This window comes from Bubalus bubalis, chromosome 9 (assembly GCF_019923935.1).
Source record: "Bubalus bubalis isolate 160015118507 breed Murrah chromosome 9, NDDB_SH_1, whole genome shotgun sequence".
Lineage (NCBI taxonomy): Eukaryota > Metazoa > Chordata > Mammalia > Artiodactyla > Bovidae > Bubalus > Bubalus bubalis.
In genome coordinates this window covers 106,565,611-106,686,426 of record NC_059165.1, presented here as the reverse complement: position 1 = coordinate 106,686,426, position 120,816 = coordinate 106,565,611, and the positions used below count along the sequence as shown (strand labels likewise).

The 120,816-nt window shown below is 50.7% G+C and overlaps 4 protein-coding genes, 3 long non-coding RNA genes and 3 other non-coding genes across 18 annotated transcripts; 5 read left to right on the top strand and 5 right to left on the bottom strand.

Moving 5' to 3' along the window:
- Positions 1 to 1,970: 1,970 nt before the first annotated feature.
- On the bottom strand, positions 1,971 to 19,493 carry LOC112587021. Its single transcript, XR_003111616.3, has 3 exons — positions 19,274 to 19,493; positions 5,137 to 5,177; positions 1,971 to 2,145 (listed from the first exon to the last, which is right to left on the bottom strand). It is a non-coding gene; the product is annotated as an uncharacterized LOC112587021 (long non-coding RNA).
- TRNAG-UCC lies at positions 4,462 to 4,541 on the top strand. Its single transcript has one exon. It is a non-coding gene; the product is annotated as a tRNA-Gly (tRNA).
- Positions 19,494 to 19,637: 144 nt separating the features above from the next.
- ATP13A1 (ATPase 13A1) lies at positions 19,638 to 35,515 on the top strand. Its single transcript, XM_006080353.4, has 26 exons — positions 19,638 to 20,052; positions 22,447 to 22,536; positions 22,616 to 22,806; positions 24,207 to 24,279; positions 24,451 to 24,606; positions 24,711 to 24,780; positions 24,861 to 24,967; positions 25,479 to 25,608; positions 25,726 to 25,781; positions 26,198 to 26,324; positions 26,407 to 26,544; positions 26,621 to 26,741; positions 27,141 to 27,298; positions 27,602 to 27,777; positions 27,850 to 27,960; positions 28,995 to 29,120; positions 29,898 to 30,006; positions 31,466 to 31,665; positions 31,748 to 31,844; positions 32,989 to 33,149; positions 33,222 to 33,336; positions 33,423 to 33,619; positions 34,480 to 34,622; positions 34,766 to 34,877; positions 34,961 to 35,104; positions 35,187 to 35,515. The coding sequence occupies exons 1-26, from the start codon at positions 19,672 to 19,674 to the stop codon at positions 35,295 to 35,297; spliced, it is 3,600 nt and encodes a 1,199-aa protein (XP_006080415.1). The 5' UTR covers positions 19,638 to 19,671; the 3' UTR covers positions 35,298 to 35,515.
- Positions 35,516 to 41,169: 5,654 nt separating this feature from the next.
- Positions 41,170 to 50,992, top strand: LOC102410403 (GEM interacting protein). Of its 4 annotated transcripts, none has more exons than XM_006080354.4 (21): positions 41,170 to 41,322; positions 42,359 to 42,443; positions 42,940 to 43,015; positions 43,126 to 43,183; positions 43,456 to 43,581; positions 43,674 to 43,738; positions 43,848 to 43,955; positions 44,393 to 44,473; positions 44,558 to 44,728; positions 44,819 to 44,956; positions 45,320 to 45,507; positions 45,754 to 45,860; positions 45,933 to 46,022; positions 46,354 to 46,431; positions 46,504 to 46,658; positions 46,837 to 47,025; positions 47,122 to 47,259; positions 47,362 to 47,558; positions 47,887 to 48,274; positions 50,020 to 50,086; positions 50,219 to 50,992. In XM_006080354.4, the coding sequence occupies exons 1-21, from the start codon at positions 41,304 to 41,306 to the stop codon at positions 50,590 to 50,592; spliced, it is 2,898 nt and encodes a 965-aa protein (XP_006080416.2). In that variant the 5' UTR covers positions 41,170 to 41,303; the 3' UTR covers positions 50,593 to 50,992. The 4 variants fall into 4 exon arrangements, with proteins under 4 accessions (XP_006080416.2, XP_025149716.2, XP_006080417.2 ...); XM_006080355.4 differs by having other exon boundaries at positions 41,195 to 41,322; positions 42,308 to 42,443; XM_025293932.3 differs by having other exon boundaries at positions 41,198 to 41,322; positions 42,302 to 42,443.
- Positions 50,858 to 53,639, bottom strand: LOC123335189. The gene is made up of 2 exons (XR_006553577.1): positions 53,503 to 53,639; positions 50,858 to 51,206 (listed from the first exon to the last, which is right to left on the bottom strand). It is a non-coding gene; the product is annotated as an uncharacterized LOC123335189 (long non-coding RNA).
- On the top strand, positions 51,500 to 55,369 carry LPAR2 (lysophosphatidic acid receptor 2). 2 transcript variants are annotated; one of them, XM_006080358.4, is made up of 5 exons: positions 51,500 to 51,950; positions 52,136 to 52,296; positions 52,615 to 52,678; positions 52,936 to 53,677; positions 54,469 to 55,369. In XM_006080358.4, the coding sequence occupies exons 4-5, from the start codon at positions 52,936 to 52,938 to the stop codon at positions 54,780 to 54,782; spliced, it is 1,056 nt and encodes a 351-aa protein (XP_006080420.1). In that variant the 5' UTR covers positions 51,500 to 51,950; positions 52,136 to 52,296; positions 52,615 to 52,678; the 3' UTR covers positions 54,783 to 55,369. The 2 variants fall into 2 exon arrangements, with proteins under 2 accessions (XP_006080420.1, XP_044804321.1); XM_044948386.2 differs by lacking the exon at positions 52,615 to 52,678 and having other exon boundaries at positions 51,502 to 51,950.
- Positions 55,370 to 58,320: 2,951 nt separating this feature from the next.
- Positions 58,321 to 113,316, top strand: PBX4 (PBX homeobox 4). 5 transcript variants are annotated; one of them, XM_044948384.2, is made up of 9 exons: positions 75,693 to 76,477; positions 80,531 to 80,604; positions 105,432 to 105,676; positions 105,929 to 106,119; positions 106,369 to 106,504; positions 109,985 to 110,141; positions 110,243 to 110,302; positions 110,491 to 110,597; positions 112,641 to 113,316. In XM_044948384.2, the coding sequence occupies exons 1-9, from the start codon at positions 76,311 to 76,313 to the stop codon at positions 112,725 to 112,727; spliced, it is 1,224 nt and encodes a 407-aa protein (XP_044804319.2). In that variant the 5' UTR covers positions 75,693 to 76,310; the 3' UTR covers positions 112,728 to 113,316. The 5 variants fall into 5 exon arrangements, 3 of the variants coding, with proteins under 3 accessions (XP_006080428.3, XP_044804319.2, XP_044804320.2); XR_003111611.3 differs by lacking the exon at positions 75,693 to 76,477 and adding an exon at positions 58,321 to 58,576 and having other exon boundaries at positions 110,243 to 110,597; XM_006080366.4 differs by lacking the exons at positions 75,693 to 76,477; positions 110,243 to 110,302 and adding an exon at positions 58,333 to 58,576.
- Positions 71,619 to 71,725, bottom strand: LOC112587219. The gene has a single exon (XR_003111735.3). It is a non-coding gene; the product is annotated as a U6 spliceosomal RNA (small nuclear RNA).
- On the bottom strand, positions 75,377 to 106,069 carry LOC123335188. The gene is made up of 2 exons (XR_006553575.2): positions 105,962 to 106,069; positions 75,377 to 75,699 (listed from the first exon to the last, which is right to left on the bottom strand). It is a non-coding gene; the product is annotated as an uncharacterized LOC123335188 (long non-coding RNA).
- Positions 113,317 to 114,554: 1,238 nt separating the features above from the next.
- Positions 114,555 to 114,627, bottom strand: TRNAG-UCC. Its single transcript has one exon. It is a non-coding gene; the product is annotated as a tRNA-Gly (tRNA).
- Between the last annotated feature and the right edge of the window lie 6,189 nt (positions 114,628 to 120,816).

The window sequence follows — 120,816 nt, the reverse complement described above, 5'->3', positions numbered from 1 at the left end:
CAAGGCCTTGTATACTTTTTTAGTTGGTTACTAATGATAGAAAGGTCTTCCCAGACCCACTCCCACAACATACATCTTAAGATAACAGGATTAGTCAGAAGGTTCTTAAGAAGGAGAAACAACATACATCGTGTCCTCGAGCAACATACATTGTTGTTATATAATCATTAGTACAGAGTTTAAGGAAAAACATACCTTTGAGCAAGATGAGTTGTTTTGTTATGATCTTTAGCTCTGGGCTTAAAGAAAGTTAGTCTTAGAAGAAGTAGATTGTTGCCATAACAACTCAGCTTAAGAAAAAAGACTTTTTTCTTTTGTGACTAAGATGAAAAGTTAAAATGAAATAACTCTTTAAGACCCCATGAACTATACAGTCCATGGAATTCTCCAGGCCAGAATACTAGAGTGGGTAGCCGTTGCCTTCTCCAGGGGATCTTCCCAACCCAGAGATCGAACCCAGGTCTCCCACTCTGCAGGCAGATTCTTTACCAGCTGAGGCACCAGGGAAGCCCAAGAATACTGGAGTGGGTAGCCTATCCCTTCTCCAGGGGATCTTCTTGACCCAGGAATCGAACTGGGGTCTCCTGCATTGCAGGCAGATTCTTTACTGTCTGAGCCACCAGGGAAGCCCGACTAAGATGAAGAAATGTAGGAAAGAAAAAAAAAATTGTCCCTTTTCTCCACCTCAAGGGCCCCAGGCCCCTTTCTCCTTCTCAATGGCCCTAGACTCCTTATCAACCTACCTCGGAATTAACTCTCTCACTCTCTCCCCACCTGTAAGTAAATCTGTAGCAAATGCTTTCCCCTGCCACACTGAGCGTAACAGAACAACCCTGCCATTATTGCCAGCCTCTTGAAACTCTGCCTCAGGTCATAATGGCCAGATGCAGTTCTATTCCACAGACAATCAGAGTTCCAGAAGAGCCACACAAAGGCAGGAGCCGGTCAACTCCCAATAACCAGCTAGAGCAGGAATGGGCCTAATCCAGATCCTTGGGTAAAGGCAAGAGCTCTGCCTCCTACTTGACTTTGCCCCAGTTCCCCTTGCAGTCGTGACCTGGGAAGATTGAAGTGGCTGGCTTGGAATTGTACCCCTTCTTTAGGGAGAAAGGCAGTGGCACCCCACTCCAGTACTCTTGCCTGGAAAATCCCATGGATGGAGGAGCCTGGAAGGCTGCAGTCCATGGGGTCGCTGAGGGTCGGACACGACTGAGTGACTTCACTTTCACTTTTCACTTTCATGCATTGGAGAAGAAAATGGCAACCCACTCCAGTGTTCTTGCCTGGAGAATCCCAGGGACGGGGGAGCCTGGTGGGCTGCCATCTACTGGGTCGCACAGAGTCTGACACGACTGAAGCGACTTAGCAGCAGCAGCAGCAGACATAGCAACCATGCCCCAGGTGGGCCCATGGCAGTGTTGGGCGTACTCTCTTTGCTCCACAAAGGAGAACTTAGAAAAAACATTTCAGAAGTACATCCAGTAACTGCGTCCCATGAGGAGCCACAGCAGGACCAAGCATTTGGAAAATTCACATTTCTTGATTTCTAAACTTAGTAGAAACTACAGTAATCAAAATGACATGGCACTGGCACTGAAAAAACACACAAGGACTTCCTTGGTGTCAGTGGATAAGACTCCCGCTCCCAGTGCAGGGGGCCCAGTTTCAATCCCTGGTCAGGGAACTGGATCCCACATGCTGCAGATAAGAGTTCACATGCCACAGCTGAGACCCACTGCAGCCAAATAAATAATTTTTTAAAAAGACAGCTAGACTAATGGAATAGAATAGAGAGCTCAGAGATAAACTCTCACATATATGATCAAGTGGTTTTTAACAAGGGCGCCAAGATCATTCAAGAGTGGAAAGGACAGTCTTTTCAACAAATGGTGCTAGAAAATCTGGATCTCCCCATGCAAAGGATGAAGTTGAACCCTTACCTAATGCCAGATACAAAAATTAACTCCAAATGGAACTAAACAGGAGACCTAAATTATTAAACTCTTAGAAGAAAACATAGCTGAAAATGTTCTTGACATTACATTTAGCAATGATTCCTTGGATATGACCCTTGAGACATCCAGCAGCAACCCACAGGGTCCTTTCTCAGTCTCACAGAACATGTTTCGTCTTCAGATCATGAACCTGTGGGAGACATCTTGGTCTCAGTGGAGCCACAGCCTCATCTGAGGAAGTTTTTTTTTGTTTTTGTTTTATTTTTTTTTATTGAAGGATAATTGCTTTACAGAATTGTGTTGTTTTCTGTCAAACCTCAACATGAATCAGCCACAGGTACACATATATCCCCTCCCTTTTGAACCTCCCTCCCATCGCCCGCCCCATCCCACCCCTCTAGAGTGATACAGAGCCTGAGGAAGTGTTTTTAATGCCCTGCTGAGCATACCACCAATCTAATGATCTAACTTTGGGGTATATAACCAAAAAACTGAAAACTTATGTCCACACAGAAACCTGTACAGAAAGCTTCAACAACAAACTTGACCATGCAGAAGAAATAATCAGTGAACAATGTACACATAATTGTGTACAACTGTGTCCCAGAAGAAGAGAGGAAGAAGAGGTTAGAAAGCTTATTTTTAAAAATAATGGCTAAGACAGTAAGTCTTAAGTCTTTCACAGTACATATAAATATCAAACCATTATTTTGTATACCTGAAACTAATATAATGTTATTTGTCAACTATATCTCAATAAAAATAAATAAATAAAAATGTTAAAGAAAAAAGAAAGAATGGCTGAAAAATTCCCAAACCTGTGGAGTGATTTAGACATCCAAGTTCATGAAGCTAATCAGTTCAGTTCAGTTCAGTCGCTCAGTCGTGTCTGACTCTTTGTGACCCCACGAATCGTAGCACGCCAGGCCTCCCTGTCCATCACCAACTCCCGGAGTTCACTCAAACTCATGTCCATCAAGTCGGTGATGCCATCCAGCCATCTCATCCTCTGTCGTCCCATTTTCCTCCTGCCCCTAATCCCTCCCAGCATCAGAGTCTTTTCCAATGAGTCAACTCTTCACATGAGGTGGCCGAAGTATTGGAGTTTCAGCTTTAGCATCAGTCCTTCCAATGAACACCCAGGACTGATCTCCTTTAGGATGGACTGGTTGGATCTCCTTGCAGTCCAAGGGACTCTCTAGAGTCTTCTCCAACGCCACAGTTCAAAAGTATCAATTCTTCAGCACTCAGCTTTCTTCACAGTCCAACTCTCACATCCATACATGACCACAAGAAAAACCATAGCCTTGACTAGACGGACCTTTGTTGGCAAAATAATGTCTCTGCTTTTCAATATGCTATCTAGGTTGGTCATAACTTTCCTTCCAAGGAGTAAGCGTCTTTTAATTTCATGGCTGCAGTCACCATCTGCAGTGATTTTGGAGCCCAAAAAAATAGTCTGACACTGTTTCCACTGTTTCCCCATCTATTTCCCATGAAGTGATGGGACCAGATGCCATGATCTTAGTTTTCTGAATGTTGAGCTTTAGGCCAAATAGATCACCTCAAAATTTCACCCAAAATGATATTCTTCAAGATACATTATAACAGAACTATCAAAAATCAAAACTAAAGAGAGAATGTTAAAAGCAGAAAAGTGAAATTTTCTCACACAAAGTAACTTATCCACTGCTAAGGCTACATGCAGATTTCCTAGCAGAAACCTTGTGGCCAGTGCAGAATGAAAGCCCTGAAAGAGAAAGACTGCCACCGAGAATACTTTGCCCAGAAAAGTCGTCCTTCAGAAATGAAAGCTAAATAAAGGCTTCTCCAAACAAGGAAAAGCTGAAAGAGTTCAGAACTCTGTAACTTTCTTACAAAAAAATTCTGAAACGAGTTCTTTATGCTGAAACAAAAAGATGCTAATCAGTAATAGAAAAACATGAAAATATACAATACACCAGTAAAGGTAAGTGTATAGTCATACTCAGAAAACTCTAAAACTGTAACGTGATGGTGTATCAAGCACTTAACTCCAGTACAAAGTTTATAGGATAAAAGTATTTAAAAAGTAGCTAGCTACTGCTACAATAAGTTTTTAATGGATACACAATATTAAAAGATGTAAATTATGACATTAAACATAAAATGGAGGCGAGTAAAGGGCAGAGTTTGTCAGTGATCAAAGTTAAGTTATTATCAGCTTAAAATAAGCTGTCACATAAGATATTTCAAGGAAGCTTTGGGTAAAACCTATAGTAGTTATACACAAGATAAAAAGAAGGGAATAAAAGCATACTACTACAGAAAAGCATCAATTCAGAAAGGAAAACAGGAACAGAAGGGGGAAAAACTACAAATATTCAGAAAACAAGTATTAAGACAGCATTAGTTTATAGTCTCCCACAGCCTGAATTTCTGGAATTGCAGTTCCAATGGCTATTTCCAAATACACTTGCTTTTGCTGGTTTTGTTTTTTTTTTTTTTTTTAATGGCATTAGGGACTTCCCTGGTGGTCCAATGGTTAGGACTCTGCACTTCCACTGCAGGGAGCAGGGAGCACAGGTTCAAACCCTGGTCAGGGAACTAAGATCTTGTGTGCTGTGGCCAAAAAAATAGGGAAATGCCCTAGAGCGGGGAACATATGTATACCGATGGCTGATCCATGTTGATGCATGGCAAAAACCAATACAATACTGTAATTATCCTTCAGAAAAAAAAATGCTGAGTGCCCAAAGTAAATAATTTTTAAAGACCAAAAATAAATAAAAATGCCGTATTGATGGCATTACCTATCAATAAGTACTTTAAATACAAATGGATTAAATTCTCAATCAAAACACATGGAGCAGTTGTATGAATTAAAAAAAAAAGAGTCAAACTACATGCTTCCTTCAAGACTCGATTTAGCTTTAAGAACACACATAGCCCAGACTTCCTGGGTGGTCCCGTGGTTAAGAATCCGTCTGCCAGTGCAGGGAACATGGGGCAATCCCTGGTTTGGCAGGATTCCGCGTGCCTCAGGGCAAGTAAGCCCGTTGGCCACAAGTGCCGAGCCCCTGCACTGCAGCTACTGAACCCTGAACGCCTGGGAAACTGTGGAAGTCCTGTGCTCCACACGGAGCCTGGCTCCACAACAAGAGAAGCTCACACGCCACAACTCGAGACTAGCCCCACTTACCCAAACTAGAGAACGTCCACACACAGCGAGAAAGATCCAGCCTGCAATAAATAAATAAGCAAATAAATAATTTTTTAAATAAAAGAACACACACAGGCATACAATTATGTAAAGTTTAAAAAATAAAATAAAATTAAATAAATAAATAAATAAAAGAACACACATAGGCATAAAGCGAAGGGATAAAAAAAGATATTCCATGCAAATGGAGGCCAAAAATGAGTAGGGACAGCTACCCTTTTATCAGACAAATAACGTTTAAGTCAAATAATGTGAAGTGAAAGTCACTCAGTCGTGTCTGACTCTTTGCAACCCCATGGACTATACATTCAGGCCATGGACTTCTCCAGGCCAGAGTACTGGAGTGGGTAGCAGACAAAGAGTAGCCACGGGGGGCTGTTTTTATTGGGATTCAAAGAATCTAAGTTTGGGGTGTCCAGAGTTTTGTAGATTCACCCTTTATTGGTTAATTTAAAGCTTAAGAGCAGGGATTAGGGCGCAGAAAGGGAGAAGCAGGGTTACTCAAGTGGTCAGGTATCTAGGTTACCCGGGGCTTTCTGAAAGAGCGAACTTCGTGAGCAGAGGTGGTCTAATTCCTTACCTGGGCGATCACTTGTGTCATACAGTTGCCAAGATGTTTATTCAAGATGGATGTCTTTTGAAATGAATGCCGTGACAATCAAAAGCTTAAAGTCAGGCACTTACATAACAATAAATGCCGACATTTTTTAAAAATCTCAAATAACCTATCATTTTACCTCAAGGAACTAGAAAAAGTAGAACAAAGGGCAAAGTTAGCAGAAGGAAGGAAATAACAAGATCATAGGAGAAATAAATGAAATAGAGATTAGTAAAACAATAGAAAAGAAAATGAAACTGAGTTGGTTTTTTGAAAAGACAAAATTGACAAACCATTAGCCAGACTTACCAAGAAAAAGGATAGGACTAAATAAATAAAATTATAAATGAAAGAAGAGATATCTTACTAATATCACAGATAAACAGTTGACCCTTGAACAACAGGTTCGAACTGTGTGGGTCCACTTATACATGGATTTTTTTTCCACTAAATATGTACTACAATACTACACTAGCCACAGTTGGTTAAATTCAAGAATTCAGAACATAACAGATATAGAGGATTGACTTAAAGTTATACACAGATTTTTTTTACTGCAGAGAGGGTCAGCGCCCCAACACCCAAAGTTGTTCAAGGGTCCACAATGCAAAGGATAATTCAGTTCAGTTCAGTTCAGTCGCTCAGTCGTGTCCGACTCTTTGTGCACGCCAGGCCTCCCTGTCCATCACGAACGCCCGGAGTTCACTCAAACTCACGTCCATCGAGTCGGTGATGCCATCCAGCCATCTCATCCTCTGTCATCCCCTTTTCCTCCTGCCCCCAATCCCTCCCAGCATCAGAGTCTTTTCCAATGAGTCAACTCTTCACATGAGGTGGCCAAAGTACTGGAGTTTCAGCTTTAGCATCAGTCCTTCCAAAGAACACCCAGGGCTGATCTCCTTTAGAATGGACTAGTTGGATCTCCTTGCAGTCCAAGGGACTCTCAAGAGTCTTCTCCAACACCACAGTTCAAAAGCATCAATTCTTCGGCGCTCAGCTTTCTTCACAGTCCAACTCTCACATTCATACATGATCACTGGAAAAACCATAGCCTTGACTAGACGGACGTTTGTTAGCAAAGTAATGTCTCTGCTTTTGAATATGCTATCTAGGTTGGTCATAACTTTCCTTCCAAGGAGTAAGTGTCTTTTAATTTCATGGCTGCAGTCACCATCTGCAGTGATTTTCAAGCCCCCAAAAAATAAAGTCTGACACTGTTTCCACTGTTTCCCCATCTATTTGCCATGAAGTGATGGGACCAGATGCCATGATCTTCGTTTTCTGAATGTTGCGCTTTAAGCCAACTTTTTCACTCTCCACTTTCACTTTCATCAAGAGGCTTTTTAGTTCCTCTTCACTTTCTGCCATAAGGGTGGTGTCATCTGCATATCTGAGGTTATTGATATTTCTCCCGGCAATCTTGATTCCAGCTTGTGCTTCTTCCAGTCCAGCATTTCTCATGATGTACTCTGCATATAAGTTAAAAACCAGGGTGACAACATACAGCCTTGACGTACCCCTTTTCCTATTTGGAATCAGTCTGTTGTTCCATGTCCAGTTCTAACTGTTGCTTCCTGACCTGCATACAGACTTCTCAAGAGGCAGGTCAGGTGGTCTGGTATTCCCATCTCTTTCAGAATTTCCCACAGTTTATTGTGATCCACACAGTCAAAGGCTTTGGCATAGTCAATAAAGCAGAAATAGATGTTTTTCTGGAACTCTCTTGCTTTTTCAATGATCCAGTGCATGTTGGCAATTTGATCTCTGGTTCCTCTGCCTTTTCTAAAACCAGCTTGAACATCAGGAAGTTCACGGTTCACATATTGCTGAAGCCTGGCTTGGAGAATGTTGAGCATTACTTTACTAGCATGTGAGATGAGTGCAATTGTGCAGTAGTTTGAGCATTCTTTGGCATTGGAATGAAAACTGACCTTTTCCAGTCCTGTGGCCACTGCTGAGTTTTCCAAATTTGCTGGCATATTGAGTGCAGCACTTTCACAGCATCATCTTTCAGGATTTGAAATAGCTCAACTGGAATTCCATCACCTCCACTAGCTTTGTTCGTAGTGATGCTTTCTAAGGCCCACTTGACTTCACATTCCAGGATGTCTGGCTCTAGGTCAGTGATCACACCATCGTGATTATCTGGGTCGTGAAGATCTTTTTTGTACAGTTCTTCTGTGTATTCTTGCCACCTCTTCTTAATATCTTCTGCTTCTGTTAGGTCCATACCATTTCTGTCCTTTATCAAGCCCGTCTTTGCATGAAATGTTCCCTTGGCATCTCTAATTTTCTTGAAGAGATCTTTAGTCTTTCCCATTCTGTTGTTTTCCTCTATTTCTTTGCATTGATCGCTGAGGAAGGCTTTCTTATCTCTTCTTGCTATTCTTTGGAACTCTGCATTCAGATGCTTATATCTTTCCTTTTCTCCTTTGCTTTTTGCTTCTCTTCTTTTCACAGCTATTTGTAAGGCCTCCCCAGACAGCCATTTAGATTACTATAAACAATAACAGTCAAAAAATAGTCAACAAATTGGACAAGCTAGTAGAAATGGATAAATTCCTAGAAACATACCACCTACCAAGTCTGAATAAGGAAAAATAGAAACTGTGAACAGATCAATAACAAGTAAGGAGGCTGAATCAGGAATTAAAGACTCCCAGGAAAGAAAACTCCAGTTTTCTACCAATTCTAGCAATCAAGGGTAAATTAGCACCAATCATTCTCAAACTCTTCCAAAAAATAGAATAGTAAAGAACATCTCCAAATTTACTTTACAAACCCAACACTATCTTGATACCAAAGCCAGATAAGGACCCTAAAAGAAAATAAAATTATAAGCCAATATCCCTGATGAACATGGATGCAAATTTTCTCAATAAAATATTAGCACACCAAGTTCAACAGCACATTGAAAGAATCACACATCATGAAGAAGCAAAATTTATCCCTAGGATGCAAGGATAGTTCAAGACGCACAAATCAGTAAATATAGTACACCACACTAATTGAATGAAAGACAAAAATCATGTAATCATTTCAGTAGATGCCAAAAAAGCATTTGACAAAATTCAACATACTTTCATGATAAAGACTCTCAAAAGAAGTGAGTATGGAAGGAACATACCTCAACATAACAAAGGCCATAAGTAAAAACCCAAAGCTAACATCATACTTTATCGAAAAAGACTGAACATTTTCCCACTAAGATCAGAAATAAGACAAGCATGCTCACTCTCACCACTCCTATTCAACACAGTACTGGAAGCCCTAGTCAGAGTGATCAGACAAGGAAAAAAATAAAACAAAAAATAATCCAAATTGAAAAACAAAAGTAAAATTTTCTCTATCAGCTGATATGATTTTTTTAATAAATCCTAGACACCTCAAAAAAATTGTTAAAACAAACAAATTTAGTAAAATTTCAGGATACAAAATCAACATACAAAGAGACTTCCCTGGCAGTCCAGAGGTTAAGACTCTGTGTTTCCACTGCAGGGTGTGGGTTTGATCCCTGGTAGGGGACCCTAGGATCCTGCATTCTGAACAGTGCTAAAAAAAAAAAAAAAAATTCAACATAAAAAAATTGGTTCCATATCTATACACCAACAATAAACTATCTGAAAAAGAAACAATCCTACTCAGAGCAGCATCATAAACAATAAAATGCCTAGGGGTAAATTCAACCAAGAGAAAGATAAATACAAATATATATATAGAGAGAGAGAGATAGATATAGACACACTGAAAACTATATGACATTGATGAAAAAATGGAAGAAGAGACAAATAAATGGGAAAATATCCCATGTTCACAGATCAGGAGAGCTAATATCATTGAAATTTCCATACCACCCAAAGCCATCTACAGAGTCAATGCAAACACTGTCAAAATTCCAACGGCATTTTTCACAGAAATAAAATAAACAATCCTAAAATTTGCATGGAATCCAAAATACCCTGAGTAGACAAATACTGAGAAAGAACAAAGCTGGAGGCATCATACTTCTGATTTCCTTATTGCAAAAGTATAGTAATCAAAACAGTACAGTATTTACATAAAAACAGACACATAGACCAATGAGACAGAATCATTTGCCAGAAACAAACCCATGCATATATGGTCAACTAATGTGTGACATTACTTTGCCAACAAAGGTCTGTCTAGTCAAGGCTATGGTTTTTCCTGTGGTCATGTATGGATGTGAGAGTTGGACTGTGAAGAAAGCTGAGCGCCGAAGAATTGATGCTTTTGAACTGTGGTGTTGGAGAAGACTCTTGAGAGTCCCTTGGACTGCAAGGAGATCCAACCAGTCCATTCTAAAGGAGATCAGCCCTGGGTGTTCTTTGGAGGGACTGATGCTAAAGCTGAAACTCCAGTACTTTGGCCACCTCATGTGAAGAGTTGACTCATTGGAAAAGACTCTGATGCTGGGAGGGATTGGGGGCAGGAGGAGAAGGGGACGACAGAGGATGAGATGGCTGGGTGGCATCACCGACTTGATGGACATGAGTTTGAGTGAACTCTGGGAGTTGGTGATGGACAGGGAGGCCTGGCATGCTGCAATTCATGGGGTCGCAAAGAGTCGGACATGACTGAGTGACTGAACTGAACTGAATGTTTGACAAGAAAGCCAAGAATACTCAATGGGAAAAGCTAGTTTCTTGAATAAATGATAATGAGAAACTTGGATATCCATATGCAAAAGAATGAAATTGGAACCCTATCTTACACCACTCACAATGAAATAGATTAAAGATTTAAACATAAGTCTAAAACTGTAAAAATCCTAGAAGAAAACAAAGGAAATAAGTTCCTTGACACTGGTCTTGATAGCCATTTCATGAATATGACAGCAAAAGCATAAGCAACAGAAACAAAAATTAGTAAGTGAGAAACTACATCAAACTAAAAGAAGTGATCAACAAGAATAACAAAAAACGCAACCTATATAACAGGAGAAAATATTTTAACCCCAGATATATGATAATAGATTAATATCCAAAATATAAAAGGAACACCTATGATTCAATAGCAAAAAAAAAAATCCAATTTAAAAATGAGCAGAGGGTACGAATAGACATTTTTCCAAAATTATATAAATGGCCAACAGGTACATCAAAAGGTATTCAACATGACTATCAGGGAAACACAAATAAAAATCATAGTAAGATATCATCTCATCCCTAAAATGGCTTTTTCAAAAAGACAAGAAATATCAAAATCTGGCAAGGATTTGGAGAAAACTGTGCACAATTGGTGGGAATGTTAAATTGGCATGGCCACTTCAGAAAACAGCATGGAGTTTCCTCAAAGAATTAAAATTAGAGCTGCCGTGTGGTCCAGCAATCATACTCTGGGTATATATCCAAAGCAAAAGAAATCACTATCTCTAAGGAAGTTAGATCAGTATCTCAAAGAGCTATCTGCACTCCCGTGTGCATTGCAGCATTAATCACAATAGGCAAGACACAGAAAAAATCTAAGTGTTTGTTGACAATGTATGGATAATGAAAATGTGAGGTATATACATATTACAAATGTATGTGTATATGTATTTGTAAAACATACATATTACAAATATGTATATCAATAAAATGTGGTATATGTACATATATATATATGTACATACACACATTCAGCCAATTAAAAAAAAAGGAAATCCTGCCATTTGAGACAACCTGGATGGACCTTAAGGATATTATGGTAAGTGAAAGAAGTCAGACAGAGAAGAGAAAGACAAATACTTTATGATCACATGATTTATATTTGAGATCTAAAAACCTGGAACTTAGAGAGTGGAGGGGTGGTTCCCAGGGCTGAGGAGTGGGGGAAATGGAGTGATGTTGGCCAAAGGGTATAAACTTCTAGATACAAGATGAATATGTTCTGGGGATGTAATGTACAGCATGATGACTATAGTTAATACTGTACTGTATAATTGAAAATTGATAAAAGAAAGAAAGTGAAGTCACTCAGTCATATCCTATTCTTCTGCGACACCATGGACTGTAGCCTACTAGGCTCCTCTATCCCTGGAGTTTTCTAGGCAAAAATTCTGGAGTGGGTTGCCATTTCCCTCTCCAGGGGATCTTCCCAACCCAGGGATCGAACCCAAGTCTCCCACGTTGCAGGCAGATTCTTTACCAGCTGAACTACAAGGGAAGCCCAATTGCTGAAAGAGTAGATCTTAAATGTTCTCAGTACACACACATACACGCACATACACACACATAACTATGTGAGGTGATGGAGGTGTTAACTTATTGTGGTAATCATTTTGGAATACATAAGCATAGGAAATTATCATGTTGTACACCTTAAACTTATAAAATGTTATATGTGAATTGTGTCTCAATAAAGCTAGAACTTGTGAAAGGAAGAAAAAAGATATGTATGTCACCATGATACCATTTTGTGACACACAGCATACACATATAACAAAACTTCATTCATAATTGCCAAAACTTGGAAGCAACCAAGATGTCCTTCAGTAGGGGAAACGGATAAATAAACTGTGGTACATCCAGATAATGGAATATTATTCAGTGCTAAAAAGAAATGAGCTATCAAGCCATGAAAAGACATTGAGGAACCTTAAATGTAGTACTGTGTGAAAAAGTCAGTCTGAAAAGGCTGCATACTGCATGATTCCAACTATATAATATTTTGGAAAAGGCAACACAGAGGAGACAGAAAAAAAAAGTCAGTGGTTGCCTGGAGTTCGGGGGAAGAGGGGTGAATATGCAGAACAAAGGAGATTTTTTGGACAGTAAAGCTACTGTGTATGATACTATAATGGTGGATGCATTTTATTATATATTTGCCCAAAACCATAGAATGAACAGGCTTCCCTGGTGGCTCAGACAGTAAAGCGTCTGCCTGTAACGTGGGAGACCTGGCTTCTATCCCTGGGTTGGGAAGATCCCCTGGAGAAGGAAATTGTAACTCACTTCAGTACTCAAGCTTGGAAAATCCCATGGATGGAGGAACCTGGTAGGCTACAGTCCATGGGGCTGCAAAGAGTCGGACACCACTGAGCAACTTCACTTCAAATGTACAGGCTTCCCTGGTGGCTCAGCTAGTAAAGAATCCACTTGCAGTGTGGAAGACCTGGGTTTGATCCGTGGTTTGGGAAGGTCCACTGGAGAAGAGAACAGCTACCCACTCCAGTATTCTGGCCTGGAGAATTCCATGGACTGCATCGTCCATGGGGTGTGACTTCCCTGTCAGGTCTGCTGGGTCACTGAAGGCTTGGTCACCTGACATCTTTATTTGAGGGGGCTTCCCTGATAGCTCAGTTGGTAAAGAATCTGCCTGCAATGCAGGAGACCCTGGTTTGATTCCTGGGTGGGGAAGATCTGCCAGAAAATGGAAAGGCTACCCCCTCCAATATTCTTGGGCTTCTCTTGTGGCTCAGCTGGTAAAGAGTCTGCCTGCAATGCGGGAGACCTGAGTTCGATCCCTGGGTTGGGAAGATCCCCTGGAGAAGGGAAAGGCTACCCACTCCAGTATTCTGGTCTGGAGAATCCCATGAACTGTATAGTCCATGGGGTCACAAAGAGTCGGACACGACTGAGTGACTTTCACTTTACTTCTTCAAGAATGTGCAATGCCAAAAGTGAACCCTACAACAAACTATAGACTTAGAATGATTATGATGTGTCAATATATGTTCATCAACTTTACAATGTACCACTTGGGTGGAGGATGTTGATAATCTGTTGTTGTTTGGTCGCTAAGTCGTACCTGACTCTTTGTGACCCGATGAACTGCAGCATGCCAGGCTTCCCGTCCTTCACCGTCTCCCAGAGTTTGCTCAAACTCATGTCCATTTAGTTAGGTGATAATCTGGAAGGCTATAAACGTGGGAGGGCAGGTGATAATGTGGGAAATTACTGTACCTTTCTCTCAGCTTTGCTTGAGCTTCAAGTTTTATTTGCTCTAATAAAATAAGTTTAAGTTGACCTGCCATAAACCCTATTTTCAAAGTGTTAGAAAAGAAAAATGACTTTCTCTAATTTGCAAATGCATGGAGAATTAGAACGAAAACACAATGATAGCAAAGCAGAAATTTATAAGCTCTTCCTCCAAAACACTTGTTTAAAGAAGCCATAAGGAGCCCAGATAAGGACTGATTACCCCTAAGTTGCTGCACATCTTAGTCGTGTGTAGGTTGTGACAAAAACTCCTATGGGACTTCCCTGGTGGTACAGCAGGTAAGAATCCCCTCCCAGTGCGGAGGACACGGGTTCAATGCCTGCTTCAGGAACATTCCTTACACTGAGGAGCAACTAAGCCGTGTGCCACAACTACTTAGCCCACATGCCACAACTGCTGAAGCCCGTGTGCCTAGAGCCTGTGCTTCACACAAGAGAAGCCCATGTACTGCAGTAAAGGGCAGCCCCTGCTCACTGCAACCAAAGAAAGCCCACGTGCAGCAACAAAAATCCAGTGCAACCAAAAATAAATATATAAGCACAGAAATGAAATTTTTTAGGCTCATACGACAATGACTCATTTTTTTGAAGTATGACTGCTTGGGAACTCAAAATGTCAACAGGAAGGTGCAGTCAATTAAAATGGGATAGACTGTTTCTTTCCTAAAAATGTAACTATTTGGAATCCAACTCTGATTTCACAAGTTACCTCTACGCTTTAAAACCATTCTCCCTGAGCAAGGGAGGTTTAACTTACAGTTAACCTGGAATAAGTTAACACTGGAATTGTGCTTCAGAGTGTTCAAAACCGATGAACACCTTGGGCACCGGTAGTGGCATGCGATGACTTTACTACAGAGTCATCATCGACTGCAAAGACCTGACGGACAAACAGCTGGTCTACAAAACAAAGCTGGTCTGGAGAGCTATTAATAGAAACAAATTCTTGCAAGTCAAAAAGCTTGTTGCTGCTATTAATAATTAGTAAAATCCATGCTCAAAGACTTCAGGTGGGAGGATATTTGCTTGATGTCTTCACAGTGGGATGACACCAAGAATCAGTGTAATTGTGGGTTTGCTAACAGCAGGGAAGCAAATTAAAGTGATGTCACCATTTTTAATTTTAATTTTTATTTATTTGGCTGTACTGTGTCTTAGTTGTGGCATGCTGGATCTTTAGTTGCGGCTTGTGTGATCTAGTTTCCCAACCAAAGATGGAACCCTGGCCCCGTGAATCTTAGCCACTGAACCACCAGGGAAGTCCCAAAGTGATGGGGCTAGCTTTTGTGTGTAATGTTTATTTATTTATTTGGCTGTGTCAGATCTTAGCTGCAGCACCCAGGATCTTCCCTGTGTCATAGGGATCTTTCGAAACAGCACACAGACTCTCTAGTTTTGGCGCTCAGGCTCAGCATCATGTGGGATCTTAGTTCCCCAACCAGGGAGCAAACCCATGTCACCTGCATTGCAAGGCAGGTTCTTAACCACTGGATCAACAATGAAACCCCTGACTGGGCCAGTTTTATCACCACATAAAATTTTTAAAAAATTCTTTTTTTTTTTTTTTTTTTTTGGCCAAGCTTGAAGTATCTTAGTTCCCCAAACAGAGACTGAACCCTTGCCCTTATGCAGTGAAAGCACAGAGTCCTAACCACTGGACCTCCAGGGAGTTCCTGTGAAAAGGATGCTCTAAAGACTGCAGTCCAGTCAAAGAAGCATTACTGGGAAACAAAACTGAAAGAGTAAAGGTATCCTACTGTGGAAAATGGGAAACATAGAAATGTCATATTTTTAATTAAACATACAATATTATCCAAGTCCTATTGCACTTCTGTTCTCCTTTTGCAGTCTTACATGTATATACCTTAATAGGCAACAATATAAACCTACAAATTTAATATCCAATGAAAGTTTTAAAAATAGTTCAAATAAACTACTGTATTAGAGGACAGAAAAAAAATTATAAACATATCAAAACAAATTTATCTCAAATATGTTGTTATGTGTTTTCTATTAGTAGTACTACTAGTATTGAAATGAACATCTGGGAGTTCTCAGTTCACATACTGTTGAAGCCTACCTTGAAGAATTTTGAGCATTACTTTGCTAGCCTGTGAGATGAATGCAATTGTGCAGTAGTTTGAACATTCTTTGGCATTGCCTTTCTTTGGAATCAGAATGAAAACGGACCTTTTCCAGTCCTGTGGCCACTGCTGAGTTTTCCAAATTTGCTGGCATATTGAGTGCAGCACTTTCACAGCATCCTCTTTTAGGATTTGAAATAGCTCAACTGGAATTCCATCCCCTCCACTAGCTTTGTTCATTCTGATGCTTCCTAAAGCCCACTTGACTTTACATTCCAGGATGTCTGGCTCTAGGCGAGTGATCATACCATCGTGGTTATCTGGGTCATGAAGATCTTTTTTGTATAGTTCCTCTGTGTATTCTTGGCATCTCCTCTTAATATCTTCTGCTTCTGTTAGGTCCATACCATTTCTGCCCTTTATTGTGCCCATCTCTGCAGTCCATGGGGTCACAAAGAGTTGGACACAACTGAGTGACTGAACTGAACTTGCATGAAATGTTCCCTTGGTATCTCTAATTTTCTTGAAGAGATCTCTAGTCTTTCCCATTCTATTGTTTTCCTCTATTTCTTTGCATTGATCACTGAGAAAGGCTTTCTTATCTCTCCTTGCTGTTCTTTGGAACTCTGCATTCACATGGATATATCTTTCCTTTTCTCCTTTGCCTTTAGCTTCTCTTCTTTTCTCACCTATTTGTAAGGCCTCCTCAGACATCCATTTTGCATTTCTGCATTTCTTTTTCTTGGGAATGATCTTGATCACACCCCCTTATACAATGTCATGAACCTCCATCCATCATTCTTCAGGCACTCTGTCTATCAGATCTAATCCCTTGAATCTATTTGTCACTTCTACTGTATAATCATAAGGGATTCGATTTAGGTCATATCTGAATGGTCTAGTGGTTTTCCCTACTTTCTTCAATTTAGGTCTGAATTTTGCAATAAGGAGTTCATGAGCTGAGCCACAGTCATCTCCCAGTCTTGTTTATACTGACTGTATAGAGCTTCTCCATCTTTGGCTGCAAAGAATGTAATCATTCTAGAGATGTCCATGTGTAGAGTCATCTCTCATGTTCTTGGAAGAGGGTGTTTGCTATGACAAGTGCATTCTCTTAGCAAAATTCTGTTAGTCTTTGCCCTGTTTCACTTTGTACTCTGAGGCCAAACTTGCCTGTTACTCCAGGTATCTCCTGACTTCCTTCTTTTCCATTCCAATCCCCTATGATGAAAAGGATATCTCTTTTTTTGGTGTTAGTTCTAGGCCTTGTAGATCTTCATAGAACCATTCAACTTCAGCTTATTCAGCATTAGTTGTTTGCGTTCTGACTGGGATTACTGTGATATTGACTGTGATATTGCCAACATCCGTTGGATCATAGAAAAAGCAAGAGAATTCCGCAAAAAAATCTACGTCTGCTTCACTGACTATGCTAAAGCCTTTGACTATGTGAATCACAACAATCTGTGGAAAATTCTTAAAGAGATGGGAATACCAGACCACCTTACCTGCCTCCTGAGAAACCTGTATGCAGATCAAGAAGAAACAGTTAGAACCAAACAAGGAACAATGGACTGGTTCAAAACTGGGAAAGGAGTACATCAAGGCTGTATGTTGTCACCCTGTTTATTTAACTTACATGCAGAGTACAGCATGCAAAATGCCCGGCTGGATGAAGCACAAGCTGAAATCAAGATTGTTGGCAGAATTGTCAATATTATCACATATGCAGATAACACCACCCTTATGGCAGAAAGCAAAGAGGAGCTAGACCATCTCTTGAAGGTGAAAAAGGAAAGTGAAAAAGTTGGCTTAAAACTCAGCATTCAAAATACTAAGATCACAGCATCTGGTCCTAGCACTTCATGGCAAATAGATGGAGAAACAATGGAAACAGTGCCAGGCTTTATTTTCTTGGGCTCCAAAATCACTGTGGATGGTGATTGCAGCCATGACATTAAAAGATGCTTGCTCCTTGGAAGAAAAGCTTTGACAAACCTAGACAATGTATTAAAAAGCAGAGACATTACTTTGCCAACAAAGGTCCATATAGTCAAAGGTATGGTTTTTCCAGTAGTTGTGTATGGATGTGACAGCTGGACCATAAAGAAGGCTAAGCACTAAGGAATTGATACTTTTGAACTGTGGTGTTGAAGAAGACTCTTAAGAGTCCCTTGAACTACAAAGAGATCACAGTCAGTCCTAAAAGAAATCAGTCCTGAATAGTCATTGGAAGGACTGATACTGAAGCTGAAGCTCCAATACTTTGGCCACCAGACGCAAAGAGCTGTCTCACTAGAAAAGACCCCGATGCTGGGAAAGATTGAGGGCAAGAAGAGAAGGGGACAACAGATGGCTGGATGAAGGGGACATCCAGATGGCTGGATGGCATCACCGATTCAATGGAAACGAGTTTGAGCAAGCTCTGGGAGATGGTGAAGGACAGGGAAGCCTGGCCTGCTGCAGCCCATAGGGTCAGAAGAGTCAGATGTGACTGAATAACAAGTATTGAAATACTAATTGCCATCGTTATTAGTCCCATGCTGATTTTGTTCAAACAGCATTCATGTAACAGTAAATAAACACCAATTTTTCATATTCGTATGTAAAAGAAGTAATCTTGTGGGCATGTGCTCAGTGATTCAGTCCTGGCCCACTCTTTGCAGCCCCACAGACTGGGGCCCACCTGGGTCCTCTAATCCATGGATCTTTTCAACCCAGAAATAGAACCAGTTTCTCCTGCATAAGCAGGCAGATTGTTTGCCACTATGGTCACGTGGGAAGCCCCTTGTGAGTGTCTAATTATTACCTATTACATGATGCCTCTTTTCAGGTGTGACTGCAGCCATGAAATTAAAAGACGCTTACACCTTAGAAGAAAAGTTATGAACAACCTAGACAGCGTATTATAAAGCAGAGACATTACTTTGCCAACAAAGGTCCATCTAGTCAAAGCTATGGTTTTTCCAATAGTCATGTATGGATGCGAGATTTGGACTATAAAGAAAGCTGAGCGCTGAAGAATTGATGATTTTGAACCGTGGTGTTGGAGACGAGTCCCTTGGACTCCAAGGAGATCCAACCAGTCCATCCTAAAGGAAATCAGTCCTGAATATTCATTGGAAGGACTGAGGTTGAAGCTGAAAATACAATACTTTGGCCACCTGATGCAAAGAGCTGACTCTTTGAAAAGACCCTGATGCTGGGAAAGATTGAAGGCAGGAGAAGGGGACAACAGAGGATGAGATGGTTGGATGGCATCACCAACTCAACGGACATGAGTTTGAGTAAACTCCGGGAGTTGGTGATGGACAGGGAAGCCTGGCGTGCTGCAGTCCATGGGGTCGCAAAGAGTCGGAAACGACTGAGCGGAACTGTATCCTTTCTTGAAGCTCACCAGCCTCAAGCTAAACCCAAGCCCCGAGGGAGGGAAGCCTCACCCCCTCCCGATCCACACAAGCTCCACCCTATGATAAACCCCGCCCACACAGCACCGGCGCTTCTTTGGTTCCGCCTCCGCAGCGTCCAGGCTCCACCCTTCCCGACCCAGACAGTGCAGACTCCGAGGAGAATTCGCTTCTTCCGGTTTAGGTTGTCATGGTGGCGCCCAGCCCACCTTGCCTCGTCCTTTCCGGTCTCTATCCGTCGTGGCAAAGTAGGTAGGCGGTGTTAGTCATTTCAAGCCCTCTCTATCATGGCGGTGCCCTGCGTCTCCTTCCGGGCACAGCCTGTCATGGCGATGCCCTGAGTAGCCAAATTCAGACACAAACACCTACGTTTCCCGGGCTCTTCTTCCTCCCATGTGTCATGGCGGCCCCCAGGGTTTACCGGAAGTAAAGCATCGGAAGTGAGCCGGTGCCTCTGCCCGGAAGCGAGCGCGGCGCTGGGAAAGATGGCGGCGGAGGCGGCGGTGGGCAATGCGGTTCCTTGCGGGGCCCGGCCCGCCGGGCAGCCCAAGCCCAAGCCGCAACAGCGCACGCTCCTTGCCGCTGGGCCGGCACTCATACAGAGCGGCGACGAGCTGGTCGCCGCTGTGTGGCCGTACCGGCGGCTGGCGCTGCTGCGGCGCCTCACGCTGCTGCCATTCGTGGGGCTACTCTACCCGGCCTGGCTGGGTTCCGCAGCTACCGGCTTCTGGGGCTGGGGCAGCAGCTGGGCGCAGATCCCCGAGGCCGCGCTGCTTGTGCTTGCCACCATCTGCCTGGCGCACGCGCTCACCGTCCTCTCGGGGCATTGGTCCGTGCACGCGCACTGCGCGCTCACCTGCACCCCGGTAAGTGTGCGCACCCGAGACCGGCCAAAACCGTGGTCAGGCCTCACCACGGATCTCAGCCTCTGCGTTCGTGTCGGTCCCCAACCCAGCCGGGGCTGCTTCAGCCGGTCCCAGGTGTCGCCGGGCGCCCTCCATCCTTTTGCGCTGCTCGCTCAATTCCGACCGGCAATGGCACCCCACTCCAGTACTCTTGCCTGGAAAATCCCATGGGCGGAGGAGCCTGGTAGGCTGCAGTCCATGGGGTCGCTAAGAGTCGGACACGACTGGGCGACTTCACTTTGACTTTTCACTTTCATGCATTGGAGGAGGAAATGGCAACTCACTCCAGTGTTCTTTCCTAGAGAATCCCAGGGACGGGGGAGCCTGGTAGGCTGCCGTCTCTGGGGTCTCACAGAGTCGGACACGACTGAAGCGACTTAGCAGCAACTGACTTAGCTGTAGGACCCTGGCGCAGGTTACTTCCCTTTTCTGAAATTCTTCCCTGGTGTGGTCAATTAGATTCGATAAGGTACCCTGTAAAAAGCTTAGCGCAGAGCCTAGCAATTTGCTAGCTCCCATACTAGCGAGTATGAGTCTCCTAGAATCTGTCCTGCCTTCTTTGTTGTCTGTCTCCTACCTTGTTTTTCAAAGTGTGAGGCTAGACCTGTAGGATGGATATCCCTGTCTATGCATCTTGAGAACCGAGCATCAGTCCTGCTGGCCAGTGCTGTGAGCCTCCACCCCACAACGACTAAAATGAGCTTGAAATGCAGTTAATTGCAGTGTTTAAGAGGAGCAGTGGGTATTTGTGAGCAAGTGACTTAACTGCTCAGAGACCCTTATGTCCATCTGCAAGGGTATGATGTTAAGGAGGGCCGCCCTCAGAATACAACAGCGCGCTAGTACACATGACCTTTAGCATTGAGGTCTGGATGAGCGCTGCCCACTCAGCAGCTGACTGTCCACTGCCCTCTGGGCCTGCCTCATGATACCAGCAGGTGTGGAGCCATGGGGACTGAGGTCAGCCTTCAGCCAGCCTCCGCTCATCCCAGACCTGTTTGCTAAAAGAAGAGAGAAAGGGAACAGCACCAAGGGCTCCAGAAAGAGAAAGGGAAGCAACAACCCCACCCTACTACCTGTCTGACTCCAAATATGGACTGAATTTTCTCTTTTGAGAAACTGAAATCTCTTATCCCAGAAGGGAGACTCAAACTTCTGGGATTGGTAGCTTCCAGTCAGTGCAATGAAAGACCCCAGTGAGGGACAGAAGAATGGAGGGAAGTTGGGGGAGGTGACACCCCCAAACTTCCAGCTGCCTGTTAGCCTGCAGCTAAAAAGTGAGACTTACTAACTTCCTCTCCAGAAATGGAGAGATCAACAGCTGGAGGTTAGGACCGGCAGATCTGAGTTTACATCAGAGATCTCAGACAAGGGTGCTTTTCCTCTCTGGGTTTCAGTTTCCCCTAGTGTAAAGTGAGACCCGTAACACTTAGCTCAGGGTACCAGTGTAAGAAGACCTTGCGATGCCATCTGCAGAGCAGGCGGCATGCGGCTGGCCCCATGTACTACTTTGCACCTTTCTACCTGGCGGTCCCAGGGTTGGAAGTTCTGTCTTTTGTCCTTAGTTTCTGCCTGCTTTGGGGACCATGAACTCCTGGAGGGGCAGGGCCTTGCTTCTCAGGATCACTGCTGTTTCCTCCACGCGCACCCCCCGCCCAAAAAAAAAAAAAAAAAATACAGGGCAACACAGGTTCTGGTGGAGCAGCCGTGGAGTGGATGCAGTTCACAGCAGAGAACGCTAACACAGCTCTATTCGGTGCCTCTGTGTCTTAAGTGCTGGAGAAATAACAACAAACAAAACAGACAGAATGCATTGCTTTCATGGTGTTAGTGGGGGAGATGGAACTCCACAGTCAGTGCAAAAGGGAAAACCAGGACACGGGTTCTGTGAGGGAACTTGAGGTGGTGAGGAGGAGACATTTGAGCAAAGGCCTAAAGCCAGCAGTGCGACCATGCGCTCCAGGCAGAAAAAAAACAGCATGTGCCCTTTGCTGAAGCGAGGATGAGCCTTGTTGTTCTTGTCACTCGAGAACACAGTGAGAATAGTAATGGGCGACGGGGGGTCAGCGGGAGCAGCAGGCCAGGTGGGCTGGGATGGGGCCTGACTCAACGGATTGAGAGCGTACCTCGTGCCAGGCAGCGTTTTTCCTGTTGGCATTTGTCTTCGTCAGCAGAGCCCTGGGCGTTTGGCACTGTTCATGACCCTGGCTTTATGATATGGGTGGGACCAAAGGCCCAGTGAAATGCTGTCCCTTGTCCCAGTGGTAACCTGGGTGTGGCCAGCCCAGTGGCATGTTCCAGAATGTGGAGCTAGGACTTGAGGAGGGCTCAGCAACGGTGCTTTGCCTTTCACAGGAGTACGACGCCCGCAAAGCGACCTTCGTGAAGGTGGTGCCGACTCCCAACAACGGCTCCACCGAGCTCGTGGCCCTGCATCGCGATGAGGTAGGGACCACCAGCTCCGGCATGGGCTCAGATGGGGTCCCCAGGCCAGGGGCCCTTGCCACAGACTCACCTCCTACAGGGCGAAGACGGGCAGGAGGTGCTGTCCTTCGAATTCCAGAAGATCAAGTATTCCTATGATGCCCTGGAGAAGAAGCGTTTTCTCCCTGTGGCCTTTCCAGTGGGAAACGCTTTCTCATTCTACCAGAGCAACAGAGGGTTCCAGGAGGACTCGGAGATTCGTGCCGCCGAGAAGAAGTTTGGGAGCAACAAGTGAGTCCCAGCATGCTTGTATATTGCCCCTGCTGAGACAGGGCTAGGGCTCTGCCCTATAGTCACAGGCCGAGTCCCTGCTCCAGTTAGTGGCGCCTGCCCCGTTTGTGTATGCTCAATGGTCTGGGGAAGTCTGCCTTTCAACAAAATGTCCCAGGTGAATGTGGCGGGCGCCCTTTGAGAAAGATGCTCTAGTCTAGCCTCTCCCAACTTGCCTGCTGATAGGACCCCCTGAAGGGCCCGCAGCTGGGAGCCTGGCCCGGGGCTGTTCATCCTTGCCTTGTGTTTCTAATTCTCTTCTTTGTTTGAAATTTTGTCTATAGATGTGAATTCTTGTCACTCTTCTCTTACGTATCCCAGCAGCGTATGAGTGATAATAAGAAAAAAGATGGTGGTGATCAGAACAGCTCGTCTGTACCAGGTGGAATGCAGACGCTTTGTCAGCACTCTCTCCTTTCATCTTCACCAGAACCACCTGTGTCAACACCAGGCTGGGTGGGCCCAGAGCTGGGCTTCAGAGCCCCCATCCTGGTGGTGATTGTCCTTGACTCAAAAACCCTCTGAACCTCTAGGAAATTATTTCTTGACCTAGCTGCTTTTCAAACATTACAAACGTTACCGCACCCAGCAATCTAATCGGAAGCCTTGCCGGAAGCATTCATTGATTCTCCTCCCACCCGACCCTGGCCAGTGTGCCGGCCGCCTGGGGTGTCCCGTTTCACACCCCCTTCACTCGGGTGAAGGCACCCTGGACAGTCCGGGTCGGAGCTCAGTTTGTATCACAACGTAGCCACTGTGCAGTTTCTTTTTCTCAAGTCCCACGTCCTGGACATCACTGCAGTTCTGCAGGGCCAAACAAAGACAGCCCAGGTTGACCTGGTCCCCTGGGCAGAGCCAGCCACCACCCAGAGTACTGCAGAGCGCACCTTTCAGCCCTCCTCAAATTCCAGGGCTTTCATCCAAGGAGTCTTTGGGAAATCGCAGCTCAGACCGCCCCTCTCGATAGTAGAGTGGGGTTCAGGCATGTTGTTTCAGGCCCCAGGGTGCCCCACAGCCCCCAGCTGCCCAGCCTCCTCTGCAGCCTCAGGGCTCCCGGCCCACAGTCAGCCTTTCCTCCCCCCAGCCTTGTCCCCCAACCACCTGACAGGCTCTTGTCTCCACCAGCCCGGCCGAGCGTGTGGCCACTCCCTGAAGTGCCTGTAGTGCAGATTGAGAGGTGTCGTCAGGGCTCTGCAGAGCAGAGGGCTAGGGCAGTCAGCATGCCCGCCTCGGCGCTGCACGGTCAAGAAGACGGGCTTGAACGGAGCGTCCCATTGCCCAGGGAGGCCCTCGGTGCCCCCAAGTGGAGGAGTCAAGGTGGGGCTTCCTGCCTGTAACAGGGTGAGCCGTCTGTCTTTCAGGGCCGAGATGGTGGTGCCTGACTTCTCGGAGCTGTTCAAGGAGCGGGCCACGGCACCCTTCTTTGTGTTCCAGGTAAAGCAGCAGCGCCTGTCCTTCTCCCCACCTGTTCTTGGGGCTCTCCCAGCCCACCTCCAAACGTGAGAACTTCCCCTGCCCTCTTGGGCAGAGCGGCCCTCGGCCTGCCGGCCAGCCCGCCTCAGGCGGTCTCCCACCTTCCTGGGAACAGACACCCGTGCCCCGCAGGTGTTCTGCGTGGGGCTCTGGTGTCTGGACGAGTACTGGTACTACAGTGTCTTCACGCTCTCCATGCTGGTGGCCTTCGAGGCCTCCCTGGTGCAGCAGCAGATGCGGAACATGTCAGAGATCCGGAAGATGGGCAACAAGCCCCACATGATCCAGGTGCAGCCAGTGGGGCGGTGGGCGGGGAGGAGGGTCCCTGTGGTCTTGAGGGGGGCACAGCACAGGAGCATCCCCAGAACTGACGGCACCCCGTCCCCACCCAGGTATACCGAAGCCGGAAGTGGAGGCCCGTTGCCAGCGATGAGATTGTTCCCGGGGACATCGTCTCGATCGGTGAGACCCAGTCCTGCTCCGCCCCGCGGGAGCCTTTGCCTCAGGCTTCAGTCCAACCCCCCCCCCGCCCTGCCCCACAGGCCGCTCCCCCCAGGAGAACCTGGTGCCCTGCGACGTGCTGCTGCTGCGGGGCCGCTGCATCGTGGACGAGGCCATGCTCACCGGGGAGTCAGTGCCCCAGATGAAGGTGCCAGCTCGGGCGGCGGGGGGGGCATGCGCCTCCGTCTACCCAGGCCTGTCAGCATCACACTCACCAGGGAGGAAACGCGCCAGGGTCCTGCCCGGGCTTAACCCAGGAGGGACGGGGCCCGGGAGACAAAGGGGGCACAGACGGGGCTCCTGGCTTTCCTGGCGGGTTAGCACCCTGGACTAAGGGAAGCCTGGTGGTGAGGAGAAGGAGGAGACGAGAGGCAGCAGCATCAGTAGGGAGTTAGGCACTCTGGGGTCTCAGGCTGAGGTGGGCTGACGGAGAAGTAGAAGGTGTGACTCCAGGGTGGGTCTGGGTACAGGGTCCCGGGGAGTCAGTACTGTGCACGAAGGTAGAAAGAAGACAGACCGGGGCCGTGACCCTGGTAACACGCACCAGGTTGGATGCGGAGCCCTGAAAGGGTCGGGCAGGCTCCCTGCAGACTCCAGACCAGGGACGGAGGCCAGGGTGGGATGAGCCGTTGACTCTGCCATCCTCCCCTCTTCCCCAGGAGCCCATCGAGGACCTCAGCCCCAGCCGGGTGTTGGACCTTCAGGCCGACGCCCGGCTCCACGTCGTCTTCGGGGGCACCAAAGTCGTGCAGCACATCCCCCCGCAGAAAGCCGCCGCAGGCCTGAAGCGTAGGTGCCTCGGGCGTGGGGGGTCCCCGCCCTGCCACCCCACACCTGGGTCTGCTCGGCCCCGAGAGAGGCCCAGGGGGTGTAGGCACGAGTGACGCCTGCTGTCTATCTCCCCAGCCGTGGACAACGGGTGCGTGGCCTACGTCCTGAGGACCGGATTCAACACGTCCCAGGTGTGGCACCTGCCCCGTCCTGAGGAGGGTGGTACCTGGGCCGACCGGTGGGCAGCTGAGGTGGCAGCCTTTCCAGACCCCAGAACATACGGCCCATAAGCGCTCTGGTAGCAGATGCTGGGCTGGGGGCAAGTGCAGAGACAAGCCCCAGAGCAGGTCCACTTTCCCTGGCTGGGGCTCTAGTGGAGACCCCGGACTGTGACCCCACACAGCTGGGGATCACAAACAGTCTGGGCCAAGTAAACACTGAAGTGGCTTAAGGATTCCTTAGGAAAGATGATGGTCAGCTCTCTTTCTGGAGAATTCAACCCCGGCCCCAGTCACAGCCACTTCCTTCCCTGACCCCCGTCTTCAGTCGCGGGGCAGGAGAGGCTGCCGCCCTCCCAGGAAAGCCCTCTGCCCCTCCGTCCCTCTAGGGCAAGCTGCTGCGCACCATTCTCTTTGGGGTCAAGAGGGTGACGGCGAACAACCTGGAGACCTTCATCTTCATCCTCTTCCTCCTGGTCTTTGCCATTGCGGCAGCTGCCTACGTGTGGATCGAAGGTAAGAGCTCTGACCCCCTGCCCCCACCATCTGCTTGGCCCCAGGCCCGAGGCCCCCAGACTGGCAGGCCCTGTCTGTGCAGGTACCAAGGACCCCAGCCGGAACCGCTACAAGCTGTTTCTGGAATGCACGCTGATCCTCACCTCCGTCGTGCCCCCTGAGTTGCCCATTGAGCTGTCTCTGGCCGTCAACACCTCTCTCATCGCTCTGGCCAAGCTCTGTGAGTTTGGGCAGGGACGGGGTGCCAAGTGGGCTGGGGCCCAGCAGGACCCCTGACCCTGGTTCCCACCACCCAGACATGTACTGCACGGAGCCCTTCCGGATCCCCTTCGCCGGCAAGGTGGAGGTGTGCTGCTTCGACAAGACAGGGACCTTGACCAGTGACAGCCTGGTGGTGCGCGGTGTGGCTGGGCTCCGGTAAGCATGGGGCGTCGGGGTCACCAGGTGCCCACCCGGGGTGTTTCTGGGCACTCGGGACAGAGAGCTGCCCAGCCCAAGCTTTCAAAGTGAGGGCCTGGCACAGGCCCTCCCACCAAGGCCTACTCCAGGGGTCCCCCCAGCAGCTCTCAGCATGAGTCACAGTGACACGTGGCGTGGCTCAGGCCTCAGGCAGCCACATGATGTCTGGGGGCATCGTGAAGCAGGCGCAGACGTTACAAGGACCAAGGCAACACCCTAACACCCTGTCGTCGTTGCCCCCTGCCCCGTGACTGGAGTGGAGTGTGGGGGCCCATCCCTCGTCCTGACTGGCAATCCCCAGGGCCTCCTCTGCCCACTCCCCTCCACTCTGTAAGCAGCGGCTCCTCCTCCTTGCAGGGATGGGAAGGAGGTGACTCCTGTGTCCAGCATCCCCATAGAGACACACCGGGCTCTGGCCTCGTGCCACTCCCTCATGCAGCTGGACGACGGGACCCTCGTGGGTGACCCCCTGGAGAAAGCCATGTTGACGGCCGTGGACTGGACACTGACCAGAGGTGAGGGGCTGGAGCCTCGGGCATGCCACCAGCTTGTACATCCCCGGGCAGACAGTGGGTACCTGTCAGATGCCTGTGTGTTCAACTCAGGGGCAGGCGGGTGGGCACAGGCTAGCCTCTGACTTGGGGCAGGATCCTCTGTGCCCAGATCGCCCAGCTCTGACCCCTCCCCGAGCCAGACCCCGTGTGTGGAGGTGGGGGGAGGACAGGGGCGGAGGGAGGCAGGGCACTGCGGGGGCGGGTAGGGGCTTGGCGGCCTCTTTGGAGCGAAGGCCCTCAGGACTCGTGCTTATTTGTTTCCAGATGAGAAAGTATTCCCCCGAAGTATTAAAACTCAGGGGCTGAAAATTCACCAGCGCTTTCATTTTGCCAGTGCCCTAAAGCGAATGTCCGTGCTCGCCTCCTATGAGAAGCTTGGCTCCACCGATCTCTGCTACATCGCGGCCGTGAAGGGGGCCCCCGAAACCCTGCACTCCATGGTGAGCCAGCCCCGGCCAGGGTTGGGAGGGGGGTCCAGGGCGGTCGGTGATCTCCCCCTGCGTTCCCTGCAGTTCGCCCAGTGCCCACCTGACTACCACCACATTCATACGGAGATTTCCCGGGAAGGAGCCCGAGTTCTGGCGCTGGGGTATAAGGAGCTGGGGCACCTCACTCACCAGCAGGTAAGGGCCCAGGCCCCCCCCACCAACGCCCCGTGCGGATCACCCTCTACCCCCTGTGGTGCCACCACGAGCGGTGGTGGCAATCTCGTCGTCTTCCTCCCTGACCTCTACCTTTGGAGGCCCCAGGTGGCACTCCACCTGCGGATTCTTCTTCTCCCCAGCATGCCCCCTCCACTACGGGACCCCATCCCATCCCCAAATCCAGGGCTGCTCCTGGAGGACACACCCAGGTCTCACCTCCTGTGCTCACACCCGCCTTGAGGAGGCCTTGGGGCACCTCGGGTTCCCCAGCTTTGCCCCTGCCCTGCCCAGCCGCCTGGCCACTGTACGGTCTTGGGGCATTCCCAGCCCTTGGTCACAGCCCACAGCCTTGTAGACTCTCCTCCTGCCCCCATCACCAACACTGCTCCTTTGTCTGCTTCCACTTCGCCCTCATCCGAGTGGCTTTCATTAGCTTGCACCCAGTGGCCATGAGATCCTTCCCGAAAGCGCAGCAGGTCACACCTCTGTGTCCAGGCCTCATTCACAGACCTGTCAGAGCCCCCAAGCCCTGCGCCGCCCATGCCCCTCCGCCCCACCCCCTGCCTTCGTGTCTCTCACGGTACTCGGGCTCTGGTTTCTGTGCTTTTACTACACGTCTCCTCCTAGAGAGGGCAAGCGCCCTGAGGGCAGAGATTTTCTGCTTTCTGTACAAGGTGGGGAGGGTCAGCTTGCACTCAGTGGTTATCAAAGGAGAGTCCAGACTCTCTGGTCCTAGAAGTGGACTCACGGGGACTTTGTGCCACACTGTTGTCTGTGATAGAGGGTAGAGGTGCCGCCGGGGAGCCAGGACCGCCCAGCCACTGCTCAGCCCCTCTGCCACCAGAGCACCTCACCCTCCCCACATCTCTCACCTTCTGACCCTCATGTCCCTCTCCTGCAAGGAGGGGGCTGTCTCTGACCCCCCATCCCCAGCTTGTTGTCATGTCAGAGCTCAGGTATTGGGGAAGGAGAAGAGAAACAAATCTTTAGGGCCCCGGTGTGTCCATCCACAGGCCCGGGAGGTCAAGCGGGAGGCCCTGGAGTGCAACCTCAAGTTCGTCGGCTTCATCGTGGTCTCCTGCCCACTCAAGGCTGATTCCAAGGCTGTGATCCGTGAGATCCAGAACGCCTCCCATCGGGTACAGCCACTGGCCCCCTTCCTGCCAGCCCCCGGGTGGCGGTCTTGGCTGCTCCTTACAGAGGGGATGTGACAGTGGAAGACAGTTGGCCCTCCGTGGGGCGCCCAGGGGTGGGCGTCTGGGCCTTGGAGCAAAGAGCGTGGCTCTTGGCTGAGCTCCACCGTGACTACTGTCGTGCTGACCCATCTTGAGGACGCTCCAGGCCCCGTGCCCACCTTCTCACCTCACTTCCTCAGGCCCCCAGCATCCCCGGGAGATGAGGCCTATTCCCCCATTCCACCCCATCTTAGGGAGACATGGAGACTGGCTGAGGGGATGTGGAGACCACACCCAGTCAGGCCACATCCGTCCTGGTGGCTTTGCTCTGTTAGTCCTGGTGGTTTGTGTTTTCTAGTTGGGGGTTCAGGATGCAGTTTTAGGGTGTGGGCAATGAGCTGGAAGTGTCAGGGGGTTGTGATATGATTTGTCCTCACCTGGCCCTCAGCAGTCGGGGCCCATCTTCCCATCACCAGGCTCCAAGCCAAGAGGGTCCACACCAAAGGCTGGTTCTTGGTGTATATTATGATTAAAGGCTGTGAGTGTTCTCACAGAGACACAGATACGTGTACTATTTGCAGAAACCGCTACCAGACGTTATGGCTTCTGGAAGCCCAGTCCCCAGTAGGAGGCCAAGAGCTCCCTCTGCGGCCTTCCTTAGAAGAGACTTAGCCCCCGTGTCTCCAGGCTGCAGTTCTGACCACTGAGCCCTGCTTTCCTGAGCGTCTGCCTTCTCCCCAGGTGGTCATGATCACAGGTGACAACCCACTCACTGCCTGCCACGTGGCTCGGGAGCTGCATTTCATCGAGAAGGCTCAGACGCTGATCCTGCAGCCTCCCACGGGGAAAGGTGAGGCCCCTTGTCTCGTGAGCTGGGGGGCCTTGAGTCCAAGAGCAGCTCCCACCTGGTGGCTCACCCCTGTACCCAGCCTGAGTGAGCATGCCTGGCGTCCTCCGGCACCTGTGATATAGGCCTGTTGGTCACAGCCCTGCCCCATAAGCACACTCGGGCTACCCAGCCAGGGAACTCCACAGCCCGCCCGTGTAGCAGCTTGCAGATGACCCCTGGCTCCAGGACCGGCTTTGACTTGCAATCTTAAGGCGATGGGTTATACTCACAGCAGCCCACGTTTCGTAGCCTCCCCCGCCTTGGGCCTGGCTGGCTGTCTGAGTGCTCCCATTGAGAGCATGGGGACTGCTGGTGCTTGTGTTTGGCATGGCCAGACCCAGGGTGGAGACCTTGGTTTGCTTCACCAGGTCAGCCCTTCTGCTCCACATGGAAGGGCCTGCCATCCCCGTGCCACGTAGGAACCCAGCTGGATCAGTTGTTGGGGGTCCCTGCTCTGTAGATAAAGAAACAGAAGTGAATCCCTCCACCTGGGTCATTTGGAGACACTGTGACTAAGGGTTTGAACTCAGGTCCAGAGCTCGTGGTCTCTGACATCTCCTGAGTAACCGAACTGGTTGTGAGCAGTGCCTCAGAATCAGACTGGTCAAGAGGCAGATCCAGTTCCCGCACCTTCAGCAGGTGGGGTGGAATCTGTCAGATGCCCTAGGGTGGCACCGAGTGCGGGGCCTGGCTTGGGAGCAGCACGCAGCAGGGGTGTCACCAGGCAGCAGGCCAGACAGGAGGATGCTGGCGTGGCCCAGCCAAGGGGCTTCCGGAGCCTCCTCGCCCTTCTCTCAGTCTGTGTTGTATCCCAGATCTCAGTTCCAGTCCCAGGCACTGTGCTCTTCCAGAGCCTGGGAAATCGTAGGTGGGTGGCCCAGAGATACCAAGACCGTTAGCTTTCCAGGCAAGCTACTTCAGCAAAACAGCTAGAACAGAAGCCAGGTGGAGACTGCTTTTCCTCCGGGCTGAGACAGCTGAGGGCCAGCTCAATGCTGCAGGGGCTGGTAGACTGCCCTCAGCCGTCCTTGCCACTCACCATCTGGGCCTAGACCTACCGGCTAGAAAGGGGAAGTGGATAGCAAGCAGTGTCTGGCCTGAGGAAGTGACATGGGGTGCCCTGGCCTAGAAGAGCAGAGTTGTAGGCAAACGCTATCTGGGTTTGGATCTGGCCTCTTCATGCAGTCTCTAGTGGCTTAGGCCCTAGGTTTTCTGATTCTTTGTATCAGAGCCTTCCAAGGATGATCTCTGTGGGGTGCTGAGAGTCTAGGGTGCAGGTTGGTGTGGACCTGGATTAGGAGGGGTAGGGAGTAAGAAGGTACTCCAGAGGAGGAGGACAAGGATTGCATACGTGGGGTCCACGTGAGAGGGTCCACCTGACAGCTGAACCCCCGCCCTGACCCTGGCCCTGGCTCCGCAGGTGGCCTGTGTGAGTGGCGCTCCATCGACGGCAGCGTCTCAGAGCCCCTGGCCCAGGGCTCCCCCAGGGCCCTGGCCCGGGAGCACGCGCTGTGCCTCACGGGCGACGGCCTGGCCCACCTGCAGGCCGAGGACCCCCAGCTGCTGCTTCGCCTCATCCCCCACGTGCAAGTGTTCGCCCGAGTGGCCCCCAAACAGAAGGTGGGTACGGGGGTGGCAGAGGGCAGGTGGGGCGTTGGGCATGGCACAGAGCCCCCACTCACGCCATCTCTTCCCCAAACAGGAGTTCGTCATCACCAGCCTGAAGGAGCTGGGCTACGTGACCCTCATGTGTGGAGACGGCACCAATGACGTGGGTGCCCTGAAGCACGCCGACGTGGGTGAGCCGGGGGTTGGAGGGGGGCTCTTCTGCCATCCCTGGCTTACCGTCAGGGGCACGCCACTGAGCCAGTTCTGTAAGGCGGCAGTGGTGAAGAGATGGGGCAGGGACTGGTGGGGCTGGGGATCTGAAGGGCTCCAAGGCCAGGAAGGGATACACGTGCCTGGGAAAGAGCGTGGTGGGGGCCCAGGCAGGTTCCATGGGCCAGACCCAACTCGGTGTGTTCAGCCCTTCCCCCAGGCACTGTGTGAGCACCAAAAGCCAAGGCCAGGAGAGTTTACCACCTTGATTCTGTGTCAGCAGAGCACAGATAGCAAATTGGTGTTTAAAGACAGTTTAACTTTGTTTCTTTCACGTGTGTGTGCCAAGTCGCTTGAGTCATGTCCGACTCGGCGATCCCATGTAGCCCACCAGGCTCCTCTGTCCATGGGATTCTCCAGCCAAGAATACTGGACTGGGTTGCCATGCCCGCCTCCAGAGGATCTTCCTGACCCAGGGATCAAACCCAGGTCTCCTGCATTGGCAGGCGGGTTCTTTACCACTAGCACCACCTGGGAAGCCCCACCTTCTTTCAGTGCTTCTCAGATATTTACTTGGTTTATCAACTACATTTCTCATGACCGCAGGACTCTTGGCAATAAACTTCTCTGGGAATCACTTTGGACCTATGTAGTGTCACATACAGAGAAGGCGATGGCACCCCACTCCAGCGCTCTTGCCTGGAGAATCCCATGGGTGGAGGAGCCTGGTAGGCTGCAGTCCATGGGGTTGCTAAGAGTCGGCACGACTGAGCGACTTCACTTTCACTTTTCACTTTCCTGCACTGGAGAAAGCAGTGGCAGCCCACTCCAGGGTTCTTGCCTGGAGAACCCCAGGGACGGGGAGCCTGGTGGCTGCCGTCTCGGGTCGCACAGAGTGGGGCACGACTGAGCGACTTAGCAGCAGCAGTGTCACATACTTTATTTGGGTATTGCTTTCTTCTTGTTGTTTTTCTATAAGTAGTTTGTAGAAAGTAGGATGGATGGATGCTCTCTGAGGTGCTCACTCCTTGGGTTGGGTGGGCAGGTGAAATGGGGGGTTGGTACCAGGAGAGCTGCGTTGAGCAGAGGCTCCATGCTCTGGCTCCTGACACACTCTCCCACCAGGTGTGGCCCTCCTGGCCAACGCCCCTGAGAGGGTCGTCGAACGGCGGCGACGGCCCCGGGACAGCCCCATCCTGAGCAACAGTGGAGTCAGGGCCACCTCCAGGGCTGCCAAGCAGAGGTCAGGGCTCCCAGCCCCCGAGGAACAGCTGGCCTCCCAGCGGGTGAGTCTCCAGAGGAGGCGGGGCACCAGCGCCCCCTTGTGGTCAGATGTCACCCATCTGCCTGCTTCGTAGGACCGCCTGAGTCAGGTGCTGCGGGACCTAGAGGACGAGAGCACACCCATGGTGAAGCTGGGGGATGCCAGCATCGCCGCGCCCTTCACCTCCAAGCTCTCTTCCATCCAGTGCAGTGAGTCCTGCTGCTTGCTCCTCCCACTGCCCCATCCCTCGGCCCATGCTGCCTGGCCCCCACGCCCACCCTGCCTTCCCCCGCAGTTTGCCACGTGATCAAGCAGGGCCGATGCACACTGGTGACCACACTGCAGATGTTCAAGATCTTGGCGCTCAACGCCCTCATCCTGGCCTACAGCCAGAGCGTCCTGTACCTGGAGGGCGTCAAGTTCAGCGACTTCCAGGCCACGCTGCAGGGGCTGCTGCTGGCTGGCTGCTTCCTCTTCATCTCCCGCTCCAAGGTGGGCCAGGAGCCGAAAAGCAGGGGCTCCTGCCCCAGCCCCAGGGCACCCTCTGCTTCTCTGAGCCACGATTCCTGCCCTGGAGGTCTTGAGAGGCTTCTCGGATTGCTGGTTGGCCATCACTTGCCACTTGGGCCACCCAGGGCATGCTGTTAAAGGTGGAGCTGCAGGTCTGACTTACCTGCGCAGCAGCCCCTGGGGTGGGAACTGTCACCTCCAGGTTTCAGGTGGAGATGAGGCCAGGGTGGGCGCCCACTTGGGTTCTTCAGAGTGAAGCATCTCTGGCCCAGCTTTGTCCACAGGCTGGGGTCTCAGATGGGCCACACAGGTGAGGACAAGACAGATGGGGAAACGATGATTAAGACCACTCAGAAAGCGCGCAGTGCTGGGAAGAACACCAGTGGGGCCACACAGGCTGTGAGGAATGGCCTCAGGGCCGGCCAGGGAGGCCTGGGTGACGCCGACACTCAAGTCAGCACATAAAGAGCAAGAGAAGACCCACGAAGGTCGCAGGTGGTCAGGGGCTGGTGCAGGAGCCCTGGAGGCCAGAGGGCACGGGCAGTGGTCTGCACTGGCCGTGCCTGTGCCATGAGCAGTAGTGGGCGCGGGGGCTTTACGTTTATTCTAGAGCAGGGGCGTGGGGGGTCATAAGACCCCTGTGATAGCCGTGCAGCATGTGGGCACTGAGCGAGGCTGGGGTGGCATCTGGACGGAGGAGCTGGAGGAGTGAGCAGGGGACTGGTGCCGACCTGCAACCCCCAGACTTCAGTGACCACTCTCTAATAAGGCCTGCCAGGAAGCAGGGTAGGTGGGCGACCCCAGGCTGAGCCCGGGCCCTGACCCCCAGCCTGCCTCTGCAGCCCCTGAAGACACTGTCCCGAGAGCGGCCCCTGCCCAACATCTTCAACCTGTACACCATCCTCACCGTCACGCTGCAGTTCTGCGTGCACTTCGTGAGTCTCGTCTACCTGTACCGCGAGGCCCAGGCCCGGAGCCCTGAGAAGTGAGTTCCCGCCCAGGGCCGGGGGCAGGAGGGACACGCGCAGACGTTGGCCTGGGGTGGCCAGGCCAGCAGAGTCCTGGCTCTGAGGGGCAGGGGGTGCAGCAGGGGTCCCAAAGGGGCCCTGACCCCCCGTGCCCCTGCAGGCAGGAGCAGTTTGTGGACCTATACAAAGAGTTTGAGCCGAGCCTTGTCAACAGCACAGTGTATATCATGGCCATGGCCATGCAGATGGCCACCTTCGCCATTAACTACAAGGTAAGGCCCAGTCCCTGCCCAGGCACCCCCTGCCCACCCTCTGGGCCCCCGTGACACAGCCCTCTATCCGTCGGTCCCCACAGGGCCCACCCTTCATGGAGAGCCTGCCTGAGAACAGGCCCCTGGTGTGGAGCCTGGCCGTGTCCCTCCTGGCCATTGTGGGCCTGCTCCTCGGCTCCTCACCTGAGTTCAACAGCCAGTTTGGGCTCGTGGACATCCCTGTGGAGGTGAGTCGCTCCGTAGACATGGTCCCGGGACTCGGCCCAGACCTGTCTGGCACCTGACTCACCAGCACTCCCTGCCCCACAGTTCAAGCTGGTCATCGCCCAGGTCCTCCTCCTGGACTTCTGCTTGGCGTTCCTGGCCGACCGCGTCCTGCAGTTCTTCTTGGGGACCCCAAAGCTGAAAGTGCCTTCCTGAGACAGCAGTGCTGGCCCCTGCTGCCACTGGGCAGGAGCCCCACGAGGGCCGCAGGAGGGAGCACTGCCCCCACAGTGAGGCCGACTTGGCCTTGCCCACCAAGACTGAGCTGGGACACCCCCCCCACCCCACCCCCCTATGGCTGTCTGAGGGCCTGGCTGGTGGAACCAGCCCCGGGCCAGCACCTTTGGTAAATAAAGCAGCATTGATGATTTTAAGAAGCCTCACCTGCATCTCTGTGCCACGGAAGGGGTTGTCAGGGTCTGAGTGGTCCCCGAGGCAGGTCCTGGCCTGTGCCTCCCGCCGTGGGCAGTGTGAGGTTCTAACCTTGCTCTGCAACACATGCTGCACTTGGACAGGCCAAGCGCGGGGCCCAGAGCGCGCTCTGTGTACTTCTAGCTTCGTAAGCATTTCCATGTCTCCATGGCCTCGCAGCTTCACGGTTTTTGACACCTCAGGCACTCAGGTCTTAGGATCATGGTAGTTTTCCTTTTTAAGTAACATGCAAAATAACAGCATGCCTTCGTCTCGTGGTGTCAGATACAAGGAAGTTGAAGTCATTACAAATACTGAGTCAGGTCGCAGCCCTCAGGATTCTGCAGCACACGGGTACCAGCACTAGGTCCCGTCCTAGCCAGGGTCTGCCCTGCAGTCTGGCTCTCAGTACTGACACTGTCCTTTCTTCCAGAAGGCGTTCACCCACTACAGTTCAGGAGCTGTGGGCTTGGTGGCATGAAAGCTAAGAGCCACAGTCAGAGATTTCTTAGCTTTTCAATAGCCAAAAAAAAACTAGAAAAAGCCTTTTATTTCCAGTCAGAAATTCCAGAGTGTGGGGTGTGGGTGCCTTTGATAACTCTGACAAGCTGCATGTGATGACCTCAGGCCACGGAACCCAAGCCCAGGCTTCTGGACAACTTGCTTCCTCTCCCCGCTGATGCTCAGTGAGGGACTCTACCCTGTTCTGCTCCTGCCTCATGGTCATCCTTAGCCACCCACCCAACAGGCTTCTCCATCAGAGGGGGTGTGGCCTACAGCCCACCGAGAGCCCTGGAAGCCAGAGCGAGGAAGGGGCTGGGACCAGCTGTGAGCATCACATGGGCCCTGGACACTGGCCACGGTATCCAGAGGGGAAGAGGTGCCTGCTGTTCTCTGCTCATCTCCCAGCCCATGGCGTTGCAGAGAGCTGGACACCAGTTAGCAACTGAACAAGAGAGGTGCCAGACCCCATCCAGCTGAGGATCCCTGCGACCATTTGAGGCACTTGGATGGGGAAGGGTAGCACTCTGGATGGGGGAGTTTGCTGGGAATGATTCTTAGTGGGCTCAGAGCAAGGGTTCTTGTACGCTCCGTGCATGAGAGAGGTCCGAGGGGTGCTCTGACTGCCCTGACAATGGGCCCTCCCGGGCGTTCCCCAGTAGTGTCTTCAGCCCCAGCATGTTAGGGCAGAGGTCCCCAAGCCCTGGGCCTCAGGAACCAGGCTGCTCAGCAGGGAGTAAGCGGCAGGTGGGCAAGTGAAGCTTCATCTGTATTTACAGCCGCTCCCCATCTCTCATTACCACCGGAGCTGCACCTCCTGTCAGATCAGTGGCAGCGTTCGAATCTCACAGCATCATGAACTGCGCATGCAAGGATTCAAACCGAGATCCCTAGGTTGCGCGTTCCTTCCAAGAACCTAATACCTGGTGTTCTGAGGCGGAGCTGAGGCGGCGGTGCTCGCACAGCAAGCTGCTGCAGATCCAGGTTGTCAGCAGTGGAGAAGTTCCACTGCACAGAGGCCACTTGCTTGCAGATTCAAATCCCTATCAGTGAGTGGCAAGTCCCAGTTAAGCTGCATCTCTTGGCAGGATTTATAGTGGCCAGTGAGTTGATGTACTTCGATTATACAGCTACCTCTGATGGCAGGCTTAAAGTCAGAATCCAACACTTTGTTTTAGTCCATGTGTGGCCTGCCCGTTTTATTTACCACTTCACTTCCGTCTGTGCCTCTTTCCCTAACTGCACTCAGTTACAGTTTTGATAAGCCCACAAGCTGACCCTAGCCAAAATGTGTAAAAACAAATGTCCCTGGAGAGCTTTTCTGTAAGGGAGGAAAGACCCAGTGGTGAGACAGCAGAAGACTAAGACTGCCCCAAAAAAAAGCATTTGAAAGAAAATTTCAAGAGTTCTAGTTTGGGAAGATCCCCTGGAGAAGGAAATGGCAACCCACTCCAGTATTACCTGGGAAACCCCATGGACAGAGGAGCCTGGTGGGCTACAGTCCATGGGGCCGCAAAAGAGTCAGACACACCTTAGCAACCAAACAACAGCAACCAAGCGTCCTAGCATAGTTAATTTACAAGTTCATTGTAACAGGTGGCTCACACTCTCTCAAGACCATGTTGTATAATACGGGCAACTGGCTATCCAACAAAGCCATGAAGCCTTCAAAACTGCTTTGCCACATGGAGACCAAGACCCTGTGTTAAAAGACAAGCTTTTGGAGTTTTTCAAAAGAAAAAAAAAGTGAACCAAAGAACAGAAGCAATTATTGAAGGCCACCACTTCATTAAATGTGTCTGAACAGAAAACATCATTCTTAGTGGCTAACCCTATTGCTAAAGCTAAGCCCTTTACTGTTGGTGAAGAGTTGATCCTTCCTGCTGCTGAGGACATTTGTCATGAACTTTTAGGAGAGGCTGCAGTTCAAAAGGTGGCGTGTGTGCCTTTTTTGGCTAGTGCCTTAACTAGAGGATACCATAATTAGGCTTCCCTGGTGGCTTAGACAGTAAAGAACCCACCTGCAATGCAGGAGACCCAGGTTCCATCCCTGGGTTAAGGAGGTCCCCTGCAGAAGGGAATGAATGGCAACCCACTCCAAGATTCTTGCCTGGGGAATTCAATGGACAGAGGAGCCTGGCGGGCTACAGTCCATGGGGTCATAAAGAGTCACACAACTGAGTGACTGGCACTTTCACTTTTCACTTTCATAACTAACTGATGAAATAGAGAATATTGAGGCACAGTTGTTAGGATTAACAAATCGACATGGTACGCAATCCAGGTTGACTAATCCACCAGTGTGACAAGGCAGCAGGGTTTGTTCTGTATGTTTTTCATGAGAATATGTTACCTGCACTTCTGTTGCCAACCAACACCACAAGTCTGAGTAATTATGTATCAGCTCACTGTGTCGGTATGTGCATGGACTGAAGGGCTGCTGTGACTAAAAGGCTTTCTGGTTTCACTGCTTGGGTCAAAGAGGTCACTTCTGAGTGTGAGTCTACACGCTGTGTCCTCCATAAAGAAATGCTGCTAGCCGAAAAATGTCACCCGAACTTAACATTTTGTATGATGTGATTAAAATTATCAACCACATTAAAGCACATGCCCTTAACTCACATCTGTCCGAGCAGCTTTGTGAAGAGACAGACACAGAGCACAAGCATCTCTTCTGCACAGAAGTGAGATGCTTTCTCATGGCAGATCACCGAGACTTCCCTGGTTGCACAGTGGATAGGAATCCACCTTCTAATGCAGGGGGCATGGGTTTGATCCCTAGTCCAGGAAGATTCCACATGCCAAGGAGCAGCTTGGCCCATGTACCACAGTTACTGAGCCCTCAGCTGCAACTGCTGTAGCCCATGGGCCTAGAGCCTGTGCTCTGCAATGAGAAGCCCGCACACTGCAACGAAGGGTAGTCCCTGCTTGCCGCCACAAGAGAAAGCCTGCACAAAGCAACGAAGACCCAACACAGCCAAAAATAATAGATAAAAATAAATTACGTAAAAGTAGACCCGTAGCCAGAGTTTTTGAGTTATGGGAGCTGCTCTAGGGATTTCTTCTAGAAAAACAGTCACCACGGGCAGCATATTCCAGCAACAGAATAGGTTGCAAAATTTGCTTATTTATGTGACATCTTCAACCTGCTCAGCGAACTCAATCTGTCACTTCAGGGGCAAACAACTATATTCAAGTCAGCAGATAAAGTGGCTGCATTCAAACCCACACCAGAATTATGGGGGCAACGAGTGAACATTGGGGATTTTTGACGTGTTTCAAACATTAGCAGAGATTTTGAAAGGGACTGAGCCAGGGCCTACTTTCTCCCAGCTGATGAATGATCACCTACCACAGCTTTGAAGAGTTTGAGCACTACTTCCCAACCCCAGAAGACCCCCCAATTGGGAAGGAATGGATCCTCAACCCATTTGTGAAAAAGCCAGGTGAACTGACTTTGTCCATGCTAGAAAAGGATCAACTGCCTGAGATCAAAAATGACGGTGGCCTTAAAAGTATGTTTGAGGTCATTTCAAATTTCTGTATGTTCTGGATGGACTTTCCTGGTGGCTCAGATGGTAAAGAATCTGATCCCTGGGTCAGGAAGATCCCCTGGAGAAAGGAATGGCAACCCACTCCAGTATTCTTGTCTGGAAATTCCCATGGGCTGAGGAGCCTGGTGCGCTACAGTCCATGAGGTCGCAAAGAGTCAGACATGACTGAGCAACTAACACTTGTAGGCTTGGTAGCGTGAGTGGTAAAGAACCTGCCTCCAGTGCAGGAGACGTAAGAGGTACCAGTTCGATCCCTGGGTCAGGAAGATCCTCTGGAGGAGGGCTTGGCAACCCACTCCAGTCTTCTTGCCTGGAGGATCCCATGGACAATATGGTCCATAGTCCATAAGATCCGATACAACTGAAACAACTTAGCACGCACACATGTTCTGGATTAAAGTCAAAGAGGATATCCTGCAGTTGCCACAGAAGCACTGAAAAACCTGCTTCCGTGTCCACTTCCATTCCATCTCATCTTTGTGAAGCAGGGTTTTCTGCAGTGACAGCAACCAGAATGAGATTCCAGAGTAGACTGGACATAAGCAACACAATTCAGATGTCATTGTCTCCCATCACCCCCAGATGGGACCATCCAGTTGCAGGAAAACAAGCTCGGAGCTCTCACTAATTTGCATTATGATGAGTTGTGTAATTATTTCATTATGTATCACAATGTAATAATGAAATAAAGTGCACAATAAATGTAATGCTCTCCAATCATCCTGAAACCATACCGGTGCTCCGACCCCCTCTATTCATGGGAAAATTGTCTTCCAGAAAACCAGTCCCTGGTGACAAAAAGATTGAGGACTGCTGTGTTCAGTCAGTTCAGTCTCTCAAGTTGTGTCCAACTCTTTGTGACCCCATGGACTGCAGCATGCCAGGCTTCCCTGTCCATCACCAACTCCGGAAGCTTGGTCAAACTCATGTCCATCGAGTTGGTGATGCCATCCAACTGTCTCATCTTCTGGCGTCCCCTTCACCTCCCGCCTTCAATCTTTCCCAGCAACAGGGTCTATTCCAATGAATCAGTTCTTCGCATCAGGTGGCCAAAGTATTGGGGTTTCAGCTTCAGCATCAGTCCTTCCAGTGAATATTCAAGACTGATTTCCTTTAGGATGGACTGATTTGATCTCCTCGCAGTCCAAGGGACTCTCAAGAGTCTTCAACACCACAGTTTAAAAGCATCAGTTCTTCAGCGTTCAGCTTTCGGAGACTTCAGATTCAACCGGAATGGGGCAGAACATCAGACCACCACCAGGGGGCTCCCACTGAGTTCCAAGAGACCTGGGCAGGGGTGTCACTGGGTCGTAGAACGGGAAAAGTTTGGGACAGGCTCCTCTGGCCAGGCAGACTGTGTGGGCTCACTGTAAAGGGAGTATGCTGGGGTTAGGGGGCCCCATAAAGATCTGGGAAGAGGAAACCCTGGCCAGGATGGAGTTGTTTCGGCCGGTCACTCAGGAGGTCCTGAGTGCACCCCCGGCCGCTCCGGCAGGGGCCGTGGTCCGCGCGTCTTTGCCTGGAGGGTGTGGCCTAGCAGCAGAGGCGTGGTTGGGGGCGGGGCCTTCGCGAGGCGGGGCCGCGCGGAACCCCGGCAGCGGCGGCCGAGGCAGGAAACCGGGGCTTGGCCCCGGCGGCGCCGGCGCGCGATTCCATCCCAGTCCCCGTCCTAGCCGAGCGACCCTAGGGCCGGAGCATGGACTCAACAGAGCCGGGTAGGCGGTCCGGGACTCGTGATCCTCGAGGGGCCTCTCCCGACCGTATCCTACTTCCTAAATCAGTGAGAGTCCCCTCCTGTCCCTCTCTGTCCGGAAAGCTGGGAGAGGAGTTCCTGAATGGGGAGGACGCGGGAATTCTCCACTGTGGGGACTCCCAAGCTGAGAGGGGGACCGGGACACCAGCCCCTGACCCCCTCCCCCGTAGGAGTTCACCCCGGATGTCTGGGGGAGGGGGCCCAGGAAGGGGAAGTGGCCGCTTCTGCTTCTGATATTTGTGATGGGGGCAGGGTGTCACGACTGCTGATGGAGAGGGCAACGCGGCAGGATCCCCACCCAGCTACTCCATTGCCCAGGGAGGGGAACATGCTGGTCTGCGCCCCCTAGAAGGGGTGCCTGCAGCAGAAACGTGGCGAGGTCCGACTTTGTTTCCACCAGTCTTTGTGTCTCTGATTTGCATATTGAGTGTCATTTGGTCTTTATGCCTCTCCGGGTTTCAATCTGCCCGTGTGTTTCTGCCGCGGGCCCTGTGCTGGTCTGTCCCACGTGTATTTCCATCTGTCTGGCCTGAGGTCCATGTGGCTCCATTGTCAAGCTGTCTCTGTCCCTGGAGATAGTGTGGCTGTATCTAGGACATCTGTTTTGTCACTTTGCTTCTAGGCCCATGCATGTGTGGGTGTCTCTGCTTCTCCAAGCAGCGGTCTCTGTGTTGGGTTGTGCCTGAGTCCATCTGCCTGTCCTGAGTCAGGCCCCACCCAAGCCCACACTCCCGCCATCCCAGCTCAAACACCCACACCATCCTGCACGTCACATGGGACCAGAACTCTCTCTCTCTTTCTTTCGTTTCTCTTTCCCTCCACCCTCCCACCCCACCTCCTCACCCCCACCTCCCCACCCCCATCCCCCCACCCCCCACCCCACCCCCACCCCTGCTCGCCATCCTCACCCTCCATCCTCACCCTCCAAACGACCTGCCAAGGTGCAGTGGGTGGAGAGAGGCTTCTGTTGCCCCATGTGTGATACTCCCCTCTCCAAGGGTTACCCCCAGCTCCTGAGAGCAGGAAGAGGTACAGTGACATCTTCCGAAGCCTGGACAACCTCGAGATCTCACTGGGGAATGTGTGAGTCTGAGCCTGAGTCACCCCAAATTCTGCCAGGATCCCTAAATCTCTAACCATTTAATGCCCAAAGCCCCTTTAGGAACCTGCAGCTTCTGGATGCACTTACCTAATAACCCAAGAAGCCTAAGAGAGGGCCCTCAACACATCTGAATATCCCCAAATTCAACCCCCTAAACCCACCAGCAACCCTCAGAGTGATCCTAGGGCTCCCACGTATCCTTGTGATGCTTGTGATCCCTTAAAACATTGGAGAGCTTTATAATCCTACTCTAAACCCCAAAGTTACCCAGGATCCTTCAAATTCTATCTCAAATTTCATTAAAAAAAAAAAGCTCACTTACTTCCCTCCCTAAAGTCCCATCCCTCAGGACCCCCAGATATGACAGATGTCACAGAGGTGATATCTAGGACCATCCCCAAACTGCCCTGGGGTCCCCAGCACCCTAGGTGGGACAGACTCGGTGGAGGGTGGCATCCTGATTCCCTGACTTCCCAGGACTCTTGAGATGCTGGCTGGAGACCCTGTGATTTCAGGAGACCCAGAACCTGACAAGAACCCCACAGCCGCTTTGGTGAGAGAGGGAACCCAGGGGACAGGGAGAAGGGGCCTCAGAGGACAGACCGAGGAAAGTGGGGCACTTGCCCTGCGTGTTCCTGAATGCTGTCTCCTCCCACCCCTCAGACCAGTGAAACCAGCCGTTGGAGTGGCCCCTCCCCAGAGGATCCTGCACCCCTTACAGGTAGGGGGCTCTGGGCCCAGAAGCATGGGGGCAGAAAGGAGTCCTTCATCACCAACTGCCTGTTCCATGCACCAGGGACATGGCAGTGCACACAGCAGACGTGAACCCCTGTCCTCAGGGAGCCCCAGTCTCAGCAGAGAATTAGTGTAAGATAGCAACCTGGATAAGTAAAACCAAGGCAGTGTTTGGAGAAGCCATAGGATGTAGAACAGGGTTCACTGGTCTGATCTGAGGGCTCAGGGAAGTTTCAGAGGTCCACCCATCTGCCCCAGGGGAGGAACTGGACTTGCTGCTCATCCGAACCAAGGGGGGCGTGGATGCAGCCCTGGAGTACGCCAAGACCTGGAGCCGCTACGTCAAGGATTTGCTGGCCTGGACTGAGAAGAGAGCCAGTTATGGTGAGGGCTCCTTGGGCCCCGTCCCAGGCCCTGCACTCGACCCTGCAGTACTCGCACCCCACCTAACTCAGACCCCTGCTGTCTACCCCCAGAACTGGAGTTTGCCAAAAACATCATCAAGATTGCTGAGGCTGGCAAGGTGTCAATCCAGCAGCAGGTAGCCCTGAGCAGACACTGGCCCCCAGAGCCCAACCTCTTCAGAATCCCAGCTGGGCCCTCCTAGAGCCTCAGCATCCTCTAACACCAGCTGCCTCTCCCCTCCCCAGAGCCACATGTCATTGCAATATATCTACCTCCTGTTTCTGGAGCACGACCTCAGCCTAGGAAGCCTGGCCATGGAGACACTGGCCCAGCAGAAAAGAGACTACTACCAGGTGAGGGGGCCCCTCATGCATCATTTCTCTACAAGCATCTGGGGAGGCATCACTACCATCAGCACCATTTGCTGATGAGGAAGCAGAGACCAGGGATGCTGCGGAACTTGCCCAAGGTTACCCAGCAGAGATTCAAACCAGGCTTCCTGTGTGATTGCAAAACTGTGCTTTTGTTTGTCTGCGGGCCATGGGACAAGATGCTGAGTGTACTCAGGAAGAGAGCCTTGGCATCCCCAGCTCCAGACCCAAAGGATGGAGGTGACCACCGAGATTCTTTGCAGAGAGGCCACGGGGGTAGGGGAGGGCAGATCTGGGGGAGAAGACCCAGAAGAGAGTGTAGACCCAGAAAAGGGTCCAGAGGGTGAAAGACATGTGGCCCCGGTGAATGGGATGACCAAGCAACCCAGGCAGCATTCCTCATTCCCCATCCTTCCCAGCCCTTGGCTGCCAAACGGACTGAGATTGAGAAGTGGCGGAAGGGGTTCAAGGAGCAGTGGATGAAAGAGCAGAAGCGGATGGTGAGGCCTAGGGTTGCGGGCTGGGAAAGCGGGTTGCGGGAGGAGATGAAGAAGCCGGAAGACCCGTCCCTCTTCCACCCCTAGAACGAGGCGGTGCAGGCGCTGCGGCGGGCCCAGCTCCAGTACTTGCAGCGCAGCGAGGAGCTGCGGGTGCGCTCCCAGGTGTCGCCTGAAGACCTGGCTCTCCAGGCCTCACCAGGCCCCAACAAACAGCAGGAGCGGCGGCGGCGCTCTCGAGAAGAGGCCCAGGCCAAGGTGGGGACTCCGCCCCGTGCCCCGCTGCACTTCGGCGCCCCCAGCCCCATGGATCTCTCCCATACACGCTCCCTGCCTCGGTTTCTCCAGGCGCAGGAGGCCGAAGTGCTGTACCACGCCTGCGTCAGAGAGGCCAACGCTCGGCAACAGGAACTAGAGGCCGCCAAGCAGCGGATCGTGTCACACGTGCGCAAACTGGTGCTGCAGGGGGACGAAGTGCTGAGGCGGGTGAGACCCTAACCCGACAGCTGCCCGCCACGCTCATTAGCACCACTGGGCCTCACCTGCCCCTAGACCGCCTCTGGTGCACCAGGACTCGCTCCCTCTCCTGAGACAGCCAGTTCCCGCCCCCAGACCCTGACAGCACTTCCTTTCTCGTCCCTACTCAAGGGGTCCTCCCCCGAGGTTGACCCACCCGGGTTCTGATCACACCCCTATGCCAGCAGCAGGCTCAAACCCTCAGCCACTTTCCACTGCCCTGCCCGGCCCCCAAGCCTGGACCAGCCTGGACGGAGCTGGGGTCGTTCAGGGTCAGGCCACGCCCCAGGCTCCCAGGCTCCGCCCCTCTCACACGCGGGCTCCGCCCCACAGGTGACCCTGGGATTGTTCGGGCTTCGAGGGGCTCAGGCAGAGCGTGGCCCCCGCGCCTTCGCCGCCCTGGCTGAGTGCTGCGCTCCCTTCGAGCCCGGCCAGCGATACCAAGAGTTCGTGAGGGCCATAGGGCCCCACTCCCCACCGCCCCCGCCACCCGCCTATTCTTTCCAGGAGTTCACGCACAGGTGGGTCCCCAGGAGCAGGGTCAGATAGAAAGCCAGGGAGACACGGCGCCAGGCATTTGGGTGGGGTTGTCCTAGTCGTGGGAGGGTTGGGAATTTGGGGTTACTGCACTGGGGGCGATGATGCCCATGGCCATAAGGGCTTGCAGACCCAAGTCCTTGAAGCTGGGTCCTAAAAGGGATGCCAGGGGTGATGTCAGTCCCAGGCCAGCTTCCTGATTATCAGAGCTCTCAAACCTCTCCTCTCAGTTCCCCTCTGGACACAAGAAAGAAGCTCTCTGGAGCACCCCCTCCACAGCTGGATGAGAGTGCAGCTGAGCCAGGCCCTTGGGAGGACACAGGCACAGGCTGCCAGGGTGAGTACCGTGAAAGGCAGGCAGGAGTGGTGTGGGGAGAAGGCCACACCTGACCGACCTGCCCCTCCCTAGGAGCTCCGGGCCCCACTGTGGGTATCGATGTGGACAGTGTGGGCACCAGCAGCGAGTCTCGCTCCCAGGACTCTCCCACTTCCAGTCCAGGTGGGACCATCCTTGGCCCCTGGCCAGGCTCCGACCCTCAATCTCAAACCCTCTTTCTTTGACCTCTGACCTACCCTACATCCCTGACCTATTTTCTCAACCTCTGACCCATTCTCTTGATTCAACTTGGAACCACCGCTACCCTCAGGTTACTGACCTATATTCTTCAGCCCCTAACCCCTGACCTGTCTGACCCCCCTGACCTCTGACCCTTTCCCCAAGGGCATCCATGGGTGCTTTGGGAAGGCTGAAGACCAGGAAGGTCTCCTTAGCCTTGGAGCTTCCCCCATGACCTCTGTGACCCTCACCCTCTGTAACCTTCTGATTCCAGGCTCTGGCACAAGGCGGCTGGTAAAAGTGTCATCCATAGGCACAGAGTCTTCAGATGACTTTGAGGAGCGAGACCCTGGTGAGGCTGGAAGCAGGTGGAGGTGGGCTGGGGATGGACTAGGCACTTCTGACCCTATCTCCCTCCCTGCAGACCTGGGAGATGGGCTAGAGAACGGGCCAGGGACCCCCTTCAAGAAGTGGATACTATCCAACGCGGCCCAGACCCACCGGTTGCGGCGGCTGCGGGGCCCAGCCAAGTGCCGAGAGTGTGAGGCTTTCATGGTCAGCGGGACAGAGTGCGAGGAGGTACGGCCTGGGCTGACGACTTAATGACTTCTGCTGACCCCCAGTGACCTCTCTGACCACAGGCATCTCCCTGACCTCAGATTCCTAAGAGGCCTGCCCTGATCTGAAGCTCCCCTATGAACCCCCTGAGTATCTCTATGACCTTCTCTCCCCAATGACCCTCATGACCTTCCCTCAGTGCTTTCTGGCCTGCCACAAGCGCTGCCTCGAGACCCTACTGATCCTCTGTGGACATAAGCGGCTACCAGCCCGGACTCCCCTGTTTGGGGTCAGCTTCCTGCAGCTGCCCAGGGACTTCCCGGAGGAGGTGCCTTTTGTGATCACCAGGTGCACGGCCGAGATAGAACAGCGCGCGCTCCATGTGCAGGTGCTGCCTTGACCTTTGACCACCCCCAGTAGTGACCCAGCCCTCTCAATGGCCAGACTGCAAGCCAGGTGTCCACTTCCCACCCCTGCCCTGCAGGGCATTTATCGGGTCAGCGGGTCCAGGGTCCGCGTGGAACGGCTGTGCCAGGCTTTTGAGAATGGCCGAGCATTGGTTGACCTGTCAGGGAACTCACCTCATGATGTCTCAAGTGTTCTCAAGAGATTCCTCCAGGAGGTGGGTGCTCAGTGGCTTGGGACTCATGGGCCAGATGGGCTCAGGCTGAGGACCCTCTGCAGCCCACCCACACCCATATCCCCCCTGCCATTCCACCCCCAGCTCACTGACCCCGTGGTCCCCTTCCACCTCTACGATGCCTTCATCTCTCTGGCTAAGACCCTGCATGCAGACCCTGTGCACGACCCTGGGACCCCCAGCCCCAGCCCTGAGGTTATCCGCTCGCTGAAGACCCTCTTGGTGCAGCTGCCCGACTCTAACTACAGCACCCTGCGGCACCTGGTGGCCCATCTGTTCAGGTGTGCACTGTCCTTGATCTTGACACGTGACTTCTGACCTGAGGCTCAGACTGTTGTGCCCTCCTTAGACATGGGACCACTGACCCCTGACACTGACTTCTGATCTTTGTATGTGTTTTCTGAGCTCTGAAACTTAATACATGACTCCTGACTTTGGATACTGACCCTTGACCCCCATCTCCAGGCTTGTGGCTACTGGTCGCAAACAATGACCAGGACCTCTTACCCATGACTTGAGCAAGTCGCCACTAGCCTGGTTTGCAGGTCCTACCCAGTGACCAGTAATCAGACACTCAGGGCCCTGATCCTTCTGCTCCTTCTGCTCCAGGGTGGCTGCACAGTTTGAGGACAACAAGATGTCTGCCAACAACCTGGGCATTGTATTTGGGCCGACGCTGTTGCGGCTGCCCGACGGTCCAGGGCCAGCCAGTGCCGGACCTGTCACCTGCCTGCTGGATTCCGCACACCAGGCTCAGCTCGTCGAGTTCCTCATTGTGCACTATGAGCAGATCTTCGGGCCTGACGAGCTCCTCCTGGCCACTGAGCCCCTGCCCCGAGACCCCAGCCCACCCCCTGCAACCCTCCCAGCTAGCCTCCAGCCATCACACTTACAACTTGTCCTGGACCCCCTGCCCTTATCCCTAGCCTCAGACCGGGACCCAGACGCCATGCTCCTTAGTGCCCTGGAGAAGCATCCCGAGGCCATGCTCCCAGAGGTAGGAACCTGCTGGGCCCACAGACATGGGGAGAACCTGCTCTCCATGTAATCCTCCCACTCTCTCTCCTGTCTTCCTTCCTTCCTTCCCCTTTAAAATGGTCTATTTCATTCCCTTCCTCCTTTATTATTGACCCTGCGCTCATCCTGAAAGGAAAAGTAAGGAATGGAGTGGTGGGAAATAATGGGATAACAACAGGGTACAGCCTTGCAGAGATCCTAACATGAATACTATTGATTCCTTCAACAGAATATTTATTGAACACCTACTGTGTGCCAAGCATTGTTCTAGGCATTACATATGTATCAGCAAAATATTCAGACTCCACCCTCTTGGTTGCCTCCCTTCTAGTGAGGAAAAAACCAACAATAAACAAGATATATGATACAAAGTTATACAAAGGTATATAGGATGTTACAAGGTGATGAGTACCATAAAGGAAAGAAAGGGTTGGGTAAAGTAAGAGGCAAAGGGTTGGGTAAAGTAAGAGACAAAGGGTTGGGTAAAGTAAGAGACGTCAAGGGCACCAAGGTGAGAGGTGGTGGGCAGTTTGAAACAGTAAATAGGAGGCTGTGGGTGGGTCCCATGAAGAAGATGAGTTCGCTCAAAGACTAGAAGGATGTGTGGGGGGAGTAAGCCAGGTGGAGACCAGGGAAAGGGTGTTCCAGGCAAAGGGAACAGCCAGTACAACAGCCCTGAGGTGGGACCATGCCTGGTGTGTTCAGGGCACAGCCCTATGCTGTAATGAATGAGTGAGGGGAAGGTGGTTGGAAGTGAGGCCAAAGAGGGGTGTGCAAGCCTCCATTGACTGCATACCTACAGTGCAGGTGAGCTTGCATAGTAAGTGCCCTAAGAGGTACCTACTGTTAGTGAAAACCATATATAGATGGGACTCTTAGGGGAGGCTTCCTGTCCCTCAGGTCCTGATATACTCACCATTCCTGAGAGCTTGGATCTCCCCTGTAGCACCCCAGAGCCGGAAAAGGGGCTGTGAGTGAGGTGTGGGACTCAGAACTTCAGAAAGTGCTCAGGACACAGAGAGAGCATTCCAACTGCTATTAGCATTTAGCGAAAGGATAAACTAAAAGGCACACAGATAAGCTAAAAAAGCAGGCCTAAAATTGCAGAAAGTATAGCAGGATGGAGGTCAGTAGTTCACCCCTTCCTAACGGAGCGATGGCTGTCACTTTCCAGGCTGGTCCTCTGCTGCCTGTAATGCGGGAGACCTGGGTTCAGTCCCTGGGTTGGGAATATCCCCTGGAGAAGGGAATGGCAACCCACTCCGGTATTCTTGCCTGGAGAATCCTGTGGCCAGAGGAGCCCAGTGGGCTATAGTTCATGGGATCGCAAAGAGTCAGACACGACTGAGTGACTAACAACCAACAACCTCTGCTGAACAAAGGCATTCCCACTTTACAGAGCCCACAGTTGAGATTAATGACACCTCTTCTCAGGAGGGCAAGCAGTACATTCTTGAGGGCATCATCTCTCCCCAAATAACAAAACTGAAACGAGGAGGTTTGGCATGTTCAAGAGTCTCCAAGAACTGGGATTTTATTGCTGGTTCTAGAGTCTCCAGTGTTCTTGCCTGGAGAATCCCAGGGACGGTGGGGCCTGGTGGGCTGCCGTCTACGGGGCCGCACAGAGTCGGACACGACTGAAGCGACTTAGCAGCAGCAGCAGCAGAGTCTCCAAGAACTGGGATTTTATTGCTGGAGGTCTCATTCCTGGGTTTCTTCTTACAGATTTCAACTCTGCAGAGTGAGCAGGAAGAGGAAATAACCGAAGATATCAAAAATGAGGGCGGGGAAGGTGAGTGTGTTGGAGGTTAGCCCAGGGTTCTGGGGTTGCTCCTGCCCTGGGGTTGCTGGACTTTGTGATGACAATGGAGGGTGGTATCCAGAGGACTTTGGGGCGCTTAGCACTGACCACCCTATCCCACAGTGTCCAGCCAAGGGCCTGAGGACTCATCCCTGGGGACACAGCCCCGTGGCCACTTCAGCCGCCAGCCAGTGAAGTATCCCCGGGGAGGTGTGCGGCCTGTCACCCACCAGCTGTCTGGCTTGGCCCTGGTGGCTTCCAAATTGTCCGAGGAGACCCCTGTCACATCAGTGCCCCAAGGGAGCTTGCAGAGGCGAGGACCCAGCCCTGCCGCTACCATCCGTGAGGACAGCCCTCTGCGCCGCACCCCTCTGCCCAAGCATTTTGAGATCACCCAGGAGACAGCCAGGCTACTCTCCAAGCTGCACAGCGAGTCTGTGCCCACAGCCACCTGCTGCCCAGACCCCCAAACTGAGGAGGCTGAGGATCGCTTCTGACTATTCCAGCGCTCTGATCAAGAAGGCCAGGACTGAGAAGATGGGCCCAACTTCCCAGGAGTTAAATGTTGGGGTGTCTGGAGAATTCCTCTGAGGAAAGACTACATGGCCTAGTGGAGAACTAAAACTCTTTGGGTGGTACCAGGATACCCTCTACAAGACACAGGTCAATGTCAAGTATCAGGGCCACTCAGGTTCAGAGGTTACTTAGGGTCAATATAGGTCATGGGATCCTTGAGACAGGGGTGCTTTTTGCTAATTTGGTTGTGGCCACTCCCCCATCTCTGTCTGCCTCCTTAGCTGATCCCAAGTGACCAGATCTTGGAGGGTGTGGCAACCCAGACTCAGCATCCTGGTGGTGCCTGGGGTCTGGTGGCCTCTGAATAAACTGTCTTTTATATCCTTGAGTGTCTTTCTTTGCTGGAGGAGGGTGACACAGGAGAGGTCGGTGAGGCAGCAGTCTTCCGCTTCATTTTCACCGACTACAGAAGCCAAAGCCCTCTTATTTTCATCTCAGAACACCCCCGAGCACGTACAGGCGGTAGAGGCTGGGCCTGGACACCTGGCTGAGTCACACGGGCCGGCCCTCCCAGAGCTCCGCGTGCGATCCAGTCCTGCGAAATCAAACAAAGTGCAGATAACCGAGACAATAGGGCTGTGTGCTCTGGGACGTGGGAGTCCAGGGCTGCCACGGGCGTGGGCCGGGCAGGGAACAGCGCTGAGGAGGGAGGCATTCCGAGAAACCTGAGTGCTACAGGACAGTCAGCTGGGGCCAGGCGAGCGGTAGCTCTGGGCCGGCGAAGCCAAGGAGGGGCTGGGGTCCGAGCGAGGGGAGCGGGGTCGGATCAGGGCGTGGCTTGGAACTCGGCGACGGATTGGACGCGAGGGAGCGGGCGGGGGAGGGTCGGGGCGGGGGCGAGGACCAAGCGACCACCCGGACGCGGGTCCGGGCGGCTCCAGGTCACGGCGGGAACTCTCGGCCAGCCCCGCGAAGGCCCACAATTGCAGGCGCGAGAGGTGTGCGGGGACAGGAGGTGGGGGTCCCGCGCCGGAAGTGGAGGGGGCGGCCGAGGGGCTGCGAGACGGAGAGGAAACGGGGAGCTGCGGTTCCGGACGCCCCTGTCCCCGCCGCGGCTGCGGAAGCAAGGCTCCTCCAGGTGGCGGGGACGGGGCGGGGCTCGCCCAGGTGGTGGCGGCGGGACGCCGCGACGGGGGCGTGGCGGCGGGAGCCCGCCTCCCGCCCTTCCCCGGCCGCTCCGGCCCGGCGCTGCCAGACGCTCTTCTGCTCCCGCCCTGGTCGCCCGGCCATGGGTCTTGGGCGCAGGGCCGCCCAGTCTGCGGCGTGACGGGCGGCTCAGGTGAGGCCGGCATCGACGGGGGGTTGGGTGCGCGCGGGCTCCGGGGAGGGCGCGGCACGTGCCCGCGGGGCCCAGGCGCCTCACCCTCTTCTCCTTCCTCCTTCTCCTCCCCCAGCCTGGGTCCCACCCCCACCCCCCCTAGGCCAGGCCTGCCACCGCCTTCCTGACAACCCCTTTTGTCCCAGAGGCCGCCAGCGTCTTCACTCCCACCCGGAGCGGCCCGACGCACCGCCTGCTTCGGGAGCACTCGCGCGCAAAGCAAAGCCCGCCGCCCAACTCATGGAGCTGCCTCACTGTCCAATCTGATCGCCGAGGTCACCACACCCCAGCACCGACCTCCTGCCAGGTCCTAGCAGTGGACCCACCCTGCGAACACGCCCGCTGGTTTCTGCTCCCTGCACTGACCCCAACACCAAACTGACCCTCCCTTGTCTGCTTTCACGGCTCACACCCCTTTGTCCTGCCCTAATCTATGCCCCCCGCCACCACCCAACACAAGTTGGTTACAGATTGGCCCCGGGTGGGCAAATGAATTTTGTTTTGCTTTTTTCAGTTAAAAACAAAACTGCCCAGTCATTTGATTCAGGGGATATCGTTACAAGAAGCTTATTTGTAATTAAGCAACAGCTGCCCACCCCCCAACTCATGGAGCATTCTTTTCCAGGTCAGCCCTGTCCCCACCAGCGCCACTTTGCCATGAGACATCTTCCCTGGTGGTCAGACATCTGGTAAAGTATCCGCCTACAATGCGGGAGACCTGGGTTCCATCCCTGGGTTGGGAAGATCCCCTGCAGAAGGGAAAGGCTACCCACTCCAGTATTCTGGCCTGGAGAGTTCCGTGGACTATACGTGGACTTTCGCTTTCACTTTCGTCTGAGTTTGAGACGCTTGCCCTTCCTGTCCTAACCCTCCCTCTGGCTGCTGCTCCCCTCTGTGTCCTTCCACCAAGGATTGCCTGTACTGACTTCCCCTTCTCTGCCCCCAGATGGTCACCATGGGCCAGTGTTACTACAATGAGACCATCGGCTTCTTCTACAACAACAGTGGCAAGGAGCTCAGCTCCCACTGGCGGCCCAAAGATCTGGTCGTCGTGGCGCTGGGCCTGACTGTCAGCGTGCTGGTGCTTCTGACCAACCTGCTGGTCATCGCAGCCATCGCCTCCAATCGCCGCTTCCACCAACCCATTTACTACCTGCTCGGCAACCTGGCCGCAGCTGACCTCTTTGCCGGTGTGGCCTACCTCTTCCTCATGTTCCACACAGGCCCGCGCACAGCCCGGCTGTCACTCCAGGGCTGGTTCGTGCGGCAGGGCCTGTTGGACACGAGCCTGACGGCCTCCGTGGCCACACTTCTGGCCATTGCCGTGGAGCGGCACCGCAGCGTGATGGCCGTGCAGCTGCACAGCCGCCTGCCCCCAGGCCGGGTCATCATGCTGATTGTGGGCGTGTGGGTGGCCGCGCTGGGGCTGGGGCTGCTGCCCGCCCACTCCTGGCACTGCCTCTGTGCCCTGGACCGCTGCTCTCGCATGGCCCCCCTGCTCAGCCGCTCCTACCTCGCCGTCTGGGCGCTGTCCAGTCTGCTCGTCTTCCTGCTCATGGTGGCTGTCTACACCCGCATCTTCTTCTATGTGAGGCGGCGAGTGCAGCGCATGGCCGAGCATGTCAGCTGCCACCCCCGCTACCGTGAAACGACGCTGAACCTGGTCAAGACTGTTGTCATCATCCTAGGTGAGTGGTACCCTGCTTCCCGACTGCCAGTCTGATCGAGCGTGATGGGAGGGGACGATTTGAGTGGGGAATGTTCTCCAAGGAAGTGATACCTGAGATGAGGCCAGGGAAGAGTTCCAAGCAGAGGGAACAGAAAGTGAGCGCTGCAACAGGACCAGCCCAAAGACAGAAGAAGGCCCACGTAGCTGTTCTGTGAGGAGAGGTCAGCACAGCCTTAAAGGGTACAGACAGGAGTCATAGCTTGTTCTGAGTTCCGTGGGAACTTAAGGGTTCTTAGCCAGGAGTAATGAGGTCAGTTCGGCTGTTAAATGTAGAATGAATGGTCTGGGTTGAAGACACATACCACCCCCAAGAAACAGAGCAGCTCTTCCCAATCATTCCTTTTCCCCCACCAACTAACTGGCCAGTCCCATGGTGACCTCCTTTCCACTAAAGAATCTTCAGTGTCCAGGGTCCTGTCCACTGTGTGCGTGCGTGCTCAGGCATGTCTGACTCTTTTCAACCCCATGGACTGTAGCCTGACAGGCTCCACTGTCCATGGGAGTTTCCAGGCAAGAGTACTGGAGTTGCCATTTCCTACTCCACCTGTCCATCGTGTCCCAGTTAGGAAAGGCAGACAAATCAGAGAAAGGTTCCCCTTCTTAGCCGTTCTGCCCATCATGCTGCAAAGGCAGCAAGACAGGAAGCATTTCCTTGTAAACCGCTCAGCTGTCGCCCAAGATCTAGAGATTCCCCCCAGCTTTGAGCGGTTGCAACAGCTGGCCCTGCTCACGTCAGGCTCTATCCCACAGGGGCATTTGTGGTCTGCTGGACGCCGGGCCAGGTGGTGCTGCTCCTGGATGGTCTGGGCTGCAAGTCCTGCAACGTCCTGGCAGTGGAGAAGTATTTCCTACTCTTAGCCGAGGCCAACTCGCTGGTCAACGCCGTGGTGTACTCCTGCCGTGATGCTGAGATGCGCCGCACTTTTCGTCGTCTCCTCTGCTGTCGGTGCCTCCGCCCATCTACCCACAAGTCTGTTCGCTACACAGCCTCCACTCCCACAGGCACTGGCACTCGCATCATGCTTCCTGAGAATGGCCATTCCCTGATGGACTCCACCCTTTAGCTAACCTTGGATTTAAGCAGGGTACAGCAAATGCCACATCGCTGCCCCGGGCCACTGTGGATGCACCTGGCTCTACCCAGTCTGCGGGCCAGACTTAAAGGCAGACCATGAGTCTGACATGGCATGAACCACTGCCAGCCCTACCCAGGCACACAGCTGTGCCTGTCTCTGAGCCTGTGGGTTAGGGTCATCTATGCAACTGGGAGAGAGTTGAATGGGGTGCAAGAATCGGGCTCTGAAGTCATCTCAGGTTGGGGGCTTTTTAACAGACACTTTTCTGTTTTTTTCTGCACATGCCTGGTAACCCCTGTGGACTGCTTTCTTGTCTGTGGTGGTGTAGATGATAAATATGAAAGAGACGAGGACTCTCGGGCCATGCAGCCCGGGGAAGCAGGGTAACGAGGACGGACTATGGGAGCCCCGTCTGCCTGAGGCTGACTGTTTAGGGGCACAGACAGGAGTGCCAAGTGTGAGCTGGGAAAGGTCTGTGACCCCTTGCAGCCTCCAGAGGTCTTGCCTGTCCCATGAGAACTGAGGCAGTCTACAAGGAGGGCATGATTTAAGGAGTAAACTTTTCTACTCTGAGATCTCCAAAGCCTCTTCTGTTGTTGGCTTGGTCTGTCTGTCCCTGTGTCCCAGAATTGTCCACCTTGGCTAAGACTGAGCTGGAATCCTTCAACATGGCATCTCCTCGGCCCTGTTCTCATTCCCCCTTGGTCTCTTTCCTTTTGTCCTCTGTGTCCTCCACCTGTTCCCCTACCTCCATCTTGCCACCTGCCTCTCTGTCTCCATCCTCTGGAGCCCAGAGTGGTTCCTTGCCTGTGTAAGCCTGCTGCTTGCCCTTTGGTCTGAGTCCAGGTTGTTAATAATCAGATGTGTCTATCCCATTGCCCACTCTATCACCTACCTATAATAGATGGGCTAGGGGTTGTGGGGTCCATGGACCAGCATGCACGATTTTAAAGTTGCCATTTCTCAAGCTCCTCTGCTGTGCCTGGCACACAGATATGTACTTTACTCTTTGCGACCCCATGGACTGCAACACGTTAAGGCTTCCCTGTCCATCACCAACTTCCAGAGCTTGCTCAACTCATGTCCACTGAGTTGGTGATGCTATCCAACCATTTCATCCTCTGTCCCCTCTTCTCCTGCCCTCTGTTTCCCAGCATCAGGGTACTTTATGTACATTATTTAATTACCATCTGCTTCTTGTGGCAAAGGTATTATACATATTTTTCATGTGGGGACAGTGGCCCAAAAAGATTGAGATTTGGCCCATGGTCACATAGCTTCATAAGGACACAGAGGGGGCTAGAGAGGCCCCTGAAGAAAGGGCTTCAGTTTTCCATAAAGTCTGGAATTGGTCACAAGCTCAGCCCGGCTTTGCCCACTTCATTCTATGGTCTCAGATGTGCCAGGCCCATGATGAACCCCCTCTCAGATGCTCATAGAGGCAATCTGCTAGGCACAGAATGAACCAAGATCTGGATTCTCTGCTTCCACACCTACCCAGAATTCGAACCCAGGCCTCCCATCAGAGACCAAATTCTTAAACTACTAAAGCATGCATTGCCAAAGAACCAAAAACATGTAGGTCTTTCTACATGGAATGGGGCTGGGTTTCCCTTTAGGAAACTCTCCCGGCCCCACAACAGCTCTGTGAGGAGGCAAGAATAAACTGGGGTGCTAGGTATCCCAGGGTTCAAGGTGGGCAGTGTGGTTCCTTGAGCCTGGGCCCTGAATTGCCAGAAGTGATGACCTTGGCCAGCACCTTCTACCACACAGATGAGTATGCAGTCCTTGTCTCCATGGAGCTCCATGCCTGTTGGACAGGAGTATTTGTTCCAGATGCAGAGGCAATCAGTTCCTGTGGGGTGGGAACCGCCCCCAGTGGTCTCCAAAGGTAGCTCTGTTTCATGTGCTCTCAGCGGGCTGCTGTTGCATCAGCATCTTCCAGGTTCTAACCCACACAATTCTGGTCTTTGGGATCTTGTGCCGTCAGTTTTTCCCTCCCCTGGAGGTTCTCTCCTGTCTACCAGGTGACCAGGTTTTTTTGTCTCAGATGGTACTCATAGCTTTCAACCCCCTCCCCCCACCACTATTCTCTGAAGGACACCAAAGTTACCGACCACTTTTCAGGTCCTTCGTGTGGTCACTGACCACTCTAGTCACTGACATTTCCATGGTCCCCACGTGTTCTAGTACTTCTGTTAACTTCTGTTTCACACCTAATGTGAAAACCATGTAGTGGTTTTCACATTAGATGGTGTTTGCATTTCCTCTCCAACAGTAGCGGGAAGAAGATTCTGAAATGTTCCCCGGAAGTTGAAGTTCTTTCTGAGCCTGTGTCAGAAATCTGTCCCCAAAGCAAACAGGCTCTAGGAGGTCCCATGACTTTGGAGAAGTGATTTATGTCCAATAATAAATCCTTTTCTCTCACACAAGAATCCTCCGATGGTAGGAGTCCTAACAGCTAGAAACAAAGGCCTGTGAAGATTCACTCTGATTTGGGGATGCATCACAGGGTAGGTCCTCAGAAAGCATCCTTCCCGTGCTAGCGGAATGCTGTAGAGCGAAAGAATAAATAAACAAGCAAGGTCACTCTTACGCTGAATCTTGAAAGGTGAATTGGTTTGTGCAACTGAGAAAATCACTCAGTTTTAACTTCCCAGCCACCATCACCACATATTCCTGTGCCACCCGTGGAACACTAGAGGTGCAGCAGGGGGAACCAGGAGGCTGGAAGCCCCAGTGACCTACCTGATGGGACCTAGGCTGAGGGACGCACTAGCTCACTGAGCAGGGGTCTGGGGCTCAGGATTTCTGGAGATTGTGTGGGGGGGGTGGGGGGGTGGGGGGGTGGGCGGCGGGGGTGTTGATGCGGTTCTGAAAGGCAAGGGAAGGTTTGAAAACAAAGGGTGGCTTGAAGGAAGAGTGGGGTGTCTGATAAGTTAGTATCTGAGATGTGTAGGTTCCTAAGGGATGCTCTGAGACATGGGAGCCTATGAAAAGGGGAGAGGGGTGGGCTCTGGCTCTGAGCGGAGCGGTCGCTCTGAGGAAATGCGGAAGGCAGGATGTGAGAGGTGGGAGTCTTGAAGCAGAGCAAAACCGGCCTCGCCCTCTCCGGCTGGAAGAATGTGTGCTTAGTCGCTCAGTCCGATCCCATGAACTGTACCCCGCCAGGCTCCTCTGTCCATGGGGATTCTCCAGGCAAAAATACTGGAGTGGGTTGCTATGCCCTACTCCAGGGGATTTTCCCAACCCAGGGATCGAACCCAGGTCTCCCTCATTGCAGGCGGATTCTTTAAGGTCTGAGCCGGCAGGGAAGAGGGAGGGGGTTAAAATGGAAAGCGCCGTTGCTCAGCAACCTCCAAAAGAGTCCTAGGCCGTTGAGAGGGGCTGGTGGGGGCGTGTCTGTGGGCGGGGGTGAGGCTGCTTGGGCGGCGATGGTTGGCTGGCGGCGATAGTAGGGCGTGTCCATGGGCGGGGCGCCGCCGCCTGCCTGGCGGCGGTTGGCCGTAGGCGGAGGCGAGGGGCGGGGCTCCGGGGTGCGCGCGCGGGGCGCACGGACTGCAGCAGTTGGCTAAGACGTCCGCGCGAGCTCTCCAGGCTCGCCAGCTCCTGGTTGAGCACCCGCAGCTCATGGACGCTCCCCAGCGCCCGCCGCGCCCCGCGCCGCCACCGCCTGCCCCGCGCCGCTCACCGCCCGGGCCCCCACCGGGCTCCAACACAGGCGATGTCCTGCAGCAGATCATGGCCATCACCGACCAGAGCCTGGACGAGGCGCAGGCCAGGTGCTGGCGCGGATTCGGCGGGGGGCCATCCAAAGTCGCTTCACTGAAGGGGGCGGGCCGAGGGGCCAGGACCGGGGCAGCTGGGGTCGTGAGGGGTGAGGAAGGTGCAGGGTGAGAGATGCGATGAGTCTCTGGGCGGAGAGAGGGAGGGCAGGGCGCATGGGAGAGGGAGGCTTGAGGAGGACTGAAGCCGGATTCTGAGGCCGAAGGGACGTGAGGGGTTAAAAAGGAACGGATTGAAAGGGGGCTTATGGAGCTAAGCAGTTGAGTGATAGATTTTAAGAGCTCGTCCTGAGGTGAGAGGGATGAGTTTAAGGAGAGTTTGTGGATGGAGAGGTTTATGGTGAAAGGTGGTTTCAAGGTTTATGGAATTGTTTTGGAGATGAGGGGTTTGGAGATGATTGTTTTGGAGATGAGGGGTGTAAGAGCTGAGAGGTGGGTACACACAGGATTTGTGAATAATGGACAACGGAATGAAATCAGTGGTACTTACAAAGATGGGTAATTAGGGGGGCTGGTAATGGAGAATGAGTTGTGGGAAATAAGACTGGGGAATAAAGAGAAAGACGTTGGCACCCCACTCCAGTACTCTTGCCTGGAAAATCCCTTGGACGGAGGAGCCTGGTAGGCTGCAGTCCATGGGGTCGCGAAGAGTTGGACATGACTGAGCAACTTCACTTTCACTTTTCACTTTCATGCATTGGAGAAGGAAATGGCAACCCACTCCAGTGTTCTTGCCTGGAGAACCCCAGGGATGGGGGAGCCTGATAGGCTGCCGTCTATGGGGTCGCACAGAGTCAGACACGACTTAAGCAGCAGCAGCAGCAGTCATTTGATTTGGGAATGATCCAGTAAAAAAGTTAGTGGGGAAGCTGAGTGGAGACAAAGGATCCCCCCTTTTTTTAAATTAATTTGGCGAATATTTGTTAGATACTATGTGTAGGGCACAGAGCTGGATGCTGACATAGTCACTGTTCTCAAGCTAATGGTTTGAGAGAGAGAAAATAATAACAAAACTAAGTTGTGAGAAAAACTGTAAGTAAAGGGATGGAAAGCTGTGGTGGAGAGGTGGAGCCTCTCAGGGGAGCCTATCAGGCTCCCCCATCCCTGGGGTTCTCCAGGCAAGAACACTGGAGTGGGTTGCCATTTCCTTCTCCAGGTGGAGAGGGCACCGCACCTTCAGAAGTCCCAGGGTGGGAAAGGGCAGGAAGAAAGCAGAGCTAGGGACTGAAAGTCCCTAGTAGAGTGGAGAGAGTCTGGAACCAGGATCACATGGGGATGACAAGCCTCAGGAAGGAGTCTGGGTTTTGTTTCAGCTGTAGTGGGAAAATCACAGTGGTTTTTATGTTTCACCTCCACCTACCACTTGTCAGCCAGCTAGGATTGGTTAGAATGTGCTTCACAAGGCAGCCCATTGTGTTTGGGGTCTGCTTGAATTATTAGAAAACAGCAAAGCACTTTTTGGAAGATGAGGTTTTATTGAATGGGACCTGTTTGGGGTAAAGGATGGTCCCTGGGGATGGGACCAGGGTCTGGAGGTATGAATTGTACAGTGCCTAGAACCTTCTAGGGAGGACAGGTTACAAAGCCAGGTGAACAGCAGCCCCAGAAACAGAGGAGGCAAGTAAAAGGTGGATGTGGCAGGCATTCTTCAAACTTTCTTTCCTCTGCTTCTTATAACATGTCAATTCTTTCCACAGTTTCAAGGCCTCTATCTGGAAAGTTAAAAGTGTCACATATTCATACTTCCACCCCCACCCCCACCCCCTGGAGCAGTGTGCTAGGTGCTACAGACAGCAGGATGGCTAAGAGGTTCTCTTATAATAAGCTCGTTCAGAAGTAAGGGGTGGGGGAGACTGACTTATAAACAGTCATCATAATAGCAGTGTGCTGAATAGAGGTGATTCCTGGCACAAAGAGCTGAGCCAGGAGAGGATGCCCTTCTGTGAGGCCCTGTCTGCTAAGCCAGTCTGAGAGCAAGGGCATTGTTGTGCTTTCCTTGGTATCCCCAGGGCTGTGAACAATACCTGGCACCTAGTATTCAGTCGAGTTTTGTGGCACTTAGATTCTGGAAGGATTGGTTGGAGCTAGGGAAAAGGGAAAACGGGCTTTTCATACCCAGGAACCACAGAAGCAGTGTTTTCTTGTTTGCCAAGTTACCTGTGTTCCTTCTGTTCTAGGCCTGGAGCTGCTTAAGCAGCTTGAACTCTGCTCAGACACGGCCTTCCTCAGGCATGTGGCACCCCAGCACAGCCCCAAGGCTGCTGCTTTTCTCTTGTCAATCTCGATTCTCAACTCCCTTAGGTAGGCTTTAGAATGGAATGCAGTCACTACTTGATGTTCTCAAAGAGAGTCCTTTTTCTTTGAAGCCTAAGAAACTGAAAAGGGAGGGTATGGTACTTGCTTTACCACCACATAGCTGTTAGGTAGCTGATTCCTGTTTTATTTCTGAGGTAGAAAGAGCGCTGGGGTTTCTATTTTGAGACTTTGGGGAGCTTCACATCTGCTCTGCTTCTTGCGTAGCCTCTAGATGAATTCAGGGCCCTAAAAGTCACCCAAGTCCAGACACCAGTCTTTAGTCCTCTAGTGGACGGGCCACTAACTCCACTTCGGAGAAAACACAGCTTGGGTGGGCCTGTTCCTTGAAAGGAATGGCTACTGACTCCAGTATTCTTGCCTAGAGAATTCTGTGGACAGAAGAGCCTGGCGGGTTGAAGTCCATGGGGTTCCAAAGAGTCGGACATGACTGAGCGACTAACACTTTAACTTCATTCCTCATAGTAAACCCAGCAGCCAGGTTGATTATCAACCCGGGCAGGGGAGCAAACTGTGTTTTCCTGATTGGCCAACTGGGTGAGACCTTTCTGAGTCATTTTGACCCTGCGCTCTCTCTGTGCCCTGCCAACCCCTTCATAGCCCCTGGAGTCCATTTAGCTCAACTGGCTGGCAAGAAAGAATTTTTCATCTCAGATTTGAGGCCCTCTCAACCGGCTTTGTCCGTGCGTGCGTGTTCAGTTGCTAAGTCATACCTGACTCTGCAGCCCATGGACTGTATCCTGCAGGGCTCCTCTGTTGTGGGATTTTCCAGGCAAAAACATTAGAATGGGTTGACATTTCCTTCTCCAGGGGATCTTCCTGACCCCCAGATCGAACCCAGTTCTCCTGCACTGGCAAGCAGGTTCTTTACCACTGAGCCACCAGGGAAGCCCACTTTGTCATCATTGAATGTGTTTAAAGAAGGAAAGCACGCCTGTCCTCCTTAAACCTGGGTTTTTCTTGCAGCCTTCTACGTTATTAGGAAGGCAGCTCCATGTGCCTGTGTGTGATTCATTTCGTCATTATGGCTTCAGCTTGATGGAGTCTTGGAACAGTGAACTGTGTATTGTTCTTCCTTCCGGCTACACAGATAGTAGGTGGACACTGGGGACCTTGGAATGCACCATCTTAGTTAAAATTCAGCCCTCATCAGCTGGAGACTTCCTGTGTGAGGGATAACCAGTTTCTCTGAATGATCTTCTGACTTTCTTGGGTGATACCCTGAGGTTTTCCTGGAGAGTTTTACAGGTTCTGATTTGGACCTTTCACTGACCATGTCCTCATTCATTTCTTATATGGAACCAGGAAGGCAGAAAATTTTCTCTCATCTGCCAAAGGTTTCTAAGTATATCGCTCTATCACGTATAGCCTTATTTTTTATAATAGTACATTTTACATTTTAAAGTTTACGTAGTTTTTTTCATGTGCTTCCTTTGAATAACTTTGTGAATATCTTTGAATACCTTTGTGAATACCTTTGAAACCCTTTATGAAAGGTTTATGAGATTGCCAGATTCGGGTTGAAGGCTCTTTTGTCAGGACTGTCAGGCTCCAAAGTTCTTCCTTCCTCCCAGAGTTCTTAACCAGTGTTTGAATCATGGGCCCCTTTGAAAATCTGGTGCAATCTCTGGGTCCCCCACCCCACTACCATGGCCCCAAACACTGTGTTTGTATACCACACCTTTGAGAATCCTCAGGCTTCAGGTGCCCTGGGGTCTGAAAGCTGCCAGTCATCAAAGGCTGGTGGACTTACTTTTTGTCTAGTAGTGAGGTTCCTAAGAAGTCAGGGTGAAAACTCGGGACCTGGGAAAGCTGACAGGTGAGTTTTGGAAATTTAATTTAAAAAGGGGCCACACTCGCCCTCTGTGATGGCCCACATTCTGTCTGCAGAGTGTGCTTCTCTCTGAATCTAAATAAACCTACTTCTTACCTATCACTTGTCTCTCACTGAATTCTTTCTGCAATGAGACGTCAAGAACCTGAGCAAAAATAGTCTATAAAAACTAACCACGCCAAATTTCGCCACTCGCCCTCTGTGATGGCCCGCGCTCTGTCTGTGGAGTGTACTTATCTCTGAATCTAAATAAATCCACTTCTTACCTTAAAAAAAAAGGGGGGGGGTGCAGAATGGTCAGCGGTGTCACCCTGGAGACCCAGCTTCAGGCCTGATGTTCTGGGAGAAGCAGCTAAAGAGGACTGGCCTTCAAGTCACTTTGCATTTTGGAAGGATAGAAGGATTGTGTGGCCAGATTGGCAGATTTGGCTGCTGTGGTCACTTCTGGACCATTTGCTTGCAAGGAAACGCAGGTACTCGCTACACTGTCCATTGTGGTAGCCCCTTGCCATAAAGTAAATTAAAATGCATTAAAATTGGGGACTTCCTGTGCATCCCAGTGGTTAAGAGTCTGCACTTCTATTTCAGGGGGCACAGATTCAGTCCCTGGTTGAGGAACTAAGATCCCATATGCCATGCAGAGCAGCAAAAAAATAATAATAATTAGAAATAATAAAATGCACTAAAAGTAAATAGAATGAAACATTCAGTTCCTCAGTCACACTAGCTATATCTCAAGTACTCAGTAGCCACATGTGGCTAATAGCTATTATATTAATGAAGGTAAAAAACGTTTCCATCACTGTAGAAATTTCCAGACAACTGTGCTTTAGAGCAATGCGTCTCTCAGCTGCACCTGCAGCAGATCTCTGCAGAAATCCTGTTGCGTTGCAAATTCTGATGTGCCAGGTCCCAGTGGGGCCAAAGAGTCCACATTTCTAACCATCTCCCAAGGGTGCTGATCCCTGACCACACTTGGAGAGGTTGGACTCTCAAGAGTAGGGATGAAAAAAAAAAAAAAGAGTAGGGATGAGAGTGTGTCACTTACTTCAGTTTTCATGGATCATTTTACCTTGTTTTTGTTGTCCAGTTGCTAAGTAGTGTCTGACTGTTTGCGACCCCATGGACTGCAGCATCCCAGGCTTCTCTGTCCTTCACCATCTCCCAGAGCTTGCTCAAATTCATAGCCATTGAGTCAGTGATGCCATCCAACCATCTCATCCTCTGTCATCCCCTTTTCCTGCCTTCATCTTTCTCAGCATCAGGGTCTTTTCCAATGAGTTGGGTCTTCACATCAGGTGACTGAAGTATTGGAGCTTCAGCTTCAGCAACAGTCCTTCCAATGAATATTCAGGGTTGATTTCCTTCAGGATTGACTGGTTTGATCTCCTTGAGTAGATGGTTAATCTGACAAATGGAAATTATTTTTTGAGCCCAAATTGTGTGTGGGCATAAGGAATTTAAAATTAACCACAAGAGTCACATATTAGCATTGTTTTGCCTACTTAATATAGAAAGAAAATTAGAAATGAACCAAATAAAAATCAGAAAATAGTTGATTGTTTTCCCCTCTAGATGATACTTTTGATCTGGGGGCTGGGGCCCTGTTGTTTCAGGGTCTGTTTAATTTCCAGTCCAAGGAAATCAGGTTTTAGAGGCTCCAGGCATTGTTTCTAATATTTCCTGTACATAGGAAATGGCAACCCACTCCAGTGTTCTTGCCTGGAGAATCCCATGGATGGAGAAGCCTGGTAGACTGCAGTCCATGGGGTCGCACAGAGTCGGACACAACTGAAGCGACTTAGCAGCAGCAGCAGTCTATAAACCATAGCTCAAATTTGTGTTAGTTTGTAGAATTTGAGTATAATAGCAAATGACCAGTGGGGAATGGTACTAAGGTTTTTAGGGCAAAAAAGCTTTATATATAACAAATGAAAATATGACAAAGAGGGACTCCTAGTGATCCAGTGGCTAAGATTCTGTGCTCCCAATGCAGGGGTCCTGGGTTCAATCCCTGGTTGGGGAACTAGATCCCACATGCCACAACTAAAAGACCCTGCATGCTGCAATTAAGACCTGATGCAGCCAAATAATAAATTCATTAATAAATAAAAATTTTAAAAGGGATTATAATGCAACAGATGAGATTATATGATTAAAAAAAAATCACTATTATACATGTGTTAGGAGCTAGCTATATGGCATATGGAATGGTGTACCTGAAACTAAAAAGGTTATATTTAGAGGTTGGCTTTTAGGCAATGTAATGGACACTTCAATTAGGACCTTCATAACTTTCCTTAGGAAGAAATGATTTTTAATTTGATTTTTACTTCTATGACTTGTAAGATATTTTCTACTGGTCAAAATTTGTAAGACTTGCTTAATTCCTCCAGTATTTCTGCAGATTTTACTTATAATATGGAGTAAGTTCTGAATATTAAAAGATGGTGATGACATAAATTTGACTATTCTTAGAACTTACTCAAATGGCGAGGCATGTGCTGTCAAGTTAATGGTGTGGCCCTTGTCTTGGTACCTCTGGGATACTAAATATGGGAACACAGACCATTAGAAGCAAGCATGTTAGTGCATATCAGAGAGCATTCAGCCTTTCAGCACACCCGTCAAAGAATGCAAGGAGTCAGAAGAGGAATTTATGGTTCGTAATTTCCTAAAGCCAGATAGCATTAGCAAGAGAGGATCTATTAGTCCAAACCTGGGAAGTAAAATTTCAGTGCTAAAGTTTTCTGTTTCACCACGCTTAAGGAAGTTCTGTAAATGCAGGTCGACTTGGTGCCTGGCAGTCTGTGTCCTTAGCGTGCTTGCAGGTTTTAGCTCTGCTCCTAGCTTACCACACTTAGCTTGACTTGGTCTAGTGCCAGAGGGAAGTCTTGCTGTCCTTGGTGTACTTTTCCCAAGATGGACTTTGCTGGTTTTAAAATGATTTCCTGAAGCTATCTAGGATCACAGCAAAATCCCTTTTGAAGTGGTTTTATCAGTAAGTAAAGCAATATGTGAGTGATTCAGAAAAGTTTCATAAATGAGCAGGTTTCGGTCATTTAAGTGAAAGTGTGACTTTCCTGGTGACTCAGACAGTAAAGAATCCACCTGCAATGCAGGAGACCTGGATTCTATCCCTGGGTTGGGAAGATCCCCTGGAGGAGGGCATGGCAACCTACTCCAGTATTCTTGCCTGGAGAATCCCATGGACAGAGGAGCCCGGCGGGCTACAGTCCCTAGGGTTGCAAAGAGTCGGACACGCCTGAGTGACTAAGCATAGCACAGCACTGAGCACCTCCTTCAGAATGCAGTGGTTGATGATGATCACGACAGCTAAAATTTCTGTCTCTCATTTAAATCTCCCAGAAACCCTAGGAAGTGGGTGGTTTCACTGAGCTTCTAGAAGAGGAACTGGACCTGAGTAAGAACTTGCCTGAGGTCAGATGACTAGGGTGTGGGTGGTTGGAGATTTTGCCTTATTCTCTTGAACTCTGGTGCTGACCTGCTGTGCTCCCTGCTTCTCCCAGTGCCCCACGGGCTCCCTAGAGCATGACATCACTCAGAGCAGCTTGGAGCGGATCCAGTACTGTGGAAGATTAGAAAGCTGGACTGGAGCATCAGAGGCTGTTCTTTAAAGTTCATTCTTAAGCATTTAATCTCAAGTGCTCAGTAACCTTTCCTTTTGTGCCAGGTTCCGGGGATACAGCAGTGAGTCCCAAAGGTTCACGGTTCAGGAGAGGCAGACACTGCAGAGTGCAGGCAGGGGCGACCAGAGAGAGGGTGATGAGGAATCGATCAGCCAGGGCAAGAGAGACTACCTGTCAGCAAGAAGAGAGCCCATGGAATGTGCACCCTGGGACACCAGAGTCCAGCTGAAGTCAGGCTGGGTGTCAGAAGCATCCCCCGAGGAGATGACTGTGGCCTGGATGAGAGGCTTTGCCTAGGCCAAGGAGGCAACAGTATTCCAGGCTGGGGCAGGCATGTGTGCAAGGAAGGCATGGAACATGTGGTTCTGTCAGACCTGAGTGGAGGGCACGGCCTTCAAGGCGGGGACTCAGTGGGGTGACTGCCTGTCTTCTCTGCTGTCCAGTCAAGTATGAATGCCTTGCCAAGCACCAAGCAAGGAATGAGCATGAAGTTTATTCTGTTCCTTGTATAAGTACTTCTTGAAGTACTCCAGCCTTTCTAAGGTGTTGGTCCTGGATCAGAAGAAAGTTGAGTAGTCATTGGCTCTTCTCTACCATCCATTCTTCAGAAATGTCTTGAGACACTCATTTCTCTTACAGATTGAGCCTTCCAGTGGTTTAAGGACTCTTGCTCTTAGTTCTTATTAAAGCAACGTTCTTCTTTATTTATCACTTTCTCCTGCCCAAATGTAGTGTTTCCCCACCCCCTCACTTTGGCCATATCATGAGGCTTGCAAGATCTTAGTTCCCCAACCAGGGGTTGAACCCAGGCCCCAGCAGTGAAAGCGCCAATGTCCTAACCACTGGACCTCTAGGGAATTCTCCAAATGTGGTGTGTTCCGGCCATCATCCTCTCTGATTGTCTCTCTCGTCATGCAGCATTATTAAACCCCTTAATATGTTCTCTTCATTCCTAGAGCAGATGAGTGCCCAGGAGCTCAGCCCTATAACAGAGACCAGGAAGGAGGGGCTCCCAACCGAGCCCTGTGTGCCTTAGCCTTCTCCTCTCTTCTTTGGCCGTGGAAGCCACAGTCCTCACCCTAGTTTTTGATTCTCCACTTGCCCTACTTCAGCCTAGAGCTGTCGGAGCGCCACTTTTCATTTCTCCTCTATTAGTTTGACGTCTCTAGCCTCTGCCTTTCCTTCAGTCAAATTCAACAAATCTTTGCTTAGTTGTTGTGCCAAGTGTGGCGCTGGCCTGGACTTCCTGAAATGTGTAAGTTGAGGCCTTCATCATGCCCAGGCCAGACTTGGTAAGCTCTGTCAATAGAATAGAGGAGGGAGTAATGAACCCAGGCTGGGACAGGCCAAGCCATTGGAGTCTTGGACTTGACAGAAAGGTAGGACTTCCCCAAGACCCCTGGAGAAGGGAACGGCTACCCACTCCAGTATTCTGGCCAGGAGAATTCCGTGGACCGTAGAGTCCATGGGGTTGCAAAGAGTCGGACGCGACTGAGCAACTTTCACTTTCACTTTTCACTCTCAAGACCAGCAGAGGGAGCAGGTCAGAGAGATGCTGGTGAGGAGCCTCAAACACTTTGCTGAGGGGTTTGAGTTTATTGGAGCAGATAGTGAGTAGCCATTTCATCATGTGCCCAGAGAGATTCTCATCTCTCCATGGTTTTCAGTAAGAAATTTCAGGGCAGTGTCAATCGTGACCAGTCCATGGGTAAATTAGGAAATAAGAACATTGAAATGAGCTTTATGCAGTCTTAAACTTAGTCTACATAAAGGTTGCTCTTTCATTCAAGTCCTACAGAGTTTTTCTTCTGTTGTATTGAATACTTTTCCTTGTTTCCTGGTGCCAAAGTTAGCTCCTGATTCAAGGCTTCATTTTGCTAAAACTGCTGTAATGATTTCCATGGTTGAACTTGGGTATCAGGACATAGCCTCCACTCCTATTTACTTAGCTTTTTTTGTTTCATTGGGTATAACTTTGTTTTTTGAATGACTGTACAAATGATTGATGGCACCTACTATAGTCTGATTCTTCCTAGTTTACTAAGAAGTTTATTTTAAAATGCCAGGGGCATCTGCCTCCTGGACTGCATTCGCTTCTGGAGCTCAGCACCCTCTGTGAGTTTCTAGGTTTTCCATCAACATTTTATTTCCTCAGGGTAGGGACCATGTCTTCTAATTGTTGTTCTTTACCTTGGTCTGTCTCCAGGAGGTACATAATATTTGTCAGCTAAAACAGTTCTTCAGAAACAAAAATAATTAAGGGGATGTGATTCCGTCTTTTGTTGAGGTATTCGATCATTGTTGCTCTCAGGGAAGTTTTTTCAAGAAGTGTCCTATTCTAAGGGATAAGATCTCTGGATGTATCTCTAAGTCAAATTTCTCAATAATTTGAAATGAGACCTTGTTCAGGAAATAAGTCAGAGAGAAAAAGATACATCGTGTGTTTTCACTTATATGTGGAATCGAAAAAATAAAGCAAGTGAACAAATAGAACAGAAACAGATTCACAGAGAACAAACCAGTGGTTACCAGAGGGAAGAGGGCTGGGGGAGAGGCTAAATAGGTGAAGGGAGTTAAAAGGTACAAACTGGTAGCTATGAAATAAGTAAGTTATAGAAATCTATATGCAAGTCAGGAAGCATCAGTTGCATGTCTGCACATGCAACAACAGACTGGTTCCAAATCGGGAAAGGAGTACATCAAGGCTGTATATTGTCACCCTGCTTATTTAACTTATATGCAGAGTACATCATGAGAAACACTGGGCTGGATGAAACACAAGCTGGAATCAAGATTGCCGGGAGAAATATCGATAACCTCAGATGTGCAGATGACACCACCCTTATGGCAGAAAGTGAAGAGGAACTAAAAAGCCTCTTGATGAAAATGAAAGAGGAGAGTGAAAAAGTTGGCTTAAAGCTCAGCATTCAGAAAACTAAGATCATGGCATCTGGTCCCATCACTTCATGGGAAATAGATGGGGAAACAGTGGAAACAGTGTCAGACTTTATTTTTGGAGGCTCCAAAATCACTGCAGATGGTGATTAAAAGACGCTTACTCCTTGGAAGGAAAGTTATGACCCACCTAGATAGCGTATTCAAAAGCAGAGACATTACTTTGCCAACAAAGGTCCGTCTAGTCAAGGCTATGGTTTTTCCAATAGTCATGTATGGATGTGAGAGTTGAACTGTGAAGAAAGCTGAGCGCTGAAGAATTGATGCTTTTGAACTGTGGTGTTGGAGAAGACTCTTGAGAGTCCCTTGGACTGCAAGGAGATCCAACAAGTCCATCCTAAAGGAGATCAGTCCTGGGTGTTCTCTGGAAGAAATGATGCTAAAGCTGAAACTCCAGTACTTTGGCAACCTCATGCGAAGAGTTGACTCCTTGGAAAAGACTCTGATGCTGGGAGGGATTGGGGGCAGGAGGAAAAGGGGACGACAGAGGATGAGATGGCTGGATGGCATCACTGACTCGATGGACGTGGATTTAGGTGAACTCCGGGAGTTGGTGATGGACCCGGAGGCCTGGCGTGCTGCGATTCATGTGATCGCAAAGAGTCAGACATGACTGAGCGACTGAACTGAACTGAACTGAGGAATGTTATGCACAGCACAGGGAATATAGACAATATTTTATAGTAACTTTGTTTCTAGTATAAGCTATAAAAATATTGAATTACTATGGTGTACACCCCAGTCTGGGCTTCCTGTGGCTCAGTGGTAAAGAATCCACCTGCAAAGCAGGAGCCTCAAGGGACCTGGGTTTGATCCCTGGGTCAGGAAGATCGCCTGGAGAAGGGAATGGCAACCCACTACAGTATTCTTGCCTGGAGAATCCCGTGGACAGAGTAGCCTGCGGGCTACAGTTCATAGGGTCGTAAAGAGCTGCATACCACTGAAGTGATTTAGCACGCACACACACCCAAAACTAATGTAGCATTGTAAGTCAACTATACTTTAATAAAAAATTAGTAAACAACTACCCCCAAAATAAATGAAACAATAGTTTGTTCAGGAAGGCAGGTCATTCCATAATTTGGAATAGTAAGTAATAGCTAACCTTAGAGGCTGTAGCATGCTGTTGGTAGAAGCCAGGATGTGACTGATGCTCTATTCATCGCCACAGTCCTCTCTCCTTATACAGTGACCACTATATAGAAGTGCCTCATGTCTGTCCTGTAAATAGTGAATAAGTGGGGTTGGAGGGTGGTAAAGCTGAATGCTTTCATTTTCTGGCATGATTCCATGTGATAATAGCTTTGTTACAGGTTGGTTTTAAAAGGATATTCACAGATTTGTTTTTCAATTTAGTTTATCCTCAGAAGGTTCTTTATTTAAAGGATTTATGATTTCTAATTCATTGGAATTTTACTTCTTCATAAATATTAACATTTTGTTTTGTTTTAATGCAGATACTTGGTTGGGCAGAACATGTCATGTGCTTGCTAGAGGTGCCAACACAGACCTTGTTCTTCTGCCCACAGTCCCCATTCACCGCCTTACTATCTGGTCAGTTATCTGTTGCTATGTAACAAATTACCACAAACCTAATGGCTTAAAACAACGTACCTTTGTGATCTCAGTTTCCATGGGCAGGAATGTGGGCACATGTGAGCTGGGTCGTCTGCTCAGGGTCTCGCAAGGCATCAGGCAAGGTGTTAGCTGGTCTGTGTTCCTATCTGAAGCTCTGGGTCCTCTTCCAGTCTCATAGGGTTGTTGGCAGAACTGTTCCTTGCAGTTATAGGATGGAGGTTCCTATTTTCTTGCCAGCTGTCAGATGGGGTCTGCTCTCAACTCTGAGACTCCCTAGAGTTCCGCGTTATGGCCCTCTCACAACATAGCAGCTGGCTTCAGAGACGACAGGTTGCATTCCCCAGTCTACTATATTAGAGTCATAACATAATGTAACATAACTGCAGGCAAGACTCTATCATCACCGTTGCTGCCCTGCAAGTCACAGAATCTGCCCAAACTCAAGGAGAGAAGATCACACTCAGTGGGGGTCACCTCAGGGTGTGTCCATCGAAGAAAATAATCCATCCTTTCTGGTGACGCTGTCAACTCCCTGGTCTGTCATATTTTATGAGATCATTAATGGTTTGCTGTCAGCTAATCACCTCTAGATCAGGAACATGCTGGAAGGTGAGACATTTGTTTACTGTTCATAATAAACCACAAAAAACATTCTGTGAAATCACTTTGTGTTCATTCCAAGGTGCCTTTATACTGTATCTTTTTTTTTTTTTTAATGGAATGCTTCATGAATTTGCATGTCATCCTTGCACAGGAGCCATGCTAATCTTCTCTGTATCGTTCCAATTTTAGTATATGTGCTGCCGAAGCGAGCACTATACTGTATCTAAAGTAAGATGTTTTATAAGCAGGAAACTGACCTGGGAATAAACTTTCCTAGAATCCCCTTTGAGAAGCAAAGCAGCCACCTTTATTCTCTTTCCTCTTTCCTTGGATTTTTAGAATTACCTCACAGAGGATAACAAGCTCTAACCAGAGTCCATTTTTGTGATGATAATAACTGCTTCTCTGGAAGGAAAGCATTTTGGCATAATATCCTGTGGGATCAACTACTGCACACTGTGTAAGAAAGACTAACATTTGGGTTCAGCTTTACAGAACGCCGAATCTCATCGCCCATTAACCTTCTCATATTTGGCTTCAGAGATGTGTATCTTAGTTCTGCACCCCAACCCTAACCTTTTGAAAGGCATCCCGCAGGGGCACGTGGTGAACTTGGAAAGCATTTGAAAATGAGGGCACGCTCCCTTAGATCAACATTATAGTGAGTTGTGCAGATGTTTGACCTTTCTCATGGTGTTAATCACATTTGGCTTCCATGATGAAGTTACTGGTTTTCACGTACATTATGTGTCCTCGGCAGCATCTTTTAATAACAGATGCTTGGATGACAGCATTATAGGTGTCATAATGCTTTTAAACATTTAAAGCAGCAGTAAATGTTAAAATAATGGCTTTTTGTTGTTTTTCAGTCGCTCAGTCGTGTCCACCTCTTTGTGATACCATTTACTTCAGCATGCCAGGCTTCTCTGTCCTTCACTATCTCCCGGGGCTTGCTCAAACTCATGTCCATTGAGTAGGAGGTGATGCCATCCAGCCATCTCATCCTCTGTTGTCCCCTTCTCCTGCCTTTAGTCTTTCCCAGCATCAGGGTCTTTTTCAATGAGTAGACTCTTCGCATCAGGTGGCTAAAGTATTGGAGCTTCAGCTTCAACATCAGTCCTTCCAATGAATATTCAGGATTGATTTCCCTTGGGATTGACTGGTTTGATCTTGCAGTCCAAGGGATTCTCAAGAGTCTTGTCCAACACCACAGTTCAAAAGCATCAGTTCTTTGGTGCACAGCCTTCTTTAAGGTCCAACTCTCACATCCATACATGACCACTGGAAAAACCATAGCTTTGACTATATGGACATTTGTCAGCAAAGTAATGTCTCTGCTTTTTAATATGCTGCCTAGATTTGTAGTTTTTCTTCCAAGGAGCAAGCATCTTTTAATTTCATGGCTGCAGTCACAATCTGCAGTGATTTTGGAGCCCCCCAAAATAAAGTCTGTCACTGTCTCCATTGTTTCCCCATCTATTTGCCATGAAGTGATGGGACCGGATGCCATGATCTTAGTTTTCTGAATGTTGAGTTTTCAGCCAGCTTTTTCATTCTCCTCTTTCACCTTCATCAAGAGGCTCTTTAGTTCCTCTTCTCTTTCTGCCATAAGGGTGGTGTCATCTGCATATCTGAAGTTATTGATATTTCTCCCATCTGCTTTTCCTCTTCAGATTGGCAATCTTGATTCTAGCTTGTGCCTCATCCAGCTGGGCATTTCACATGACGTACTCTACACGTAAGTTAAATAAGCAGGGTGACAATATGTAGCCTTGATGTACTCCTTTCCCAATTTTGAGCCAGTCTTTTGTTCCATGTCTGGTTCTAACCATTGCTTCTTGACCTGCATCCAGGTTTAGCAGGAGGCAAGTAAGGTGGTCTGGTATTTCCACCTTTTTAAGAATTTTCCAGTTTTTTGTGACGCACACAGTCAAAAGCTTTAGTGTAGTCAATGAAGCAGAAGTAAATGTTTTTCTGGAATTCTGTTTCTTTTTCTATAATCCAGTGAATGTTGGCGATTTGATCTCTGGTTCCTCTGCCTTTTCTAAATCCAGCTTGTACATCTGGAATTTCTCAGTTCATGTACTGTTGAAGCCTAGCTACAAACAATCAAATTTGTATGTTGACTTCTCACATATATATACACCCTGGAGATTACAGTTATGCTCACTCTCTCTCTTGTGTTGCCAAATCCCCTCCCTAGACTGGCTTTTGGGCATATAAACATGAGCTAGTGTCTCCCATCTTTAAAAACACACAAAGAAACAAAAACCTCCCTTCACTCTCCCTGTCTTTGACCTGTGCCTGGGATTTGGGTGGGTGTTATTTTGTGTTTTTGGCTGTCCTGGGTCTTCATTGCCTCTCATGAGCTCTCCATTGTGGCATGCCGGCTTTTCTCTAGTTGCGGAGCGTGGGGGATCTCTAGTTGTGGGGCACAGGCTCTAGAGCACATCGGCCCTGTGGTTGCTCTGTGCTTTGTCCCGAGGCATGTGAGATCTGGATCAAACCCAAGTCCCCTGCATTGGAAGACAGATTCTTAACCACTGGACTGCCAGGGAAATCCCTAGGATTTGTTTTTAATCAGGTATAATAAGATGAAAGACAGAGACAACCTCAAAAAAAGAGTTTATCACTTAAAATTCCTGAGAGAAGGCAGTCCACGCCGTGCAGGGCTACATGGGGAAGCGCCATATGGGCAGACGTGAGGAGAAAGCATGGCCTGGAGCCTTTATTATGATTTCCATGAAGTGGCGCTAGTGGTAAAGAACCCGCCTGTCAATGCAGGAGACATAAGAGACATAGGTTCGCTCCCTGGGTCAGGAAGATGCCCTGGAGGAAGAAATGGCAACCCACTTCAGTATCGTTGCCTGGAGAATCTCATGGACAGAGGAGCCTGACAGGCTACAGTCCATAGGGTCACAAAGAGCCGGACATGACGGAAGCGGCTTAGCGTGCACGTGTGAGAAGGAAGCAGTGAGGCTGGGTAGACAACCGAGCAAATTTGGGACTGGATAGTTTCAATAATTTCAGCAGTTTCTCTCTGCTCATCTGGTACCTGGCACCTGGGGTGATTTAGGGCTAGGGGCATCTTGACTGGTGCTGAGAGTTAAAGCAGTAGTTAGGAGTATGGGCCTTGGATTTGAGTTTGCATATGAAAGACACACTCTCAGACAAGTATGTGTGGATTTAGCTAGCCCTGGGAAAGTCGGTCTCTCCCTGCCCCGGGATGTCAAAGTCAAAGCATCATGAAAGACAGAACATGCCGCAGCTAAGACCGGTGCAGCCAAATGAATGAAGGAATGAATAAATTTTTTAAAAATAAATAAGAAAAATTCTCAACATGATTAATATACACCCTTTCTTTTAGCACTTGGTGCATTTCTTTGCTGCTTTTTGTGATAATGTCAGAGTTTGTGGTTGCTACTTCCACTTCCTCTCCCACCTCCACCCACCCTCTCCCAGCCTTCTCCTCCCTCTGCTGAGTCAGTGACCAGTGACCTTCATGTTGCTAAATCCAACGTCTCTTCTCCTGCTTCACCTCTCAGAGGCATTTCTCACAGAATACGCTTCTGTCTTTGAAACTGTTCTTGGTTCCTCCCACCTGGCAGTTTGGGCCCCAGTCTCCTCTGCAGGACTTTCTCATCTGCTTGGCCTCTCCAAGAGCAGATGGCTGAGCCAGGGGCCTGGGTCCCTCTATCTACATTCTCCCGTGGTGATTCCCTCAAGTCTTGTGACTTAAAAGTGCCATCTCTATGCCCAGGGCTCCATCTTTACATTGCAGGAAGGCAGGGTGGACCCCTTTCAGGGCCAGAGAGTGGGCTCTTGTCTAACACTAGGAAATGAATTGTCCAAGAGGACACACGAGCTGACAGAACAAGAGACTCTATTGGGAAGGGGTGCCTGAGCGGAGAGAAGGAGGGTAAGGGAACCCAGGAGGACTGCTCTGCCACGTGGCTCACAGTCTCAGGTTTTATGGTGATAGGGTTAGTTTCCAGGTTGTCTCTGGCCAATCATTCTGACTCGGGGTCCTTCCTGGTGGTGCATGCATCACTCAGCCAAGGTGGATTCCAGCGAGGAGGATTCTGGGAGGTTGGTAGGACATGTGACGTCTCCTGTTGACCTTTTGCATGTTCTTCCCGTTCCCGTTGGTGGTGGCTTGTTAGTTCTATATTTCTTACCAGGACCTCCTGTCGTAAAATAACACACAAATGGTTACTATGCTGCCTGGCCTGGGTGGCAGTTCCAGTCAGTGCTTCTCCTAACATTTATGTCGTTGATCTCCAGCCTTGAGTCCATGTCTGTGTACTATCTGCCTTCCTGATTCCTCCTCTTGGGAAGCTTATAGGGATCTCAGGTACAACCTGATCAAAACACAGCCCTCCTTTCCAGACCCTCCCCCAAACGTGCTCAACGCTCAAACCCCCAAGGCCCTCCAGTCTCAACGGCTTCTTAGATATGACCCCTGAAGCACATGCAGCAAAAGAAAAAAGAGATAAATTTGATTTCATCAAAATGGAAAACTTTGGTGCCTCAAAGTACACTATAAAGTCAAAAGACAGCTTATAGAATAGGAGGAAAAAGTTTGCAAATCATATTAGCATCTAGTATCCAGAATATATAAGTCTTACAACTCAACAATAAAAAAGAGCCTAATTTAAAAAGGAACAAAGGGGACTTCCCTGATGGTCCAGTGATTAAGAATCGGAATACAGGGAACTAGAGTCTGATCCCTGGTCGGGGAACTAAGATCCCTCTTGCCACAGAGCTACTAAGGCCTCACCCTGCAGCTACTGAGCCTATGCATTCTGGAGCCGGCAGGCCACAACAAAAAAGGGAATCCGTGACCGAGAAACAAAAGGCGGAGCCCGTGACCAAAACAAAAGGCGGAGTCCGTGACCGAAACAAAAGATCCCACAGGACACATCGGAGACCTCAAGTGCTGCAACTAAGATCCAATGCAGTCAAGTAAGTAAAGGATTTGAATAGACATTTTTCTAAAGAACAGCCTGCTGTACACCTGGAAGTACACAATATTGTAAACCAACGATTTGTTGTTGTTGTTGTTTAGTCACTAAGTTGTGGCCGATTCTTTTGTGACCCCGTGGACTGTAGCCCACCAGACTCCTCTGTCCACGGGATTTCCCAGGCAAGAATACTGGAGTGGGTTGCCATTTCCTTCTCCAGGGGATCTTCCCAACCCAGGGATGGAATCCATGGTGTCCTGCATTGGCACGCAAGTTCTTTACCACTGAGCCAGCTGGGAAGCCCATAAATCAATTATACTCCAGTAAATGTTAAAAAGACCAAATACACCAGAAAAAAAGAAGAAGAAGAAGGCTGATAGGCCTTCCCTGGTGGCATGGTGGATAAGAATCCACTTTCCAATGCAGGGGACCCAGGTTTGATCCCTGGTCCAGGAAGATTCCACAAGCCTTGGAGCAACTATGCCCGCGTGCCACAACTTCTGAGTCCACGCTCTGGAGCCCGAGAGCCGCAGCTACTGAGCCCCGGTGCCACGGCTGCTGGAGCCTACTGGCCCAGAGCCACGCACCGCAGCCAGGGGAGCCCACACGCCTAGAACCCGTGCTCCTCGAGAGAGGCCAGCACAATGAGAAGCCTGCTCAGCACAACTAGGGAAAGCCTGCACTCAGCAGTGAAGACCCAGTACAACCGAAAAAGAGTGACTAATAAATACTTGGAAAGATGTACAACGTCATTAGCCATTAGACAAATGCGAATCCAAACCGCAGTGAGATACCACCTCACACCCACAGGGGTGGCTATAATTTTTTTTTTTTTTAAGTAACAAGTGCTGAGGATGTGGAGAAATTGAATCCCTCTTAAGTTGCTGATAGGAAGGGAAAATGGTGCAGCCACTTTGCAAAAGTTTGCCATTTCCTTAAAAAGTTAAACGTAGAGTTACTATATGATCCAACCATTCTCCCTAGGTATGTGGTCGCACAAAAATGTACACATGCATGTTCATAGCAGCATTATTAATAATAATCAAAAGATGGAAATAACCCAAATGTCCATCAACTGATTAATAGATGAAGAAAATATAATCTAACAATGGAGTATTGCTGCTGCTGCTAAGTCGCTTCAGTCGTGTGCAACTCTGTGCGACCCCATAGACAGCAGCCCACCAGGCTCCCCCGTCCCTGGGATTCTCCAGGCAAGAATACTGGAGTGGGTTGCCATTTCCTTCTCCAATGCATGAAAGTGAAAAGTGAAAGTGAAGTCGCTCAGTCGTGTCCGACTCTTAGCGACCCCATGGACTGCAGCCTACCACGCTCCTCCGTCCATGGGATTTTCCAGGCAAGAGTACTGGAGTGGGGTGCCATTGCCTTCTCCGAATGGAGTATTAGTTGCCTGTAAAAAGGAAGGAAGCACTGATACACAGTATCTTGGATGAACTTTGAAAACGTGCTCTATGTCACCAGAGACCACATGCTGTATGACTTCCTTTTATATGAAATGTCCAGACAAATCTGTGAAAGCAGATCAGGAGTTGCTGAGTGGGAGGAGGCAGAAATGTGGAATGACTACTAATGAGAACAGGATTTCTCCTTGGGGCGATGAAAGTGTCCTGGAATTAGGTAGTGGTGAGAATTGCATGTGATGAATTAGCTAAAAGTCACTGAATTATATATACCCTTAATGGTAAACTTTATGATGTGTGAATTATATCTCAAAAAAATCAGCACTAATAAAAGTGCAATACATATCACATGAAACCACCCTGTAAAATCCTCCGTCGCTTCCTGTGTTTTCTGTTGCCAGCTGTGACGAATGAACACATTGTAGCTTACAAAGCACAAATTTAGGGCCTTCCATTTCTGTAGGTTCCAAGTCCAACGTGGCTCTTGTTGGGCTAAAATCAAGGTGTCAGCAGGGAATTCCTACAGGAGGCTCTGGAACAGTGGCCACTTCCTTGCCTTTTCCACCTGCATTCCTTGGCTCACAGTCCCTCCGTCTTCAAAGCCCACAACACAGTGTCTCTGACTCTATGTCATTGCCTTTCTTTTACTGACCACATTTGGGAGAGTTTGTCCACTTTAAAGAACACATGATTAGATGTAAATCAGCTATGTATGTTGGAGAAGGCAATGGCACCCCACTCCAGTACTCTTGCCTGGAAAATCCCATGGACGGAGGAGCCTGGTGGGCTGCAGTCCATGGGGTTGCTAAGAGTAGGACACAACTGAGCGACTTCACTTTCACTTTTCACTTTCATGCATTGGAGAAGGAAATGGCAACCCACTCCAGTGTTCTTGCCTGGAGAATCCCGGGGACGGGGGAGCCTGGTGGGCTGCCGTCTATGGGGTTGCACAGAGTTGGACACAACTGAAGCAACTTAGCAGCAGCAGCAGCAGCAGCTATGTATGTATGTATGTATGTGTGTGTGTGTGTGTTCAGTTGCGTCCAACTCTTTGCGACCCCATAGACTTGTAGCCCTCCAGGCTCCTCTGTCCATGGGATTTTCCAGGCAAGAATACTGGAGTGGGTTGCCATTTCTACTGTACTTCAATTTGAAGGAACAAAAAGGACACATGAATTAGATTGTGCCCATTTGTGTAATCCAAATTAATCCTTCCACTTCAAAGTCGTTAACATCAATCTTCTTGAGAGTTCTTTTCTTGTAAGTGGTTCTGAGATCACCATACCGACATCTATGGGGGCCATTCCTCTGCCAGCCACAGTTTCCATCACAGGTGAGCAAAAGCCGGAGTCCTTGCCCTGACTTACAAGACTCTCCAGTCAGGCCCGCCTGCCTCTCTAACTTAGCCATACGGCTGTCTCCCTCTCCCCTTACCCGACAGCATCCTGGTCTCTTTACACACTCTTTATTGTTTCTGGCTGTGCTGTGTCTTTGTCGCTGCACGCAGGCTGTCTCCAGTTACGCAGAGCCGGGGCTACTCTCTAGCTGTGGCACTTGGGCCTCTCGTTGCAGGGTCTTCTCTTGGGGAGCACAAGCTCTCGGGCCTGTAGGCTTCTGTAGTTGCTGCACGTGGGCTCCAGGCGCAGGGTCAGCCGTTGTGGCACCACGGGGCATGAGAGGGCTTCCTGAACCAGGGATGGAACCAGTATCCCTGGCACTGCAAGGCAGATTCTTACACTGGACCACCAGGGAAACCCCACACCTGGGGCCTTGGCACTGGCTGTTTCCTCTGCCTAAACATTTACTCTTTGGACCTCTTCCCGCCTGACTTCTCCTTGTCACTCTGATCTCGGCTTTGATGTCACCTTAGAGACATGCAAACTCCAACAAGCCTTCTAGTCACTCTAGCTTAAGTCACCAGAAAGCACCTGCCCCACTGATGGGGTATGTTTGTTCGTGTGGTGTCTCATCGTCTCCATCCTAATTGCTCGGGACCTTATCTGTGTCTGTGTGACACTGGAATTGTGTGTGGCACCTAGAAGCTGCTCAGTTGCTGCTTTTCAGGCACTGAGTCGTGTCTGACTCTGTGTGACCCCCATGGACTGCAGCACACCAGGCTCCCCTATCCCTCGCCATCTCCCGGAGTTTGCCCAAGTTCATGTCCTTTGAGTCAGTGATGCCATCCAACCATCTCATCCTCTGTCACCCTCTTCTTCTCCCCCTGCCTTCAATCTTTCCCAGCATCAGGGTCTTTTCCAATGAGTTGGCTGTTTGCATCAGGTGGCCAAAGTATTGGAGCTTCAGCTTCAGCATCAGTCCTGCTAAATTAACATTGCAGGACCCTGGGATAGTTCCGTTGGGGTTTTAGGGCAACATACAAACAGCTTTCAAATTACTGGACTTTGAAATTTCATATTTGTGTTATTTGAATTTGCGATGTTTAAGGAGAAATGTCTTGAATATTTGAATATTACTGTTTGGATTTGGTACAAATTGAATTTATTTGAAATGCTACGGTTCTGTCCTTTCATAGGAAACTTCAACAGAACTGGCAGGCTCGATATGGAGGATCTTTACTCTTGTGCCCAGAATGACTCTTCACCTTCTCACACGCGCCTCTGTCCCCTCTCTTTCAGAAAGCATGCTCTGAATTGCCATCGGATGAAGCCTGCGCTCTTCAGCGTGCTCTGTGAGATCAAGGAAAAGACAGGTAGGCCATTGAGAAGGCGCTTCCAGTGTGGATCCAGGCCCACAGCCGCTTCGTACCTCTGGTCCTGGCTCAGCCCTAACACGCATCCTGAGCCATCTTGCTCGTCACATCCCTCTCTGGCAGCAGTGACTCAGATGATTCACTTCTGACTTGTCACAGCCCCGCTTTCTGGTGTATTACCCTCATTTATTTCATAGTTTGTAACCGGAGAAGTACTGTTGCCAGCGAGTAACAAGCAGCTGCATTCTGTGTATAAGACCTCAGAGGCATTGTGGCATTCCATTGTTTTACAAAAGGATCTACCATGACAGAATTTGGAAAGTAGAATAATTTTGTTTTGGTTATTTTAAGCTTCCAAAGTAAGCCCCATGGAAGTTTCTGCCATTGGAAGTTCTTTTGTTTAAAAAAAAAATCTTTTTATTTTGAACTAATTTAGACCTGCAGAAAGTTGAAAAACTAGTGCAGAACATTCTCGTATACCCTTCTCCCAGCTTCTTCTAGTGGCAACACCCTCAAAACCGTTGTTGTTCAGTCACTAAGTCATGTCTGACTCTTTGCAATCTCATGGGCTGCAGCACGCCAGGCTTCCCTGTCCTTCACTATCTCCTAGAGTTTGCTCAAACTCAGGTCCATTGGGTCGGTGATACCATCCAACCATCTCATCCTCTGTCGCCTCCTCCACTTCCTGCCTTCCATTTTTCCCAGCATCAGGGTCTTTTCCAGTGAGTCAGCTCTTCACATCAGGTGGCCAAAGTATTGGAGCTTAAGTTTCAGCATCAGTCCTTCCAATTCAGGCTTGATTTCCTTTCGGATTGACTGGTTTGATTTCCTTGCTGTCCAAGGGACTCTCAAGTCTTTTCTAGCACCACAGTTTGAAGACATCAATTCTTTGGTGATCAGCCTTTTTTATTGTCCAGCTTTCACATCTGTACATGACTAGTGGAAAAACCATAGCTTTGACTGTGCAGGCCTTTGTCAGCAAAGTAATGTCTCCACTTTTTAATATGTGTCTAGGTTTGTCATAGCTTTTCTGCCAAGAAGTAAGCGTCTTTTAATTTCACGGCTGCAATCACCATCCACAGTGATTTTGGAGCCCAAGAAAATAAAGTCTGTCACTGTTTCCATAGTGCAGTGATTAAAACCAGGAAACTGACGTTGGTACAATGCTCTGTAACTGAGCAACCGGCCCTGTTTGAATTTCCCTGGGTTTGGTCCTAAATGCCCTTTTTCTGCTTCAGGATCCACGTTGCATGTAGTCATCGTGTCTCCTTAGTTACCACCAATCTGTGAAGTTTTCTCCGTCATTGTTCCTCATTCATGACGTTCATACTTGTGGTGAGGACTGCTCAGTCATTTTATAGAGAGTCCTTCAGTTGTTTGTCCGTTGCTTCTGCACAATTAGACTGAGGTTGTGCGTCTTTGGCAGAAATCATGTCTGAGGTATGTGCTGTCAATAAATCCTACCACTGATAGTTCTGGCCTTGATCACTTGGTAAAGGTTAGTAACAGTTTGAAGGTTTGTTTGTTTGTTTTTAACTTTTGATTGCGCTGGGTCTTCGTTGTTGCTCACAGGCCTTTAATTGCAGCCAACAGGGGCTGCTCTTCTTTGCACAGGCTTCTCATTGTGGGGGCTTCTCTGGTTGCAGAGCACAGGCTCTAGGCACGTGAGCTTCCGAAGCTGCAGCTCACAGGCTCAGCGGTCACGGCTTGTGGGCTCTGGAACACGGGCTCCGTAATTGTGGCACACAGGTTTAGTTGCTCCACGGCATGTGGAATCTTCCCAAATCAGGGATCGAACCTGTGTCCCCTGCATTCTTATCCACTGGCCCACCAGGGAAGCCCCCTGAAGATGGTTTATAAGAGAAGCCAGCAAATATGGTGAAGATATCTTTAAAACTAAAGTCCTCAATAGAAGGGTTGTCACTTGATTCCTTAGAGTGAGTCGGTCTCTTGAGAGCAGTTATTTGAACATTGTGTGTCACTTTAGAGCACAGCTCTTCAGTTAGACTGGGGCTTGTAGAAAGTACATATGTGGTACAAAAGTATGTTTCTTTTTCTATTTGTTAATTCAGTTATTTCGGGGTCCTCGTTGCCTTGTGTGGGCTCCCCTTGCTGCGGAGCACAGGCTGTAGGCGTGCACGGGTTCCCGCAGATGCAGCTGGCGGGCCCAGAGCATGCAGGTTCCGTAGTGATGGTGCAGGCTTAGTTGCCCTCCGGCCTGGGGGATCTTTCCAGACTGGGGATTGAACCCACGTCTCCTGCATTGGTGGGTGGTTTCCTATCCACCAGGGAACTCCAAAAGCGGTGCAAGATTGGTGCAAGATTGATGTATACTTGACATGGACAGTGGCAGAGGGCAGTGACATGGCCTGAATTCCTTTTTGCTTCTGGTTCCATCACCCTGGCACGTGACTGAAAATGCTCCTGTCCCTAGTCCTTCCCTGTGAAGTGGGGACAGTGATAACACTTAGCTCATGATGACTGAAGACTGTGTGAGTTCACAGATGTAAGGTTATGGGTGCAGTGCTGGCCTCCAATAGTTATCTGATGACTGAAAGAGAAATTCAATTTTAAACCTATTTATGTTTCACCCAAATGCTGTAAGGACATAATATTCTTTTTTTCCTCCCACAGTTTGAATATTTTTTTATTGTGATAAAATATACATAACATAAAATTTACCCCTTCAACCATTTCTAAGTGTACAGTTTAGTGTATTAAGTACATTCACATCATTGTACAACCATCGCCACCTCCAACACGTTTTCATCTTCCTAAACTGGGACTTTTCATAAGAACTAGCCTGTGGTATGAATGTATGTGCTAAGTTGCTTCAATCCTTGCTGACTCTTTGCAACCCTATGGACTGTAACTGCCAGGCTCCTCTGTCCTTGGAATTCTCCAGGCAAGAACACTGGAGTGGGTTGCCATGCCCTCCTCCAGGGGATCTTCCTGACGCAGGGATCAAACCCGTATCTTTTACATCTCCTGCATTGGCAGGTAGGTTCTTTAGCGCTAGCGCTACCTGGGAAGCCCAGCTTGTGGTGTATTTCTTTTTTAATTATTTTACCTTCTATGCACTCTGTAACCCAGAAACTTATATTCCATTTGGTTTACAAAGCCACTATAGTTTGAGTGGTCTACATTTGTTCTGATAAGCTTGTTTATGCGTGTTTAACTTTTTATTTTGAAACAATCACATATTTACATAAATGTTCCAAGAATAGCACAAATAAATTTTCTCTCTGCACTGTTGGAGGGTAAGTTGCTGCCGTGATGCCTCATGACCCCTCCACACTTGAGCACATTTCCAGTGAACAGGGCACCGTCTCCTGTTTACCCACAGAACAACCATCATGGTCAGAAGAAGAACACTGATACGTCACCCACCACAGAGCCCTCAGATCTCATTCAGGCTCTGCCAGTTGTCCCAGTGATGTCTTTTAGAGAAAAGGACAAAAAGAGTCAAGGCTTCATGTTGCCTTCACTTGTCACATCTCTTTGGTCTTGTTGCATCTGTGATAAGACCCCTGTGTTTCCTTGACTCTCATGACCTTGAGCATCTGGAAGATCACAGGCAAGCCCTCTTCCTTTGGGCTTATGTGGTGTTCCCTCATGATGAGACTTCTACTGCACATCCTCAAAAGGAAGCCATGCCTCTTCTCACGCAAAGACTGGTCAGTGGTGCCCACAGTGGCTCTGTCCCCTCTTGGTGACGTTAACTTTGATAACTCAAGTAAGGTGGTGTCTGCCAGACTTCTCCTTTTTAAAGTCGCTCCTTTTCCCTTTGTATTAAGTATTCTGTTGGAGGTACTCTAAGACCACTCCTTATTAAATTTCCCATTTATTCATTTTTGGGTTTTGTATCGCTATTGATTCATGGAGTATTATTTAACACAGTGAGTTACTATTATCTCTTTTCTTTCTCTCTCTCTGTTTGTGGCCATGCGGTACAGCTCGCAGAATCTTAGTTCCCCAACCAAGGGTGGAACCCATGCCCCCTACCGTGGAAGCATGGAGTCCTAACCACTGGACCACCAGGAAAGGCGCTCATTTCAGTGTCTTTAATCCCAGTTCAGCACCACAGGGTTCATTCTATTTCTCTCTCTCTCTGGATTGGTCACTCACCTCTCTGACAGTCAGAACCCTGCGCACGTCATCCTTGGTGCTTTACTTGTTTAATCAGTCACCCCTCCCCTCTCGTGTGTATCCCTCCTCCTCCCCACGTGGATCCCTTTTCACCACCTCAGCCCCTGACCTGGATCCCCGCCCACTCCTGCCGGCTGCCCTCCTCACCTTCCTCAGCCTCCAACGGCCAGAGCCAGGTCGTCCAGCCGTGCAGACAGGCCTTTGCCTGACAGGCCTATAATGCCCCACCCCTGAGCTCCTGCTCAGGTGCTTCTCACAAGTGTCTGAATGTCTAGTGGTCTGTCTGCTCTGTTCTTTATTCATGTATGTTTTTATTTGTGTTCCTTATTTCTATTATGGGGTGCAGATATTATGGCTTCCAATAAACAAAGGTTGGGCTTTTGGGGGGTTTATAAACAAGTTTGCTCTCAACACCTCACAGCACCTCCCTCCAGAGCTCTGTGTGAACCAGATAAGCAGCATTCCTGCAACGGAAAAGCAGCACAACCCAGGAGTCCCGTGGGCTGGAAGCCACTGCCCTCGGGCCACGCGGTGTGTGTGCAGCGCCTGGAGCGCCTGGGCAGGCGCGCGCTCCTGCGCACCACGTGCACTGTGTGATGGCTCCTGAGCATGTGCACTGTGTGACAGTCACCCTCCTCACAGCCGTGCGGTGTTGCTGCCTCCCTCTGAGGCGTGCTGTTGCCCAGCTGCCCCCAGCTGCCCCTGGAGGGGAGAAGCAGCCCTCGGGGGCTCCCCACGGCCCCCAGCAGTCGGCCCTGTCGTCAGAGCGCCTCGGCTGTGTGGATCCTTGAGGTTTTTATTGACAACATAGCTATGCAAATAATAACCAATCTTTAAAAGTCGTTTCATCAGCGGTCATCTCAAGAAGCTGTGGCTCTTGACAAGCTTTTCCCATCGGCGAGATGCTGAGACTGATCAGAAAACTGCTTCCTGAGTGCCGCGGCTGCGCTGTCTGGGCGCATCTGCTTTTGCTTCATCTGATTCTGTATGTACAGACGTGACGACAGCCATTAGTCAGCTTCCAACTCAGCAATTTCAGGAGAAAAAGAACGGCTTGACACTTACTGCCATCAGGACTGGCTGAGGTGTCCATTTTAGCCCACGCTGTTGCCCTGGCCCATCCTCCCAGGCTGTAGGGGTCACACTCAGGGCTTCTGACCCCACCCAGCCTGAGTCCCAAGGCAGCTGTGGGGCCCACAGTATAGGCCATGTGTCAGATCTGGGCTTTTTTTTTTTTTTTTTTTTTTTTTCAGAAAACCATGCTTCCTTTCCACTGATTGACTCAAACATCAGGGTGCCTGGTACATTTTGGGGCATGGCATCAGGATAGAGCAGCACCACTCAGCCTTGAAAAACAAGCCCTCACGACTGCCGAGAGCTGCCTAAACGTCAGGTTCAGTGTGGCCAGGCGTCTTTTCATATTAGTAGGAAGCGCAGTCATGGGAGTACTGTGTGTCCAACACGCGGGCTGCCGGCCTTCCCGTCTCAGGACGGACCACAAAGGAAAGAAGCGAGATCTCAGTTCTGCCTAAGCTTTCCCCAACCCCCTGACCAGGAATGACCAAGTCCTGGCCCAGAGAAAACTGCTGATGGTCCTGACCCTGCACTGGGTTCCTGGGGGCCTCTGCCCAGTGAGCAATCCTGGGGGTTGGGCCTCCTGGGGCGCTCACAGCAGGAGATGGCACATCAGCTGCTTCTTTTTTTTTTTAAAGGTTGATTTTATCTTTTGGCTGTGGAGGGTCTTCGTTGCTGCCCAGGGGTTTTCTCTAGTTGCAGAGAGCAGGGGCTGCTCTGCATCGCGATGCACAGGCTTCTCATCATAGAGGCTTCTCTTGTTGCGGAGCGCAGGCTCTAGAGCGCAGGCTCTGTGGTTGTTTCACAGCACGTGGGTTCTTCCTGGACCAGAGTGGATCAAACCAGTGTCTCTTGCATTGCAAGGCAGAGTTTTAACGACTGGACCACCAAAGCAGCCCCACATCGGCTTTTTTATTTAACCCAAATTTGCCTCTGGCTAATGTCTGTGACAAGCCTTTAGGATAAAAATTAAAACCAAACCTGCACAGAGGATTTAAAGGCCGGTACCCAGGTGGCTCAGTGATAAAATAGTCTGCCTGCCAATGCAGGAAACACTAGTTTGATCTCTGGCTCTGGAAGATCCCCTGGAGGAGGAAATGACAACCCACTCCAGCATTCTTGCCTGGAAATCCCATGGACAGAGCCTGGCCAGCTACAGTCCATAAGATCGCAAAGAGTCACACACGACTGAGCACAAACTCGAGGCACTGATGGGGTGTGGGCCACAACAAGGCAGCTCCGCGAGTTTCAGCATCATTGCCCCAACCTTCCAGTGGCCCCAGGCAGACGTTTACTTCACTCCTATTTTGAAGATGAGCCTAGTGGAGTCCAGAGAGAGGGTTGCACCCCAGTAACCCATAGCCAGGCCCCGTGCTGCCCCTCCACACGCTGTTCTGGCTCAGGGAGGGAACGCTGCACCCACAGGCCCCAGGCACTGCCTCCATGTCTGCTGCTCCCGTTGGCTCCATGGCGGCTCCTGGCCTCTGCCATCTGTCTCCTCCCGTGAGTGCAGGGTCTCTGACTGGCCATGTCCTAGGCCTCTGCCATCTGTCTCCTCCCGTGAGTGCAGGGTCTCTGACTGGCCATGTCCTAGGCCTCTGCCATCTGTCTCCTCTCGTGAGTGCAGGGTCTCTGACTGGCCATGTCCTAGGCCTCTGCCATCTGTCTCCTCCCGTGAGTGCAGGGTCTCTGACTGGCATGTCCTAGGCCTCTGCCATCTGTCTCCTCCCGTGAGTGCAGGGTCTCTGACTGGCATGTCCTAGGCCTCTGCCATCTGTCTCCTCCCGTGAGTGCAGGGTCTCTGGCCGTGTGCTAGGACTGCCCTTGTACCTGACACACAATGTACACAGCTTGTATTTTTGTTGAATTAAGAGCAGTTTCTGGTGACTGATACCTATTAAGTGAAATCCTTTTTACCTTGTACATCTCATGGGATTCAGGAAGATCAGGTGTCTGGGGCCTGACTCAGAACACAAGGCTCATCGTTCGTATCACCCTGAAGAGAGCGCCATCCTCTGTGTGAGCCATGGTGCCCAGTGTTCCTGGAAGCCCTACCTACAAGTTCCAGGTTTCCGTCCAATGCCTCGTCCAGCCTGTGGCAGGGATGTGGGCACATCTTCCAGGGTCAAGATGCCAGTGCCCCACCCGTGCTCTCCTCTGTGCGCTGTCTGGGTGGTCCTGCGGCACCACTCTCCAGAGGCCAAGAGTACCCTCAGAGTACACCCCGCTCCTCATCCTTCCCTTGAAACACCCGTCCTTCTTGGTGTCTGGAGCAGCGCTCCTGAGGAGAACTAATAAACCCTTTTTGGAGATCTTTGAAGTTAGCTGGGAGAAACCAGTACTGGCCCAGTCCCCTTCCTGAAACCCTTGGGGCTGGGTGCAGGACAGGACTCTGAGGTGTTTGGGTTTCAGGTGTGTGGTGCTGACAAGGACTGAAGCAGAGCCTGTGTGAAGTGCCTGAGCCTCGGAGCAGGAAGAGCCACACACTCTGGTGTGGGTTAGGCTGTACCTGCAAATTAGCTCGAGTGCCAGCTTGTGTAAAAAGCTTTGGCTCTTGGAGCGCTGGAAGAGCTGCCAGGCGTCCCAGGCAATCCATACCGAGCACCCTGCCCTGTCTCCTCCAAGCCTGCCTGTCCCCTGTGCTGGCCTCGAGCGCGCCTCTGTGCTTCCCTTCGTGTCTGAGGAGCGAGGCGTCCCAGCTCTGCCAGCCCTGCTCTGGGGCTGAGGAGCACCGGCAGCTGCTGTCAGTAGAGTGCGTGTAAACGCCACGCAAAGGACCACCCTCCTCAGCACTGCTCCCCGGGCCTGGCTGGGGGCTCTCACGCATAGTCATCCAGCATTTTTTGATTTTGTTTTTTTACTTATGTCTCCCTTCCTCCTCCGCCACTCAGAGCTGTTGCAATTATAACATCGTGATCGGTAGTTTCAGTCTTCTGGTTGGGTCTGTCCCCAAGACTGCCCTTTGGGCCAGTGTGTGACTTCTTTCGGAATCCGGGCCCCTTCTGTGATCGGCGGGACCTGAGGAGTAGTTCACTGTGGCTGTGCAGGAAGCGGATCTCCTAGAGCTGGGGGCTATTTTTCAGGTTGCTTGGAGTATCCTTTCTTGGCCCCACAGTCTCAGGGTGACTCGTGAATTGAGCCTCCAGTTCTGGCCAGGCTATCATAGCTCCTCTGCAGCCATAGACTGTGGTTCATCCCCCAGGGACAATTTACATTCAAATTAATTAAAATCAAAATAAGGCGTTCTTCAGCCACACTAGCCACATCTCAAGTGCTCAGCAGCCACGTGCAGCTGGTGGTTCACATATTAGACAGTACAGATGTAGAACATTCCATCACTGGGGAAATTCTACTGGGCAGACAGATGGATTAGTATAGACAAATACACAAATCAAGAATTATGGGAAAAAAAACCTCTAATGTCCATGATGATGACCAGAGAAACAAAATATGGTCCATCTGTTCGATGGACTGCTGTTCAGCCATAAAAAGAAATGAAGTTTTCTGACACAAACGACAACATTGATGAACCTTGAAAACTTTATTCTAACAACAAGGCCCTACTGTGTAGTATAGGGAGCTATGTTCAATATCTTGCAATAACCTATAACGGAAAATAATCTGAGAAATACATATATTATACATATAACATATATAGTACGTTAATAGGATATATATGTTTCTATATATTATATAAATTATGTATATATAACAGAATCACTTTGCTGTACACCTGAAACATTGTAAGTCAACTATAGTTCAATTAAAACAGAAAAAACCTCTATGCTGAGTGAAAGAAGCCAGACGAAAATGTCCACATAGCATGTGGCTCCATTTGTGTGAAATGTCCAGAAGAGGCAGAAGGAGATGATTACTAGTTACCAGAGGCTGGGTGGGAGGCTGGGGAGTGACTGCTGACGGGCCCGGGTTCTCTCTGAGGTGGTGAAAAATTAGGCAATGGTTGTACAACCTGGTGAAAGCGCTGGAAAACCACTGAGTTATTCACTGGGAATGGGTGGATTGTATGTCACCTGAATTATTTATCAATAAAGCCTTTATAAAGACCACTCAAGATTGAAGGATTTTAGTCAGGGGCCCACAGCTTAAGGACTTAGTACACAGATTCTTATAAAGCATCACTTTCTTGCAGTGTCTGTAGCTCTCTTGCAGTTTCTTCTTAGGGCTTAACCATTCGCTGAAATTATCCTGCGGGTCTGTCTCTGGTGTGTCTCCTGATCCCCTGCCTGGAACGCCGGCCCACGAATGCACAGACGTGCCTGCAGCGTATCCCAGCCCAGTTACGGGCTTGGCCCACAGTCGGTATCAGGAAACCTGGTCAGGTGTGAAGTGACTAACCTTTCTTGACAGAGAATGCTCCTTTTTATGGTCAACCCTCTCCAGTGTTCTTGCCTGGAGAATCCCAGGGACAGAGGAGCCTAGTGGGCTGCCGTCTATGGGGTTGCACAGAGTCAGACAGGACTGAAGCGACTTAGCAGCAGCAGCAGCAGAACCTACTTGACAGCAGTCCCCGGGCCAATCCCTCAGACAGCAGTCCCCGGGCCAGTCCCGGGGAGTCGGGTCCGGGGCGGGCCTGAAAATCTGGCTTCCAGCCTGGGAACGGGCTAGACACGGTTGTGCGTGCTGCTGGGCTGTCACCTCCCTGTGCCGGACTCGGCAAAGTAAAGGTCACACCTTGGGTAGCCCAACTTCAGAAGCTTCTAGATATCGTTCTGCTGAAATTAGAGCATTTCTTGGGATAAGAAATAAGTTTGTTTAAGATAGACAGAAGCCATCCATAAGTGCTGTTTTTCTTGGCTGTTGCTCTTAAACGTTCTCCAAGCCTCACAGAAGAGCATGGACCAGTTTTCTAGACGTTTTACTTGGCTGCATTTTCTGTTACAACACTTCTCTGTCTTGCCCTTTTGCTCTGCAGCCGCAAGAAGACAGAGCTAAAGCGAACTCCATGCCGTTTTTACTGAACATCAGCAGCTCAGTAGTTTATGACAGAATCACAGGCCTTTAATTAACAACTGCAAGCGTGTATTGAAATGAAAACAACTTGCATATTTGGTTGAGATTTCAGCGCTTAGGTTGTGATGTATTTTAACTAAAGATTCATTAGAACTGATGGGAATTTGCATAGTGTTATACCCCTTCAGTCTGATAAATATCTAACATTCATGTCAGCTGTGATTTCAGAAATTGATGAGTGTTTGCTAAAGGAATATTCTTTGATTTTTTGCCAGGCTTTTTTTGGCTTCACCACTCATCTTGTGAAATCTTAGTTCCTGATAAGGGCCCTTGGCAGTAAAAGCGCAGAGACCTAACCAATGGACCACCAGGGCACTCCCTAAATAAATATTCTTTGTGAAGTCCTATGGGAAAGATGGTAAAGAATTTGCCTTCAGTGTGGTAGACCCAGGTTCGATCCCTGGGTTGGAAAGATCCCCTGGAGAAGAGAATGGCAACCCACTCCAGTATTTTTGCCTGGAAAGTCCCATGGTCAGAGGATCCTGGCAGGCTACAGTCCTTGGGGTCACAAAGAGTTGGACACAACTGAGCGATGAACACTTTCGCTTTCATGGGACTGAGAAAGTCTAGTGATTTGAAACAAGGCTTCAGGGACTGCCCTGGTGGTCCACTGGCTAAGACTCGTCAGGGGACCTGGGTCCAATCCCTGGTCAGGGAACTAGATCCCCCATGCTACAACTAAAATACCCCTCATGCCTCGCAACTACAGATCCTGCATGCTGCTCTAAGACCTGTGCAGCCAAAGAAATAACATACAAAAAAATTTTTTTTTAATTAAACAAGGCTTCATCTAGAATCTTGCTTAAAGAACTGACCTGGGAAACATTGCCTCAAAGGTAAATGCAGACAGTTCTCAACACCAGCAGGCTGTGTTCCAAGTTATCCCCAGGAAGCAAGCATCTAAAGGTCCCTTGGCAGTGCGGGTGGCCAGCTGGTCCGAATGCCATTGCTGAGCACCGACCCCACCTGGAGGCCCATTTGGAGGTGAGGTGGAGGATGAGAGGGGACTTGTCAGTGGCATCAGCGACTCCCTGGGTGACTCCAGCCACACAGGGATGCCCTTCAGCCTGTAAGTAGGTGACATCTCCCATCTTTACTTTGCCTATCTGTCCCATTCCAGGTTCTGGTCCCATCTGCTTGACCAGCACCTACACGACAGTGTCTGACTTGAAGTAGTGCCTCAAAAGGGTCCCCAGTACGTCCAAGTGTGTGTGTGTGTGTGTGTGTGTGTGCGTGCTTTAGGGAGATGCCCCTTATCAGGTTAAGGAGGGTTCTTTCTGTTCCTGGTTTGCTAAGGGTTTTTATCATTAACGGGTGTTGTTTTAATCGATTTGTTTCTTTTTGCATCTTTTGAGATATGCTTTTTCTCCTTGGGGTTACTCTGGTGCTTTATGTTGATAGATTTACATTGGTTTTCATTGACAAAGGTGATTTATACTGACAGTTTGGAAGCCCCCGTGTTCAGAGGGGAGTCTCCTTGGCTGTGGCCCCTGTATCTGTGCTCACACATGCACACAGATGCTGCTGACTTGGGGCTGCTGGCCATGTTTTACTGTCTCAGCTCTGGTCATGGACGCGTGGGCTGTGGCTTCTGCCTGCGAGCCCCCACCTTTAGTCTCTATCTGTGAGCGGCTGGTTTTCCTGTGTCTCTCTTTTCTAAAAGTGTTGCAGGAAGGTGCTCTCTCTTCCTTGAGGGCCTGGTAGTGCTGGTCCCTAAAATGTCCTGCTAGCCTTTGGGGAGAGGTTTCTTAGCACAAGTCCCTATTTCTGGGCCATGATTCCATGAGGCCAGGAATGTTACCGGAACCAGAGCCCTGGCAGTGAAGGAGCCAGCAACAGTCCCTGGGTCCCTGGGGAGCAGGGTGGTCCCACACAGCCATGCAGAGACCACCGTGGCCTTCAGAGCCCTCGGGGGCGGGCAGTGGGGCAGTGGGGTGGGCAGCTGGGCAGGTCAGTCTCCCCAGGGGACCTGACCTGAGCTAGGACCTGTCTGATGGGACAACTCTGCTTCCATGTTGGGAAAGTGTCTCTGAGGCAGGAATGGCCTGGGAGACAGGCAGGCGGCCAGGTTGGAGCTGAGTGAGTGAGGAGAGTGGGCAGCAGCAGGCAGTGCCAGGGAGCTTCCCGGAACAGAACCTGAGGACGAGGGGGCCGGGGGTCACCGCCCCATGCCTCCTTAGGGGTGGGGCCACCTCCTGCTCCTGCTCTGGCCCTGCGCCCTCAGGGTGGGTCCCCGGGCCCCTGGGGGGCCTCCCACTGCCCACACCGCCCTCTCATTGTGCTGCCCAGCCCGCCTCCTCACCCCAGTTGCTGATGCCCTGCCTTCCTCAGGGCATCACCCCCACCTCCCCCTGTTCCCATGCTGTTGCCTTGGCTGAGGTGTTCACTCCTGGGTCAGGAAGCCTGGTCTGCCTTCTCTGTGAAGGAAGCGCCCGCAGCCTGGATTCCTGCCACATCTGTGATGCCACCAATGTGGCATCGTTGGGGTTTGAAGGGCCTTGCTTCCTCACTACATGGATCTTCCCATGAGAATGGATTGCTCTTCCCTTACAAGCCAGGCCCGACCCCCTCCTCCTCGCCTAGCGCCTCTGTGTTCCCTCGATGGGAGCACCTGGAATGAGCCTTTTTACCACACATGGGGCTTTCCCTCAGCATCTCATGTCCAGACTCCTTCAGGGGAGCAGCGCCATCCCCACCCCAGGACTGAGAATGGTCGTGACACGCAGGGAGGCAGGCCTCCCACACATGTGTGAGAGGAAACAGCTTTGCCCCCGAGGGTGTCACTGCAGGATTGCCCCTCACCTGGACCTTGCGCGTGGGGCTGGGGCGCCCCCGGGCTGCACCCACAGCCTCTGGGAGCGACCCAGGCGCGGTGTGCCCCTGGCCACAGGAAGCGTTCTGGCTCACCGCTGCCCAGGACCAATGTGAGACTCAAGGAAGGAAACCAGGAAAGGGAAACAAAAAATGCAGCAGAACTCTAAAAGAATAAGCTCAAAAATCTCATTAGACCCAATAGACATAACTCTACCCTGTCACGCTGCTGGCCTTTACGGAGACAGAAGGCAGACCAGACACAACCTTTAGAGGAGTCCTTGTCTGCATTAGAACAGAAGGAAACACACTAAAATCTCCTGTTTTGTACTGCACGCATAGAAGAAAAGTTGTCAGGGAAGGGGAAGGGTCCAGAGTTACTCCAGGGACGGGGGGACCTGAAGGCAGTGAAGCAGAGGTATGAGGACCCCTCTGGACCCGCACGCGTGGGCTCCTCCTCAGACACGTGTTAGGCTCAGCGACACACAAATGGAGGAGCAGAGCCCCAGACCACAGTCTTGGTAAACAGTTTTATTGGAACTCCGCTGCTCATTGGTGTACTATTGCCTGGAGAGAATTCAGTTCCTAGTCTGGGCTCTCTTACTGGTTTGTAGATGGAAGAGGTCTCTCTTCCTCTGCTTGAAATGAAGTGTTAGTCACTCAGTCATGTCCAATTCTTTGCAGCCCCATGGACTGTGGCCCGCCAGGCTCCTCTGTCCATGGGATTCTCCAGGCAAGAATACTGGAGTGGGTAGCCATTCCCTTCTCCAGGGCATCTTCACGATCCAGGGATTGAACCCAGGTCTCCTGCACTGCAGGTGGATTCTTTACTGTCTGAACCACCAGGGAAGCCCTGTCCTCTGCTTAGAAGGCCACAGTCCTGTGGATTAGAGCCCTGCCCCTATCACCTCATTTGACCTTAATTACTTCTTCACAGGCCCTATTTCACATGGACATTTGGGGTTTCATGTGTGAATTTGGGGAACATAAGTTAGTCCATAGCAGTTCCATACTGTTTCTTATAAAAAAACATAATGTGTTGATATTCATAATTTTATTTTACCTTACTGTGTGGTTTTTAAACCCACAGTAAACTGGGAACATATGGAAATTTGGTGGTTTGGCGGGGAGTGCCTCTGCTTTAGATCCCAGCTCCTCCTCTGAATGCCTCTGACAGTGTCCCTGAGCTGAGCTCCTGGTCTCCAGAGCCACCTGCTCCAAAGTCGAGGGCCCTGGGGGAGCGGAGGAGCACCCCTGGGACCGGAAATGAGCTTGTCGTAATTGATAGTAATGAGTCATCTGCACGCTAATGTGCCCATGTCACATGTGCTAATGACCGCAGTCAAGCCAGGGACAAGGCGCTGGGAAACGGCTGGGCCGTGCTGAGGGCGGCAAAGGGCTCCACACGGGGGCCGCTGACAGAGCCCAGAGGTGCTCAGCAGAGCTGTGTCCACAGCTGGGACCACGGTATGTTCGCAAAAACGTACAAGTTTGAAGACACAAAACTTCTAACGTGTGTACGCCTGCCGTAACATATGCACTGTTGACACCACGGGCCCTGGGGTGACCGGCCGAGTGTCTCCTTGCTGTTGTTCAGTCGCTAAATTGTGTCCTACTCTTTGTGACGCCATGGACGGCAGCACACCAGGCTTCCCTGTCCTTCACTATATCCCTGAGTTTCTTCAAACTCATGTCCACTGGGTCAGTGATGCCATCCAGCCATCTCATCCCCTGTCACTCCCTTCTCCTCCCTCAATCTTTCCAGCATCAGGGTCTCTTCCAATGAGGTGGCTCTTCACATCAGGTAGCCAAAGTATTGGAGCTTCAGCTTCAGCACCAGTCCTTGCAATGAATGTTTAGGACTGACTTCCTTTAGGAATGACTGGTTTGATCTCCTTGCTGTCCAAGGAGTCTTCAGCACCACAGCTGGAAAGCACGAATTCTTCGGTGCTCAGCCTTCTTTATGGTCCAGCTCTCACACCCATACATGACTACTGGAAAAACCATAGCTTTGACTATATGAGCCTTTGTCAGCAAAGCGATGTCTCTGCTTTTCAATACATTGTCTAGGTTTGTCATAGCTTTTCTTTAAAGGAGCAAGCATCTTTTAATTTCATGGCTGCAGTCACCATCTGCAGTGATTTTGGAGCTCAAGAAAATGAAATCTGACATTGTTTCCACTTTTTCCCCACCTATTTGCCATGAAGTGATTGGACCAGATGCCATGATCTTAGTTTTTTGAATGTTGAGTTTTAAGCTGGCTTTTTCACTATCTTCTTTCACCTTGATCAAGAGGCTCTTTACTTCCTCTTCACTTTCCGTCCTTAAAGTGATATCATCCGCATATCTGAGGTTTGATATTTCTCCCAGCAATCTTTATTCCAGTTTATGAGTCATCCAGCCCAGCATTTCACATGATGTGCTCTGCATGTAAGTTAAATAAGCAAGGTGACAATATACAGCCTTGACATACTCCTTTCCCAGTTTGGAACCAGTTCATTTTTCCATGTCCAGTTCTAACTGTTGCTTCTTGTCCTACATACAGGTTTCTCAGGAGGCAGGTCAGGTGGCCTGGTATTCCCATCTCTTCAAGGATATTCCATAGTTTGTTGTGATCCACACAGTCAACGGCTTTAGAGAAGTCAATGAATCAGAAATAAATGTGGGTTTTTTTGAATTGTCTTGCTTTTTCTATGATCCAGAAGATATTGGCAATTTTTTTCTCTGATCCCTCTGCTTTTTCTAAATCTACCTTGTACATCTAGAAGTTCTCAGTTCACATACTGCTGAAGCCTAGCTTTGAGAATTTTGAGCATAATCTTGCTAGCATATGAAATGAGTGCAATTGTATGGTAATTTGAACATTCTTTGGCATTGCCTTTCTTTGGGATTGGAATGAAAACTGACCTTTTCCAGTCCTATGGCCACTGCTGAGTTTTCCAAATTTGCTGGCATATTGAGTACAGCACTTTAACAGCATCATCTTTTAGGATTTGAAATAGCTCAGCTGGGATTCCACCACCTCCACTAGCTTTGTTTGTAGCAGCGCTTCCTAAGGCCCACTTGACTTCACACTCTAGGATGTCTGGCTCTAGGTGAATGACCACACCATTGTGGTTTTCTGAGCTTTTTTGTACAGTTCTTCTGTATATTCTGGCTACCTCTTCTTAACGTCTTCTGCTTCTGTCATTTCTGTCCTTTATTGAGCCCATCTTTGCATGAAATGTTCCCTTAGTATCTCTAGTTTTCTTAAAGAGACCTCTAGACTTTCCCTTTATATTGTGTTTCTCTATTTCTTTGCAATGTTCACTTAAGAAGGCTTTCTTATCTCTCCTTGCTATTCTCTGGAACTCTGCATTCAATTGGGTGTATCTTTCCCTTTCCCCTTCTCCTTTCCCTGCTCTTCTTTTCTCAGCTACATGTAAGGCCTTCTCAGACAACCCCTTTGCTTTCTTGCATTTCTTTTTCTTGGGGATGGTTTTGGTCACCACCTCCTGTACAGTGTTATGAACCTCCTTCCATAGTCCTGCAGGCGCTCCATCTACCACATCTAGTATATTGCCTCTGTTTGTCACTTCCACTGTGTAATCATAGGGATTTGATTTAGGTCATACCTAAATGGCCTAGTGGTTTTCCCTACTTTCTTCAATTTTGCAATAAGGAGTTCATGACCTGAGTCACAGCCAGCTTCAGGTCTTGTTTTTACCAACTGTATAGAGTTTCTTCATCTTCAGCTGCAAAGAATATAATCAATCTGATTTCAATATTGAACATCTGGTGATATCCATGTGTAAAGTCATCTCTTGTGTTGTTGGAAGAAGGTGTTTGCTATGACCAGTGTGTTCTCTTGGCAAAACTCTGTTAGCCTTTGCTGTGCTTCATTTTATAATCCAAGGCGCAACTTGCCTGTTGCTCCAGGTATCTCTTGCCTTCCTACTTTTGCATTCCAGTCCCCTGTGATGACAAGGACATATCTTTTTTTGGTGTTAGTTCTAGAAGATCTTGTAAGTCATCATAGAACCATTCAGCTTCAGCTTCTTCGGCATTAGTGATTGGGGCATAGACTTGGATTACCGTGATGTTGAGTGGTTTGCCTTGGAAATGAACCAAGAGCATTCCGTCATTTTTGAGATTGCAACCACTGCATTTCAGACTCTTTTATTCACTATGAGGGCTAGCTACTCCATTCCTTCCAAGGGATTCTTGCCCACAGTAGTAGATATAATGGTCATCTGAATTAAATTTGCCCATTCCGGTACATTTTAGTTTACTGATTCCTAAAATGTCGATGTTCACTCTTGCCATCTCCTGTTTGACTACTTCCAGTTTACCTTGATTCATGGACCTAACATTCCAGGTTTCTATGCAGTATTGTTCTTTACAGCATCGGACTTTACTTTCACCACCAGACACATCCACAACTGGATGTTGTTTCTGCTTTGGCTCCACCTCTTCATTCTTTTTGTAGGTATTTCTCCTCTCTTCCCCATTGGTTTATTGAACATCTACTGACCTGGGGAGTTCATCTTTCAGTATCATAGCAGTTTGCCTTTTAATACTGTTCATGGGGTTCTCAAGGCAAGAATACTGAAGTGGTTTGCCAGGTGGACCATGTTTTGTCAGGCCTTGACTAGCAGGGACATGCCCTTCGGCCACTCCATGTAGTTGGGTGACATGCCTGGTGCCCTGGTTGTCCCACTGCTGGTCCTCATTGAGCATGTAAACCGTCAATGGCCGTGCAACTCAAAAGTCAAGGCAAAGCTCCTGCTGGAGTAGCTTGGAAGGGAGTCTGGGAAAGGCTGGCGCGTATGTTGGAGGACACCTAGGAGCAGAGGGCTCCAGGGTCCCTCTGCTGCTGCTGGCTACCCTGGGGCCAATCCGCTGCCCAGGAGTATCCTTATTCCTGGGCATCTAGGCAGGTTTGGTTTTTCACAGTTTCAGTGTGGTCTTGTGTGTCCTATAAATATAACATCTACTGGTGTCCGTGTTCCTGTAGGGTAAGTTCTCAGAACAGGAATTTGAAGATGTTAATCAGCATTTCAAAGCACCCCTCCAAAAAAGGTCACAATAATGCATACCCCATAACAAGGTATGAGAAAAGGGTGCTCTCTTTGTTCTCAGAGTTCTCTGTGAGAGTTTTCAGTTGAGAATAGGTCCCATAGTTTTCTGGTGTGTGTGTGTGTGTTTTTTAATCTCCTGCACCTGGTTGGGTACTTGACTTATGATGGGTTCTCAGATGCTTTGCTGTCATTGTTCAGTCAATAAGTCATGTCCAACTGTTTGCAACCTCATGGACTGTAACATGCCAGACTCCTCTGTCCTCCGCTATCTCCTGGAGTTTGCTCAGACTCATGTCCACTGAGTCAGTGATGCTATCTAACCATCTTGTCCTCTGACACCCCTTTCTCTTTTTGCCTTCAATCTTCCCCATTATCAGTGTCATTTCCAGTGAGTCAGCTCTTCACTGACAATGTGTTGGAGCTTCAGCTTCAGCATCAGTCCTTCCAATGAATATTCAAGATCAGTTTCCTTTAGGACTGACTGGTTTGATGTCCTTGCAGTCCATGGAATTCTCAAGAGTCTTCACCAGTACCACAATTCCAAAGTATCAGTTCTTCCGCGCTCAGCCTTCTTTATGGTCCAACTCTCACATCCATACATGACTACTGGAAAAGTCATAGCATTGACTATATTACCTTTGTCAGCAAAGTGACATTTCTGCTTTTTAATACATTGTCTAGGTTTGTCATAGCTTTCCTTCCAAGTAGCAAGAGTCTTTTAATTTCATGGCTGCTATCACCATCCGCAGTGATTTTGGAGCCTGAGAAAATAAAATCTGTCACTGCTTCCACTTTCTCCCCATCTATTGGCCATGAAGTAATGGAACCAGATGCCATGGTCTTAGGTTTTTGAATGTGGAGTTTTAAGCCAGCTTTTTCACTCTCCTCTTTCACCTTCATCAAGAGATTCTTTATGTTCCTCTTCACTTTCTGCCATTAGAGTGGTATCATCTGCGTATCTGAGGTTGTCGATATTTCTCTCGGCAATCTTATTTCTAGTTTTTGATTCATCCAGCCCAACATGTCATATGATGTTCTCTGCATATAAATTAAATTAGCAGGGTGACAGTATACAGCCTTGTTGTACTCCTTTCCCAGTTTTGAACCAATTTCATGTCCAGTTCTAACTGTTGCTTCTTGACCCTCATACAGGTTTCTCAGAAGACAGGTAAGGTGGTCTGGTATTCCCATCTCTTTGAGAATTTTCCACAGTTTGTTGTGATCTCCACAGTCAAAGGTTTTAGCATCTTCAATTAAGTCAATGAGATGTTTTTTTGAAACTCCCTTGCTTAAATTGTCCATTGAGGAAGGCCTTCTTGTCTCTCCTTGCTGTTCTCTGGGACCCTGCATTCAGCCGCGTATGCCTCTCCCTCTCTCCCTTGCCTTTTGTTTTTCTTCTTGTGTCAGCTACTTGTAAGACCTTCTTGGACAACCACTTTGCTTTCTTGCATTTCTTTTTCTTGGGGATGATTTTGGTCACTGCCTCCTGTACAGGGCTACAAATCTCTGTCCATAGTTCTTCAGGCACTTTGTCCACCAGATCTAATCCCTTGAATCTATTTGTTACCTCCACTGTATAATCATAAGGGATTTGATTTAGGTCATATCTGAATGGCCTAGTGGTTTTCCCTAGTTTCTTCAACTTGTTATTGTTGTTCAGTCGCTCATTCCTGTCTGACTCCTTGCAACCCTGTGGACTGCAGCACACCAGGCTTCCCTGTCCTTCACCGTCTCCCAGAGTTTGCTCAAACTCATGTCCACTGAGTTGATGATGCCCTCCAACCATCTCATCCTCTGTCACCCACTTCTCCTCCTGCCTTCAATCTTTTGCAGGATCGGGGTCTTTTCTAATGAGTTGACTCTTTGCATCAGTGGCCAAAGTATTGGAACTTCAGATTTCTTCAATTTAAGCCTGAATTTTGCAATAAGGAGCTCATGATCTGAGCCAGGTCTTGTTTTTGCTGACTGTATGCTGCTGCTGCTGCTGCTAAGTCACTTCAGTCGTGTCCGACTCCGTGCGACCCCATAGACAGCAGCCCACCAGGCTCCCAGTCCCTGGGATTCTCCAGGCAAGAATACTGGAGTGGGTTGCCATTTCCTTCTCCAATGCATGAAAGTGAAAAGTGAAAGTGAAGTCGCTCAGTCGTGCCCGACTCTTAGCGACCCCATGGATTGGAGCCTACCAGGCTCCTCCGTCCATGCGATTCTCCAGGCAAGAGTACTGGAGTGCGGTACCATTGCCTTCTCCGTGCTGACTGTATAGAGCTTCTCAATCTTTGGTTGCAAAGAGTGTAATCCATCTGATTTTGGTATTGACCATCTGGTGACATCCATGTGTAGAATTGTCTCTCGTGTTGTTGGAAGAGGGTGTTTGCTATGACCAGTGTATTCTTTTCACATTGTTGGTTAAATAAAAGAATGAAAGGGGAGTTCCCTAGTGGTCGGAATTCGGTGCTTTCACTGCCTTAACCCAGGTTCAATCCCTGGTTGGGAAACAGAGATCCCACAAGTTGCAAGGCGTGGCCAAAAAAAAAAAAAAAAAAGAACAAAAGACAGACCACTAAGCACTCCTCAACAGCCCAGAGTCATACACACACACATGCACAAACACACACACACGTGCTCCCAGCCACCCTTCACTCAGCCATGTGTCCAGCCCAGACCACTCCTGCCCCTAACTGTAACGAGAGAAGCTGAAGGGACCTCTCCAGCCCTGGGAGGCAGGCCATGCTGGGGGCCCTCTCTGGGGGGTAGGAGGTGCTGTGCGTGTCCCTCTCAGTCACTCCTGAGCCCAGGCCAGACCCATGGGTGCTTAGGGAGGAGCTGCTGAGCAAGCCTGAGACAGTCGCTGTGCTTCCAAGGGCCATGAAGGGCCCAGAAGAGGGAAAATTCACAAGGGCAGGTTAGAAAGGCTGTCAGGAAAGGCCCTGAGTGCCAGGTGTCAGAGTCTAGGCTGCCGCTGTGGATGCAGAGCTGGTTGAAGTCTTTGAACAGAAGACTGGTGTGATGAAGACAGCGTTTGAGGGTAGTCACTCTTGCCTGGGAAATCCCATGGACGGAGGAGCCTGGAAGGCTGCAGTCCATGGGATCACTGAGGGTCGGACACGACGGAGCGACTTCATTTTCACTTTTCACTTTCATGCATTGGAGAAGGCAATGGCAACCCACTCCAGTGTTCTTGCCTGGAGAATCCCAGGGGCGGGGGAGCCTGGTGGGCTGCCGTCTATGGGGTCGCACAGAGTCGGACACGACTGAAGTGACTTAGCAGCAGCAGCAGCAGCAGCTTGCAGGTGTGCCTGATGAACCAGAGGGGAGGGCTTTCCTCACAGGCCACAGAGGGCTGGAGGGGGTCAACGCAGCAGGGTTCCAGGAGTGGCATGAAGGGAGGGGTTGGATGGTGGGTCAGGCGTTGAGGTAGAATCAATAGGATCTGCACACACAGAGGGATGAGGGAGGAGCATGTCTGTAATCTGCTCTGGGTTAGGAGCGGTTAGGAGGGGGTGGGCCTTTACAGGATCAGGCAGCACAGCTCCACTCTGCCCAGAAGTCCTCAGCCTTTACATCTGGCGCTTCTTGAAGACCAAGTAAGGCCGTTAGAGCATTAGGTCTCTGAACTGGAAGGCCTGCAACTCATAAGAGGGACTCTTCCTTTACTTCTTTCAGAAAGAGCCCTGTTGCAGCCCAGTGGGACTACATGGAAAGGGTTCTTTTGTGTGAGTTGAGTCCCTGAATCTGCATGTGAGGAAAATTCCTGCAAGGGTATCTCTTGAACGCCTTCAGTTTTCGCTCGTGAGTTTTTGACCAAAAAAAGTTCATCCATTAAATAGGGAACAAGAAAGGGGCACATGATTAATGAGCAAATGTCTATATGATAGGATTACCCTTTGTTGTTGTTTTTAGCTGCACCATGCGGCTTACAGGACCAGGGCTTGAAGCAGGCCATGACAGTGAGAGTGCTGAGCCCTAACCACTGAACCACCAGGGGATTCCCTAAGCTCCATTCTTATTTGAGCACTGAAGTCAATTAGTAGCTGATAATATTGAGAGCCTGTTTCTAAGAAAAGACTTAAAACTTTGTTTTTCTTGAAAGTCAGAACTACATGGAATCTATATCATCTATCATCACCTCCTTCTGCATTCCCTGCCTCCCATCCCCTTAGGAACCACCCCTCAATCTTCCTTCCTGTGTCTCCACAGGTATGTGTTCCATCACTGAAAAAGCAGAGAAAAAACAGGTCCTCCCTGGACCCGAGCCTCACTCGGTAACCCCTGCAGCAGCCTCCTGCCCGCACTGCCTGCCTCCCGTCCTCCTCTGAACTTGCTAGTCAGGCTTCACCCCACCATACCCTGAAACTGCTTTTGCAGAGGTTAACAATCTTCCCCTGGTTGGATGGCATCACTGACTCAATGGACATGAGTTTGAGGAAACTCCAGGAGTTGGTGATGGACAGGGAGGCCTGGCATGCTGCAATCCATGGAGTTGCAAAGAGTTGGACACAACTGAGCAACTGAACTGAACTGAACTGAACAATCTTCCCCAAGCCTATGTTTTCACCTCTCTGCTGCCACTTCTGATTATTCCTCCACCTGCCTCATAACTCTTTCCATCCCCTCCTTTGCCTGCCCTTTAAACGCTGCTTTTCTAGCATTCAGGGGGTGTGCCCTTCTCATGGGTGTACCTGCAGGTACAGGCAGATAAAAACAGACTTCCCAAACACACGCCACACACCGATGACTCAGAAATACCTTCTTGCACCTGAACTGGTCAGCTCAGCCCCAGCTCCCAGGTAGCAGCTCCTTCGCAGCCACCCAGACATTTGTGCTGAGCTGTGTCAGGGACCAGCCTGACACCATCTTTTCACCTGCCTGCCTGCTGTTTTGAGTGCTCTGCGTGGGAAAAAGTAGCGCCTTCCAGGGTGAATGTGGGAGTTGTCACAGCGTCTTCCTTTTTCTCAAGTCCTGGTGGCTCAGACAATAAAGAATTCACCTGCCAGTGCAGGAAACATAGGAGGCACAGGTTCGATCCCTGGGTCAGGAAGATCCCCTGGAAGATGAAATGGCAACCCACTCCAGTATTTTTTTTTTTAATTGGAGGCTAATTACTTCACAATATTGTATTAGTTTTGCCATACATCAACATGAATCCACCACGGGTGTACACGTGCTCCCCACCCTGAACCCCCCTCCCTCCTCCCTCCCTGTACCATCCCTCTGGGTCTTCCCAGTGCGCCAGCCCCAAGCTTGCAGTATCCTGCATCAAACCTGGACTGGTGATTCATTTCATATATGATATTATACCTATTTCAATGCCATTCTCCCAAATCATCCCACCCTCTCCCTCTCCCACAGAGTCCAAAAGACTATTCTATACATCTGTGTCTCTTTTGCTGTCTTGCATACAGGGTTATCATTACCATCTTTCTAAATTCCATATATATGCATTAGTATACTGTATTGGTGTTTTTCTTTCTGGCTTACTTCACTCTGTATAATAGGCTCCACTTTCATCCACCTCATTAGAACTGATTCAAATGTATTCTTTTTAATGGCTGAGTAATACTCCATTGTGTATATGTACCACAACTTTCTTATCCATTCATCTGCTGATGGACATCTAGGTTGCTTCCATGTCCTGGCTATTATAAACAGTGCTGCGATGAACATTGGGGTACACATGTCTCTTTCAATTCTGGTTTCCTCAGTGTGTGTGCCCAGCAGTGGGATTGCTGGGTCATAAGGCAGTTCTATTTCCAGTTTTTTAAAGAATCTCCACACTGTTCTCCATAGTGGCTGTACTAGTTTGCATTCCCACCAACAGTGTAAGAGGGTTCCCTTTTCTCCACACCCTCTCCAGCACTTATTGCTTGTAGACTTTTGGATAGCAGCCATTCTGACTGGCGTGAAATGGTACCTTGTCGTGGTTTTGATTTGCATTTCTCTGATAAGGAGTGATGTTGAGCATCTTTTCATGTGTTTGTTAGCCATCTGTATGTCTTCTTTGGAGAAATGTCTGTTTAGCTTTTTGCCCCATTTTTTGATTGGGTCATTTATTTTTCTGGAATTGAGCTGCAGGAGTTGCTTGTATTCTTACCTAGGAAATTCCCTGGACAGAGGAGCCTGGCAGGCTATAGTCCATGGGGTCACAAAAGAGTGAGACACGACTTTGCGACTGAACAACACAGGGTTGAGGTCAAAGGGGATGAGACAGGGAATAAGGTTTTAGATAGAGAAGTTAATGAGACTCAGTGAGGGAGCTTGGTTTTGGGGGGGCTCGGTTTCAGACACATGCCAGCACAGCCTTCCCAAAGCCAGGCTGCCACTAGGCTTCATATTCCTGTCTATGCACTATGAGCCTCTGGAAGGTGCCGGCTCTCCCATCTGGAGGCGTGATTCAGGGCTTCAGGCTTTCCAGCACCCAGTGCCACCTCACCCCTGCCCTCCCTGGAGCTCCACATGTACCCAGCTGTGGGCTGTGGGCTGCGGCGTGCCTGCCCCCTGCACTCCTGGCACCCCAGCTGGGCTCCTGAGCACAGCACCTAGACCAGCATCAGAGCGGGTTATCTGATGTCTGTCATCAGATAGTCTCTTTCCCCGAAAGGGCTGCGTGAAGAATGTTCAGACACGTGGCCAGTGCCAGCACCCTGTCGTGGGGGGTTTTGCTCCAACAACAAGCACTGACTCCATCTCCTCTCTCTGATCCAGTGTCGAGCATTCATGGCATTCAGGAAGTGGGCCCCCCTGATGCTCAGCTCCTGAGGCTGGATAACATGCTGCTGGCCGAGGGCGTGTCCAGGCCTGAGAAGCAAGGGAGGGGAGCATCGGCAGCAGCCAACGCAGCAACGCCAGGTGGCCGTCCAAACGACAGTGGCCTTGAGAACTCTGACTACAGGGCCAAGCTGTCCCAGATCCGACAGATGTACCACTCCGAGCTAGAGAAGTATGAACAGGTGATTTTTCATGGGAATGCACGTTTGTCAAAGGAAAACATGGAGTACAAACTGCCTTCCCTTGGGACCATCAAACAGAGAGCCCAGGAGCTTGGTCTCATAGCAGCGGTGGCTGATTTGCCCCCAGCCCCTTGCCATCATTTCTCAGCAGCCAGCCTGCGTGAGAGGCTCGGGGGGCAGGTGGCTGGTCCCACCCGGGGCCCCGGGCCAGCCTGCTAGGTGGTCACCAGCTGGCATGTGTCCCCACCCCAGGCCTGCCGTGAGTTCACCATGCACGTCACCAACCTTCTCCAGGAGCAGAGCAGGATCAGGCCCGTCTCGCCCGCGGAGATAGAGCACATGGTGGGGGTCATCCACGGCAAGTTCCAGAGCATCCAGATGCAGCTGAAGCAGAGCACCTGTGAGGCTGTGATGGCCCTGCGCGCGAGGTTCCTCGACGCCAGGTCAGGCCCCACCCCCAACCTCTGACCTCAGGAAGAGGAAGCGCGCCCTGCGCTGGTTTGAGTTTGGGTCTGAGTTACGGGAGCTTCCCAGCCTAGGCAGGGGCTCTGACCGCGGCTGAGGGTGCGGCCCTCACACAGCCTCCAGGAAGGCTAGGAAGTGCTGACTGCTGCTGTCAGGGCCTCTAGGAGATCAGACACGGGGACGAGGCCCCGCGGACGATCACCGGCTGAGGCTGTCTGTCTTCTCAGGCGTAAGCGGCAGAATTTCAGCAAGCAAGCCACAGAAGTGCTGAATGAATACTTTTATTCCCATTTGAGGAACCCATACCCCAGTGAAGAAGCCAAAGAGGAGCTGGCCAGGAGGGGTGGCATCACGGTCTCCCAGGTGATGGTCCTTTCCTGCCACACCTCCCTGAGCCCGAAAGGGACACCCAGGGAGGTTCATCAAATGTGTGGCGCAGGAGCCGAACCTGCAGTGCAGCCTCGGAACCGGCCGTCTGGGCTCAGGTCCCAGGTCTGGGCTACGTGGGCCTCAGGCGGGAAGCTGTACCTACCCTCCCCAGCTCCCCGAGGCAATGGGGTGTGGAGTCCGCGGACCTGATACCACTGAGGATAGCACTTAGTAGTGATCCTTAGTGAATTGCAGTCGTTATGGTTTTTTTTTTTAAACCTTACATTCCTTGTTTATTGATGTATTTAGTTTTGGCTGTGCCGGGTCTTCCTGCTGCGCAGGCTTGTCTCTAGTCGTGGCAAGCAGGGGCTACTCTTCACTGTGGTGCCCAGGCTTCTCATTGCGGTGGCTTCTCTTTTGTGGAGCACGGGCTCTAGGGCAAGTGGGCTCCAGAGCGCAGGCGCAGTAGTTGGGACACATGGGCTGAGTTGCTCCACGGCATGTGGGATCTTCCTGGATCAGGGATTGAACCAGTGTCTCCTGCGTTGGCAGGTAGCTTCTTTACCACTGAACCGCCAAGGAAGCCCAGTCGTTAAGATTTCATATTCTCACATCAGAGGGGTGTGCTGTGTTCTGTAAGATGGATGGGCTGCAAGCTTAGGAGAAGAAAAGGAACTTGGAGCAAAATTAGGACTTAAAGCGATAGACTAGCTCTTGTGCAAAAGTACCACTTCAGTTATCCTGGAATACATTCAGGCGTGGGCATCACCTGCCAGTTGCTCAGACAGTCCAGTGTGTGAGTCTGGGGCACAAGACAGGCAACAGCTGGCTCCAGATGGGAAACAGGAGCGCAGGTTGGAGAAGAGACCCAGACAACTTCGGACCATATTGGGATGACTGTTCATCTCAGTAGGATTGGGGTGGGGTCGGGGCTGAGGCGAGAACCCAAGAAATACATCAGAAGGTTTTGTTGTTTCTCTTATTGATTGTTATCCGTGCTGGGTCTTCGCTGCTTTGCATGGGCTTTCTCTAGCTGCAGAGAGTGGGGTCTACTCTAGCCGTACTGTGTGGCCTGCTCATCGGGCAGCTTCTCTTGCTGTGGAGCTCCACAACACGGATGCTCTGGCCTGGGCTTAGCTGCTCTGAGGCATGTGAGACGTTTCTGGACCAGGGGTTGAACTCATGCCTCCTGCGTTGGCAGGTGGATTCTTAACCACTAGGCCACCAGGGAAGCCCTTTCGAAAGGTTTCACAACGAGAACACTTACGTGCAGGCAGGCCGCAAGTGAGAGACCAGACCAGGCAACACCCACGGGGCAGCGTGGGGGTCGGCGCCCGCCTGTGGCCGCAGAGAGGGCCGTCAGGGGCCCGGACTCAGTAAGCGGGACCGCCCCCGCCCCCCGTGCTGAGGGGGAGGCTGAGTCTCCAGCCCGGCCAACCTGTGCCCTCAGTCACCACCCTCTGCCCCAGTCCCCGCCGAGTGCAGCAGCACCTTAGGGGCAGCGGCACTCGGGAGGCCTTCGGGGTCACACAGGCAGCGAGGCCTCACAGGTGTCCTCACTCACCCGGAACTGCCGTGGTGTCCTCAGCGCAGAGCTGAAGTGAGGGCTGCGCCTCTAGGACCTTGAGGCCCAGAAGAAGTGGGAGGCCTGGCAGCCCATCTGTCCCCACAAGCAGTTGTCTGGAAACAACCAGATTCACATCAGGGCCTGCCACCTCAGACAGCAGGCGGGTCTAGGGTCTAAACTTCATCTGAGGAGAGAGTTCATGACAAACAAAAGTTTGAAAAGCACTGGCCACATTCCAGCAACTCCTGCTCAGTGGCTGGGCCCTGACATCCCCACCCACCCACCATCAGCAGAATTCTGTCCTGGGACCCCTCCCCGCTGTGGTGGCTCCTCGGTAGAAATGGCTGATAGCTGAGTAGGGCTCCAGATGTGGTACAGGCTGTGAGGTTCACTTAAGGAAAAAACAGTGGAGCAATATTAGGTGAAGGGTGTTGCAGACGAGACCACCGATGTTTTCAGGAAGGATCAGCTGCCAACTGCAGGCTGAGGAGGCCTGAAGGGGAAGGACAGGAGAGCTGAGCCCAGGGACAGGGCAATGGGTGGAAACCTGAGTGGCTATAGCTACATGGACCAAAGGGGCCAGAGGGACTGGGCAGGGAGTGGCCTGTGACGCCGAGCTGTGGCTAGCCTTGCAGAGAGGGCATCTTGCTCCTGTCCAAGGTGCTGGGACAGACCCTGTAGGGAGGGCGGACCCCAGCCTGAACCAACTCCCCCGCAGACACCCACTTGGGAAGTCTGCTCTTTGTCCCCCTAAAATGCCAGTTGAATTCACCATGGAAAACCACTTGCCGACATTCTTCTGCAAACTTCAGCACAGACGTGTGGGTGCACTCCTTGGAGGTAAGTGGGAGCCAGGTGCTTACCTGGCCTGGTTGCGAGCAGGTCACACTCAGCACTGAGGGCAGGAGAGTTGAGAGCAGGGAGCACACACGGGCTTTTTCTGTCCATGGGTGTGACACTGAGAGGATTACAGAGAGACGTTAAAGAAACTAATTTTAAAGGAGGAAAGGTCCTCCACAGTCCTGCCGTGCAGTTCAGCTGCGTGTTTCTGTTCCTGAAAATGCACACGTCTCATGTGTGCATGAAACTGCAGCCCCAGGCGCCGTACTTGGGGATACGCGGTGCTTCTGGCTGTGCACATCTCCATGCTCATACAGCTGGGTGCTGTCCAGCCTCTCAGCCGGCCAGGGACGTTTTCCTTGTCACAGCTCTTGAGGGCAGCGGAGGGCACACCTGGCCTCCGGCAGTGGGACCAGGGATGCTGCTCAGCACCCTCAGGGCCCAGGACACCGCCGGCCCAGAGAAGGATCCACAGGGAGGAGCCCTGCCCCAGAGGGCTCGTGCAGACATGCCGTCAGAGCTGGGCCGCGTGCTTGCAAGATGTGTGTGACTGCAGCTCCCTCCCAACCGGCTTTGAGGACTGAAGGCTGCCTGTGCGCTGCTGCGTGCTCAGCTCCTTCCCCTGCTCCGTCAGGTGGTCCTTTATCCTTTGATAAGTTTTGGATTCGATTGTGTTCTTTGCTTCAATCGCATTCCCAGAAACGCGGTTGCTGGTGCACGTGTCCCGCATCAGGGTTCAGTCTGTTGCCTGCAGTGAGCACACACTGGTCTCTCCAAGTGTGTGACACGTGCCTGCCCTGCTCCCACTTCCCTCCTCATCCCAGGCTCCAGCAGCGCCTGGTCCTCAAGCAACGCAGCTCCTCCCTCTCTGTAAGCCACGCCGACTCCAGGGCACCCCCAACACACGGCAGACATTCCCTGTGCCCAGGGTTCATCAGTGCCGGCTTCACAGTCTCAGCCCTTCACCCCGTCCCGGGGCCGCGCGCTGCCACTCAGCAACGCCCCCACCTTGCGTGCCACATCACTCCAGCAGCCTTCCAGCGACTTCTGTCTCTGTGTGTCCACAGGTCTCCAACTGGTTCGGCAACAAAAGAATTCGGTATAAAAAGAACATGAGGAAGTTTCAAGAAGAGGCTACCATCTACACAGCCAAGATGGCAGTGGACGCCACCGAAGTCAGGGGCCCAGGGCACCAGGCCAGCCCCCCATCGATGTCCCACTCCAGTGAGTGAGGGTCGGCAGCCCCCCAAGGCTGAGTGCACCGAGCCGCTTCCAGGGCAGCCACAGGGCCCTGCACATGCCTCTCTCCTCTGCTCACATTGTAGGGTTTCCGTTCCCACTGGAGATGGTCCCCATCAAGTCACACAGCCCCGCCGGCTGTGCAGGTGCCGTGGGGACAGAAGGTGCACCCCAGAAGGCTGGTCTCCCCACCCACACAGGCTGCAGGAGGGCTGGGAGCCATGGGAGTCACGTTCATGGCCTCCTCCCGACCGAGGGGCTGGCGAGTCCCACCTGCGGCATCACTGCACCTCCCAGGGTGGGAACACTGGTCCTGACCCTCCAACCCCTGCAGGCTCCTCTGGCCCGTTTCCGCTGACCGGCCCCGGAGACGCACTTATCCGCCTGCAGACGATGGCCTGCGTCCAGCCCAGCCCCCAGGGAGGAGGCCTTCTGGCCCAGGTGAGTCTGTGGCACAACCCCGAGGCCTGTGGGGTCCCCGGCCCAGTGACGAGCAGGCCTGGAACCCCCGTGGGTGGCTGGTCCTCGGGACCGGTGGCCTCAGCCGCATCGTGGTCTCTGCAAGCTCTCATGAAGGGGATGACAACCAGCTGGGCCTGCCAGGCCCTCGTCACGGGGATGGTGCAGGGGGGCAGAGCCGCCTCAGGGAGCTCAGCACCGTGGGCCGCTCAGCAGAGACCTCAGTCCTCACAGGACTCAGTGGGCACGGTGGGCTCTGCCTGTTGGGAAGGGGCCCTCCCTCCCCAAGGAGGCAGAGGGTGGGGTGGGAAAACGAGGCCTCGATGGTCTGAAGGTACAGCCCCCTGAGCTCAGAGCCTTCAGCACTCCTCACCATCCCAGCCACCCCCTCCGCTGGCGCCCAGCTGGGCCAGAGTGAAGGTCCATTTTGGCGACTGGGAGGAGCATGGGCCTCGGATCGTGGCTCTCAGGATGTGCCCTCAGGAACGTTCTCAGGGTGTGGGACGCCATCCCTCTCGCGGGCCCTGGGGCCTCCTGGCCCCCCACTGACAGCCACGGTGGGGGGCGGCTAGGGGGCCTGGCCCCACACTCAGGACTGTCCTGCAGAGCTGTGCAGGTACAGATGTAACATGGCCACCCAGCAGTGGGCAGGGTCTTACGCAGCCAGACTGCTTCAGAGTCAAACCTCCCTCCTCAGTGTACCCCTCTTCAAGATGCAGGGAACGGATGCCCCCTGGTGCAGGGCATCCCGTCACCATGGCAACCCCACAGCCCACAGTGAGCACCTGGCAGAGCCAGCACTCTGATGCCACCGGGTGGCCAGCTCTTCCTGCTCTGCGCTTGCCCAAGGCCCAGCGCCGCGACCACAGCAGGGGCAAGCCTGTGCGAGTTTCTCAGGGTGAGGGGTCCATGGGCCGGGGGCCGGGTCCTGTCGGCCCCACGGAGCAAGTGGGAAAGCGTGGGATGTGGTGTGCACACCCAGCTGGGCCCCAGTCCCCTGGCGTGGGCAGGCACAGATGCTCTTCCCGAGAGAAGGTCTCCAGGCTGAGCACCCCCGCTCCCCTACCACCTCCCACCCAGCTGGGCCCCAACTCCTCGGCCCTGAGCTGCCCTTTGGCTCCCAGGCCCACACTGGGCCCCAGCCTGTCACCTCCCAGGCCTGCCAGGTGAGCCCTCCCCTCCTCACTCATGTGTTCCTGCTGGGGTCCCAGGCCTGCGGCGCCCACCCGAGGGCAGAGCGTGTCCCCCTGCGGCCAGCATCCCCGCCCCGGGCGCTTTCAGACTGAGGCTGAGTGCGGCACTGGCCTCCCGATTCTCTCGCCCAGCACTGTCCTCTGGCACATGTGGGAGGTAGCAGCTGTGGGGAGAGGGGGAAGGGAGCAGGGTCTTGGGCCTTGTGGCGCTGGATGCATTAGAGGGTGCAGGCAGGAGGGTTCAGCCTGTTCAGGAAAGTTTGAGAATGAGGAAGGAGAAGGGGAGCTTGTGCGTTATTGCTCTCGTGGGCTGCACACAGGACTCACCTTGGAGCAGACAGCCATTGTCAACAGTGGTTTCCATGATGGTGGGGGGTCTGTGGACGAACACCCCAAGGTCACATGTGCCCAGTACATCCCCACAGCGCAGACAGAGTCCCCCCAGCCAGCGGCCATGGGCCCTTCCGTCCTAACTCCAGTCAGGCGCGCGTCCTGCTGGGTTCAGGGTTCCTGAACCTCTTGCTGCTCAGCACATCTCACCACAGTCTTTCAGGGCCCACTGTTAGCTCCAGGCCTGCCTGGGTCTCCCTCCCTCTCAGAGTACGTGCCATGGTGCCCCGTCCCTCCCCTGCCAGCGCCGGACCAGTGGAAGCAGACCCTGCCAAAGAAGCATGTCCATGTGGAGGCCAGCTGCCACTCAGGGCACACCCCTGCGTCCCCCCTCGTCTCCTGGCTCCTCTCGCAGCTCTCAGCACGTTCTAAGGGATGTGGAGGCTGGACGGGCCACCAGTCTTCACGGCCCCGCTCTGAGTCTCTGTCTCTGTCTTTTCAGGCCAGGGGTGGCTGGCAGGTGAAGGAAATGCCAACCGCTTCACCCGTTGGCAACCCCGGCAGCGTCACCTCAGATGCATCTAATTAAGTGTTGGGACGAACAGAAAAGAGGACGGTGTGACCTGCCGTGGTTCCCTGGCCCTCGAGTTCCTTCAGAAAACCCAGAGCTGACAGCAGAGGGCTCTCCCTAAGCCGCCGGCCAGAGACACGGATGGCATCGTCTGCTTATCAGCTGGGATTTGAAACGGCTTGAGATGCTGCTTGTTCTCCCAACCCTTGTCTTTATATTTATACATACATATATATATAGTAATTTATGGTTAAGACTATGAACTATTTCTACAGGAAATTCTGGTACCAATTCTGCCATTAAAATTTTGAACTGATTTTTATTTTGCCACCATTCACCCCAGATTTGTTGCTGGCAGCGGCGGATGACGCAAGCGCAGTTGTGCGAGCTGTGACCTTTTGCTCACTGGTCCTACCCGGTGCCAGCTCGCCCAGACACTGCCTCCCACCCTGACTTGTGTTGTGTTATGAAAATGCAGTTTCGATTTAAGTCTGTTGTGAGCTCAGGGTTTTACCGGAATTAGTTTGGCACTTTCTTTCTTCTGTTAATACAAGTTATACCATTTTCAGTTGAAATGTCATTCGAGACAATAAACTTCACAAGCGCTTTCCTGCCTCTGTGCTCTTGAAATCCCGCTGGCCTGAGGTTCGGCGCTCAGCGTGCCTCCCAGGCGTCCCTCGGTCCGGTCCCCTCACCTGGTTCCTCCTCTGCTTCATCCTTCGGGCGGGGGGGGGGGGCCTTCCCTGCGTCTTCTCTTCCTCTTCCCCTCCCTGGGAATGAAGACGGTAGAGCTGGGGGACTTCCCTGGCGGTCCAGTAGCTAAGACTCTGAGCTTCCAATGCAAGAGGCGGGGGTTCTATCCCTGGTCAGGGAACTGGATCCCAAGTGCCACAGCAGAGTTCACATGCCACAGCTGAGGCCTGGTGCAGCCAAAACAAGAAGGTAGGGCTGGGCTGTTGGGAGAATTAAAAGAGCCTGGACTGGGGGCAGCCCAGGGCCCTGAGCAAATATGTTGTATCTGCCCATCAGTCTATGTCACCAGGGCGCTGACCCCACACTACCAGCTGACTCCATGACTAGCCCCTGAGTTTCTGTCCAGAGGGTTTCTTCTCGGCACACAGTGTGTTCCAACTCCCACACGCCTCCACACAGCTCACCCCAGATCCTGGCCAGTTGACTGTCACCGTTCTCCTGATTCTCGGCCTCCCAAGCCCCGCCATGTCTCCCTCCTGTCTCCGCCCCCTCCCTCCTGTCTCCGCCCCCTCCCTCCTGTCTCCGCCCCCTCCCTCCTGTCTCCGCCCCCTCCCTCCTGTCTCCGCCCCCTCCCTCCTGTCTCCGCCCCCTCCCTCCTGTCTCCGCCCCCTCCCTCCTGTCTCCGCCCCCTCCCTCCTGTCTCCGCCCCCTCCCTCCTGTCTCCGCCCCCTCCCTCCTGTCTCCGCCCCCTCCCTCCTGTCTCCGCCCCCTCCCTCCTGTCTCCGCCCCCTGCGGTGCCACCATATGGTGTTGATGGGCTCTAGTGAGGGGTGCAGACCGGAAACGAGGTGCAGGAGTGAAAGTCCGCCGGGCCCAGCCATGCAACATGGCAGGATCACAGCCTGCACCCCAAAAGGCTGAGCACAGTGGTCTCCAGGAATCAGAGGACCTCAGCCCCCTCCCTTCTGGCTTCCATTCACCTGCCCACCCTTACCTTACCTGTCACAGCCACAAGCCTGCTGCTCTCACCTGACCTGTTACCACACTGCCCTCCACGTCTCCATTTCTGTTTGAGAACCAAGAAATAGATTTCTTTCTTTTTTTTTTTTAATATATTTTCTTGGCCGCACTGCGCGGCATGTGGGATCTTAGTTCCCTGAACAGGGATTGAACCCATACCCTTTGCATTGGAAGCACAGAGTCTTAACCACTGGACCACCAGGGAAGTCTCAAGAAAAAGATTTGTAGTGAAGGTAATACAATCTCAGCTGACCCCATCCAGGCCCTGGCCCCTTCTCCACCGGCATCCACTGCAGACCCATCCTCAGAGTTAGGGTTGGGTCCTACCAAGACGGTCTGTGATGCTCTGTGTGCCCCTGCATGCATGGCCCCACTTGGCATGCCCTGCCTTTGTCCACATGATGCATCTTGGAGTGGCCTGCCTCTGCATCTGGGAAGATCTTCCTCCAGTGAGTGAGCCCCTCGTTCCTGGTATTGGATACTTAGGGTAGTTCCATCTTTGCAGCCCTGTGCCCTCACTGCCCCTCAGCTCAGCAGCTCCCGAGTGCTGAGAGCTGGTCAGCGAGTCGCCCCTGGCCTGGCTCTTTGCATCATTGCCGCCTCTTTTCTTCCTTTCAGTGCTCTGTTGCAGCGTTCGGTTGTATCTGACTCTTTGTGACCCCCCGGACTATAGCCCACCAGGCTCCTCTGTCCATGGGATTCTCTGGGCAAGAATACTGAAGTGGGTTGACATTTCCTTCTCCAGGGGATCTTCCCAACCCAGGGATGAAACCTGTGTCTCCTGCATTTGTAGGCTGAGCTGCCTGGAAAGCCACAGGGGCCAGCCATCAGGACCTCCCCCAGCACCTGTGATATTTCCACTGAGGACTCCCTCAGCGGAAATGGTTAAGATGCTAGGAAGCCCCAAAACCACAGCCTGGGGTAGGGGGAGTCTCAATCGAGGCTGTTGAGCAGCCCACCCAAAAGAAGACCCCCATGAGCAGTCACTTCCCAGTCCCCCTCCCCAGCCCCTGACAACCACTAATCTGCTATCTGTCTCCGTGGATTTGCCTGTTCCAGACACTTCACACACACAGGATCACACAGCATGAGGCCTTCTGTGTCCCGCTCCTTCCATTCGGCCTGTTTCCGGGTCGAGCAGGGCGCTCTGAGCCACAGGGAGACTAGACGGGAAGTCACAGAGGGAGGGCAGCTCAGCTCTGCTCCTGCAGCTTGGTGCGTCCACACAGCTGGGCAGAAGAGTCGTGTTCAGGATAGAAATGTGGAAGCCAGGACAAGGACTTACTGTATAGCACATGGAATTCTGCTCAATGTTATGTGGCAGCCTGGAGGGGAGGGGAATTTGGGGGAGAATGGATACATGTATATATGTATGGCAGAGTCCCTTTGCTGTGCACCTGAAATTATCACAACATTGTTAATTGGCTATACACCAAAGCAAAATAAAAAGTTTTTTAAAAATTAAAAGATCTTCTTTTGTAAAGTGAAAGAAATAAAGGAGATATTGCAAAACTTCAAAAAAAAAAAAAAAAGAAATTTGGAAGTTGGGAGACGTCAAAATACAGGACAAAAATCAAGAGAGGATGTCACAAGTCAGAAAGACAGATCTCAGGAGCAGAAAGTGAAGCCTCACCAGCGTGGCCAGACTGAGCCACATGGGCTCAGTGGAACCACAGGGCCATAAACCAGTTCAAGAAGCAATCAGAGGCAGAGAGCACAGTCAACTCTTGAGAACATTTGCAGCAAAAATGTCTCCAGAGGCCGTGGGCTGTAAGAGGGAAACACCCAAGGTGTGGGGAGAGCTGCCAGGCAGGTCCTGAGGGAGGGGAAAGTGGGATGCGCCAGGGGAGGTCGTCTGAACCCTGGAGAGGAGGTGGAGAGCACAGGTGCTGGAGAAAACCCTGCAGGGGTGTCCCAAGGGAAACAACGTTGCAACGTGTTTGTCCCTGGTGGCCCTGGCGCTCACCGCTCACTTGCCCCCTCTCCTGGCCATGGTGTGAATGCAGCTCTGGGTTGGTTTAGCCTCCAGCTTCCAGCTGGGTCTCTTAGAAGGTTTCAATTTGAGGAAACTCCCTACGTCAAATTCTGCACCTAAAGTCGCACTTTACTAACATTTCATATTATGTTACTAAAAAAATGCCTGAAATGTGGCCACACAACAGTAATCGAACTAGAAGGATTACAAGAGCTCAGAGGAGTCACCCTGCTGGCAGAGCGGGAGCTGATGGCACCCGCATGCAACAGGAGGGGACGTTAAGGCTCGGAGGCTTGGTGACCTGTGCCCCAGGCCCCCAGTTAGGGGAGAGGTAGGCAGACCCAAGGCCTTGAGCCTGAAAGCTGATCAGGGGAGACTGCTCATCAGTACAGCGACTCAAGACGGCAATTTTCTAGAATCTATTAATATTAAAAATGCACACACACTTTCCCTCAGCAGTTTGCCTTCTAATAATTTTTCTACAGGACATGCAAAATGCATGCAAAATGATGCATTTCCTGCTACATTTTTTGTAATTGCAAAAAAAGGAAAAGAAATATTTGTCAGTTGAGAACTATTTGGGGCTTCCCCAATAACTCAGCAGTAATCTGCCTATGATGCAAGAGATGCTGGTTTGATCCCTGGGTTGGGAAGATCCCCTGGAGGAGGAAATGGCAAACTACTCCACTATTCTTGCCTGGAAGAAATCCCGTGGATAAAGGAGCCTGGTGGGCTACAATCCATGGGGTCGCAAAGGGTCAGACACGACTGCATAACTAAGCACGAAGCACAGTTCAGTTCAGTTCAGTTCAGTCGCTCAGTCGTATCTGATTCTTTGTAACCCCATGAATCACAGCACGCCAATCAGGCTGTTGAGTCATGTAGTGGAATAGTATACAACCATTTAAAAAGCTGAAGCAGTTTTTCTCCACAATGTGTTACTGTAAAGAATAGGAAGATAACCATTTGCATACATTTTTTTAAATGAGGTATCCAAATATCTTTGGAAGGAGACACAGGTCACAGCCAGGACCACTGGGAATCAGTGATTGGTGGGAACCAAGGATCAGGGATTGGTGGGAAAGCAGTCTCTCTTTTCTCTGTATACCCTTGGGCAGTCTGCATTTTAGAAATCCCTAAGGGCCTGGTGGGCTACAGTTTGTGGGGTCGCAAGAGCCAGACACGATTTAGCAACTAAACAAGAACAAAAAGAGGCTTGTGCAGGGATAGGAGAGGGAGCCCTTGGAACACTGACCACGCCCCAGTCAGTTCTGCTTGTTACCCACCCACTAATCTTAGCTTGGAATGCATAATCCGGGATCTTACCTAAGAGGAGGCTCACAGAAGGATCTGGAAGCCACCGCACAGGAGATTCAGGCTCTGTGTCCCACCATCATCCACCAGGGGTCGCCAGGACCCTGCAGAGAGTACAGAGCTGGAGGCCTGGAGACTGCTGCTCCTGGGCAAGGGACCCCAGGATGGAAGACCCCTCACCTGGTAGCTGTGGGGTTCAAAGGCAGATCCATACAAAGGGTCAGACTCAGGGCAGGAAACAAGACCTCCGCTGTCACTATTCTGCTCAATGTGTCCCTTGCAAAGTGTCTGACCACCCTCACTCGGGCACTCTCCCTCTCATGATATTTGCATGTGTGTTTGCGGTTTGCATATAATATGCACAATTTCCTTTATTTGAATTAAATGCATGTGTGATTTGCATATTTTTGCATGCTACTTGTGTAGTTTTTTAGAGATCTTTTTTCTGTGAGCCAGTTTGTTGGGAGACGGAGACTGGGAATCCATGTCCTGCACAGCCTCTGAGAGGTGAGCGGACACCTCCCCCAGGTTCTGTGGAATCTCATCTCCATCACCTGGTTGGGAGCCCCAGGAAGGCACACTCTGTCTGCTTAGAGCTCCACGCACCCTCTGAGACAAAAGCCACCGTAACATGGGCAGGGCTCCAAGCAGCTGGACACGAGAGTCTTGAGGGCTACTCTGAGTTGTCTAGGCCAGAGATGGGTTTAAATGGAGGTTCTGGTTCATTGGATCCAGGCCAAACCTGGGAATCTGCATTTCCACCAGCTCCCAGATAAGGCTGGCATTCTGGCCAGATGTCTGGGCAGAAAACCCGCTAATATTCTCTCTGATCCACACATCAGAGAAAGGCTCTGACCAGAGAAAAAGGCTTAATTCCAAGGCTCCCACCAGAGAAAAATTCACTCTAATATTAACCATAGAGGCTTCCCAGGCGGCTCCTGCCAATGTAGGAGACCTAGGTTCAATCCCTGGGTGGGGAAGATTGCCTGGAGAAGGAAATGGCTACCCACTCGAGCATTCTTGCCTGGGAAATGGACAAAGGAACGTGGCAGGCTATAGTCCATGCGGTCTCAAAAGAGTCAGACACGACTTAGCAACCAAACAACAACAATGGTATTCATCATGATACTCAATTAGCAAAGTGTCTGAGGTCGTTTGGTGATTTAAAGAAAGAAAAAGTCTGGTTGCAGGTTAGAGTTTTGCAAGCAGCAGCCGTGTGCCTGGAATGTGTGATCCTGACTGGGGTAACTGCCCCTGCCTGGGCGTGGACCCTGCACATGACACCCTCCCCTCGGGGCCAGCTTAGACAGGGTGCGGCTGGGCTGTCAGATCCTTCGGTTCCTTATGTGAGAACACTGAGAGATTGGGAAGAGGGCATTGAATGAAATAAAAACGCACAACATGAACATATATACACTGCTATGTATAAGACAGATAACAAACAAGCACCTAGTCTATAGCACAGAGAACTCTACCTGGCATTCTGTATACCTCTAAGAACCTATACAGGAAAAGGATGGATGCATATATATGTGTAACTGAAGCTCTTTGCTGTGCACCTGAAACAAAGGCAACATTGTCGATCAGTTCAGTCGCTCAGTCATGTCCGACTCTTCACAACCCCGTGGACTGCAGCACACCAGGCCTCCCTGTCCATCACCAACTCCCAGAGCTTACTCAAACTCATGTCCGCTGAGTCAGTGATGCCATCCAACCATCTCATCCTCTGTCATCCCCTCTCCCCCTGCCTTCAATCTTTTCCATCATCAGGGTTTTTTCCAATGAGTCAGTTCTTCGCATCAGGTGGCCAAAGTATTGGAGCTTCAGTATCAGTCCTTCCAATGAATATTCAGGATTGATTTCCTTTAGGATTGACTGGTTTGACCTCCTTGCAGCCCAAGGGACTCTCAAGAGTCTTCTCCAACACCACAGTTCAAAAGCATCAATTCTTTGGTGCTCAGCTTTCTCTATGGTCAAACTCTCACATCCATACATGACCACTGGAAAAAACATAGCTTTGACTACATGGACCTTTGTCGGCAAAGTGATGTCTCTGCTTTTCAACAGGATATCTAGGTTTGTCATAGCTTTTCTTCCAAGGAGCAAGCGTCTTTTAATTTCATGGCTGCAGTCACCATCTGCAGTGATTTTGGAGCCCAAGAAAATATCGTTTCCATTGTTTCCCTATCTGTTTGCCATAAAGTGATGGGACAAGATACCATGATCTTTGTTTTTTGAATGTTGAGTTACTCCAATATAAAATGAAAATTAAATTTTGAAAAATGCACAGCATGAGACCTGTGAGTTCCAGTTTTATTTGGGGACTGACTGAAGACTGTAGCCCCGACAGCCTCTCAGAGAGTTCCCAGCAACTGCTCCAAAGGGGTGGGAGGATGTCAGCATGTATGTGATCCTGGAGAAGGAGAATGTGCAATCAAGCACGTATCTCAGAAGAGCTGCTACTCACACGAACCAGACATCTCAGTTAATGATTTCAGCACTCTTCTAAGTATGAAAATGATCAATAACCTCAGATATGCAGACAACAGCACCCTTATGGCAGAAAGTGAAGAGGAACTAAAAAGCCTCTTGATGAAAGTGAAAGTGGAGAGTGAAAAAGTGGGCTTAAAGCTCAACATTCAGAAAATGAAGATCATGGCATCCAGTCCCATCACTTCATGGGAAATAGATGGGGAAACAGTGGAAACAGTGTCAGATTTTATTTTTGGGGGGCATGAAAATCACTGCAGATGGTGACTGCAGCCATGAAATTAAAAGACGCTTACTCCTTGGAAGGAAAGTTATGACCAACCTAGATAGCATATTCAAAAGCAGAGACATTACTTTGCCAACAAAGGTCTGCCTAGTCAAGGCTATGGTTTTCCCTGTGGTCATGTATGGATGTGAGAGTTGGACTGTGAAGAAGGCTGAGCGCCGAAGAATTGATGCTTTTGAACTGTGGTGTTGAAGAAGACTCTTGAGAGTCCCTTGGACTGCAAGGAGATCCAACCAGTCCATTCTGAAGGAGATTAGCCCTGGGATTTCTTTGGAGGGAATGATGCTGAAGCTGAAACTCCAGTACTTTGGCCACCTCATGCGAAGACT

Excerpts from the sequence above, each read along its gene's own strand:
- ATP13A1 (XM_006080353.4), top strand. The coding sequence starts at position 19,672 with ATGGCGGCGGAGGCGGCGGTGGGCAATGCGGTTCCTTGCGGGGCCCGG. Across the intron at positions 24,280-24,450 it reads CACCCTTCTTTGTGTTCCAG|GTGTTCTGCGTGGGGCTCTG; the intron begins GTAAAGCAGCAG and ends CGTGCCCCGCAG. Across the intron at positions 27,778-27,849 it reads CCGAAACCCTGCACTCCATG|TTCGCCCAGTGCCCACCTGA; the intron begins GTGAGCCAGCCC and ends CGTTCCCTGCAG.
- LOC102410403 (XM_006080354.4), top strand. Across the intron at positions 43,956-44,392 it reads AGAAAAGAGACTACTACCAG|CCCTTGGCTGCCAAACGGAC; the intron begins GTGAGGGGGCCC and ends CATCCTTCCCAG. Across the intron at positions 47,559-47,886 it reads CTGGTGGCCCATCTGTTCAG|GGTGGCTGCACAGTTTGAGG; the intron begins GTGTGCACTGTC and ends CTTCTGCTCCAG.
- LPAR2 (XM_006080358.4), top strand. The coding sequence starts at position 52,936 with ATGGTCACCATGGGCCAGTGTTACTACAATGAGACCATCGGCTTCTTC. Across the intron at positions 53,678-54,468 it reads GACTGTTGTCATCATCCTAG|GGGCATTTGTGGTCTGCTGG; the intron begins GTGAGTGGTACC and ends TCTATCCCACAG.
- PBX4 (XM_044948384.2), top strand. The coding sequence starts at position 76,311 with ATGCATTCTGGAGCCGGCAGGCCACAACAAAAAAGGGAATCCGTGACC. Across the intron at positions 106,120-106,368 it reads GCGAGGTTCCTCGACGCCAG|GCGTAAGCGGCAGAATTTCA; the intron begins GTCAGGCCCCAC and ends CTGTCTTCTCAG. Across the intron at positions 110,142-110,242 it reads CCCATCGATGTCCCACTCCA|GGTTTCCGTTCCCACTGGAG; the intron begins GTGAGTGAGGGT and ends CTCACATTGTAG.